The sequence below is a fragment of the Aricia agestis genome, chromosome Z (assembly GCF_905147365.1).
Source record: "Aricia agestis chromosome Z, ilAriAges1.1, whole genome shotgun sequence".
Lineage (NCBI taxonomy): Eukaryota > Metazoa > Arthropoda > Insecta > Lepidoptera > Lycaenidae > Aricia > Aricia agestis.
Genome location: NC_056428.1, coordinates 34,411,217 through 34,555,395, shown reverse-complemented (window position 1 = coordinate 34,555,395; position 144,179 = coordinate 34,411,217). Strand labels below are relative to the sequence as shown.

Sequence of the window (144,179 nt, the reverse complement as noted above, 5' to 3'; positions counted from 1 at the left end):
TGTTATTAAAACAGTATGTTCATCATCATTCGCAAAGTATTATTTCCCATTTTTAAATCTGTAATATCTTCGAAAATATTCATTTAAATCATATTATGCTGTAAAGGGCCATACTGCCGTCATAATAAAAAAGGCCGCTAAGTGATATTCGCGATTTTCAGGTTTTGAGACCAGTGAACTTAGTTCAGTGGACTTAAAACCTGAAAATCGCGAATATAACTTAGCGGCCTTTTTACTTATGACGGCAGCATATAGATCTATATGAAATTAATAATGTATATAGTATATTTAAAGTATTTAATTGAATAAGGATTATTGCCGTATTGTTTGCGGAAACAAATGTAATTATTTACGACATCACATTAGAAACCCCAATAATAACAGTGTTATACTTATAAACCTTCCTCTATAATCACTCTATTAAAGAAAACCGCATCAGAATCCGTTGCGTAGTTTTAAAGATTAAAGACATGAGGGAAAAAAGCGACTTTGTTTTATACTATATAGTGATTGCAATACCTAATCTGTTTTGTGACTGTCGTGTCTCACGTGAGCTCTCACTCTTGGTACACTCGATACCTCGATTCTGCTAAATACAGTTTCGAGGCAACCTTGGGTAGTAAAATTATATTGGGAAATACTCCAAAACTCAGTCATTTCATGTTTGACGTACTCAGTTTCGCGGACATCAATTTCATTGTTTGATATTTGATAACATCCATACTGGAGAAAGCAGTGTTAGTGTTTTAGTAAATTATTAAATACTTATCTATTGAGGTAATACTGTTTTGGTGAATCTATTATTGCACTACTGTTATCACTGACTTTTTGCATAGTTTTATACTACGAATAATAAAAACTAAGGAAACTTAACACCCATACTTGAACCGTTTTGAATTTGGTTCACACTAAAATATGGCAATAGCAACAAAACACTCGCACTCAAATTTACGAAATAAAGCTTTTGACATTAATTGTCACTTCTATATTTACACAAAATTGTGTACCGAATACATGCATAAAGTATGCATGTATTGGGGTCACATTTTGTAGACTCGTGGACAAATTTTTTGACACAATTACTCTTCCTTAGTTTTTATTATTCGTAGGTTTTATACGAGTAAGATTTGGTGTAAATCGATTGTTAATGTTTTCAATGTTATATCACGACTAAAGTGGTCTCTGTGAACAAAGCTTATATATTATAGTCTCCGTCCATATACAATTTGTAACTAATATGATGGTACAAATATTATACTTAAGTTATTTTTTTTATTATTATACTTACTTATATACAATGTGTTCCGACGCTTTTAATGTTACGATGTATGGCTATAAGTCATATTTTATCGACAAGTTGGTTGTCAATTTTTTTCTCCAACTTTTGTAATTTTTTTCTGGCTCTCATATTAATCTGACCAATATTTCATAAGCAAATCGTTATAACTTCTAATCTGACTGAGAGCATAGAAATTCAGAAATTTATTTTAGATTAAAACCTCCTATATCTTTTTAAAATAAACAATAACCAGCACTAGATTTTTCACAAAAAGTCCTCTATACATATAATAAAACTGTAGAAATGACAATTCTGTACATTAAAGATATCCAAAAAATAATAAGCGGGGGCTGTTACTACATCGCTATAGAAGCCAAAACTGTGGTTAGTTTTTTGTCTGTCTGTCTGTATGTTTGTTCCAGCATCACACGAAAACTACTGATCCGATTTGAATACGGTTTTCGCAAATATATTTGTCTTCTTCCAACTTAACATCTGGTGTACAAAAATAATAACGCCTACGAAGTCGCGGGAAACAGCTATCCATACTAATATTATAAATGCGAAAGTGTATTTTGTTTGTTTGTCCTTTCTTCGCAGCCTAACGAAGCAACCAATTGACTTAATTTTTGGCATCGACTTAGTTGAAAGGATGGAGAGTAACATAGGCTACTTTTGGTCTTGGAAAAACATCATGTTTCTAAAGGAGATTTGCAAGAATATTCGTATTGTACACGATTTTCGAATTCCACGCGAGCGAAGCCGCGGGCAAAAGCTAGTTATTAATATAATTAAGAAATAAGTACACAATTTCTTCTTTTAACTTTGGTTTTTCTATGTTTAGTTCCACGAAATTTATAACATGTTATCAAGTGAGAGTTTTTTTAATGTTCCCAGGATATTTTCAGATATTGTCAGATTAGTATGAGAGCTTGAAAAACTATAATAGCTCCTACTTTACAACCGTGAGAGAGAGAGAAAAAATTTGAGAGCCAATTTGTCGATAAAATATGCCATACATCATGACATTAAAGGATCGGACACCGGTGTCTTGACACAGTGTAATTTGTACTACATGATTTACATCTTCTGATATAAAATTTGTAAATAAAAATCGACGCATGTGGTTTTAGTCTTACAGAGTCCATATAATCTTAGTTGTTAAGTGATTCAAAAAGTATTATATAAGGTATTTTATTACTTAAATTATTGCAAAACCTTTTATTTAAATTGTGTGAATTTGTTAAAAGCGCCATCTTGATTGACTCCAGCTCAATAACCTCCTTCAATAGGCACTCACAATTTTAGCAACCCTTGGATAGACGTTCTGAAAAGGTTATGATACAGATGTCGCTTTTGAAAATATTTTTTATAGTTTCCGATTTGGTCTTTACTCTTTAGTAACTTGGAAAGTCTCGCGGCCACGATTCCTCAAGCGAGACTATGTATTACAATAATGAAGATAATGTTTAAAATCCTATGACACTGAAAATGCTCGCCGCTGCGCTGCCATTACGGTGTGAATCGGTCTTTAATCGGCGATGCAGGGGTAGTAACTAGGCTAAAGACCAAATCGAAAACTAAAAATAATATATTCGTGTCACATTGTTAGTCACCGTACTCCTCCGAAACACCTTTACTGATTTGTACCAAATTTTATATGCATATTCAGTGGGTCTGAGAATCGGCTACTGGGTACTTTTTATATTGATAAGTGCATTTGTTGAATAAATAATAGTAAATTATTACAGCTCGAAACTGACGGCGCCCATTGTTTGTGCGACGGGATAGCGATGGACGTTGCCATGGTGACATACTTATTTAGTCACTTCAATAAAATAATACAGCCGAAATACTTTATATGGCCATAAACGTTTGCCGGGACAGCTAGTATCCATACTAATATTATAAATGCGAAAGTGTGTCTGTCTGTCTGTCTGTTACCTCTTCACGCCTAAACGGCTGAACCGATTGGGCTGAAATTTGGTACAGAGATACTTTGAGTCCCGGGGAAGGGCATAGGATAATTTTTATCCCGAAAAAATGTACGGTTCCCACGCGCTAAACAAATTTTGGCGCAACGGAGTTGCGGGCGTCATCTAATTTATATTATAATATATAGGTACTCTGCGAGTGCATAATATCGCTTATATTTTTCCGTAGACCGTAGTAGCTAAGTTAAACTTACCTCTTGTCCCGTCGCATGCACGTTTTTTGGCGAATAATCTTCATTATAATTACAGCAATTTGCCATGTCGGTCGGTGCCACCGTATGTTAATGTTTATTACACGTAAAATAAGGGGTAGGGTTCACCGATGTGTGACGTTTGTGGCTAGGGGTGAGGCCATCTGCCGAACTTAAAATGCATCGGGTTATATTACCTCGGAGTTCTCTGAAAATTAACCTTATGCCGTTGTAATAAAGTTGTCTCAGGTTAAAAAGACTACGCTATTTTAAGTGTTTTTGGTCTGCGCACGCGACTTAGACTTCCGTGTTAAAATAGATCCGTTACCGCTCATGTACTGTGACAAAATATATAAGGATGTGCACATTCGACATAAAAACATTACTTATGTAATACTATAATATTAAGTACCTCTTTTCATTTTACGAGATGCATAAGTAGGCATTTGTTAACTATTATTTTAATGCTGTCAGTTTAGTGCTGCTTACAAAATTTTACAGTGAGATATGGGATCCTGAGATCGTACTAAGACAAAAGCAAGAGCCGGATTTAAAAATATATACACGTCCGGGAAGTATTATTAGCATAAAATTGTAGAAATCTTATTTGCAGCACCTTGACGGATCCCTATTAAGTCGCGTTCACCTGGCGTATAAATATTAGGCCTCCTTTATACTGCATGCGGGAAAACGCAGTGGCACGATGACATTGATCGCTATCTTAATAGTACAACTTTTATGCGACCCCTCCACGTTGGCCTATCATGGACCTATGCAAGCGATTACGAACGTGTAGACTGTAGAGGAACACAATCCTCTGTGACTGCCTATGTAAGCCCATGATCACCATGCATACAGCAGACAACTTAGTGATCATGGTGGCAATCTTTACTATTCATCATGGCTCAGCGTAAATATGTGAGTACCATAAAACTAGCGTCAAATTTTAGACTTAGGATTATTAAGGACAGAAATTACAAAATATAGGGTAAAGGAGTGTACCACTCTACTCTTTGAGAGTCTTTTCAGTTACGAGAACTAGCAAATATTGTAGTTTCTTATTTTCTGTTACGTGGCTACTCAAATGTGGTATAATATTCGGTGAAGCCTAAAAACAATCCTCTAACTGAGCTACGTCGTTGAGACAACCGCATTCGGTGTGAGAGTACATAAACCCTGGTTTTTTCTGATAACATATGCAGTGATACGGGACGTCTGGCGAAAAATCTTGTTTTTGAATATTAAAAATGCACCTGTTGGTAAAATGTGATTATTGCAATGTATTTAAATATACTTTCATTTTTTTATTAAGTACCTAGTATTGTTTTGTTAATCGCAAATATTACTACTACAAATATTTTTGTTTATTGATATTTCTTTCATTAATATATTATAAATTATAATAATATTTAATTATTATATTAATATAGCTACCGTTATGTAAATTATTATAATGCGATATTTACTTTAACATTTTGTTGATACAACTATTTTAAACTGACAAATTGCGTCCATATACCTAATACCTAAATGAATATAAATGGTAGAATTAATTCGTTCCATATTTAATACGTTTATAAAATTAATGTAATTAATTTCGTTAAACATATAAACGTCGTTCTAATAATAATAAATATGTATAAATGTCGAATTTGGGTCGTAAAGCTATAATTTATTAAGTAGAAATCACACTAAAAATGGTAATTACCACCGTTTGGAAATAATTAGTTATAAATTATAATTATTAGCTATAGATAATGTTGATGTAAAGTGACCTAAGTATTATATTTTTTCAATCATAAGTGCCTGAAAAATCCTTATATTGATCATCTTATTATTATCGGTATCTAACCAATCAGAAGCCTCTTTTGAGACTTTATATCTATATATATAAAACTCAAAGGTGACTGACTGACATGGTGATCTATCAACGCACCTCCCAAACCACTGGACGGATCGAGCTGAAATTTGGCATGCAGGTAGACATTATGATGTAGGCATCCGCTAAGAAAGGATTTTGATCAATTCCACCTCCAAGGGGTTAAAATAGAGAATGAACATTTGTATATAATAATACTTCTTAACGCGAGCGAAGCCGCGGGCAAAAGCTCGTAAAAATATACTTGTAAAGTATCTACGAGATTGTAGGTGCTTATATTGCTATGGTACTAATAAGTTAAAAAACTGGTACACCGCAAGTGCCTAATAAAATAGAATATTATACCTATTACTGCAAAATACCATAATTTTGGCACTTAAACAAATTACATACCACAGAAAATCCTATTATTATTTCTAGTAATTTGAAACAATAATCCAATAGGATTACTGCAAACGATTCGAATTTGGAACCTTATTTTAGGTAATATTTTCTAAGATTTTCTAAGCGTTAGAGCAGCTGTGTTCGCGGTCGAATAGGCGCACTGCGCACTGCGCACAGCTGTCGCGGAACATGTTGGACAATATAGAGTTTCAGGTATCGCTTTCACTGTGCTAAGTGCCTTTACTATTATCTTTAAATAATATATATAAAATTCTCGTGTCACAACTCACAATGTTAGTTACCGTACTCCTCCGAAACGGCTTTACTGATTTTTACCAAATTTTATATGCATACTCAGTAGGTCTGAGAATTGGTTACTGGGTACTTTTTACATTGATACTTGCATTTGTTAAATAAATAATAGTAAATTATTACAACTCGAGATTAACGGCGACCATTGTTTGTGCGACGGGATAGCGATGGTCCTTGGCATGGTGACATACTTATTTAGTCACTTCAATAAAAGAATACGGGCGAAATACTTTATAATATGGCAAAACAACGTTTGCGGGGACAGCTTGTAATATTATAATATTAGATGAGTTGCGCCAAAATTAGTTTATCACGCAAGAAAGTGTGGCGGTACCCACAATTCGCCTAACATTCCTGCATCGCACTATCGAAGTTTTCTAAGCGCGTCGGTATATATGTCGCAGGCGGATTGTATAATTAGCCGTATTACATTACGGCTAGCCGTATTACATTACGGCTAGCCGTTTTAAAAAACGGCGCCGTTTTGTAATGCGGCGTGTCGACGTTTAGCCGGATTGAATGCGGCTGAATAAAAAACCGCCGGAATGCATTCGACGCTATACGTTATTTTCAATACGGCTAGCCGTAATGTAATAAGGCTACAGACAATGACATAAGAAGTGTTTCTTATGTCATTGGATAGAGACTAGTCGCCTTTTCGACAGTTTTAGTTTCGTAATTCGTTTATTAACACTCGTGGCGCTGCCCGTGTCACAGATTAATATATGAGAAGTAATTAAATTTTGTGTATGCCATTTAAAAATTTGGTTTGCAAGAAATAACAGCTAATAAATCATTTTGTCAGCATACAAAGATTTTGTTAGCAATAATTAAAATCAGGCTGCAATTCGTGTTCTATAAATAATCACGACAATGGTCAGCAATTTTAAAACAAACACTATCCAGAAAGTCCAAAAGTAGGTTAGGTTAGAACTCAGACCACAACACAGAGGGAGCCGTGCGAGCGAAGTGAGCGTGCTGCGCCAGCAGCCGGCGACCGTCATAAAACAAAAGATAAATCCAGAATTTTTTGCTTATTCTCTGAGTGCTTACCAAAATTTAATGAAGGCTACTCATTGCAGCATTGTTTTATTTTGCAATCATGGTCACCCTATAACTTACATAGGATTACGATGCGGCTAAACGTGGGCCGCCTTATTGACGAACGTATCGCAATTACAATCCGGCTAAACGTCGACACGCCGCATTACAAAACGGCGCCGTTCTTTAAAAACGGCTAGCCGTAATGTAATACGGCTAAATATACAATGTGCCTGCGACATATATACGACAGCTGAAATGTATCACGTGGGCTCCGGCCTGACCGAGCATAACACCTCGCTCGGTCGGAAGATCTTCCTTGCCCACTTCAAAAGTAATATTTTCCGCGATAAAAAGAATTGTCTTGACCTTTCCCGGGACTCAAAACCATACGAAATTTCATAAAAATCGGTTCAGCGGTTTGGGCGTGAATAGGTAACAGACAGACAGACACACTTTCATTTTTATAACAGTAGTATGGACTCTATTGTATAATTAGAAGGATCAGAATTCAGAATATTATAAGCCCTATATTTTGTGATTCCTCGCGTTACTACGTCTTACTACTGAAGGAGTTAGCACACTGAGACGGGCCGTGCCGGGGCTCATCGCAAAAATCCGCCTCCATACAATTTGTATGGAAGCGGATGCGCGTATCGCACACTGTGTCGGGGCGCAGCGGATTTCCACTTCCATAAAAATTGTATGGAGGCGGATTTTTGCAATGAGCCCCGGCACGCTAAGCTCCGGCACGGCCCGTCTCAGTGTGCTCACTCCTTTACTGCGTGTACCTAAGTAGTAATTCATAGCTAGGAAATGATTGGAGATGGAAACAAAGTGCAAAAGACAACTTTAATATTATCATATTCTGTATTAACTTTCGAATAGTACAAACAATTTTATTTTAGAAAGCATGTTTTTAAAATGATAAAATAACATACCAGTATTTTGGCATGCCGCCCAATATTAAGCAGGATTTAACTGAGTAAACTATATTTTTAACTGTAATTGTGTAAATACGAAACAAAGTGGTTTAGTTATTTCTATAAATTTTATGTAAATAATATTTTTAAAGCTACCCATTTTAGTGTTTTTAATTAATGATGTAAGTCACAAGTTTAAAACTATGAACAACCAGTAACAGTGAACGTATGGGTTACGGGCTCAGCCACACACAACTCTAAGGCCCGTATAAATAGTACTCAAGATGCATCTCGGTCTCAACACTCGGTTCAGGCTCTGTGATTGGTTGCCTGTCAAAACTTGGACCAATCACAGAGCCGAACCGCGTCTTGAGACCGGGTCGCATCTTAAGTACTGACTATTTATACCGGCCTTAGAGAATATTAATTGCTTGAAGTGAAATTAAGATTTTAACAAAAGCCACATGCATTTTCTGTCATACTCTTCACAAAATTTAAGTTTAATCATCATTAAAATAATATGTCTCTGAGCGCGGCGGTAAGATCGCAAGTCAAAAATGGAAGGGGAAGCCACTATGTTCGATTTTAGGTGTGGGTCATTTTAGGTGGATCGCGACTACAACATTACATAATATTATTATATTGTATCATCTGTCATACATGTTGTCGCCCGTGCATAGGATCTGAGCCCTTAGGCCCCTAGCCGACACGTTTTCTTTATCGTCCCTATAGAATCGCCGATAAAAATGTATGGAATTGACACAAGCGTTCGTTAATTATGACATAGATGTTCGACTCTTCTTATGTTAATTACTTCTATAATCTGTGGTTAATTCCATACATTTTGATCGGCGATTCTATAAAGAAGCGATAAAGAAAACGTTTCGACTAAAGGGTCTGGCTCGCATGCCAGTTCCCCGTATCCTATCATTTCATACATGCTTTTTTCATGCGGGTAACACGCAGCCAGGACCATGTTGTCATCCGCATGCGGACTTGTACACATAACACACCTTTTACACCCCTCCAGTTTCGTCGGTGATCTTTAACTTGTACGCGGTGTGTAGTATGTGAAAAAAGTGAAGAAATTAAAAAGTGGCAACATCGTAGTGTCATCAAAGGGATGACACTACGATGTTGCCACTTTTTCGCTCCTGCTTTCACAGTTAATTAATTTCTTCACTTGACAGATTATATAAGTATGTCTGATAATTTTTAAGTTGTTGACCAAATAAATGTTAAATAACTAATGCTGCGTTTACTCAGTATGTGTATATTATTTATTCCAAGCATTAGCCTATCTGTATAAATGGCGTTATTCTTGCTGTTCTTGGCCTCTACGACTGTAAATGAAGGCTGAGGCTTAACTAAATGTAATTTTAAAACTCGTTTCTAATTTAGGGTTATAATATTATTATTATAAGAATTTGTAACATATTGTGATAGTCTCCACCGTCCATTTTATGAATAAACCTAGCATATAATAAAAGCGACTTTAATTTTTTATCCTCATCTTTTGTTTTAATATAAAGGTACTTACTCGATTACATTAATACTAAAATTATACCTAAAGGTGAGACAAAGACAAAAGTGTGTTTGTCTGTCTGTTACCATCTCAGCCTAAAACAACTAAATGTAATAACATTTAGGGACTGTTTCACAACTTCCTGATAAGTGACGAATAGGCATATCCACCAGTTGACTCGCAGCATCAGAAGAGCTGCAGGTGCGTTGCCGGCCTTTTAAGAGGGAATAGGGTAATAGGGGAGGGTAGGGATGGGAAGGGAAGGGAATAGGGGAGGGTAGGGAAGGGAATAGGTTAGGGGATTGGGCCTCCGGTAAACTCACTCACTCGGCGAAACACAGCGCAAGCGCTATTTCACGCCGGTTTTCTGTGAGAACGTGGTATTTCTCCGGTCGAGCCGGCCCATTCGTGCAGAAGCATGGCTCTCCCACGTGTAATATTATTATATTATTATTGTTTTTACCTTGGAAGTCGGTTTTAATTTTTTTGTTAAAAATAATAATCCGACTAAGCGTCTGATAGGGCACTTGCCGGAAACTCTAGGTGGCAGCATATGTCAAGTACATAATAACAGTACTATTTCAGTTTTGTGTCGCCAGTCGCCTCTCGCCAGTATGCAACACTTTCTTTGTGTAAGAATGTAAAGGAGCTGTTGGTGAAAACACGTGTCAATGAAATATGTAAAAGAAAAGTCGTTTCGAAATTAGAGACGTTAGTTCGCACTCGTTGCGCACGTTCCCTAGACCCTATATATTTATGGGGTACTTAAGCCCCAAGCCCCATAAGCTCATCGGTGAGCGAGACACAATAGAATAACAATAGATTTCCAAGAATCCACGATCTAAGGATTAATACGTGAGCGAAAAACTTTGGAACCCTTTTGACGAAAAATGTGGAAACTTAGGAGCATGAAATTTCGCACAGTTGTAGTTCATATAGAGAAGAAGTGCATCGAGCTAATGTTGTTTTAAAATTATGCTTTTAATAAATAAAACATTAGGTACACACACTACTACGCGCACACTACCATGTTTTGACTGACAAGCCTATACACACGAATTATACTCCTTTGTTTAAGTATGGTTGAAATCTGTTGTCAATTAAAAATGGTTTGTTTTTTTTTAATTAAATCTGAAATAGTCTGTACCTTAAACGGAGAGCCAAAGAAGAAAATAATTAAATTTAAGGTAGAATGTCGACCATTGGGCGATCTCTACTTTATAATAAATTGGCACTGCATAACATTATTTTAACTTTCTTTACTATGAAACTAAAATTTCAATAACGATTTTTTGTTATAAATTATCTTCTCACTTTAATATAAAGTGGGGAGCAAAGTTGAGAACTTTGTTAGTTAGAAAGTCCCGGGCTGGACTACTAGAATATTCTGAGATCTACGCCAGCATATATTGTGAAGATTAGCCAAGTAGTATTGGATTTTAACTTTTAGTATTATTATTAAACTACCATTAAATTAGTAGTAGAATTGCACAAACTAATTACGTGCCCAACAAATTATTTAGTAAATCGTTTTTTTCCGGATTACATATTTATTTTATCCCGAATCATTATGTATACAGTGTGTTAGTGTAAACACCGTTATCCTTGAAACCATCAAAGGGACCCGTCAAAATGAACTACTTTTTCTATGAGAAGAATGCTGGGAACTCAAAAAAAAGCCGTTTTCATACCCATACGGATGCCCGGATCGGCAATTTGTATGGGTATGAAGACAGATTTTTTTGAGTTCCCAGCACAATCTCATAGAAAAAGTTGTTCATTTTGAGGGGCTTATTTGATGGTACGGTCAAGGATACGGTGTTTACACTGACATCTTGTATAACTGCTGTCTAGGAGCACCTTAACAGCTAGGAACTTAGGGAGCATACCCATACTACGTGACCTATTTTTCAAGATTGTTGGAAATTAAGACTTCGCTGTCTGTCCGTCTGTTTGTCTCCAGGCTTCAAGAACGGTGATAGATAGAGACTTGAAATTTTCAGATATTAATATGTATGTATTATTAATGTAGTAAATTAAATTTACAACAAATTTGGTCCCTATCATTTTCGTAAAAAAATAAAATAAAGGAGATATAGCTAAAAAAAGATTGGACCTTCAAACCAATATGGCGGCTCGGTCGAGTTTTAGAATTTAAGCTATTTGTGACCTCCTCTAAACACTGGTATAAAAAAAATCTGACCATAATTAATTTCAGCTTCCCATACAAGGCTGAACTAACCCTACTGGGCTATTTGCATGAAGGCTGAAGCTCACAAACGCCGTGTTTACTTCGGATTGAGGATATCCTTCAGCTAAGCTGGAACACCCCAGGGTATACAGGACTGACCGAAGAGAATCGCCAACCGACCCAGTATAACCGTCTGCGTATTGCCATCAGCCGTTGCAAAAGAAGGATGTCCCAGATTTATCTAACACAGGACACCTACCACGACCGGCCATACGGTCTAAATAGCACAGGACGGATGTCATGTCGTGGTGGATACCACGAACCACGATAATAATAATTATAATGGTGCCAGCACCTACAGATTACTAAGTACTTAAATAGTTACTACGTAACTGCAGCAGCCCACGCGAATATTTCAGTAGATTTAGTAGATTTTTTCACGCGGGACGCTGAGATGACGGGTAAAGCTACCAACTATTAAAGTGTAGCCTTCACCGCTTCGTTCGAAACGTGTGGTTTGTGGAATAAGTCTTACCGTATGTAAGTTTTTGCAAGAAATAACAAATAAAATATACACAAAATATAGAAAGAGAAAAGTTGTATTTCTGAATTAACTTTAATAAGGTTTTCTCTCAATGCCAAAAGCGAGTACCTACGTCTGAAGTTTGAAAAGCTGTTACAAACTACTAACTAGCACAAGATTTGGTGACTCACTTGTATCTTGTGCGGAAATGTAATGGGTATGCAAATTTGGACAACATCTGTTCTACCGGTCCTTTTCACCCGATTATAAATTCGCGATTAAGTAAGTAAATAAATATTAAATAAGTATGTCCTCTGTATCTTTTTCGTTTTATTTATCAGTGAAGTGCATATTGCAATTCAATCATGGTATATATTAATAGATGTGAGTGCGGCAGGTGGTGTTGGTAGTTTTTGGCGAATCAGAGGCGGGCAGGTGCGCGTGCGCAGGTGTCGCCGCGATCTCGGCCGATATCGATATACAGGTTGTTGCTGATTGACGCCAGCGGATGAGGTAATAGTATTTCTCAATCGATACTTTGTCATGTCACATACTTTTTGGTACATTTTATCTTGATATTAACTTCCAATGTTTGAAAATCGGTAAGTAATAATAATTAAGTATTGTGTCTAATTTTTTACAAATTTAAAATTTCTATTAGGTAACAATAATAATTATTGAAATTTAAACAATTTATTTTTATTATTAGTTAAGGAAGAAGCAATGATATAATTAATCTTAAAGTAAAATAAAGTGTTGACAAAGAATTTGAATTTGAAGCCCAAGTGCATACGACGACATAATATTACTTATATTATGTAGTTTTAATATCCCACCGAAAACCTTTTATTTAAAATGTTTTCAAGACGGCCACATAAGCTTTGTCCTGTGAAAAAGATATCAGATCTCATGTAGAACCAAGCTTCTGAATCTACACGGCCTAATCTACCGACCCTAACTTCAACAAATTCTACATATTATCAGATGTATGGCTTTATAATTTGTTTTGTACAGTAAAGCATCATTATGATATTATCATTTAATATTCGAGCAGCATCACCCTGTACAAAGTATCTCGACTCGTGCGCTACTTTGTAACATGCGCGAGATGGGACAGATGCGCCGCGCCATATGCGCCATCTTCGATTCAACTCTATAATCTATGGTGTATATTCTATATTATATAAGTATACCTTACTCTCTATGGACCAGTCTTTCGAACGTGTTCCGTAATTAAACGAGTATTTGAAAAACGAGCTCTCAAGTAAACAAATAATTATCATGCTTCTTTATAGAGTCTTTTATCAATTATTATCATTGTTAGGAGCAAAGGATATTATGGTTTTAGTTGTTGCGTTAATTTGAACTCATTCAAAACAATTATCTGCTATTAATTGTAGTAGCCTAGCTCAGTAACTAAAAAAACATACTCATTAGCTTAATTTCGTAAAGAAAATACCAATTTAGCTTATTATGACAATATTATTATTTAATAGATACGGGTAATTTACATTTTACTCTCTAAATTTTTAAACCTCAACCCAATTCTGTTCTAATGTTAGCTGATGTCAATGGACAAGCTACATGATATTACATTTATTTATTTAAATCGGTATATTATGTTAGTCAATATATATAATATTAATATGTGATTATTATATTTTAAATATTAATAAGTAAGGTAAGTACTTGATTTTGATAATTAGTTAGTTATAAATGGGCGGGAGGATTATTTACTTCCGTTATAACTTCCTCTTCTCATATTATCTAAAATATGAAAAGTACATTAAATAATATTTAGAATTATGTACTTAACTTATTCTTAGCCATTCTTAATTTTAATGTAATTCTTTATGATTTTGCTATATTTGAACTGTCAACGGAAGTTCGTTTCTTTTGTGTAAAATGGTATAAAAGCCAGCCATATTGCATTGATTGATTCATTCTGTAATTAACTTTGAGACATGTAAGGTGCAACTCTGCTCGAATAAATATCGCTCAGTGTATAAGTCAAGACTTTTACTATTCTCTAACACTAAAAATATTTATTTCGTGAAATTCGCATAGGGAATTGCTAACGAAATAAAGACGCGTAAAAATCAAATAAATTGTTAATTTTGTTTTTTTTTTTTTATGAAATAAGGGGGCAAACGAGCAAACGGGTCACCTGATGGAAAGCAACTTCCGTCGCCCATGGACACTCGCAGCATCAGAAGAGCTGCAGGTGCGTTGCTGGCCTTTTAAGAGGGAATAGGTAAGGAGAGGGTAGGGATGGGAAGGGAAGGGAATAGGGGAGGTAGGGAAGGGAATAGGGTAGGGGATTGGGCCTCCGGTAAACTCACTCACTCGGCGAAACACAGCGCAAGCGCTGTTTCACGCCGGTTTTCTGTGAGGACGTGGTATTTCTCCGGTCGAGCCGGCCCATTCGTGTTGAAGCATGGCTCTCCCACGTCTAAATTTATAGGTTATATTATAAGTACCAATCTTGTAAGGTTTGTAACAGAATAGGATAACTACTGTTGGTTAATTATATTTATAAATACATAAATTTCTCGATACATATACATAATTCTCATCCATAATAAAAACCGTCTGAAACCTTATAATAAGGGTACACACACATTTAAGGTACTTCAAGTATGCAATGTACTTTTTTACTCATCAACTGGCGACTGACGCGGACCTCACCACTTGAAATTATTAAATAAGAATTTTCTAGAATAATACCTAATTAGTAATTATATTTGATAATTCTCTTAGGACATCTATCTAGGCTACCGTTCAGAGCCCATAGCGAACGTTTTCTTTATCGCTTCTTTATTGAATCGCCGATCAAAAATGTATGGAATAGAGTAAGCATTCGAAAGTATGAACTCGTCATTTGAATCATGTCATGTTAATTTCAATTTTCATACATAATCGGCGATTCTATCATTTATAAGCGATAAAGAAAACGCGTTGGCTAGGGGCCCTGCATACAGATGAGTGATGAACATGGTATTTGATTGTAACTAGATTTCCTGTAATTGACAGACCAATCTAATAGGGTTTAATCTTCTAATGTAATTTGATGCTGCCCAAAGACGCTGTGTGCATGCAGCTTGAAACACGCTTCATCCTTGCGGAACCTCACGCATGTTAGCTTATGTAGTTGAGTGACTGAATAGTGAATGCATGGCAACCAAGTAACAGAGAGATCAGCATTAGCATCTGGGTATTTAGTCTAATTGGTCCGATAGTTTCGACGGCGAGGTTGGATATTAATGTTTGAGATTTGACATTTAAAGATATGGCAAGTGCTGTGGTATTTCTAAAGTTTTTAGGTAGGTACTATACTGTAGGTACTCGGCGAAACAAAAACTTGTAATTTTCTATACAAAGACGCGATTGACAAGTACAGTATATAAGTAGATATATACGGATACCCATTACCCAGTATACTAGACAGTACTCATGACGTCATATAACATATTGTATACGACAAAGACAAGTCATAAGTACTAGTATATACTTAGATTATGTCAAATCCATTCTGTCTGAAAATATTTGTATCTTTCACTCTATTAAACCGTTTTTGTATTTTTGTCGAGTACACGTTGTCTAAGTAATTCTATCAACAGCTTCAAAGCTAATTGGTGGAGCTCAAGCTTACAGGCCATATGCTATTACTCTGAAATGGACTCGTATTATACGACTGGATATTGTCATTAAATGGGTAGGTTTGCTACCACTTATTTTGTACAATAGTGCTAAATCGACCATATACAGTATTCACGTAATGGCCAATAAACAATCGCAATAAAATGGTTTACGCTCATAATATTATGTACTAGATGACGCCCGCGACTAACTTGTAAAATTCGTTTATCGCTCGGGAACCGTACATTTTTCAGGGATGAAAGTCTCCTATGTCCTTTCCTGGGACTCAAAGTATTTCCATGCCAAATTTCGGAAAAATTGGTTCAGTGGTTTGGGCGTGAAGAGGTAACAGACAGACACATATTCATTTCGCATTTATATTTATTATTTATTAGTATTAAAGTTCTTGATTAGAAGAATGTGGTGCTTGAATTGTGAATGTGGTGTGGTGGAAACTCTGGTGCTTTAGACCCATCTGAAGCATAATAATCTAAATAAGTAGTTCGTCTGTTATAATATTATGTCTATCACTCTGTCGTTATAGTAGAGGAGGGGAGGGTGCTATTTTTGTAGTCACTAGAGCGTCATGGAGACCTAGTAGGTTTTGTACATTAAATAAAACTGATTAAAAAATTATAAGAGCGTTTTTTATTTTAGTGGTGGGCTCAGAAACTGCAGCCATTTTAAAGTTTTGAAAAAGAAAATATTATATTCAGAAAATTGCTTATGTTTATTTAAGTCAGTAATAAATATATTTTAGACAACAGGGACTAAATAATAATAATATTTTTAAAGTTTTGAAAAAAGAAAATATTATATTCAGAAAATTGCTTAAGTTTATTTAAGTCAGTAATAAATATATTTTAGACAACAGGGACTAAATAATAATAATAATAATAATAAAATACATCATCAGAGACGCTAATGTTGTAAGCGATCACTGTCGTCATTGCCACAAACAACCAGAAACCATACAACACATAACAGGCGCCTGCTCATCCATCACCCAAACAGACTACAAACACCGACACGATCAGGTCGCAGCAATCATACATCAGATACTCGCACACAAATACAACCTCATTACAGAAAAATTACCATACTACAAATACACACCACAAATAATACTAGAATCATCCGACTATAAACTTTACTGGGACAGGACCATACTGACCTGATATCACTCTCCATGACAAACAGAACAAAACCGTCTACTTCATGCATATACATATATATACATATGTAGCCATAAGCTAACTCCCACAACCTCACTAGTACACACACAACCAAACTCACAAAATACACAGACTTGACAATAGAACTAAAAGCGCAATGGAGAGTAAGCACAGTTTTTTTTTTTTTTTTTTTTTATTATAAAATTGTGGCCGTCTATGGACTGTTCGTCCATATCCTTTTTTTGTTATTTTATTATTTAGATTTTTCGCACCAAGGATAACTGAAATAATATTAAGTACAGTTAAAACCATACCAATCATCATCTCAACCACAGGCATCATACCTAAAACATTAATTTACAGACATCACTTTTTGAGTGATGTGTGACTTAATATACATCCACTTACATAAGTACATAACCTTACAGAAAGCAGTCATCTTAAATACATGCCGAATTGTCCGAAAATTCTTATCCATCACTTAATTTCATATTTACTTGTAGTTGTTTGGCCACAAGCTCGCAACTACAGTAGCTACCCCGCAAGGGAGAATAAGAAATTTAAAAAATACAAAAAATAATAATAATAATAAGCCCGCAGGGCAGCTTGTGGCGAGCTGTTGGGGAGTAGCGACCCCACGTACCCGAGTGCTCCCAGGGAAGCCCCTGTTCTCCATCTCCGGCTTGCCTTCACTGGCCGGCTGGAGTTAACACTGACGGAGAATCAGGCCCTACCTCTGCCTTGCCTTAACCGGCCGGTCAGAGTGGAGTCGCGAGAGCTTCGGCTCGGAGGGAGGATGTGAAGCGTAAGTGGCGAGTGGGCGACGTGATGGGACCCTCTGAGGGTGCAAATGATCGGCGTTTAAAGTCCAGCGACACCTCTCCTGCCTCAAGCCGCTCTGTCAATGTTGCCGCCTCGGTGCACCGTGCGTGCGACCATTTTGAGGGGCCCATTCAAAGAGTTGGCGAGTCACATTCTACCAACTTTATGATACATATTTCCACGTTGTATCGGCAGACGCCATAGTCCTTCCATACCTCCCGGTTACCCAGTCCACTAGCACCTCACCCCCACAGCCCGGTCTCATTTTAATTTTCCATTCCCTGCAATAGTCCTACACTGGCCGCTGGCTCTCCTTGGGCGTACTGTCATAGTGCGGACAGGGAGAGTCGCCGGCTAGTGTCACATTACATTTAGATTAAAACTGTGTTACGGGGCCTCTACGTGTTGGCTTCGGCCCCACGCATGCCTTCCAAAGGTCCGGGATTTAATTGCCCGTGAGCAAGGAGTGCTTAACACAAACATAATAATAATAATAATAAATATTTATGTTTCTCACCACATAATTACACCAATATTAAAGATTCTACATAAATCACAGGTTTTGTGGGAGACTTGTGCCTAAACTAGGCGTTGCCTGTATTTCAGGACACCAGGGACTCCGGACCATCTTGCAAATTACAATACAAAACGTCGCAGATATTTTATTTAGTGCAAAATAAAATATCTGCGACGCTTAGTTAGGAAAATATGAAGCTTTACTTTTTTATATTTTAAAATGCAATTTCCTACAGGCTTACCAAACCTTTGAGTCGTCAGTGCTTTATATGGAAGCTTCTTTAGGGTATACTAAACATCCAGTATCTTAATCTGACAGATCCGATGACATTTCAATGTAAATAAAAAATAACCCACCACATGAGAAATCTAATTTCTATATCATGATAACTAGACTGTCGGAAGCCTATACAAGCTTAATCTGAGACGCTGGAGCTACTCCCGAAATCCCCTCTTCCCCTCCCCAACTATTACCTCGGTAAGTTTACAACTCAGTTGTTTCATCAGCCTGATTTACGTCCGTGTTAGTTCTTTACGTATATAAATAATGTAGATAATTTTTAATCTGGTAAAGAAACTGATAGTTTAAATCACGTAAAAAAAAAACATATCCACTGCCGAACGTATAACCTCCTCGTTTTTGGAAGTCGGTTAAAAAGTAAGATTTCAGAGGGATCAACGATTTCTAAGCGAATGATATTACCTAACGTATAAAATAGGAATGTTCTCATAGTTTATTCCTAAAGTATTGGTAACCTGCATAAGATATGCGGTGTAAAATATCGGATCGTGCTCGGGAATAATTCAATAAAACTAACAAACTCGGTTAGGGCTCGCCAGGAATTGTATTAAAATATTGTCTTTGGAGTTGACTGTTGAGTCGACAGCTTCCGCCTTTATAAAAACTCTTTATATACAGTGTGTAACAAAAACTAGTGATAATACTTAAGGGTGTGTACATGTTCCTTGTAGAGAGTTCACTGTGAAAGTAGCAGCTCTAAAAGACGAACATTTTTTTTCACTTTTGTATGGGCAAGGGCCCGAGCGTCACGAGTTTCCCCATACAAAAGTGAAAGAAAATGTTCGTCTTTCAGAGCTGCTACTTTCACAGTGAACTCTCTACAAGGAACATGTACACACCCTAAAGTATTATCACTTGTTTTTGTTACACCCTGTATAGTAGATCAGTTTTTATGTGAGAAAAATTGTTTACCTCGCGGGATCGTACATTTTTCCGGGATAAAAATATAGCATGGCCTCTCCCAGGACTAAAAGTATCTTCATACCTAATTTCAGCAAAACAGGTCACTCGTTTGGAGGTAACAGACAGACAGACAGACACACATTATTATATTAGTATGGATGGACGAAACCACAGGGCGAAATTTTCAGATCATCCAGATTTGTATAAATTTTTTAGACATTCATGTTTTGGATTGTAACTTGTTAATTAAAATCTTATATTAATAAATTATTGAACTCATAATTATGTTGCTTGTAATAATGATTAGGTATTTATTAACTTAAAGCAATTAATTTAAAAGTTGGACGGCACCGATATAAAATGAATTTAAGTATAACATAGGATACCCCTATGTTACTTCGGAGTTCGGATACCTAGAGTATAATATTATGTACAAAGTTTCATGACAATTCGTCAAGTAGCGCGCAACAAACATCCACGCTTTCACATTTATAAATTATACTAGCTATTTGACCGAGCTTAGCTCGGTATTCGATAAAACACGAATAAAATGACATTATCTAAAAATGATTCCTAGCTAGATCGATTTATCGCCCCCGAAGCCCCCTCTATACTAAATTTCATGAAAATCGTTGGAGCCGATTCCGAGATTCCAATTATATAAGTATATATGTACTATATATATACAAGAATTGCTCGTTTAAATATATAAGATATATATATATTTAAACGAGCCCTCAAGCCCCATAAGAGCACCGGCGACCGTGATAACAATTGAATAACATTGTGTCTGGTTTTCCACGGTCGAGGTAATAATGTGTTTCACCACTTACTGATAAGTTCCGGATAGGCTATCCACCACTTAACTTGACAGATAGAGTATGGATAATATGTAAAATTGTATAAAAGTAAGATGGTAATAAATGTTAAAGTATATAAAATGCAACAAATTTAATGTAACACGTAAAAATCTGTAAGTTAAATAGAAGTAAAATTGCGATGTAAGTTAATGCAAACAGAAATAATGATGCAAATGTAAAGAAAATATTATAAAGTAAATAATGCCTAAAAAATTGAAATTGCAATAATGTTAATAAAGTAACTAATTGTCCCTTCAATCCTGAAGGGGGAACAAGAGGTCCCAGGTGAGGGGCCATAAAAAAAAGTATGGATAATATGTAAATAAAGTTGTGAATAGTCTATCCGGCACTTTATCAGGAGGTGGTGAAACAGACCCTTAATAGAATATAAAATTTACTTAATACCGTAACTAAACACTACAAGTAATTATACATATTCCTAAGTGTGTTTACTAAACACCATAATGATACTTACGTTCGAAATACAAGTTTTTTCGGTAGTGATAAAAATCTTGAACGTGGCTCGAGTCTAATCTCTGGCAGCTGGTTGCCCACGCAACCGCCAGGTGAACCGGATATAATTAGACAACCAGCAACAACCACCAACCAATAACAACCCGTCAGAATTAGAACGAATAAGTTATCCATACTTAATATTATAAATGCGAAAGTGTGTCTGACTGCCTGTTTGTATGTCTGCCTGTCTATCTGTCTATATGTCTGTTACATCTGCACACCTAAACCACTGAACCGATTTTGCTGAAATTTGGTATGGATATACTTTGAGTCTCGGGAAAGTTCACAGGATACTTTTCATCCCGAAAAAATGTACGGTACCCGCGCGATAAACGAGTTTGGCCCAACGGAGCTGCAGGCGTCAGTGTTCATATAGCAAGTATATAGATATAGATAAAAATCTCGATAGTTTCGACACTTCTGCAGCTGCTGTAGAAAATCTGTCGCAGATTAAAATATGTAATTTATCTCAAGGTAATATGGCGGGTTTTTTTTAGCAGTTTTTAATCAAGCCAATCAAGAAAGGGCACAAACTTGTCTATAGTTCACTAATTACAAAATACTTGCTGTTTGACCGAGCTTTGCTCGGTATCCGATGAAAATGACATTTTCTAGAAATGATTCCTAGCTAGATCGATTTATCGCCCCCGAAACCCCCTATATACTAAATTTCATGAAAATCGTTGGAGCCGATTCCGAGATTCTAATTATATATATACAAGAATTGCTCGTTTAAAGATTTATCGTTAAGAAACGTTTTTTATGTCAATTAATCTTGATGCATATAGTTTTGTAAACTTTAAGTTTGTAATTCCAAAATCTATCAAAATAGCCCAGTATTGCAATGCCGCCAATATAATTTTATTTATTTCTATTGGCCTTATATTATTCTTGGTCATATTTCGTAGCACCGCGTAGAGACACGTAGCGCGTAGCAGTATGCTGCATAGTTCATACAACATACTATTTGTAACGTGTACGTAACTTTGCGCAATAAATTATTATTAGTTGTACCTGGTCATTTAGACGAAACTTTGTCGTAACGCCTCGTTATAGAATCGCCGATCAAAATGTATGGAATTGACATAAGACGAGTCGAACGTCAACGTCATATTAACGAACGCTTATGTCAATTCCATACATTTTCATCGGCGATTCTATAACGAAGCGAAAACGAAAAGGTTTTTGCTCACCCCCCAGGCCCTTTAGACAAAGTACCTTTCGTTAAAAACGATGACGAAATTCGTTATCAGAATGTACGCCAATAGATTCTATATAAGGATCCGAGTAAGACTATAATTGCGTAGCCGGATTAATTTTTATATTAAAACGATAATATTGAGGTCGATCTAATCTAAACACAGTTGTAACTGTAAAACCTTGCTAAAGTAAATATCGTCTAAAGTACCTTTTTATTTCTTATTTTTTGTTTTCTTGGCAGCTTGCTGCCCGCATGCATTTTTGCATAACGCTCTTATAAATTGTTTAATGCTGTACCCACATTGATTCTGTTAATTAAAACACAGATGTTATGTACTTAAAGAGGTTTTGAAGGTTATAGTCCGGCACGAGGCACAAAAGTAGAGATACTTAGAGTCCCGCGAAAGAACATAGGATACTTTTTATACTTAATACTAAAAAATGCACGGTTCCGATAAACGAATTTTGGCGCAACGGTAAAGTATTAAATATACATACTTCCGTTGTCTCGTACCCGTAACACAAGTCCTTTAGGTACAGGGTCAGACTGACGTAGTGTAAAGCGTCCATAGATATTATAATGTCAAATTTTGGAATACAGAGAGAGGGCAGATGTTTGTGAGGCAAGATGCCGCGTGCGGAGGTTAAGGGCCACATTGTTATTAAGGGCAGCTGCTCATAGTAAAAAACGCCCAAACTACCTGAGATGGCGCACGCTGCTCACAATACAAATCAAACAGTAAGGTAAAGGTGTTCTTGAAATGAAACTCGTGCAACATCCATACTAATAATATTATGCGAAGTGTGTCTATAAACGAATTTTAGCGCAACGGAATTAGGGGCGTCGTCTAGTAGTAGCATATTTACGAACGCGATGTGGTACTACACACAAAGAACAAAGCTATAAAAATCAATTTTCTCAATACCTTCCTATTAATGACTTTGTTGGGGTGTTATTATATTGCACATTTGAAATCATGTTAATGTGAGCGGTCCTGATCCGAGCGTTTAGTATCAATATTGCCTACTGTATATGATTTATACTGTGCTGGTCAATTTTAAAGCTTTTGGCTCGTGGTGATTAAATGGTTATCTAATACGCCATATGTATAGAGGTGCGTGTGTTACGTAAAAAAAGTTAGTTTTTTTTGGTGAAATACAGCTTTTTGGAATGAGTATGGTGTGCAAAATATTTTACAAGTACTAGCTGTGCCCCGCGGTGCCCGCTGTTTATTAGGGAAAATAAATTGTGATAATATTTTCCCACAGTAAAAAGTAGCTTATGTGTTAATCCAGGGTATCAACTAAGTCTATACCAAATTTTATTAAACTCGCTTCAGCCTTTCAATACGTTAGAAAAGTAATAAAAGGACGTTGTCCTTGGATACGTTTGAAAAGTCGGATGACCCAAAAAGACAAAATCAAATCGGCTGGACCGATTTTGATATACTTACGAGTATTACTGTTTATTATATTATTACTCTTAAGGATAAAAAATATCTCTTAATATTTTTTTGCCCGTTAAATATATATACTTAACTTAAAGTTTTCAACCTTTAAATACGATATATTCTCACTATTTACTAAAGATGTATCAGACAAAACATTAGCGGCTCAGCTAGTAATAATATATTATATTTATTAACCCAAATATTCAGGCACTCTGATGTGAACGCACGGTTTGGCGCCTACAACTCGAGATCACAACCAGATATTATAATTTGTAAAGGTGACCGAATATATATATATAGGATGTAAAGGTGAGGAGGTGTAGGTCATAGGCTATAAGGTTTAATTTTCTACCTATACTGTATTTTGTAGTGGCGTAGAGCAAAATGAAAAGTATAGGCATAGTAAAAGGAGGGGAAGTAAGTTATCTTCATACAAAGGCACCACGCGCGGCTTGTATGTGTGCGCCATAGTATCAATGCGTCGCTACGTACGGCACACAACAAAATCTCGGCGAGTTTAGAGAGTTTAGATGCTCTAAAACTCACCTCTAAAAGTACCAGCCTCTAAAACTCGCCGAGATTTTGTTGTGTGCCGTACGTGGCGATGCATTGATACTATGGCGCACACATACAAGCCACGCGCGGTGCCTTTGTATGAAGATAACTTACTTCCCCTCCTTTTACTATGGTATAGGCCTATGATCTATGTCATTAAATGGAATTTTCTTTGAATTTTTGTTAGGCACGGTCGCTTGCCGCTTTCGATCGGTACGGTATCATAATAATTTTAAACAGCGGCGCGGTCGCACTGTCATAATATAAAAACAATTGCTTGTGATCTCGCGTGCAGCCGCCAAACCGCGCGTGTAAATCCAGCCTTACAGTGAACTTCATTCTAATCCTCAAATACAAATAGCACAGAAATTATATTGGACAATACTGTTCGAAACTTGAAATCCGTTTACTAAAATACGAGTATTGCTGACTTCGCAGAAACTGTAAACTAAATGCAATAGTTTGAGTTTGTCAAATAGTTCCTCTGTTAATTATACTTGGTACACTTGAGCGTAAACCGGGTAACTTGGTTAAAATACTATTTCCAAGTTTATTTCTCTTTCAATTTTACGTTTTTTTAATTTTATATTCACCAAAAGTCGTAAAACCAATTCCGCAACAAAAACTATCCTACGAGTATGTAAGGATTTCATCATTTTGATTCATAGGCAGTTTCCCTGGGAATGGTTCCGGGGCATAATGTGTATATACCTATACCACACTTGGTGCATCATGGACCGAAAAGCAGCAGCCACATAACACTAACAAACAACAAATAACACAATCACACCACAAAAAGTATTATACTTACTACAACTAAAAATGACCTTCGTGGTTTAAAACCCAATCTTGTCAATACAATGTATGTAATTGCTACAAATAAATGTATTTTCCCATACTAAATAAGTAATTAGCCCCGGCATATGTCAACCGACATCATACTCTTTTGTCTCACGTTTGCAATCTGGTGTGCGAAGCCGTTTTAGTGGGCCAGTGACGAATATATTACTCGTCTTTTTTACAAACACTTTCCAAAAAACATTTTCCACCATTCGCTTTCAAAAATCTGTCAAAAAATATTTGTGATGCTCTTGTGTATCATCGAAAAAGTCGATTTATAGGCAGACGGCGAGCCAACGTAATTTAGTCGCCTTATGTCGAACCCAGCCGACAGACCTTACATTGAGTTTACATAATCCGAAAATAACGTAGGTCCGTCAAACTGCATGTGAATAAATTTCTTTGATGGTACTTATCAGAGATAGTATATCTGGTCTCTGATGGTACATAGGAATTAAGAACATAGGACATGTCCACATCTCCACGTCACGACGTCGTCCACGTGGAACGGACGGTGCGCCGTGCGGTAACGTGGCACGGTACGTTGACGTGACGTGCAAATTTACGTCAACGTAACCTGAAATGCACGTCACGATATAGTAACATTGTCCGTCGCCATGCCTTGTAAAACTGCTACATTCTTCACTACATTATCTAGATGTGGACAGCACAATACGTATTCTGCTTAGGCTATTGTTAAAAACAGAGAAAGATAAGAAAAAAGACGTGTATTTTTACGTTACGTTGACGTAAATTTACACGTCACGTCAACGTACCGTGCCACGTTACCGGACCGTTCCATCGTGGAGATGTGGGGGCCGTAATCTGTCGGTGTGTTTGACTACGTACCTCTAAACTCTTAAAACGCATCGCAGCAGATTTTATATGAATAATATGAATACATATTTTAATTTAAACCTCTCGAGAAAGGACTTAGGCACAAGACATAATATTATCACAGCAAAGTTTTGACGCTACGAGGGCAGCACCAGCATAGACAGTATTTAAAAAGTTTTGGTCGACTTTGACATTTCTGTGAATGAATATTCACAGAATATTCATTCACATAGAAACGTCTGATATGACGTGTGCAACATGTCGGATTTTGTTCGGATTGTTTACTGTATGTCCTAGTAGCGCCCTCTGCTCCGACCGCAGCGTAAGGAGAATTGTAAAATCATCCTCAATAGTATATCGCGCAATAAACGATATAGCTTCTGTTCGAAATTCGAATGAAGTCATAGACCACAAATTCTAGTATTATCATAATAGTTAGCATACATTCTATACTCATAAAATATATACTTACTTATAATATTTTATTTTATTTTTAATAGTTTTAATTGAGCCAAGAGGATACTTTGTATCTTATCATAAACGACTACAATAATAGAAAAAACAAACGAATAATAATAAAACAACATTTTTTTCATCATAATATTTCATAATTTATTCATTCATCTTAAGAATACACCCGGCTTAAGTACATAATATATTTAACATTAAACTCAATTTCAAATATCTCAACGCTTTAGATATAATTATGTTATTTTCAGTTTTGAAGATTGAATCGTAAACTTTATGACCTTGTCTTATATTCTGCATGGAATTTAAAATATTTCATCTTACACAACTTCTATAAACATTTGATAAATATTATTTTGTATAAACACGATCTACATATTACGATAGATAATAAAATATAAAAAATATTGTCTTCTTTTATTGCTGAAGAAAGAGAAAACTATTGTGCCAATCATAGTACTTTCAGAAACGATTTTATTACAAATTGCTTTGATGTATCAACCAAGGACGAAGCATTTTTATATCATTACTGGTTTGATCGAATCGATGATGTTAATATCAGCTTAATCATTTTATGCTATTGATTTTTATGGAAATGCCTCAGGCAGGTATGAGTTCTATAAGATATTGATAACTTTATTGCAAAGTAACGACTTTTCTCGACTGTCAATCACTCTCCTCAGCACATCGCAAGAAAAGGGTGTCAATTGTGATCTTGACTGTCTAGCGCTTGAAAAAGCAGAAGTGTCCCTGTGGAGGTGGGCAAAAGAGGCCCAATAATTCCGAAAACGCTCGAGCTTTCTCGTTATCTTATAGATAAAACACTTATTAAATACAAGTGTTTTTAATTTTATTAAAGTATTTATTACAAACACTTAAAATTAAAGTACAATTTGATGTTTTAGTACTTAAACTAGGCCTAGCCTGTTTTTAAGTCTGTACTAGTAATTTCTTCCAGTGTAACAAAATAATATGGATAATATTATAATGAAATGCCCAATGTCACTGGGCTTTCTATTACTTCGTGGTTACTCGGGTTCGTCACGGCGTAGGATTACTACGCCGTGACGAACCCGTAATTAAGCAATTGCCTTGGGCATCACGTCTGAGGGGGCACCAGAAGAGTAAAGGTTCAAAGACCGATTCTAGTTGAGATACGGATAGGGGGGCCCACAGGCATGGATTGCTTAGGGCATCGAGTAGTCTTAATCCGTCACTGAGGATAGTGACGGGTCTGCGCAATGTTGACGACCGCCGGTAGAGTAGGTTCTATCGTACCAGCAACTCTGCATTAAGCGGGGAGTGGAGCACCATGCGGTCTTATGGTGCTCCGCGCCCCGTTGGTGGGTAGATCGGCCGACCGGTACGGCCGATGTCCCCAATCCGCTGCGTAAAGCTTTTCCCCATGTAAAAAAGGTACTATCAGAGAAGTTGATTCCTAGACAGATGGGGGACCTACGTAGTTCCTCGATGGCACATCACGGCTCGGAAATGTAACACACGGACTTCTATAGAATGTAAGGTCCATAAATATTGTACGTTAATGGTGAATCGCTACAGTTCAAGTAGAATTTGTAGTAACGATAATATCTTATTGGTTTACAGAAGTAGGCAGATACAGATACTAATAATTGTAGAGTCTTTGGCTTTGTGAATATCTTATTGCGAAAGCCAAGATCCGAGAATAATAAGGATAACTTACAGTTAATTATACTTTAAGACACAGTGTTTGATTGCAAACAAAGTTTAGATGTATTTATTGATGGACTAGGTAGCCCGTGATTCGTGAACCTCGTGTCACTTAACTACTGAATTTTCTTACCGTATAAACCTTCCAGGATTTCCATGAATATTTTAAGACTAAAATCAGTCACAATGGTTCAGCCGTTCTCGAGTTTAAGCTAGACTAACAAAATTAAAAAATCATTAAAATATAATATAGATATAATATTTTGACAAAAATCATCTTACTGGAAAAGAAATATCCACAGCCGAACATATAACCTCCTCGTTTTTTTGAAGTTGGTTAAAAAGCAAATAGAGGTTAGAGTAAAATTAGTCCAATTTTTTCAGATGCAAATATTCTTTACTTATTCATATTTACGGCCCGGATAAATCTTATATATAAAATTCTTGTGTCACAATGTTAGTTACCGTACTCCTCCGAAACGGCTTTACTGATTTTAACCAAATTTTATATGCATATTCAGTGGGTCTGAGAATCGGCTACTGGGTACTTTTTATATTGATAAGTGCATTTGTTGAATAAATAATAGTAAATTATTACAACTCGAGACTGACGGCGACCATTCTTTGTGCGACGGGATAGCGATCGACGTTGCCATGGTGACATACTTATTTAGTCACTTCAATAAAATAATACGGGTGAAATACCTTCTTTGTATGGCAAAGAAACGTTTGCCGGGACAGCTAGTATAATATAAAATACTCTATCTAAGCTCGTTGTATCTTACAAAATATTAACAATTATATAAAATAAAGATCCTTGTTACGTTAATATACCAATACTGTGGATACCAATTTAGAATACGATTTTTATGAAACCTCTCGTTCCAAAATCCGACAAGCTATTTATGCCTATGACCATCTAGATTTTTAGAGTGTGCCAATAAAAATATACAGTTTACATACAATTTATGTCAAACATATCGAAAAACATAATATCCATGTAATATCCCATCTTTTGTCACAATCGAGTCGAGTAAAAAATAAATAGTTTTTATGTTATCTAAGGAAATGAAGTTGAGGCAGCCATAAACATGAAAAGACTTTATAATTACACTGTCAATATGTTTAAAAAATTATATTGCTCATCGCTTGAAGAACCAGAATGAAGTTATAATTCCTGCCTGATAGAGTCTAAGCGAGCAATTTCATACTTGTTAAGGCTCTTAGTTTAGAATATAAGAACTTTTCTTGTACAAAATGCGACGATATTATGTTGATAGAGTTTTAAACTCATATCAAAGAATAATGTTTTAGAATTTGTAGATAGAACAGAAGAAAATAATGCATAGCGATTGTCACTGTGGTCGCAAAGTTAAGCTCTTAAAATTAGAATACTTATATCTAGTAAAAATACAAAGAAAAGGTCACAAAATGTCTACAAGCAATGGGAAAAAATATTTCTATTTAATACACAGGTTGTCATGAAAAGAAACCGTGACGTAGTAGATAGTACCTATGCCATGCTTTGTACTAGTATCGTACTTTACATTTGCAAATTGTAGAAACTATTTGATTTTACCTTTCGTTTACTTAATTTAAAATTCTTCACAGAGATGAGAGAAAGTTATATTTTTGGTTTGTTAAAATTTGGGGACTGAAATAGAGAATTTTGTAATTTGGATATTTTTCGCTAATCTTTTTTATTTAATTCTGTCTTCTTTGATAGATCGTAGAGTTGCCAAAGCGATTCTCGATAATATAGAAGACTATGAAAGGTTTAGGTTTCTTGTAGGCATTTACATAATGCCTAGTACCTACAATGAGCTTGTACATATTATAAACCCCCGTTGAAGCAATTAATTTTGTAATTACCTATTATAGCCACAGGCTCATTTCTACGAGTTCATAGTCTCGACAGAACCGTACATTTTTCTATGATAATAGGTGGCAAATGTTATTATCCCTTGTTTGTTCCATTTGAGAAAAAAGTACCGAATACTGAAAAATGCTTTTCGAAACTGACAACAATGTGACGTGATTAGTGATTTTCGCTCGTAATTAGTATGTAAGTACTTTGGAGGCTTCGGGGCTCGGGCAACTGTTAGCCGCATCTGCGTCGCACCCTCGACGTATACTTTACATCTCACACCACCTCTATCGGCTGCGATATAAGGACTATTCCCATAGAACATCGAAGGCAAAATAAGTGTGGACGCCCCGTACTTATACTACCGCGAGTGCTACCCGCAGCCATTCTCAGTTGGACCGTCGCGCGGGCAGCACATGCTTCCCGGAACTCAAAATGCGGTGCTTTATTTTTTGTGTTTTTCTAATGACTGTTGGGTGCGCTGAAATCAAAGTTAAGCAGGAGTTGCAGGCGTTGGCCGAACAGATTGAGATCCTGAAAACCCTCCACCTGAACGATGTCAACAACCTGAAAAGTGAAATCGAAGAGCTCAAGTAAGTTTAGCATAAGTTTACAGTTTTTGAAACTTTTTTGGTTGTTCTTTTTTCAATTTTGATAAATGACTAATGTTTTTTTTTTTCATTAAATTAATTATTGTAGTTGTATGTAAATAATTATTGTAACTGTATTATGCTACGCGACTGATATAATATTTATTATAAAGCGAATTATTATTTTCTAAATCTTTGTATTTGATATTAAATTAAAAATTATTTTAAATGTTATTTCATATAAGTAAGTAAGTAAACGAATTTCTCTTATCTTATTAATAATTGAAATATAAAAATTAAGATTAAGTATTTTTTAAATTATTGTCAAAAAGTTTTCCCTGCTTTGCGTTATTACTAAATTGTTTATACTTAATTGTATTTTTATTTCAATTTATTTACATTTTTTACTCCATTTTCTATTAAAAACTTTTTCAAAGTAGAGGTCCGGAATTAAATCGATGATTAAAAATCGTGCTGCATCATTGAATGCAGAATGAAAGAGGATTTTCGAAAACTGGCTCTACTGCCGCCATTTAATCATATAGCGGCGCGCTCTTTGTAGCCGCAATAAGACGAATAAGTTTTATTGCAATCGGATGAGCATTGCGTTAAATGCGAATGGAAAACAATTTTTACAGAGGCTCATAAAATAAATCCTGTTTCGAAACTTATTGACAGCTCAAAATGGCGGATTCTCTTGAGTGCATTTAAAAATGAATTCGCGTCTCTGGGGAAGATGTCTCGGAGTTGCCTGTTACTTTATGGTAAATAGGCAGGCACGCCAATAAAAGTTTTGAGTTTTGATATTTTAAAGCAGAATTTTACTTAAACCGTAATATTATACATTGCGTTTCATCGAGAGGAAAACTTTGGGGAAGGCCTTTGCCCAGCAGTGGGACAGTAGGAGGACAGAGTCTTAGAAAAACATATAATAAGTAACTACATATTATAATAAATGCAAAGATATGCATGTGGATGTTTAGTCAATGTTGCTCTTCCGTATTAAATTACTAAAATTTTAATTACATTAGATAAATTGCGATCAATTTCCTAAAGTCTTTCAGACCCAACCAAAAAGGTTATTTCACCAACGACTGTTAAAGTTAACGCTCGAATTAGTATCATGTCTTCTCTTTCATTCATAAGAAAATTATGAATGAAAGAGAAGACATGATATTTTAACAAGCTGTTAACATTGACTAACATACGTTGGTGAAATTGGGGCTTAGCTAAGTTTTAAATTTTTGTTAACCCTTGATCATATTGATTAGGTATGAGTAGGCCAAAAGAAGAGTTTCCATGGGATATGTACTGTATTTATTTCGCGGGCGTTATTTCTCAATAATGTAACTAGATATATCAAGAAGATACTCGCGTCCGCTAGTTTAGCATAAAGAAGTGGCAATCCGAGGATCCAAAGTGCTCTTGACATGAACCAGGCTGTCCTCATCAGGAATACATTATCTATTCCGCAATTATCTAAGCCACTTCAAGACGCAATAAAAAGACAAGAGGGTCGCGAAGTTATTTTAAGAAGTGAGGGTTTCAAGGATTTAAACTGAGGGTGAATAGATGTTAATTTTTTTCTTAAAAATGAATCAAGACAGGATTTTTTTTTTTTGGTAGCTTGTTTATTTTAAATTATTAATGCAGTTTACAACTTTACAAGAAAAAATATTGTAAAGCCATGTCCATATTCTTATTTTTTTGAAATTTTGTATGCTTTATACTTATCACAAATAAAAATAATATTGAATAAATTAAAAATTATTCTCCAATTTCCACTCTATGAAATGTTTATCGCATATAAAATAAATTTACCCAGAATTAAATAAAATTACTGCTCTACTTTGGTTAAATTGTAGCTAATTAACTCTTAACACTGCGACCGGGTAAAATTTCATTCCGCCGTTTTTCCTTGCATTCTATTTTTGTTATCTCCGCTTCTTTAGACCAATGTTCTTTAATTCCTACACAAAAAGCTGAAAGGAGTCTCTTAATGAGACAATGCGACCGTCTGTAATAAATATTTACTTCAGAAAATGTTGTACTCGAAAAAAGATGGAAGCACTCCCTTGACAATTGTAAATTTTCAGAGTTCTGAGACTGAAAAAAGAATAAAAAAGTTTTCTATAGTTCGCCGTGAAGTTAACCCGGAGGTTAATACATTTTTTTCAACAGCGTTAACAAGCAAAAAGTTGGCTGCATTATGAGTATAATGCGATAATTAAGTCGCTTTATTTTATAAATATATCGGATCATAAAAGTCTCGTACTCCACTTTGTAATTAATGTACGAATCAAGACCTTCCCTTTGGAATTCAAATTTTATGCCGCCGTAAAGTTTTATTCGACTAGCGGCGAATTAAAATATCGGAGAATCCATGAGGTGCAGGCATTCACAAAACACCTGCGACACTGGACGCGCCGACTCCAGAACAGGCTTTGGGCGCTATATGTTCGAACGTTCATATATAAAAAACCTCACCGAGATATAATTTGTAACCGACGAGGCAGAAATATTGCAATCGTAGCTCTTATTGCGAAGGGATAAGAGCGAAATGACAAATTAAACACCAGCCCGCGCGCAACATTATAGTCACCGCTATCGCAACAAAATAAGTGTGCATATTTGAATGCAATGTCGCCAGCTGTTTTCTGGTTTTGTTAATCAATTTTTGCGTATATCTGTAGAGCTTTTTAGTTTTGCATCACAATTCACAATTATTGTCGTGTATACTTTTTATGCGTGTCATTTTCATCAAGGTATACATCGCTAGTCGCTACCTGAAGGCTTTTGTTTAATTAAAATTAACTGAAACATTTTTATTCAATTAAATATATCAATTAAGTATATTAAACATAGTTATAGCTATTCATATTATTATGCCCAATTTAAATAGAAGTCTTTGATGCCCTATAGGTTAACATATTACATTAGAAAGATAAAAAAAGTCATAATTCATTTAAAAAACTGAAACAGGTTTATATGTAAATTTTTATCGAAAGAAAAAAAAAATTGTAAATTCAAACTTTTTATCGAAAGTAAAACAACATTTCGATTCGCCGCGAAACCACACTCGTTAATTACAATTAATTATGATATTCAAATCTACATTTACAATTTATTATTAAATTGAATGTTATCAACTCTTTGAGCAGAAATCCTTCGACAATAATGTAAATCATGAAAATTTGATGTTTTCAACAACACCTTGGAACTCGTGAAATGAATTCAATGCATATTAATTATCTGTTAAGCGTTTTGGCCGTTTTAATGCCTTTATTAAAGTTTTACTCGTGTCTTGATTGCTTCTCTAGTTAAAAACAGATGATATAGCAGATTAAAAATATATAAAATATGCAAGTACTTATATAATATAAGTAGGTAATTAAACAAAAAAATGTATAGTTTTGGTTTTATATCGAGTATCGGAGAGAGCCAATATAGCAGATAGCAACAGCTTAAGAGATTATGTGTTAAGAGGATTCCACACCGCCATTTTTTCCATACAAACGTTGTCCCCTGTTTCCTCCCTGGATGATGCTAGTAGAGTTATAATTTTTTTCCTGAATATCTACGGCCACTAATACAATGTCCCTATGTTTTCTTTTTTTTCATAATTTAATTATTAAATAAGATATGAACGTTCAAAAACCCAAAAAAATGGCCAGATTTTCCACTGTGTTCAAACGTCCAGAAAACAGATTTGGATAGATTATACAAAAAAAGCAAAACATAGGAACATAGCTCAAGCCTTTTTTTAATCTTTAATGAAAAAAGTACTTAAATCGGTTAAGTTTTGGAGAAGGAATCAGGGGACAACGAATCGTTGATTTTCTGGATTTTCTGCAGTTGTCTCTATCGCGTTCTGCGGTATAGGCTTGAGGTAAGGGAGACAGCTATAGATATTACACGTACTTTTTTTTCATTTCTGTAGCCGCTGTTGTATCCTCTTAAGTAACAAAGTTTACTAGCGCAGAATGCAGATACCACTAATGCCCAACTGTAAAGGTAGTTCATGAAATATTCACTTAAGCCACGCGCGCACTAGCAACTGAATTCTCTCTGTTAACTTTCGTCTGGAAGAAACCGAAAAAATTGCAACAAATTAATAACACTTTTCATTGAAATAAAAGAAGACCAAGGGTTACAAAGAAGAGCATCCTTATGTGAATTAGGTAGGTACCTGAGTGAAACGCAAGTAACGCCGCACGGCGCGCCGCGGGGTAAACGCGAAGAAATCAAGTCAACGGGTGTGTGGGGTGAAACATCTGGCTGTAATGGCATGTTTATTTATATCCCAATCGGAAGCGAGTGAGCCCACATCCGCCAATGGCACGTGTACCCAACGAAACCAAATAATATAATAAACGCGGCTTTTTTGTGTATATTCAAAGAAATATAGCGGACTGCGGAAGGCTTTATAATGCAAAGGTGTACTTATAAAACTTTTGACAACTAAAACCTTTGCCTCTTTGACTATAATACGGGGTGTCAAATTGCTAAAGAACTTTATTTTTCTGCAAAAAAAAAAAATAAGCGGAATATGTTATGTTTAATTAATTTTACAATATTAAATCCTTGCCCAAATAATAAATTTGTCCTTGTCTATTTCGTTTTGGAGCAAATAAAATCTGGAATTCTAGGAGTATTTTTGACGGTGTAAACTGTAATGACTTATTATTAAACATAAATCTAGTTATTAAAATCTTATTTTATATTTTTAGCAACTGCTATTATTGCACTTATCTTAAAACCTTATAAAACGTTCCGCGAAAGTGTAACTAATTTACCTATATAGGTACTTAAGGTAAATTGTGAATTATTTAAATCTAACACATGGCGTTAGAAATCGAGGAGCGCGTTAGGAGTTTTTCTAACATGTAATAGTAGCAGGTGGTACATTTTTATTCAACGGCATTTGGTCGATGTAAATTTTTTTTGAGACGCGACGTTTGAAATGTAACCTTATGCGCTGCCAATACAACCTATACAACTTTTTAATTTTGACCAAACGCTTTCGTACACCTGTATAATCAAATATGTTAATGCGGCGCAGGCGATTTCGGGCTTTATCTCGTGGACGCAGACGCTATTATCGGAGCGAGAATGTTCGTTTATAGACGCGAAGGGCTGTTTTTTTTTTAATAAGTTCGGTGAACAAATGTCGCTACCATATGCTCATAAACGAAAACAGAATGAATTATGATAAGGGATCTAATTAAATGATAATTTAATTCCTTGATAGTACGTGGCGGTGCCGCATTTTTTATTTTTATGTAAAGCAGTTTATGATACTTTTTGCGAAATGTAGCACGACTAATTGCTTTATAAACATTTAACGTACCATCAACCATGATAACGGCGACATAATTAAATATAACTGAGTAGATATTAAGAACTTTTAATTACAATAAAAAAATGCACGATAACTTTAAACAGTTTTATCAGAATTCATAACTTTAAAATGCATACCAGCTAGAATTCAATTTTATAAAGTTATTCCATCAAAATATCGTCTTCACTAGCCTTAAGTTTTCTTTTCATCTCGCTACTCGCTAGTCTATGTAGAGTTCGAGTATGAAGCGTGATATGATCCACTACAAGCATGTAGCTTACTCCTGCATAGTATAATATGAATATAATATGTATCATGTATATTATATTCGATTAGAGAAATTGATCCATCGGCAGATGGCGGACCTACGTTATTTGGTTGGGTAATGGGTTACGTCCCAACTCCCATCCGACCGATGTCTAACATTGACTTGACCAGGCCAAGTAACATAGGTCCGCCATCTGCCTATTACCAAATTTTTCTGACGGTAGAAAAAAAATGCTTTTAGAATTCTAATTTTAAAACTCGATAACGAAATGCGATAAATTATGTTTCTAATGATTTCTAACATGTCATACTTAAATATTTTTACATTTATTAAAACTTTTTGCATACTTATATGCTCTATCTGTCAAGAAGAAGTTTTGTAAGACAAATCTTGGTACTACCATGATGTACTACTAAAATACTTATTATATATTCTGTGATAAAGCGTAGATAAAGTATAATCTAACTTTTATTATAAAATGTATTACGATTTACGTCACATAGGTACCCATCAGTTTCAGAATTTCCTCAAAATCATCAATTATTAGATACATATATTTATTTAAAGTAGATATGTATTGGCTTAGTTCAAATACAACATTTCTAACGCAATGTTGCGAATAAAATGTGAAGTATGCTTAAGCAAGTTTTTTATTTTTTACTTGCTCTTAACTATTTAAAATATTTTTAAGTATAATAAAATATAAACTTAACGGTCTTAATGGAAGAAGCCTCTATAATATTCTGAGATATGAATTATAATCCAACGAGATCTATAAACTGAACCGAAAACTTTTAATTGGTTCGTTATAAGTGACGACATCGATACATTAACTCTCCAACTGTACCAATTATCAAAAGTAAATAACCAAGTTTCGGGTAAATATTTGAATAAACTTCTATTAGGAAACGATAAGAAACGGCACCTTGCTTATATTGATTTAAAAGAGGCACATCTATTTGCACATTGATAATGACACATAGGGTTGCCAGGCGTCTGGATAAACCAGGACACAGTCAGGCTTTTTGCTTGCGTGTCCGGCCAAAATAAAGGGAGTCCGGCTTTGAGAGCTTTGAGTAGATATTTTTATATGAAAATCCTACTAATTTTACACGGATCCATATATAAATTCTCGTGTCACGGGGTGCGTGGTTGAACTCTTCGAAAACGGCTCGACCGATTTTCGTGAATCTTAGCGAGCATATCGGCTAAGGTTAAGAATCGGACAACATGTACTTTTTATATTGATGAGTGTATTTGTTAAATAAATAATAGTAAATTATTACAACTCGAGACTGACGGCGACCATTGTTTGCGTGACGGGATAGCGATGGACTTTGCCATGGTGACATACTTATTTAGTCGCTTCAATAAAATAAAATGGGCGAAAATTTAAATACTTTATACGGCAAAACAACATTTGCCGGGACAGCTCGTCATGTATAATTTCATCTATTAGATGTTATTTTTTTTCGTAGATGTTAGTACGCAATAGGCTTCCGGCTTTTTGTAAAAGTGTCCGGCAAAGAATGCTACTTTGTCCGGCTTTTCGGTTGCGACCTGGCAACCCTAATGTCACATCTATTTGCTCAACGCGACCCAAATCATTGGCTATCGAAAGCTAACTGCTTCCGGGAATCGGCAGGTGGTAGATTCACGTTTCTAATTTATTTGATCAATTTGATAGTGCCAGGTGGACGTTTGATGGAAATTTTATCTCGCAGCTTTTGGTCACCAGCTCGAAGTCATTTGTACCTTTAATAGTATGCGTGTAGATTAATGGGGTGTTGCCTACAACTTCGAGCCGAAAATCTTTGTACGAGAACCCTCAATTTTCTTGGTATAAAAACTTCTCCATGCCCAGGGAGTCGGGACTCAAAGTATTTTCATCGCCATCAAAATCAGTTTCAGCGTAAAGAGTAACAGACATACACTATCACATATCAGCATGGATAATTACCAACAAGCAGCGGAAACACCATAATGAAGTGATTTAAACGTTGCCCTTTTAACTGCCTTTGAAACCTTTGGTTTTTATGGTTCATACGGAGCGTGCAGCGTGACGCGGGGGTATGTGGGGTGTGGTGGGTAAGGGGGGGAGTACAGTACAGTACAGAGGAGACACGGTCGGGGCCGCCCGGTCTTGCATAACATAACATCCTCTTCCGCTCACATGCGCCCGAATTACGGATACGGGCCTATAATAGTTTACCCGATCAGTCCTCTACTCGTCTTTCATGTTTGTTAGATTCTCTTGTTATCTCTCATACTTGTGCGTTACTATTTTAAAATCTCATACTTGGTTTTTTTTCTCACATGCGCTCTAATAACGGATTTATAAGGGGCTGTAGTTTACCCGATGACTCCTTTACTCAATTATCTCCCTTCAAGTTGTAATACTCTCTATATTATTTTTCACTCATTGTAACATTGCTATTTAAAATTCTTTATTAAGGTAGCTATCAACCTTTTGGGCATTCCTTAACACAGTTAATGAACGGATAAAATGTGGTTTCCCCTGTTTAACTAAAAAACCACAAGTCTAATTGACAAGAAGCCAAGAAAAAAGACAAGCTTTTTTATTAGCAATCTTATAATTGGTAAGGGTTATTAACTTTGAATAATTATATTTTTTACCTGATACGATACGGTGATCTGACTTTACTTGGAATCACCAACCCTAAAATTCCTAAGGACCCCATAATATGCATTAATTAATTACACATTCAACTTTTATTTATATATTTTTATCTTAAGTTCTGCTCGGTAGATCAACTTTTGGGGTCATTTAAACCCTTTTTATCTTTACTTACATCGGAATGTCGTTGAGATCAGTTAATACTTAATACTTATTTTTATGTATTAGGTACTCGCTGAGCCGCGTGGCTTTGCCTGCGTGAACGTAGCTCGAAAGTAATTACCAATTTCGAAACAAACCCCACAAACGGCGGCGTGCTCTAAACAAACTTTCATCCCCTATTTTACCCCCTTAAAAGCTTTTTATAACTACGTGTGTTGTTTTTTATTTATATGAAGCAATAATCGAAAAAGGTTTTAAGCTTCTATATATTTAAAAATGCATCTTAACAAATATACCTTCAAAAGCTTATAAGCTTTAGGCGTGCAGCGGTAGAAATTCCTGGTAACATAATTCACAAATTCCAGCCAGAGCCGGGGGTTAGACGCAGTGTTGATATAAAGTTATTTACGCCCAACTGTTATGCCAGCAGATTGTTGGGTTAATGTTACACTTTAGCGAGCTCAAACTTACTAAAAGTTAGCGACAAAAGTATTAAACTGTTGGGATGCTCTATTGCTATAAATCCTAGATTATGTTGATACGAATCATGATAACAATTTTAAGGGTCCCGTAGACACTTTACGGAAAAACTATCAAGCCTATTGATTAGTGTTTTAACATAAGTAGTAATTTTTATTTATATGTAGATGTGTTATCATCAGTCAGTCAAGGTGTGACGACGCGAGCCCTCACAAAGCTCGGCTTTTAGCTAGTTACTGAAATATCACTAGACTGTACTATAATACTAATCTTAGTTTATCTTCTAGGCAGCACTGTGCCCCGACCAACAACCACGAACGCAACGAGCAAGCTACCCTACAATGGGCGAAGACCTCCATGAAGGAACTACGAGTGGAGATGAAGGAGTTGAGCCGAAGTGTCAACAGCTCGCTTCTACTGCGCCAACTTCACACCATACGGAACGAAGTGAGTATTATCAAATTAGGTACAGCCTTTCTAGGATATTTTGGTAGATATTGTCATATCACGTGCCACTCAAAAGACGCCAGTTGCCATTCAAGCCAAGTGTTAGTTGCCATTTTCGTGCAAAATTCATCTAAATGGTATCACATTGACAGGAGATATAGCAGAACTGTCTTTCAAGTGACATTCAATATGGCGGCCGGATTTCAAATTCAGCTACACAAAAGCCTTGCACGGCCATTATCACTATGTAAAAGGCTATAAAATATAAATCATTTTTGTTATTGTCGGTTACTTTTACTGGATTGTACTTACATTTACAATAATTATTATATCAACTAGCGACCCGCCCCGGCTTCGCACGGGTATAAAATAAATTATGGCCTAAGTCACTGAAAAAATTATTAAAATCGATTCAGTAGTTTGGTTTTAATTAATTTATATTCATTACTACCCGTGGCCCGCATTGGTCGGTACTGCCGCAAAAGCTAAGTACGTCCCGCAATTTTTAAATCTGTAATATCTTCGAAAATATTAATTTAAAATTAAAATCGTAATATTATGCTGTAGAGGGCCATAATCAATAATATATTTAAAGTATTTAATTGAATAAGGATTATTGCCGTATTGGTTAAAATCGCTTCAAAAATTAGCCATGATTTGAAGTTAAAAGTAAATGACAAAAAAATATGTTATTGTGGGATATACTTATACGTGGGAGAGCCATGCTTCGGCACGAATGGGTCGGCTCGACCGGAGAAATACCACGTTCTCACAGAAAACCGGCGTGAAACAGCGCTTACGCTGTGTTTCGCCGAGTGAGTTTACCGGAGGCCCAATCCCCTACCCTATTCCCTTCCCTACCCTCCCCTATTCCCATCCCTGCCCTCCCCTATTACCCTATTCCCTCTTAAAAGGCCGGTAACGCACCTGCAGCTCTTCTGATGCTGCGAGTGTCCATGGGCGACGGAAGTTGCTTTCCATCAGGTGACCCGGTTGCTCGTTTGCCCCCTTATTTCATAAAAAAAAATATACCATCGCGGTGTTTTCTGTAGACCTTTTCAATGTGTACAATGCGCACCCCTGCATTGGTACTTGCACTATTATCTATTCTGTGGCATTGGTAGCGCCTACTTCGAAACGGGCGTAAATCGCAATATTTTGATTTCGCCATAACTTCTAAACCAAACATCCAATTTTAATAATTCAAAGAGCAAATATAATCTACATAAACTGTACTCAGTGATGAAATTATTTATTTTGATAAGGATTATTAGCATGAGTAAAATAAATGCGTTTAAATGTGGTCCAAAAAAAGTCAAGATTTTTAAATAAAAAAATGGTTGTTGTGTCTCACTTGACATAGATAGGTATAGTGTGTCGCGGACATTTTTGTAGATATTTATAAGATCTACATTTTCTTAGAACATTGTATAGTTCTATCTTTTATAGTTTAGGCAGCATACGCAAAATAAGTAAATTTTCTAGTTGTTTCCGAAAAACTGAAATATCTTACGGAACTCTATTTTCTCCAAAATAAATAGTAGTCTATGTTACTCGTAAATAATGTAGCTTTCGAATGGTAAAAGAATTTTTAAAATCGGTCCAGTAGTTTTTGAGCATATTCATTACAATTAAACAAACAAACAAAGTTTACCTCTTTATAATATTAGTATAGATAGTATAGATAACCTATAAAGGCATTTTAATTCATTAACACCCTGTAATATTACAAATGGAAGCATTTTCCACGAAGATTGAAGACTCCAATCGGCTTTGCAAGTGCGATGATGCACTCTCCATAATACCTCCCCATTAAAATTACTCACACCCGTACTTTAAGTGTGGGTACAATCACTACTGCGTTTAGAGGTCCCTCTACACGTTGAGTCATGACTCATGATAGATAACCATGATTATAAAGCTGTCAACATCGATTAAGAAAAATCATACTATATAGACGAATAATATGACTAACTTTCGTTATTATTGCTTATTAATCAATCATAATATTGTGCCAAAACAGAGAGGCCGTGTTACGTGACAAATGGTATATAAAATAGCAAAAATATCTAACTAATACTAAAATTAGCTTTAAAAAACAATTGAGTTCGAATTTCAAAAATAAAAATACCTCACAAAAGTAGTTGTTAGCCGAATAAGCAAGTATGGAATTTGGAGTGGACAGATGGCTGGAATAACAAATTTTATTGATGAAAAAATAAGCATAAGTGGCACGGGCGTTCAACTGCCGTAGGCCTCGTTTGCAAATACGATTTCTCATTTTCGACTTGCGATTAAGTTGATTGATTACAATATTCGATATTAATACTTATTTAGTCCACTTGAGTCAATATTCGATTTCGGCAAGTGCTTGTATTTTTTGTTTTTCCTTTAATATTACATATTAAGGGAATTATCAACTTATATACAAACTAGATGTTGCCCATAATTTCGTTTAACCGAAATTCCTTTTTCGTGTTGAACGACAAGGAGCTAAATATTTTTCTTTTTTCCAAATTTTCCTATACCCGTACCCAGATCACAAAATATTATTAGCTCTATTCCAATTATAAAATCGGTTTAGCTGTTGTGTGAAAAGATAATAGACAGTTACATAAACACACTTGCGTTTTTATATTTCAATAGCAATAAACATTTAAGTATAATTATGAGCTGCAAAACTCAAAACTGCCCTTTTTTATACGTTCGACTCACCTGTGGCAACTCGAACTCTTTCAGTAAATTTAGGCTTAAAACCATAATACGTGGAAATTAGATATTACGATATATTAATTATGCAATGATGAATTAATATTCAAGTATAATTTCACGTGTGATCAGCTAGCTATTAATTATATGATCTAAAGCTTTGCATTCACTAATTCCTAATGTGATTATCTAATCCATAATGATTAATCCTCCGCTAATATCGTTTATAATATAATCTAATTGCACATGCATCTGATTTACATAATTGTATACTAATATTCCTAATACATAGCCTGGAATATACGTTCTAATTATCAAAATCTTATGTGTATTTCTATATTATAATAATGCATTGATACAAGAAATACCTACATAGGTCACAATATTCTGTCATTTACGTTTAACCCATCAATTCCCAAGCCGGCTGCCGCATAGTAATTGAAAATCTATTGTGTCTGCGATACCCACGATGGAGGTGTTAATCCTACTTCCTACTTCCTACTAATATTATAAAGCGAAAGTTTGTTTGGATGTGTGGATGTGTGGATGTATGTTACTCTTTCACGCAAAAACTACTGAACGGATTTTAATTAAACTTTACAATAATATAGCTTATACATCAGAATGACATATAGGCTACAATTTTAACCAACTTTTAAAATGGGGGAGGTGTTATGTTCGTTTTCTTATATTCAACGATTACTCCGCCGTTTGTTAACCGATTTTCAAAATTTTTTTTTTGGTATATAGGGTATCATCCCAATTTGGTATTATATTCACAAAAGTGGTGATCTGATGAAGGATCCATACTTATGAATCGAGGGAACTCCTCAAAACTTATAGGGAAGAATGTGGTGACTTCGGTTTCATGAGAAGTAGGTATTCTAAGCATATGCTACCAACAAGTAAGATTTTGCACCGAGGTATACCTGGTATACCGTGGTTCAGAAGGTGCTGAGAGAACTCCTGATTCTTTATAGATACAAGTTTGGGAGTTTCGGCGTTGTTTTAAGAACGGAAAGCATATGCTACTATGCAAGTTACATTCATCATCATCATCATCACTACCATATTATACCATTTCATAGTCTTTTAGATCGAGACACGAGTTTGTCAAGCGATAATTAAAAAAAACTATATCTACCTAATATTATAAACCTGAAGAGTATGTTTGCTTGAACGCGTCAATCTCAGGAACTACAGGTCCGATTGAAAAACTTATCTCAGTGTTAGATAGATCATTTATCGAGTAAGACTATAGGCTATATTATATTATCACGCTATGACTAATACGACCGAAGAAACTCAGGAAAATGTGGGAAAAACGGGGGAAATATTTTTTATGGGAAAATGTACGGTTTCTGTAAAATTCCCAATTTACGCGGGCAAAGTCGCGCGGCACATCTAGTTATACCATAATAGATGTGCTTTAAACTGTCAGGTTAAAATATTTAAAACTACACATCATAATTTTTGGGAAATCCATGTTTTATTTCATGTCCGCTTTCTATTGACCGTAACTACTGATGATATTGTAACAACACCTCCCTTCACCAGCTCAAGCAGGCTCTTCTGGAGACTTCTGACCTGGCGCAACTCACCAGGACTCAAGAGGCCAGGGTGGACAAGCTGGACAGCGAAGTCGGCAGACTGAAGTACGAGGGACAGCAGATGAGGGCAATGTTGTCTCAGATGAGGAACCACGTGGGGAAACTGGCTAAGGAGGTAAGTTGATTTATACTCTGTGTATTAGATAATAAGCAATAGATTGGAATCAGCGAATGAGGTATGGCTGTTATTGTGGAAGCAATTTGAACTCTACGTAAATGTAATAAAGTCTACCTGAAAACTTTAAGCGCTGAATGTCTCTTTAAAAAAAGAAAGAAAATGTAAGCGAACTCTACATTTTGTACCATTATTTGACAATTAAAAAGTTAAGTCTTCCGAGTTCGGTACGAAGTCTGTGCGATCTAAGAATAAGCTTAGAGTTACCAGCGGTGAAGATAAAATTATCCCAAAGTTCCACCCAGTTTAAGGCTAAGTAGTTTATTCGTTTTACATTATACTCTCCGGTCTGACTTTTAATCAAATTTTACTGGCGCATTGTTAAATACACCTGGAGTTTCTGAGTTTAAAGTTAAACATAAGAAAAAACTAACGGTCTTACTACAAAAGATTTAAACACGTCCTGTTGAACAGTTGATTAGAAAAAAAATCAGTACATAATGGTCTCAAAGCAACAGTTCAATAGATGTTTAAATATTTTGTGTAAGACCGTAAAAGTCTATTTACACTACACTTACTCTAAAATCTAATTCGTGTTTTCCTTGTCAGTCATTTGGCTTTTCCAATCAATAAGACAGAGAAGACAAATATAACAACTAATAAGTATGATCAGCATGAGCAGAAAGAAAGTAGAAAGAAAATGCTACTGTAGTAAGCTTTTACTTCTTTAACTCGTTTTTTCTCAATAGAGTTATAATGAATGCACTATTAAAACTTTTATATTACATTCAACAGCGAGAAGTGAGCGACAAAAGTTTTATATAAAACTGCAATCGCTAACAATGTTACTGATGCGTCAGTTGTCAACTAATTGCAGTGTAAAAACTTTGTTCTAAAAGCGTGTTTAACAATACCCCGCTTTTATTTTAATACAACATGAAAATTTCATAAATCGATCTAGGAGGTTTTCTATCTATGTAATTACAAAATGGTATTTAAATAGAATTAGAAACGTTTGGTTGACGCAGGTTGACGCACATGAAAATTATATTTTGCAGTTTGACAGGAAAATAATGTTGCGATATAAATGAATCAGGGTAAAATATTCTGAGCTTCAAATATTTGAAAACAAAGGAGAAAATCTTTTCTAATTCAAAACGAATTCATTAACTTTACAGTTAAGCTGGCAATTGTTTTATATTTTCTCCTATTGGAAGGATAACATGTAGCTAAGATACCTTTGTGTTGAGTTGAGAGCTTTGAGGTTTTTATATTTCATTTTGTTATGCCCATTGTACACAGGGTAGAAACCGTAATTTTTTTTTTTAATATACTTCCCATTGTAAAGCAGTAAGTGAACTGTGTTCTAAACTCCTAACTTAAGAATTACAATCTCCACATAAAGATGAAGCCTCAAAAATTAAGATCTTAATTGCAGGCTCTTGAAAGTACGACTACTAATTAATTGCTAATGTTTTTAGAAAGATTTTCGCATGGTAAAAATTAACGGTTAGGCCCATAGAATCCTTTGTTAGCAAAAAGAACTTTCTTTTCTCATATGAGCATAATAAAGATTAGCTAGATATAAGCTGCTGCCTCAGAACAGGAAAATAAGGCTGCTGCTAATTCTATAAGGTGTTCTTATGTTATTACTAGCTTTTGCCCGCGGCTTCGCTCCCGTTAAGAAGTATTATTATTAATTAGGTATCAAAGTCTCTGCCCGATCAGTTTAAAATTGACATACTTACATAGTTTCATACAAAATTTCATCCCCTATTTTACCACCTTGGGGGTAGAATTGGTCACAATCCTTTCTTAGCGGATGCCTACGTCACAACATAACAAATTTCAGCCCGATCCGTCCAGTGGTTTGGGCGATACGTTGACACCATGTCAACCTTTGAGATTTATGTAATAAAAAAATATAGTCTGATTGTCTGTTTAAACCAAGCTTGAAATATTTTGGATTAGGTATTAACTCTAGCGTGCTTATTCGCTTGTTTTCGACAGCCAAGATAAATGTCAAATCCCATACATTTTTGATATCTAACTTCGCTATCTTAAACTAATGAATGAATTAATGATTATACTTTAACTTAACCCTTTTCCTTTCGTGGGGTAATTATATCCTTCTTTACTGATTTATTTCAAAATTATGGAAGGTTTGATACAATACAGGAGTAATAATACAGGTGTAGTTCACGCTCGATGCCTCTAACCGTCCGCAACCGCCGCGCTTGGGAGTTTTTACCGGTCGCGTGGGGTGCGCACTCTGCATAATGTAGGGTTAACTAGGAATCGTGGAAAAAATATATCTTTACGTTTGATAGGAAAGTAGTACTTTAGAAATCTTTATCTATTAATTGTAAGAAATCTGAATTCTTCTAAATCATCTATCCCCAACCCGCGACCCACAGGGACTTTATTTGTGGCCCGCGTGATTTTAAACTATTTTGAAATTCACGCCCACCGACAAAATGATGTAAATTGTAAAGTCATTGTGAAAGTCATGTTTGTTCTACTTTTAAATTTTGAAGAACGTTATTTTTTAACCCTAAAAAATTTTTGTTGCGGCCCGCGACACCAAGACTAAAACATGTTTGTGGCCCGTTTGAAAAAAAGGTTAGGGACCACTGTTCTAAATAGTGGTGTAGCGTAAATGCCCCATAACAATTTTTCGTAGCGCGCGACGTAGATACGCTGCCACTTATTTAGGATTTTTAATTGAAGCAGATACGGCATAAAATCAATTAGCGATAGCGTATGAAATTATTCGCTGATCATAAATTAAATAGGGGCACGTGCTTTTTATCAAGTCTATTCAAAAATATTCATTGAATGTAGTCTTCTGACCATAATACGAGTACATTTAATTGTATTAATTATTATGCTTATAGAAGGAAGTGGTTCTAGTCGTCTTGTAGCACAATAACCAAGAGGCTGTCAAAGTCGAGGGCCGATAAATATTTGGTCTAGCGACCCATGCCACCGCTGCTTGGTCGTGGCGTAGAGTAAAATGAAACCTTTAATAGCCTTGGTCATAAAGTGGCATTCTATTTGAATTTTTGTCGGTCGTGGTCGCTTGCCGCGTGGATCGGAACGGTAGCTTTAGAATGAATACCGCTTAAGGTGGCGACTAACCCAAAACTTTCGATTATATAATTCATTTTTATACTTGAAAATAAGCCCCGAATTGTTTCATTTTCTAAAAATAGATACTACTGTATATTTCTGAGAATTCGATCTGAGCACACGATATCTTAAAATTTTCTCGATAGAAAAAAATCATAAAGATGCATCTAATTTTCACGAATTTTTCATTTATTGCCATAACCGTGTATTGAACTAAGTTAATATTTTAATACATTATATAATAAAATTCTATTATTGAGGAACCGACCTAGCGGATTTTTAAAATATTGTATATTTATCGAGTTATTGAGAAAAAACTAATTTGGCGATGAATCCGCGTCGTCCTTTTTCACCTGGCATATGAAAGACGGGCGTGAGTGTGAAGAGAAGACGATGTTTGATTTTTTGGGTCAGTCGCCCTCTTAAATACCTTCTATAGAACATTTCACACAAGGCCCTCTACATTTTATTCAATTTGGCAGGTAAAGTTTGATAAAAAGTTACGCATCTTTTGAATACGATTTGATTGATTTTAAAGATACTTGATAAAATTATAACCATTTTATGCTAAAGTATATTCGTCTCGTCTCTCAATATTTTTTTGTTTATCTCTGTACCTGACAGCGTATTTTTTTGCGAAGCCAATAATAACATATTGCTCACCTGCGATTAGAACTATTTCTAGGTACCACATGCTTGTTAGCGTCGAATACACATTCATATAACGTGTGCCTCAATATACTGGTTATACAATTTATCAAAATTAATTGGAATTTGTATATTTTATGTAGGTATATTAGACGATTATTCAACTCTTCCAGTAGATTATGCTTCTTTTAAAAATTACTTAACTATTCTTCCAACTGAAATACTTACAAAATAAAAAACCTTTTCTATAAAAACAATATTGAAGTATTAGTAGGTATCTAATGTTACCTCCTTTTTAAGATTCACCAATCCAGTTTCAACGCGTGTTTATTACTAGACAAGTAGGCAATCCTCAATCCTCAAAGCCTCCAAAGATACAAAATATATTATGTTTGTTTACTCTGGGTAAAGAAACTTTTTATTTATAATATCAGTGTTGATCGTGCAAGATGTCATACAAATTCGTTGCAAAAAGTGGACCTCACACGATCACCAGATTTACACGAAAACTGATCACTGGCAGTAATTAATTCACACGGTGAGATTTTTTTGTGCGCCCGCGCATATATTTCACGGTACACAGAGCACGAACAATTTGCAGTATTCGCAGTTCACAGATTAAAATGTAACTAAATTACCGAAAACATTAACGTTATTGAAGACGTGAGTGGAAGAACCACATCACTAACATTTTATAACAGAAACATTTCATTTTTTCCCTTATAATTCGAACAAACCTTGTAACATAATATCTACTGTATCTACACAGAAAAACTATTTTTTATTTCACATTAGTTTTTCCGGCCCTAACCGGAATTAATAATTTATGAAATTTTTTTAACTGTTAAGTGCTTATCGGGTTCTTCCACTCACGTCTTAAATTATATCAGCTTATCAGCCTAAACTTAATTATGAGACGTGAAAAGGAAAACCAGTAGTCGGAACGATGATACCTACCTACTTTATAAACGTAAGTTACGTCTTATACGTACCCAAATTCAGCTATGTTAATCCAAAATTAATACAGCTTCGTTGCAATTTTGATCCAGTCAACAGTAAAATAGTATATTATTAAACGAATAGTTCTTGATATTTTTAATAATCACATGCGAATTTGATCCTGCCTAGCATACGCCAACGAGATATCTCACTCTAAATTTTCTCGGTGTTTGATAGTTTGTCTCTTCATCTCTATTGACCTAGCATGACAAACATTTTTCTCGCGTAGATCTATCATCGAAATAACACATTTTTATAGAGTTTTGTCGAGATAATGTTCATGTTTTGACATTATGAGACGAGAAGTTTTTAATTATCTCGAGAGTGAGATATCTCGTTAGCGTATGCTAGGCAGGCTGCTGGTATGTTGTTTTTAATCAATTTTATGTACTAAATTTACTGCAAATTTATTAATATAAAAAATCTTAACAGCCATGTTATGTGCATGTTGTGCAATGTTCATATTATCAATGTTCATAATATTATAATAATTAATGTTAACAAGTGACATAGTAACGGTATAAAGCACAACAGTATCAAATATCAGTACTTAAACTCTGTGAGAAGATCACCCTCTTAAACAATTTGGGTTTTGACTTTTGGCATTTAATCAACTAATTTTAGATATTTAACGGGTAGGTATAAAGTGATAATAGTGTTGAAAAAATTTACAGTCTTTGAAATCTTAGAACTTCATGATGTTAAAAATACGTAATGAACAGAATATAATGTACGAAACGTGCCTACTTTTGCATGATTATACAGATTTCTTGAGTTCTGGGAAAGGACATGATTTAATTTTTTTCAGCAAAAACTCAGGGTTCCGCGCGTTTCAAGATTTTCCAACGCGATGAAATTGGCGACAAAGTAACTTATCAATAAAATAAAAGGATAATTTTCACAAAATTTTACAATTTTAAGATCTCGTTTAAAAGTCGTTTAGTTAAACTTGTTAATTAATCATAGCACGTGGTCTCAGGCGTTGCATCTGCCAGTTTACTGCACCGAATGGGTCCGGTTTCCGTGGCATAAAACAAAATGACATACATACACCTCCACAATGACAACGGATACGGCCCCGACAACCTTCACAAACATCCAAAAACTTTAATTACGCGCCTGGGAAAACGCACTCATCATTTTTTGTCACTCAAAAGCTCAAAAAGGATTGCTTGAAAAGGATTTTTGAGGTGACCGTGGGAGACTCAATGATGGAGCCTCGGAGTCAATGGAGTTAATGGAACCTTAGCAAGGCCAGAAACCTGCTAATCTTTTTAGCAAGGCCAGAAGGTTTCTAGCCTTGCTAATAAGATCTGAGTCTCAAAAATTAACGTAACGAAAAGCTTATTTTCATTTCCGATTTCAGAATGATTTGCTGCGGTTATTTTGTGGTGGTTTGGTTATTTGATAAACAGTGGCGTAGTGATGTGGGGGAAGACTGCCCCAGGCGACTATTTCTAGGGGTGGCAAGATTGCCGCAATGTGAAAAAGAAAATATTTTTGACATAGATAAAAAAATTATAGACACCAAAATATACCACCGAAGATAATATTTAGATGGAAGTTACGTTACATTACTTAATCCTTTACTTAAATTAATGAATATTTAAACAATATACATTCAAACTGCTAATGTGTGTAAAAAGTGTGTAAAAAGATATAAAACATACATTTTTATGCTATAACGAATCAGTCTTTCAAAAATCATGTTTAACATTAAACATTTTAATTTCAATAGTCTGCAATAATATGCGCATATTTCTATGTTCAAAAGTAAATCGAGTAAATCTTCAATAATTGCTTCAAGAACATCGTATCATAGCTCAGTCCTCAGCCTCTGGGAATACTGAGTCCATTTCTATACTCAATTGAATAGCGTAGACGAATTTGCGAGACATTATTAGAGTCAAGGGTACTTAGACAAATCGCATTCATAATCGAAAATCAAATGGCGTATGGTATTATATTATGGCATGGCCGCGCCATGCCGACTAGGCTGTACGGGCCGCAGACTCGATCGCACAAAAGTCTGTCGTCTGCGATCTCCCTAAATGTTAATATCACACGGTAGAATAATCCAGCGGTGTTCTAAAAATGAGGCTTTATCCTACTGCAAGCAGAGACTAATAGTTAACTGGAATCACGCTAATGTGTGCGTAAAATTTGTTCGACATTACTCGGATGGTCTATTGCGACCAATTCTAAAATATAAATACTAAGGCCTATTAAAAAAAACGCCTCTAGCCTTTACAAAAGAAATTGAAAGATCAAATCCATTTCGCGAGTTATTTCGTTAAATTACCAATGTCATAAACATAATATGAGATTCAAGGATAAAATGAAGTAGCACGCGAAGGCAATTTTATATATTTTTATTGCCGAAACACGTTCCTACTGATGATTATTTTTATTGCCTCAAGTAAAGTCTGATTGCATATTAATTTCTTTACGCCTATAACCTTGTAGTCGGTCACACTCATTAAAAATATAAAATCCATCTAAAAATTATAGGCCATGTAGATTTAAAATTTGTTAACATAGTAAGTGTCTTTGCTAAGCTTTTATTTTTATCAAGAAAGGTTTTAACTCTAGAAAAGTAAGAGTAAACACCTTAGTTATAATACCTATAATATTTGAGAAAAATTGTATTATGTCAGACTTCATACATCTGATAATCGATTAGGTTACGATTACGAACTCTACATGAGTAATACTTATCCCTCTGTTCCCAAAAGCTTTAAAACAAATTATCAAAACTGCGTAGAAACTACATATCCAAATGTTTAGAGTTGAAGGTGATGATACGGGACCCTGGGCATCACCTGCTAATGTAAATGTGTGTAAAAATAGCAGGTTTCATCTCGCTGGCCCACCTGGTCGATGAGCGCAATAAAACACGACAATTTACTGTTACTTTTATACATTTTAATAATCCACCCATATAAGAGCGAAGCCACATTGCTGCGTTGCGTTGCGGTGCGACAACGGTAAGACGCTTCATATCTTTAAACGAGCAATTCTTGTGTATATATAAATATATAATTGGAATCTCGGAATCGGCTCCAACGATTTTCATGAAATTTAGTATATAGGGGGTTCGGGGGGCGATAAATCGATCTAGCTAGGAATCATTTTTAGAAAATGTCATTTTATTCGTATTTTATCGAATACCAAGCAAAGCTCGGTGAAATAGCTAGTTTACGTATTATTTGGTAATATACGTATTATATACGTATTATTTGGTGGTATATGAAATATCTCACAATTATGCGTGCGTTTTTGGGTTTTTGTAGCGGTATTTCGGATTGACGGACTGGAGATGAATTAACTGTTGCATATTTGATTTTAGTAATCCACCAATATAAGGACGTATACTTTGCTCAGTTGCGTTGCAGTGCGTCAACGATACGACGCGACGTTTTACGACGATATTATGCCACATTGATGCGTCACGTCGTCGGACGTGGTGCTTAAAAAGTTGGACAAAGGATGAAGTGGCAGGGTAAATGATTCATTAGGGTGTTGTGTTTTATTGTATGTGCGTCCCGTCGCCGCAATGCAGCTCGAGGCATACGATGCCTTATTCTAATAAAAACGCAACGAAAAGAAGCATATGGCCTCGCTCGTACGATGCGTTATTCCAACGAACAACGAGCAGGAGCATATGGCCTCGCTCGAAGATATTTCATAATTATACATTCTTGTGCAATTCACAAATGAAGGATGTCTTTGCTTAGAATTTAATTGGGTATGATAACGTTGAAGATATTCATCTTGCATTTTATTTATACGGCCAGGTGTTAGGAAAATTTCGCAACGTAAATAATTTTATCTTTCATAACTAAACTGGGTTTCTAGACAATTTACATTGAATAATTTCTACAGCGAAGTTAAAAGTAAAAAATACTTATATATTTTAAATTCCTAACTCCGGTATTGAAAGTATCAAATTAACTACTATTTTATTAAAGCACAACGCTTCGTTAAGACTTGAAAAACGCTTTACGAAAATAAAGCTATTACCCAGGCTAATAACTGCTAATTAAATGCTAATCAATATTTCTAATTCGAAACTAGTTTATTAAGTTAACCCAAAACACGAATATGATTATCTTACACCTGTTGTATCTTCGTTAAAGTTAATTAAAAATGTTTAAGACAGATAAATTACAATTGTAGGATGATCTCAAGTCACCCATCTGTAAACCAGTTTCCGCATGACTATAATTACTACGATTTATAGCAGATGGATTTTGCGTTCGGCTTGAAAACTTACTTGTGTGAAATGGACATGAATATTTTTTCTTTTAGATGGACGTCACAACTCATAGCACAATAATTTTTGTTCTTGAGCAAAACATTATGAGTAGGTACTTACTAACGTTCTTTACTTACACATTTATTTCATAGTACATTTTTCCTGGTGAAAAAATTACTCCTTTTTCTTTCCCGAGACTCATAAAATACCACATTCAAAATCTTTTTAATCGATTATTTGAGGTAGGCCGACAGACAGACAGACAAACAGATAGATAGCTTGATTTTAGTAGACATTCATTTTAAAATGAGTACACTAATTATTATCGTGAATGTGCGTATTTTACCCAAAGTATAGTTACAAATTTACAATACGTAACCAGTAACCACCAGATTACTAAATTGATATTACTTAGGCTTTCACGTTAATTACAAGCTAAATCTGTTATCACGATACGGATATACGTTTGTATTGTTTGCCTTGTATCCATGTGACATACTTGGTGAAAGAGGTCGCACTCATTCGTCATAGAGCCTCGATTTTTCTTTCAAACAGCCCTCCCTCTCGTGATAATGACATCAGACATGGGAGATTCGATTAACGAAATTAGCGATTTTAAGTTGATTAGTTTGTATGTAATTGTAATTTTTATCCAGCATTTACAATAAAATTTATCTAATAATATCACCGAGAAACAAAGGTTTATTTATTTGATATTACATTTTGAAATGTTACAGAACAGATATCAGTGTCCAGAAATTGAAATATAAAGAGCTTACATTTTGCACTTGAACATTTTCATAAAACTAGATAAACGTTTAAAATCTCATATTTGGCGAACGCAATCGCATGTTAATTCAGATGCAGTAAATTATTTCAGTAATATGCTAGAAAATGCAAAAAGATTTGCAAAGTAGGTTATCTAAAATTGGTCGCTCAAATAATAGCCTTGTTCCAGATGAAAGCGAAGCAGATAACCGAAATGAACAACGAGAGCTACAACGACGTTTTGGATCACGAGAGGTCTGGGGACATGGGGCACGCGCACAAGTACCGCCACAACAAGATGGTGCACGCCCAGATATCCCGCCTCGCTCGCAGCCAAGACCAACTCGATGAGTACCAGCAGAACCTGCAAACCCAGATCTTGGATGTGCAACGACGCCTGGACCGCTTCGAGGAACCCAACTGGAACTTGATGTCCGCCAAAATCGACTTCCTTGAGCTCGAGAACAAAGTTCTGCGCAGCGAACTCCAAAACATCTCGCAGAAGGTCGCCGATTTCGATAAGATTCATGCCTCCATGTTGGAGCTCCGCGAGGACGTCGAAAGCATAGAGAACAAAGCGGACAAAACCGTGCCAGAATTCAGAAAGGAAATATCCAAACTCGACGTGAACTTCGCACAGGTAAATTATTGTGTTACTTGAATACAATGGCGGCGAATTCCGATTACTCGCTTAATAAAAGTTTAAAAGCGCAATTTATCTGCCCCAAATACTCCAGTGTGGTACAATAATGGTTGCATTTGCCTTTATATCACAAATATTTCTAGTAGGTATAAAATTCCTCGGTTTATTTCGCCGACAGAAGTGTTCATTGACATTCACAGAATCCATTGAGGTTTTTTGCGTGAATCAGGTAACATTATAGAAAGCGCTCAGGTATAAACCGTACTCTTTTCATTACAATTAATCTTTGTCTAATAGGAATGCGCATATTTTTCGGGTAAAAATACTAAGCTACCGTAGTTGCTACTACACTAATTTTATAGAGTGCATTTGGTTTCGATCAGAGATGGCCAATACCGGCGAAATATATTATTTACTTACTAGCGGAATTCAGATGGCTTTTATGCTAATAGCTACTCTGGTTCAAAGAATATCCTTTAAGTTACCTCTCCTTGGCATTGAAGTAAACATTTTTGTTTTAGCTCAACGCTCAATCCTCTTACCTGAAGGAAGATCAGGAGAATCTCCGTCAGTCCGTGAAAGCAATAGCTGTTAGCGTCAGTAACGCTATAGACCGAGCGGAATTGGACCGGCTTCTGGTGAAGAAAATTAATGAATCCATCTCCGACCTGACCTCGGCGACCAAGCAGCACTTCTATCGCCTGAACGACCACATTCTTAAGGTAATTTATACTGAATAATTAAGACTGGAATCTTTAAATTTCTCTAATTAATCAAAATGTTTTGCAACGATTTAGTTTTTAGAGCTTAGAGTTTGGTACGGCTTTCTTTAGCGTCAAAAATAGCAAATGCATTTTGGCATGAATATATTATTTTCTTAAAAAATACAAATTCCTTGTTAAAGTTAATGTTTACATGACAAATCTATAGAACTTAGATACGTACCGATCGACCTCATACATTACTACAACTAAAGATACATTAGATATAGAACTGATAATACGGTTTTCGGTCACGTCTTCGCATAGAAACTTGTTCGTAGCTCCCCCTAATTTCAGATAACACGAATGTATTAAACTTTATATTTACACTTTAAAATATTCATGCAGCACAGCGCTCGCAATTATTTAATGCAATTTGCAAACATACAATATAATATATACAGTGTGAAACAAAAATAAGTGATAATACTTTAGGGTGTGTACGTGTTCCTTGTAGAGAGTTCATTGTGAAAGTAGCAGCTCTGAAAGATGAAAATTTTTTTCACTTTTGTATGGGCAAGGGCCCGAGCGTCACGAGTTTCCTCAAACAAAATCGAAAACCTATAGAATATATACTCAGTACCTGGATGACCGAGCTAAACCGACCGTAACCGACAGTAAATTATTAATATTTATTATCATAACGTTCTGAATATACCTACTTTTCTAACATTATTTAAATATGATTATAAATAAAATAATAAATAAAATAAAATATATTTTTATTCAAAATGGGTATCATGATACACTTTTTGAAAGTCGTAGAAAGAACGAAGAGACTACGATGCCTAGCACCGGTTCGGGAACTAACCCGGCGAGAAGAACGTTTTAAACAATATTATTTAAACATTGTATTTTATTTGATTATTTTTATATATTATTATTATATATTATGTGTTTTATTTAATTTTTTTTAAATATTATTATAATATTTTTATATACAGAATTATTTAAATAGCATTATTTAAACATTATGTGGCAAGTGGTTACATCCATAATAATAAATTATTACTTTTTTGCCGCTTCTTTTCATAGCAACTTTTTGCCGGTTTCAACGATTTTGCCGGTTGGTTCTGTTGAAAGGGCATCAAAATACAAACCGGTAAAGGCTTTGAAAGGTTTTCTAAATATATGTATATCTAAATGTTAGAGCTCACAATAGATCGCAGAAGGGAATGACGCGACAGAGGTCTCTATATTTAACGCACTTTGCTCTAATTTACTTGGATCGAATATAGCTGGAATAGGACAGATGAAGATGACTGTAATGAAAGGGTTATTTTAAACTTGTATTTTTTATTCGTAGCTTTAAACCCTAGCAAATTTTTTATAACAAAAACGTTTGTAACCCACGGTACTATTTTTAATCCCTCCCTCTCTTAGTAGTTTCTTTGCTACAAGATTCATATTGTTAGATTCATATACTGCCAAAAGCAGCACCCCCGTTTCACCGTAGTCGGGTAAAAACAATAAACGCAGATTACATCTCACAAGCATCTAGCTCGCACGTGACGTATCTATATGAGCTAAGTATTTATAAGTGGCGACAGGATATCATACAGGAGCAATATCGTTAGTAGATATTGTTCCGGCGTACAATATCCTTTAAGATAATTATTAGCTATTCAGTCTAGAAATAAACGCCTTTGATGTATTTTACTTCATAGCGATTTAGAGATCGTAAGGAATTTAAATATTTTAAGAATTTGTAGAAGATACTTAGAGTGGCAATCTTTTAATACCTGATTTAATACCTGAAAAATTATCGTTCCATTCACAGTTTATCGAGTCAGGAAAATTAATTTACGAATCTTGTTGCAGACGGAATCCAATCGCATGGAGACTAACGGAACCCTCGGCATACCGCTACCGGAGCTGATCGGGGAGGTGAAGGAGTTGCAGCCCGTGGAACACGAGTACGAGGACCTCGTCAGCCAACTGCCCAAGGACTGCTCGACCGTGACCGACCCTCCCAACACCTACCTCATCCGCCCGACCCACACCCCCGTCGAGACCTGGTGCAGCAACGGAACGACCCTCCTGCAAAGACGCTACAACGGCTCCATCGAATTCAACCGCAAGTTTGGCGAATACGTTTCCGGCTTCGGCGACGCCTCCTCCGAATACTGGCTCGGGCTCGAATCTATGCACCAGATCACCAAGGACAACTGCTCCGCCATGAGGATCGATATGACCGACATCTACGGCAGCAGCTGGTATGCCGAGTACGACCACTTCTCCGTCGGCAGCGCGGACTCCGGCTACGTATTGGACGTCAGCGGCTTCAAAGGTAACGCCAGCGATGCTTTCGAGTACCAGAACCATATGGAGTTTTCGGCTATTGATCGTGATCGTGACATCTCTAACACCCATTGCGCTGGCAACTACGAGGGTGGCTGGTGGTTCTCCCACTGCCAACACGTCAATATCAACGGCAAGTACACCCTCGGACTAACATGGTTCGACTCGGCGAGGAACGAATGGATCGCCGTCGCCACCAGCGAAATGAAAATGTACCGACGACCCGGCTGCGTCTAATTTATTAAATTTTAAACGTATTACTTATTATACCAAAGATAACAATGTAGTAGTGGTTCTTATTTGTTCGGTTACTTGGTAACAAATACGAAAACCTTTTTGTTTCGTCAAAAAGTCGACTATTTTGTATTATAGTTATGTTTAAGTATCGGTTGTAAGACTTTTCTCGACTTATTTGTACCTAATTAGTTTACCTTCGTATCGAATTCTCTATTGGACGCGCGACGTCAAAACATAAATGTTATTTCACTGACACATAATATTAGATGTGCTAATAATAAAATAAATAGAAACGTATAATCATAGGAGAGTAGAACTTATTTTCTGCGGATTTATGTGGATATGTTTTTTTCTGATCGTCATCTTATTTTATTTTTAGTCTAGATACATTTGAAATTTATTTAACTTATAGATTAACACTTATATCATTCCACCGGTCACTTTATGAGTGAAAACTATGTAAATATTATAATATATATTATTATTATTAGTTAGGTTTCTCACTTCTAAGCTTACTTACTATCGGATCTATTTCATTATTTATGTTATGCAAGTTCTGCTTGTAAAATTTACCATTGTGTAGGATAGTAGGTATATTGTGTCATAGTGTGTTAGAATTTATTCAAATAGTGATATAAAATCACATAACTTACAATAATACGAGTAGTTGTCTATATTACTCAAAACTGTAGAAAACAGACAGCAAAGTTTGAAAACTATTACCCAGATTTGATCATGTTTTTAAATGAATAACTACAGCATTGTTATTCGATCCGGTCCATGTTGTTGGTTCGACATTTTTGACACATTTGAAACGGACACGATAAATCGAACAAGGAATGAATTCAATTCATGCCAGTTTTAAATAATATAATAGGGAAATAGAAAATGCTTTGTTCTGTCTGTTAGTTATCGAAATAGCCATAATGTAATTGTAAAGTGAAAATGTGGTTTCAGTGTCACCAGATTTTATGATAAACTTGATATAGCCACATCTTTACTAGAGTATATTAATTAATAGTTACATAATATTAATCTTTGTCCGTATATTCAAAGTATTTGATATCTACAATAAGGTTTTAAGCGCGCTTTTTTACGCGCATTTTAGTACGAGTTAAAAAAGAAAAAGTATTAGTCGTGGTACGCACAAAAAAACTTCGAAAATACACGAAAAGAAAGCGAGCTTAAAAGCATTCAGTGTAACAACTATTAGGTTGAGACTGCACTATTGAATGGCATTTTCGATTCTATTCTAATATCAAAGGGTTCTATTACCGATGCTCTGGATATCCAGCAGCCCCTGGCCAAAACGTTTTCTTTATAGCTTCTTTACAGAATCACTGATCAAAATGTATGGAATTGACACAACGAGACGAACGTCGACTTAATATTATTATCTAACGCATAAGTCAATTCCATACATTTTTATCGACGATTCTATAAACAACGACAAAATAAATATTTTGGTTAAAGGGTGATTTTACATCGTATACTGTATAGTCTCAACTTAATAATTATTGTCGTAATAATATTAAGTCAAGTATTTCATCATGTTCTCGTTTAGTCAATATATAATCAATATTGTGCTTATTGTAGACAACATTGTATTTCACTGATATTTACCAATAAATAAAACCAAATAGATGGAAGATGTTTTAGACTTTTATTTATAATTTAACCTCTCATAAAAATTAAGAAATTCTAAAGTAATTAGCAAATTCTAGTAATTTTTTATCTATACATATAATAAAACATTAAACAAAGTTGCTTTTTTCCCTCATGTCCCTTTGTTCCCTTTAATCTTTAAAACTACGCAACGGATTTTGATGATCCTTACAGTGTTAGATAGCCCATTTATCGAGGAAGGTTATAGGCTATATTTTATCACGCTAAGACTAAAAGGAGCAAAGAAATAGAGGAACATGTGGAAAAAACGGAGAAAATTATTCGAAAGGGCTAACTTGAACGCGCTAATCTCAAGAACTACTAGTCCGATTTGAAAAATTCTTTCAGTGTTAGATAGTCCATTTATACAGGAAGGCTATATTTTATCACGCTAAGACTAATAGGAGAATGTGGAAAAAACGGGGAAAATTATTTGAAAGGGCTTATCTCGCGAAATACTGGAGCAATTTTTATCTTATTTGGCACAGATAAGAAGTAGACCACGTGAAGGATCATAGGCTATCGATTTCAATAATTTTTTCAGTGGCTATATATTATTTTATACCCGTGCGACGCCGGGACGGGTCGCTAATATTACCTAATATGAAACTAGGTAGGTATGTGTCACCTATTCATTAACCCCCGACGAAAAAAGAGAGGTATTATAATGTTTAAACTGTCTGTCTATATTCTGTGTGTATGTCTGTCCGTGGCATCGTTACAACCAAACGGGTGGACCGATATCGATTTAATTTTTTTTGCTTGAAAGCTGACATAATCTTGCATGTTCTCAGCAATAACCCTATCATTATCAACCCGCAGTGCTGAAATATTTATGATGTATGATAACACTGACAGACAGACTGCAGACAGCTGGGTAGGAAGGAAAATTCTCATGAAAATTTTCCTTCCTACCCAGCTGCACTTTATTTGAAAATTGGATTTTCACCAAACCATTAGCGAAAACATATCACAGATGTATCCTGTTCGTATTACTTTAATGACATTAATTAAATTATTACGTTTGAATTATGAATTTGACGCAAACCATTTAAAATTAATATTAATGTTATTTTCGACATAATCTATGATAATATTATTTAAAAGCTGAAGAGTTTGTTTGTTTGTTTGCTTGAACGCTCACAGGAACTACTGGTTCGATTTTAAAAATTATTTCCGTCTTTGATAGCCCACTTAATGAGCAAAATAAAGTTATATTATATGGAAGGTTAAGTAGACCTTCAGAACTGGATACATCCTAAAGTTACCGCGACCGTAGTTCTATAGTGAAGTTGCTGGTCGATTTACCTCTATTATATAATAGTGGTCATATACAAGCAAACTTTCAGCTTTTATAAAGTGACGAAAGTCTTACTGTCGCTGGTTAATTAATTAATTTTAAATAATAGTTGTTATTAGAATAATTATTGTTAATGACATTGATCGTTTATAATATACTCAGGGTTGAAACGGAAAATAGGCACCGGTCTCGGGCCTTCACTTTCTCGGATGTCATTGAGAATATTCTGCTTCGCTTTCTGATATGTTTTGTTACGAATGTAGTCGCGTATGTCATACACCTTTCCATCCAGTCGGGCAAGTAGATTGTCTATCCTAGCGGCTTCTAGCGGACCGTCCCGTATCGTATCGTTGTGTCCAAATGGTCTCGATCGCTTCAGCCAGGTAAGCAAAGTGTAGGCTCTGGTAGCTTTGAATAAGGCTCTCACACTTTTGTCATTATCAATTTTTTGCATTACTTCGATGTTGTTTATGATCCAACTGAAAATATAAAATTGAGCTGAAATAGCCTCTATAGGCAACACACGACTTTATAGTTGGGGAGGGGAAGAGGGGATTTCGGGACTAGCTCGAGCGTGTCAGATTAAGCTTGTATAGGCTTCCGACATGTGTCTAGTCATCATGGTATAGAAATCAGATTTCTCACGTGGTGGGTTAATGTTTTTTTTTTATTGAAATGTCATCGGATTTTGACAAATCTGTCCTTTATCTTAATCTAACGATTAAGATAGAGGATGTTAAGTATACCCCGAAGAAGCTTCCATATAAAGCACTGACGATTCAAATGTTAGGTAAGCCTGCATTTTAAAATATAAAATATAAAGCTTCATATTTTCCTAACTATAAACTTCGTAGATATTTTATTTTGAACTAAACTAAATGATTTAGTCCTGTTGTCTAAAATATAATAATAATTCTGACCGAAATAAGCAATTTTCTAAATATATTTTCTTTTTCAAAACTTTAAAATGACCGCAGTTTCTGAACCCACTGCTAAAATAAAAAACGCTCTTATTATTTTTTTATCAGTTTCACCTAATGTAAAAAACCTACTAGGTCTCCATGTCGCTCGTGTGACTACAAAATTAGCACCTTCCCCTCCCCTACTATTAAGATAGCTTGGCGTAAAGGAAGACGGCTATGTTTCATGGGTACAATTAACAATAAGGTCCAACAAAAAATAACGTAATCTACCTATTGGTATATCGTGATCAAACAGGATTAAGGACCCGTCTGGTCACTGATCAATCAATTATTGCATCTTTTGAGCCCACCCCTCCCCTTAATGTTGAAACAACGCCGAAATTCCCGAACATATTGTATCTACAAGGTGTAACAAAAATAAGTGATAATACTTTAGGGTGTGTATGTGTTCCTTATAGAGAGTTCACTGTGAAAGTAGCAGCGCTGAAAAACCCATTTTTTTTTTTTCACTTTTGTATGAGGAAACTCGTGACGTTCGGGCGCTTGCCCATACAAAAGTGAAAAAAATTTTTGGTCTTTCAGCGCTGCTACTTTCACAGTGAACTCTCTATAAGGAACACATACACACCCTAAAGTATTATCACTTGTTTTTGTTACAACCTGTATAAGGATTCAAGAGTTCTGTACAGGACCTTCGGAACCAGGGTATACTTTGACGCAAATTCTTATTTTTTGGTAGTTTAAGCTTGAAATCCTTCAGAAAAACGTAAAGTTACTATAATAATATGTTTCTATATGAATTTCAAGGAGTCCCATCGATCCATTTCATGGGTCGCATCATCAGATCACCACTTTTGTGATCATGTTACCGAAATCGGGCTACATCTCATACAACAACAAAAGAATTTTGAAAATCGGTCCACAAATGGCGTAGTTGTCCGAGAACAAATAAAAAAAAGTAAAATATATCATCCTCCTTTTCGGAAGTGGGTTAAAAAGTAGCCTAAGTTATTCCTTACTACATCAGCTATCTGCCAAAAAAAGGCCCGTCAAAATCGCTCCAGCCATTTCGGAGATTAGCCGGAACAAACAGACAGACAGACAGACAGACATACAGACAAAAATTATAAAAAATGTTGTTTTTTCGAAAAAACGGTTCTTTCAATATTACAAACAGACACTCCAATTTTATTTAAGTATATGCATAGATGTATAGATGACATATTTTAAGTAGGTATTATTTTGATGTTTAACTTTATGGCCAAACCAACTGAGGTAGACCCACAATAGGATGAATAAAGTAGGTAGAAAAAAAAAAGATCTCTATACCTTAGATTAAGGTATAGAGATCTTTTTTTTCGGCTTATGCATTCAATTTTAAATTGGCCATTAGTAAATGCTTTTCTGCATCCACTCACTCACCGCTTATTGGCTACCGGACCTCGTTTTGTCGGAACGGAATTTATTTTCACAAAACATAAATAATAATATTATTATTTACGTACCTACTTACAGTTAGTTATTCGACATAGTTTGTTCGTGTTTTCGAATGAAGATTATTGTTAAGGTAGGTAGTAAAATATACTTAAATAATGTTAATCCTACTCGTAAATCGTAATCGAAGAAATTAATTCATAGGTGGACCTACATCAATTGGTCAGGTTTAGTCAATTCAATTTTAGTCTTGACATGTTGGCTGGCTTTCATATAACGAGGCTAAGACCTCAGCCTCGAAATCAGCGGGCAGCAGGGCGGGAGCGATGGCTGCGCGCGGCGTCGCGTCGTGGCAAGCCGGGCCGTCTAGTATGCCACGCATCGCTCGTCGCGCCGCGCCGCGCCGCTGCGCTGCAACCTTCGATGCCAGTTCCATAAATCTATACATTAGAACGCGCCGCTCCCACGCCGCCGCCGCCACCGCCCCGCTGCCCGCTGATTTCGAGACAGAGGCCTTTAGACTCAATATTAAGCGTGATCAATCGGCTGAGTTTGACATAAAGCGACTAAATTACGCAGGTGGCAGACTTCTCAGATAGTACATCATCATCATCAATCGAAATTCCGTGAGACTAGCGCAAACGTTTGTTTTTTTTGACTTGAAACGTATATGCGGAATTCGTTCCCTACGGTGAAAAACTTCTACTGATTCCATGCATTCGTATTCGTATTCCATGAATACGGAAAACGTGTGTATGCGGCTGGCCTTAGTCTGATGATTTTGGGAGTTGAGGGGCCACCTACGTATTTTGGTGTGGTGGCTTTATGTCAAACTCAGCCTTTTGATCACGCTTAATATTGAGTTGATATAATTATGTAATTTGAATTTTGACCGAATGACGTAGTTCCCCCATCTGCCCCTGACTCTACTTCTCTGATTACATCGACTACCAAAATCATTACCCTGTTGGCGTAATCAGGTAAAAATGCGCTTTATACTTACCCCAAGTAATCGTAGATATGCGTGTATACTAGGGGTAGGCTGAGGGGGTAACCACACCCGTAACCCCAGGACTGGAGAGCAACCATGTTGCCCTCAACCACGAGAGGAGCTCCAGGCACCGCCAGACATGGTTCATGCTTCGTGCTGGCCAACCCCAAACAGATCATGCCTTTCTTGAGTGGAGCGCCGTTCTATAAGTTGCAGAAATAATGATATTCCTCTGTTGATGAGGATTGAGGGTGCTATGGTCGAAACTTTGAAGCGACTGACAACACAATTTTGCAGTAAACTGTAAAAGCTATCTTATTTCAGAACATCTATACATATACAGGGTGTAACAAAAATAAGTGATAATACTTTAGGGTGTTTACGAGTACGTGTTCCTTGTAGAGAGTTCACTGTGAAAGTAGCAGCGCTGAAAGACCAAATTTTTTTTTCACTTTTGTATGGGGAAACTCGTGACGCTCGGGCCCTTGCCCATACAAAAGTGAAAAAAAAATTCGTCTTTCAGAGCTGCTACTTTCACAGTGAACTCTCTACAAGAAACACGTACACACCCTAAAGTATTATCACTTATTTTTGTTACACACTGTATAAAAACTGTAGAAATTACAATTCTGTACAACAAAAAATAATAAGCGGGGGCTGTTACTATATCGCTATAGCAGCCAAAACTGTGGTTAGTTTTTTGTCTGTCTGTCTGTATGTTTGTTCCAGCATCACACGAAAACTATTGATCCGATTTAAATGCGGTTTTCGCAGATATATTTGTCTTCTTCCAGCTTAACATCTAGTGTATAAAAATTTTACCCCCCACCTCTCTAAGGGGTCAAAATAGGGGGTAAGATATAGTATCAAACTTTATGTTTAACATGAACACTACTGATCCGATTTGAATATGGTTTTCACAGATATATTTGTCTTCTTCCAACTTCACATCGGGTGTATAAAATTTTTCCCCCCACCCCTCAAAGAAGGGGCAGATTTTGTATCAAACTTTTTTCTGTAATTATGTATTTTCCAATTTAACATCCGGTGTTTACAATTTTCCCCTCGAACCTCTAAGCGGACAAAAGAGGGGGCAAGATTTTGTATCAAACTTTTTTCTTTTACGCGAAAACTACTGATCCGATTTGAATACGGTTTTTGCAGGTATATTTATCTTATTCAAACATAGCATCTGCGGCCTGTGCCCTCCGCGCAATGGGGTCGCGTCGTTAGTTTTGACTTATGATTCTCCTTTTTAGGAACAAACTAAATTATAAATTAAAAGTGAATTTATTCTCATCTAAACTAAACAAACAGTTTCGAGTATCATTAATATGCGGGGAACTTTGCCCCCGGCCCCTGCTTAGCGGGGGCTGCGCCTTTTTTTTTCTTCTAACCTCAACTAGGGGATGTGCCTCCAAAGTGTTAAGTTTTAATTCTTTTTCTTTAGGAACAAAATATTATGTTTTTAATTAAAAGTGAATTTATTCTAACCTAAACTAAACATACAGTTTCGAGTGTCTTTGGATTAATATGCGGGGGACTTTGCCTGACGACAAAGTCGCGGGCAACAGCTATCCATACTAATATTATAAATGCGAAAGTGTGTTTGTTTGTTTGTCCTTTCTTTGCAGCCTAACGAAGCAACCAATCGACTTGGCTTTTGGCATCGACTTAGTTGGATGGAGAGTAACATAGGCTACTTTTGGTCTTGGAAAAACATCATGTTTCCAAAGGAGATTTGCAAGAATATTCGTATTTTACGCTATTTTCGAATTCCACGCGAGCGAAGCCGCGGGCAAAAGCTAGTAAGAAATATATTCAATAAAATTCAGTTATTCATTTCAATTTCAGTTAGGATGGTACAATTCATTGAGCTGTATCAAAATATATTTTTTACTCTTCAATAATTCAGATAGAATATGTATAGACTATAGACTATATTCTTTGTGTAAATTTTATGTTTTGCTAATTTTAACAACTTTGAAACAGAATTTTTATAGATAAACGATTTGAATGTTCATCATCAGCTCTCATAATTATTGATTCGACGTCATAACTCAATTTACAACAATGGGTCAGTTCACATTGCAATGCAACGCGGCGATGAATTTTACCTGACACATTTAAAATTGACCTTAATTTACTACATAAAAAAATACACATAGATTGACAGACTTGCCGCCCGAGGGCTGCTTGTTTCAAAGAAATGCATTCGCAACGCCACACAAGTCGCGATGATGCAAAGTGAACTGCCCCAAAAAAAGTAAATCCTTATTAAAATCTTTAGGCTCCGTCCGCACTGAGACCGCGTTTTATCGCGCGATTTTAATTCTCGCGAATTTTTTTCATTTAATTTTTTCATCGGCAGTGCGGATACTGCACTGACCTCCATTATACAAGTATGCTGGACAGATGATACCCAGCTGTTTTTGTGCCTTTTTGAAGCGGAATCAGCGCCCCCAAAATCGGCGGAAGAGAACTAAATCTGACGTAACTTGCAAATGGCCGCTCAATCGCTGTTGGTTATAGAAACCAAAGAGAATATAATCAATAAGGTGGTAGAAACTAGTATTAGTTCCAAGTACTCCCACGACTGCTATCAGCGCCAATATGGCGTTTTTAAATGTCATGTTTACGTCAGATTTAGTTCTCTTCCCCCGATTTCGGGGGCGCTGATTCCGCTTCAAATAGGCACAAAAAACAGCTGTCATTTCAAAGGGTATCATAGGTCCAGCGTACTTGTATAATGGAGGTCAGTGGGATACTGTCATAAAAGTCAATGTGTTATCACTTTATCACTTACTAGCTGTCCCAGCAAACGTTGTTTTGCCAGTAATATTTTATTGAAGTGACTAATATATAAGTAGGTACGGCGCGATGGACGTCTGACCTGGCTCGATTAGGCATTCTAGCTCTGAAAAGAACTAATAGATCTAAACTCCCCTCTCGCACGCGCACCCCCGCCTTGATGACGTCCACTTCGCAACGGGCCGTGCAGTAGAAATTGTAATACATATTTTAATTTCGCCATAACTTCAAAATCAAACGTCCAATTTTAGTCATTCAAAGACCAAATAATATTATCTACATAAACTGTACTTAGTGATTAAATAATTTATTTTGATAAGGATTAATAGCATGAGTAAAATAATCGCGTTTAAATGTCAATAAAAATCAAGATTTTTTTAAATAAAAAAAAATGTTGTCCCTCACTCGATGTGTATAGGTATAGTATGTCGCAGACTTTTTTGTAGATTTTTATAAGATCTACAATTAATTAGAACATTTTATAGTTCTATCTCTTATATTTTAGGCAGCGTACGCAAAATAAGTAACTTTTCTGGTTGATGTTTTACATCTTGTCTAGTCTCCGAAAAACCCAAATATCTTACGGATACCTACTTTTTCCAAAATAAAATTTAGCCGCTGTTACTTGTGGATAATACATTATCCACTAGTAACAACGGCTTTCGAATGGTGAAAGAACTTTTAAAACCGGTCCAGTAGTTTTTGAGCCTATTCATTACAATTATACAAACAAAGTTATCCTCTTTATAATATTAGTGTAGACAGAATCGCGAGAAAAATATATCCGTGCGGTTAAAATTCGCAGTTACTTTAAAACAAGCCCTTACTTACCTGTTTGTATGACTTACAAAAGCAGTTATCACGGATGTATGGGAACGATACGCTTCTTAGCATTGGATCTAATATTTCTTCTGGGTAATACTCTGATGAGCGTGGCAAACAGAGTTCTTTCCCCTGAAAACGCCTCAAGAAATAAGGGTCGGATTATAGTGGAACGAGACGAGACGCAGCGACGTATAATAGCGATACAAAATTCGTCAATCGGCGCGGCGTCAACTCTATTTCACATTTTAGCCACTACCACAGAATTATATACTTATTATATAAGTCTGTGGTATCATATTAGTAGTACCATCCACTACCGCCTTGTTCTAATGACAATTAAGATGAGACACCACTAGACACTACAATTTAACGGAGAGACGCGAGTCACGGCCAAAATAATATGTTTTGTGTGAAATTGTATGAGGAAAGCCGCACTACGCGACAGCGGAGCTACCCGAGTCCCGGCACAAAACGTCAGTACTAAGCTACGGAACAACGTCGCGTCGCTCCGTTGCAGCGTAGTGCAGTTGCCTAGTGTAGTCTCACCTTTATACCAATATCAATAAAATATTTAGAGACTATTTTTATTTTATATTACATTTACGTTGAGTAGGCTCCGAAATACTGGATCAATTTAATAAGACAGGTTTCCTAGGCCACGGAAAGGGCTTTGCTACTATAAAGGTGCCGGTTGGCAGCGGGCGACATGAAGCAACCGCAGATGACGTGTCGTCGTGACACTACTGGTTTCTATGTTTTTCTATGAATAAGGGTCAATTTATACTAGCGCTGAGTCGAAGCGAAGCGAAGCGAATTCCCGAAAACTGAACACAGAGAATTCAACCTTAACTCTAGAGCATAACGCATACATTATTATTACTATACGACTAGCGACGACACGTTGTCTGCTGCAACTTCTTGTAGCCGGCTTCCAACTGGCAACTTGTTCCTTTAGAGTTTAGACTTAAGGCATTCTCATAAAAATAATCTTAAGCACATAATAACTTTATTTCTCGCTATAGTTGTTATCTATATTCCAAAGTTCTTATCTCATTCAGCTAAACTTGAGGAGTATGCATGAACTAAGTTTGGCTCGTTTAAACTCCAATCCCAATTCCCAACCTATTCTAAAACGTATTTAAAAACTCTGATCAAAGAACCTGTTGGAAGTTTTTTACGTTTAACACTTGTTTCTACCCAAAAACTTAAGAAGTTAAGATCAATCGAAGGAAGTTAAAATACGCCTATGAAATATAGAACAGTTTCACACTCGACTAAATTAAATTCTAATAATTCTATATTAATTATGTAATCTAAGCCGCTGAACATATTTTGATAAAAAGTGAGTCCCGAGAAAGGACACATAGTGTTTATCTCGGAAAAATGTACGGTTTCTGTGAAGCAACAACGACAACGGAAGGAGGCAACATCCACTATCCATACTAATATTATAAATGCGAAAGTGTGTCTATCTGTCTGTTACCTCTTCACGCCTAAATCGCTGAACCGATTTTTCTGAAATTTGGTATGGGGGATACTTTGAGTCCCAGGAAAGGACATAGGATACTTTTTATCCCGGAAAAACGTAAGGTTCCCGCACGATAAACGAATTTTGGCGCAGCGGAGTTGCGGGCGTCGTCTACTTTATTATAAACATTAATCCACTCAAGTTGACATACTTTTAAACTAAATACGTAATAATCGCGGCAATTTGATCATGGATGCAAATGTTCCTTTAATTAGATGCCGATTCAGTTTTGGGTTAATTGTATCCCGAGGCCACAAAATCAGTGGACAATTATGTCGGTATCATTGTACAACTTTTGTATATTGGGAACGGCCGTAAGTTACTCCTTATTATATCCGCTATCTGCCAAAAAAAGTCCCGTTAAAATTGCCCTAGCCGTTTCAGAGATTAACCGGAACAAACAGACAGACATACAGACAGACAAAAATTGTAAAAAGTGCTATTTTGGTATATGTACCGTATGTACATTAATATGCATGTAGTAAAAAACGGTTCTTTCAATATTACAAACAGACACTCCAATTTTATTTATATGTATAGAGCTATACATATAAATAAAATTGGATATGGATATATTTTTTATTTTCAAAATTGTGTACAGCTTGTCACGCTGTACACAATTTTGAAAATAAAAAATATTACAATAGATTAACAAGAATCCACGATCGAAGGATTAAATGGAGATAAAAATGTGCAAGGTGATATATTTAAAGTGTTTTAAGCGTTCTCTGTGGAAATACAATGAGAAAAAACCACCTTTTGAGCGTGATTACGTTTAAAAAAAATTGTATTTCGTCTACTCTTTCTTGACACTTGAGAGCACTATGTATACAGGGTGTAACAAAACTAAGTGATAATACTTTAGGGTGTGTGTGTATCTCAAAAACCGCTATAGCTTCTTACATTTTCACGGATTGTGTATTTCTGTTGCCGCTATAACAACAAATACTAAAAACAAAATAAAATTAACAATGAAGGTGGGCTTCCATACAAGAAACATGATTTTTTTGGCTTTTTTTTGCTCGATTTCAATAATTGTAGCAATTAGACACTTCATAATAAACTCCATTATTATAATATGTGTACTTTAATAATTAATAATGATATTAAAATAAAATATAAAAATGAGGGGGCTTCCAAACAAAAAACACAGTTTGTGGCTTACTTTTGCTCTATAACGGTTCGGAACCCATCGTGCGAAAGTCCGACTCGCACTTTGCCGATTTGCTCATATTTTGTTTGGATGTTTACTGTTTAATCAAATTATTTATGAAGTAGGTACTATGATATTATCCTTATGTATTAAAAAAAATCGGCCAAGTGCGAGTCGGACTCGCGCACGAAGGGTTCCGTACCGATACAGAGCAAAAATAGGCTAAAAATTGGTTTTTTGTATGGGAGCCCCCCTTAATTATTATTTTATTTTAATATTATGATTAAATATTAAAGTGCACATAAAACTAAAGAATATGTGACCAAATCTAGTGCCTACCGCTTGCCATTATTGATATAGAGCGAAAAAGACCGAAAAAATCACGTTTGTTGTATGGGAGCCCCCCTTAAATATTTATTTTATTTTGTTTTTAGTATTTGTTGTTATAGCGACAATCTGTGAAAATTTCAAAAGTCTAGCGATAGCGGTTCTTAAGATGCAGCCTGGAGACAGACAGACGGACAGACAGAAGTCTTAGTAATAGGGTTTCGTTTTTACACTTTGGGTACGGAACCCTAAAAAGTAAACACTAAATAGTCTACACTCTATATTATATAACATAGGCTGTATTAAAATATTATCATAATCATAATAGTTACCGTGAAATCACATCTTCCCCAACCTGTGACTATAGCAGTGCCCTCTTTGAAAAGCTTCGAAGATATGTGTATGTGCTTGATGTTTGATCTGCAAAACGACAAACTATTAAACTTTTAAAATTAAAACTATGTTGTGGTGGCTACATAGAATCTTACAAGTCGTACAGCTATTTGAACGTCTTGAAGACTCTCATAAAAATGAGTATAATAATAATAAATATACTTTATTGTGTAGGTACACATAAAATTTAAAAATCAAGAACGTTTATAGATAAAACAAGTATATCACAACGGCGGCCTTATTACTAATTAGTAATTTCTTCCAGGCAACCACGGGTAGAGGAAACATAATATATATACGACATCAGGTGAATGTGCCATATTATACATAAAAATATATACATATCAGACAAATATTATATAGAGTATGTCACACATAAAGGGGCAGAGGGGGTCAGCGAAGTGTGACATGATAATATTGTGACAAAGGCTGGATCCTATGTGACATCACTCTTAAAATTTCATAAATTCGTGAAATTTTAAATATCTAGACGGATTTAATTTTTAGATGTAAATTGCAAATTTCAAATTTGTGACGTCACAAAGGGGGGGGGGGGGGGGATTATGAAATTCGTATGACGTACTTTATGGATGGTCCCTAATAACAAGGAAATCATGGCGAAGATAAACACAGACAAAAGTCTTTTATCATCAAAAATTGCAAAATACACCATTCGCATTTTTCAGAGCTTCAAATGATGCTCTGATTGAATATTTCGTTAGTCTGTAATGAATTGTAAACTGCTGTTTTTTATTCAGCGGACCTTCCTGCTGCTGGACGGACGAAACTTACAAGATATCACTTTTCAGTTTAGCTCTTACAAAGCAAGAACACAGTATATTTAACACTTTCGGTGCGTTGGCAAAAACCCTGAATTTACTGCCAGTGTATTAAAACCAATGATATTCTATGTTTTTAGAAACTCATTGATTAAAACAAACAAATACTGTTCAGTACGTACTTTTCATGCTGTGCGTTACCGCCAGTATTTTGACGTTAATTTTTTGCAGATTATAGTTCTATTAAAAAAAACAATGTGAATACCATTATCTTGTTTCTATAGGTCTACCAGGTCTATACAGAGTGTAACAAAAATAAGTGATAATACTTTAGGGTGTGTACGTGTTCCTTGTAGAGAGTTCACAGTAAAAGTAGCAGCGCTGAAAGACCAAAACTTTTTTTCACTTTTGTATGGGGAAACTCGTGACGCTCGGGCCCTTGCCCATACAAACGTGAAAAAAAAATCGTCTTTCAGCGCTGCTACTTTCACAGTGAACAAGGAACACGTACACATCCTAAAGTATTATCACTTATTTTTGTTACACACTGTAGAAACAAGATAATGGTATTCCCATTGGAACTATAATCTGCAAAAAATTAACGTCAAAATACTGGCGTTAACGCACAGCATGAAAAGTACGTACTGAACAGTATTAGTTTGTTTTAAGAGGGCGACTAACCCCAAAAATCAAACATCGTCCTTCTCTCTTTACACTCACGCGCGTCTTTCATATGCCAGGTGAAAAAGAACGACGCGGATTCATCGCCAAATTAGTTTTTTCTCAATAACTCGATAAATATACAACATTTTAAAAATCCGCTAGGTCGGTCTCTCAATGATAGAGTTTTAAACAATGTGTTAAAATATTAACTTAGTTCAAGGCACGGTTATGGCAATAAATGAAAAATTCGTAAAATGAGAAAATTTTAAGATATCGTGTTTTTGCTCAGATCGAATTCTCGGAGATATAATGTAGTATCTAATTTTAGAAAATGAAACAATTCGGGGCTTATTTTCAAGTATAAAAATGAATTATAAAATCGACACTTTAGGGTTAGTCGCCACCTTAATACACTGGCAGTAAGTTCAGGGTTTTTGCCAACGCAACGAAAGTGTTAAATATACTGTGTTCTTGCTTGTTTTGTATAGCGTCACGTACGTCACTTGTCTTTTAGTTGCAAAGATTTTAATATCTACGGCTGACCTACATATTATAGTTTAGACTATTTTCAGGGCCACGTATTACAATGTAGAGAATCAGTAAATACCAGAAAATAACTCATTAGTCATTAGTCATTACCGACAGTGAAACAGTGTTAGGTTACCGCAATTACTATAGCTAGTGTCTTGTTAGACTAGGACGAGTCGGCGCATGAGTACCGAAAACTATTCCACCTCAATTTTTTTATGCGATCCTCTTCAAATTGCCCTCCTGATGATATAAATGCATGTTGCCAGGGCGCAACCCGGTGCCATATTGTTTAAACAAGATTGTTTAAACAATTGCAAGGAATTGTTATTTTTCAACCGAACAATTTTTTTTATATTCTTTATTGAAATACCAATAAAAAAGGTCCTATGACTTTTTACGATAAAGTTAATATTTTTAAAGATATGAATTTTTAAAGGTTCGAAAAACCTCAAATTTGAGTACTTTCGACCGATGAAAAATATATTTAAAAAAAAAATAATGTCAAAGTAATATATTTTTTAAATTCTATATACAATAGTTAATAATATTGTTAATAGAGATTTAAAAAAAATTCATTGTTTATATCATTTTTTTATCATAGCAAAAGTAGACAAAAAATTGTGTTTAAACAATTACTTTATTTTAATTTTATTATTAATTATTAAAGTACAAATATAATTAAGGATTTCGTGAAATTTTCAAGTGTCTCGCTGTTACTATTATTGATTACGAGCAAAAAAGGCCAAAAAAATCACGTTTCTTGTATGGGAGCCCCCCTTAAATATTAACTTTATTTTATTTTTAGTATTTGTTCTTATAGCGGCAACAGACATACACAATCTGTAAAATGTCAGAAGTCTATCTATAGCGGTTCTTGAGATACAGCCTGGAGACATATACCTAGACAAACAGGCAGACGGACAGACAACGAAGTCTTAGTAAACCCTATTATTAAGACTTCTGAAATTTTCACAGATTGTGTATATCTGTTGCCGCTATAACAACTCGTAGTCTATCTATAGTTACGGACATTTTCAGACGCAGCGATAATTAGGCTCAATTTACACCGCCGCGGAATGGAACTGAATGGAAGCGTCAATTTCGCCTCATGACGCGAAACTTTGCTTGAATGCTCGAGTATTCCCGCGAATTTTCGCATTCGCTAGTAAACCTTGAGGACATCCCATTGTTTGGTCTGTATATTTGACTTGACTAGACTTCACCCGTTCGCGCCACTTCCCGCGAATTCCACAGACGGCACCGAAGAATTCTCAAGAGTACCGCGGAAGGCGCAGGTCCAATTTTTTATACTTTTGATATTATAAAGTTCATTGTGCTACGTACAGTTTCGTAGCAAAAAGGCGGTGTAAATTGAGCCTTATGGTTCATCCGAAACTAGACACTCAACTGAAGGGTTCAATTTTGAACTACAGAAATAATAACGGGTTGCACTCCGGAAGTGCCAAAAGTAACAACGAAGTAGCCGGAATTTCTTTCCTACGCTGCATCCTGGACAATAAGGGTTTAAAAACAAAATAACCTTTAGCAGGTGCACAGTTTTTGTAGAAACTAGTAACAGAGGAGGATCTATCTTTCTCTCCTACGCCGCAACCTATTGTACCGTCTTACGAATTGAATCATATCACAAGTAAGTAAATGATTTGTTTTAAACGTGATAGCCTTAGCAGGTGCACATTTTTTAGTAGAAATAGCGGTCATAACTTCCTCTTCACAGCCTACTCTATTATAACTTCGTCTAACTAATTTTCGATCAGGTAAGTAGATTTTTCACCCATCAGAAAACAGCACACCGGCGCTAAATAAGTTCCACTTCAAAAATTTATGGTAAGTACTTCTGAATCTTTTACCTCGGTTCCACCTCCTCATAAAACCGCAGTATCGCGATGTCACCAGCCAGGGTATACGGATCGAACTCGTCATGGATGACCACTATGATGACGGTCAGCAACATGATGCCTCGATCACTGTAGTTCTCTCCCACGACCGCTCCCAACTCGTTTATTGGCACGCTGGACCGTGAAATTAATATAAATATACATTTACATGTCATTGTGTACCGCGATGTGTATATACAACATGACGAAGAATGGGAGGGCTAAAATATGTGAAAGATCTGAAGAGACGGCGGCGCGTTCTATCTCATTATTTATTTACCAAATAAAACACATACAATTATTGAACTTAATTTAAACAGCATTTAAAATCAATGAGGTTTGTGCGATTCGGCATACGGCATACCACACGCCTAGATTACCATTCCAACAATAATGAATGCTATATGGATCTCAGTTTTGCTAATCTCGGTTCGATTTTCAGGCTGCCACACTCGCTATGACATGATATCGTGCATCAACTTCCCCATCTGTGTATGAATCAATTTCTTTGATTGTAACAAAGTTTTACTGTCCTATGTAATCTTATTACATGGGACAGTAATGCTTTGTTAAAAGTGCGTCTCAATTCCCACCTCTTCGCCAATTTGTAAAATAATGCTTACTCGACGATAGGATGGGCCACGGTAAGCACCAGGTTTTTCGAAATAAGAGACCCAGTCAAGTAATGTGAGTATTTTCTTCGTATGCTCACAATGTAGGGGTGTTCCCTGATCGTCACTCGCCTCGCTTTTGATATCTGAAACAGTAGTATTTATTAGCTATATCAATTCTATATTAGTCGTAAAACCAGTCAGCTGGGTGTAAAAGCCGTTGCGTCAGCGTTGCGTCGACGCAGCGCTGCCGCTTGACGCATAGGCGGCCACACGGGCGCTGCCTCATCGCAGCGTTATTACGAAACAGTATTAAAGTCAACACCTCGTCCCGCTTCGTCTCGGGGGTTGCTGTCCGTCAGGTGTGCGTTTCGCGCTGCTATCTAACGCGACCAACTTAGGTCAGCCATCTGCCTATGAATCAACTTATCTATTAGTTTCTCCTACATAGAGAGAGATAGAGAGTGCTGCTTTATTTCGCGGAAAACCATCAGCGATGGTGTTCGTTTTGAGCGAAACAATTATGCGATATGTAATACGAGTTACAGCGAGGCCACACTCCTCCGCTGCGTTGCGTTGCGTAACCGCAGCGCAGCGGTGCGTTGTTTCACTTTAATATTTTAACCGACTTCCAAAAATAATGAGGTTATTATACTAGATACTGCCACTAACTTTGTTGCTTCAAAGTTCCTATATCTTTAAGGTATCGCATCGCCGAGACGAGTATTATATTTACCTGGGATGAAAACTGTCATATTCTGTCCTTTACCGGGACGCTAAGTAGCACCACATTAAACATCAAAATCAGCGCTGTGGTTTAAGCGTGAAGTGCTAAGTGCTAACAGACTCAAAGACAGATGGAGAAGGGGTGTTGATGATGTGATGCGTTGACTTTTCAGCGTCTTGCTTGCATTATATTGACACGTACGTCACAAAAACGCAGAATATGACGCATACAATGCGTTACTTCTTTCCGACAACGCAACACACGGGATCACTACAGCCTCCACTAGTCACTATAGGTAATGGAACTAAAATGAATTGATCTATTCATCGGGAATGTTCGATAGCGTCCTTCAATAGTAGTTTTAACTAGAGCCTCCAAATTAATTAATTTTAATGTAATAGGTGAGCAGACACGAACCAGTAGGTACGCGATGTACAAACCGAATTATCATTTAATGTACCACCAGGAAAATTGATTTATGAGCAGATGACGACAACTTGACAAAACCCGACAAAATTACATAGGCCCGCCAACTGCCTATGAATCAATTCGCCTGATAGAAAATTGCTCGTTTCGCAATGAAAATGGAAAAATTACACTTTAAATAACTTTAAAAAAATAAAATTCATCAATATGAATTTTATTTTTTTAAAGTTGTTTAAAGTGTAATTATTCAGCGTGCACAATTGCACGCTGAAAAATATGCTTTTGTTGGTACTAACTAAATTATCTTTGAACAACAGATTGACTCGTTCACAACGAAAGCTTTGTTGGCGTTTAAAAAAATTTTAATATACCTATGACCTAGTTTAAAATATTAAAAAAAAAACAATTTGATATCTTATAAATATAATTCTCGTGTTACAATGTTCGTTCCCGTACTCCTCCGAAACGCCTTGACCGATTGTCATGAAATTTTGTGAGCATATTGAGTAGGTCTGAGAATCGGCCAACATCTATTTTTCATACCAAAAATTATTTATATGGCAAAACAACGTATGCCGGGACAGCTAGTATACCTACTTATATAATCATCTTGTGTCTCGGTATTGCCAAACTCCTGCAAAACGAATGAACCGATTTTGATGTTTTGCACTCCCGGAATGTAATTGTTTTTTATTCAAAGTTGATAATATAATGCAATACTCTCATTCAACGTCAAGTCCTGGCCAATACAACCCAACAAGACTGTATTGAAGTCTAGGGATACTACTAGCACATGAAGTAAATAATCCGACATGTTATATCAGAATATTGACATTTATAAACGTTATCAAACGTCTAACAAAACTTTTTGTTTACTGCCTATGCTGGTGGTGCCGTCTAGCATAAAAACATTGCAGTTATAATATATCCTACTAGCTTTTAGCGCGTCTTCGCCCACATGGAATTATTCTGAGAACGACATAATTTCAGGAAAATAAAACATGACTTTTATATTATATGCTTTATACATAAATATAGCCTATGTCACTAAGGAACACCCAAGCTCTCTATCGGTGTTAATTTTTTTGAAATCGGACCAGTACTTTCAGAGATTACCTCCTACAGACAAAAGACAAACTTTAAGGGCCTATTTCACCACTTCCTGATAACTGACGAATAGGCTATCCACCAATTAACTTGACAGATCAAGTATGGAGAATCTGTCAAAAAAGTTGTGAATAGCCTATTCGACACTAGTGGTAAAACAGGCCCTAACTTTTTAATCATATATCTTTAAACGAGATTTTCATGAAATTTGGTATATAGGGGGTTTCGGGGGCGATAAATCGATCTAGCTAGGAATCATTTTCAGAAAATGTCTTTTTATTCGTGTTTTATCGATAATCGATAAACTGAAAAATATGACTCTTCCTGACATCTATTGTCGACTAATAATACTATTTTGTTAGCAACTAATTGTTTTAACGACCAGCAGATGGCGTTATTAAGTAACACGATTCATGAAGTTAATGAGTGTTTGCTATAGGTACCGAGCAAAGCTCGGTCATCCAGGTACTATAATATATTATATAATTAATATATATAATATAATTATATTATATAATTATATGTAGATATTAGTAATAGGTTCTACCAGAGATATAGATCATGATCTAGATATAGATCTATGTCTGTAGGTTCTACGGTATACGGTAGCTTCGTACCTTTCTGTTGAGCACCGGAATATCACCATACTCAATTTTAGCCTCTTCAGTGTCATCTTCCTCTGGACTAGGAGAAGTATCAAATGTACGATTGTCTATCGTTCTATATGAGTAGCATAGATCATCTTCTTGGTTAGCGCTTTGTTGAATAAAGCACACTAAAAAGTATTTTTATTCAAAAAGTAAACTAGCTAAAAGCCGAGTTCTGTGAGGGCTCGCGTCGTTTTTCTGCATGGTATTAATAATATTTAAGGCAGTTTCTTTTTACATTTTAATAGTAACCAAACCTTGACTGACTGATGATATCACATCTACTTGATAAAAACAGACTAATTAAATCTATTACAATTAAATAAAATTGGAGTTTCTGTTTGTAATATTGAAAGAACCGTTTTTTACTACATGGATATGAATATATATACGCTACATACACCAAAACAACATTTTTTACAATTTTTGTCTGTATGTCTGTCTGTCTGTCTCTCTGTTTGTTCCGGCTAATCTCTGAAACGGCTGGAGCTTTTTTGCAGGGACTTTTTTTGGTAGATAGCTGATATAGTAAGGTATAACTAAGGCTACTTTTTAACCGACTTCCAAAAAGGAGGAGGTTATATTTTCCTTTTTCATATCTGTTTGCGGACTATCCATCTTTGTTATTATACCTACTATGTTGACGCGGATGAAGTCGCGGGCAACAGCTAGTACTCAATAAAAATTACTATCAATAGGCGTGATCATGGGCGTAACCAGGTTCTGGGCCGGGGGGGGGGCAAATTACCCAGGTTCCGGTGCCAGGGGGGAGCAATTTTTTCATAAGCTAGGTGTTTATAAAGAATAAAAAAATAATATTTTTTAGTTAGTAAAAATATTGTATTGCAAACAAATGGCAAAAATTCGTTTTCTTAATTTTTAATTTTTATAGATAAAAGTACTAGATAATATACTTAGTAGGGACGTCAACATGATCCAGGACGGGGCAGCTGCCCCCAACTGCCCCCCTCGGTACGCAAATGGGCGTGATAGTTCCGTAAAGTGTACCACAAAAGTGCTCAGGTTGTGGGATAAGGTAGATATATAAATAGGTACAACTAGCTGTTGCCCGCGACTTCGTCCGCGTTAGTATTAGTTAGTAGATCACGTCCCAAATATTATTTATTGTACAAAAATATTCAATGTACAGCATTGACTTTCCTACGATTTTATTCTATATAAGTAGATAGATGTTCCGCGCGGCTTCGCTTGCGTAATTAAGGAATTTCACGCGACCGTACATTTTTCCGCAATAAAATAGCCCATGTTGCCATATGTTGCCCATTGTTTGCCAAATAACATAAAAATTGCTCCAGTAGTTCTTAAGAATCTTAAGATAATAAGCAATAATTTCCTCCGTTTTTTCCGCATTCTCCTCTATTTCTTCGCTCCTATTAGTCGTAGAATAATAAAATATAGCCTATGGCCTTTCTCGATAAATAGGCTATCTAACACTGAAAGAATTTTTCAAATCGGACCAGTAGTTCCTGAGATTAGCGCGTTCAAACAAACAAACAAACTAACAAACTCTGCAGAATTATAATATTAAGTATAGATAATAATACATACTAGAATTTTCAACCGGCCCCGCCCACGTAATACCAGTACCCCGCGGTAAACGTACATTTACCCGCCATAAAATTATTTTATGTCCCTACATGTGGCCTACTCTATGTCTATGCCAAATTTCATCAAAATGGACCCAGCATTCGAAGCCTATTCGTTTCCTCTAGAAACCGAATACCAGTAATTATACGATGACAATATTTTGACGGTCTACTTACATAAAATAATGATGAACATTTTCCTTATAACAATATTTTTGTTATGTGTATCTAATGGGTAAGTTTTAATCTAGTTGGTTTAGAGTTAAAGCACAGATTACTAGATAGTTTCTACTAAAGTTAAAACTGTAAAGGTATTACATTACTTAACGTTAAGGCGACGCCTTAATAATTTGGCTGTAGCGATATCGATTTTTCTCAACAATGACTAAAGCTAAGAAATTAAAGTTCATTGTCAGTATTCATCATATTGTCTTTGTCTTTGAATCACCCATAGCATAACACGATTGGTAAAATTTTATAACACAGAATAATCAATCCAAAAGACCTCTGTAAAAAAGGGATTGTAATTTTGCCAACAGAGGAGAGTGATTTAAGCTTCCTTTGTACTATCAGAGAAGTTGATTCCTATGCAAATCGGGGACCTAAGTAGTTTGGTTGCGTTACGTCAAACCCAGCTGACAGATCACAATTAACATTGAATTGACATATGCGACCAAATAACGTTGGTCTGTCAATTGCATAGGAATCAACTTCCTCGATGGTACATAGATTGGTTCAAGCATACACTTTAACACGTAATAATCACGGCAATTTGATCTGCGGAACGACCTCTGTGGCTCAGTGGTGAGCGCGTCGGTAGCTCAAGCCGGGGGTCGCGGGTTCGAATCCCGCCGACGGAACAAAAAAGTTTTCAATGTTCCCGGGTCTGGATGTGTATTAAATATGTGTATAATATAATAAAAATCTTAAATATATGTATGGTATAAATAAAAGTATTAAATATATTTCCGTTGTCTGGTACCTGTAACACAAGTCCTTTAGGTACTTAGCACGGGGCCAGACTGACGTGGTGTGAAGCGTCCATAGATATTAAAAATAAAAAAATAAAAAAAAATCATGGATGCAAATGTTCGTTTATTTTGTCCATAGCATATATGAAATATATTTATGGTTTTTAAATTACGCGACGAAAACCATTTTGTCGCTTACGCCCTTTCCATTTCTTGTCTTCTATGAGAGGTCGGGCCCGCCTCTCATAGAAAACAAGCAATCTAAAACATATCCAACACGGTTTTTTTACTTTAACGCGATGTCACCTTAATGAGATAGTTGAGTAATATAAATTATTGTAGATCTAATATTCTTATGTAATGACGCTACGTTTAACCAGCAGACTGCGGAATGTATTATACCTAATAAATTCAACTTTAATGATAAAAAAAAAACAAAATAATATGTAACAAATAGGTTTATTATAATAGTTACAACGCATTATATGCAAACATAATATAAACACTCATAATATTATGGGACTTATTCCTTTGCTAATGATGTGAAATGGGCCTCGCTAGTGCTAGGGGTCCCAATATGGACCAAGGCCTGGGTAGGCCAAGTTGTGGCCTCGTCCGTCAGGCCCAAACAAGACAAATTGTCAGTCCCAAAATACAATATACTCGAGGTCGAACGCAGCGAAGTGGCCTAAAAATAGAAAATACATTACTCAATTATTCTGAAAACTCAATTTTCCCATACAGTTTTAAAAGCTTTTACACATCTCGAACTATGTAATAAATCCGAGTGTCCACTTTTCATGCACTAACTAATTAATAAAGCCTCTTTTTTGAGTCGGCTATCCTAAAAATATGCTGAAAATTTTTCATGGTTAGGTTGGTACACATTATGAAGGGGCGGTTTCACCACTTATTGGTAAGTGCCGGATAGGCTATCCATAACTTATCTGACAGATAGAGTCTGAAATATCGTTGTGAATAGCTTATCCGTCACTTATCAGGACCTGGTAAAAGGCCGTAAGTTGGCTATTAAAATTTTTCTTTAGTTTGGGGATACGGTATCCAACAAGAAATATAATATTATTTCCTTACGCGACGATGCACGATCAGGCCAGTCTTTTATAATGATTTCAGCTATAATTTATACCACCGGTACCTCCTTAAAAATATCGATAACGCGATGCAGGATTGTGACCCTAGCACATTAAAAAAATCTCATAATTACAAATATTATCTCTAAATTTTCTATCGATACGGACATTATGAGATAATCCTGATGCATGCTCTTTGTCGAGTACCATCGATATCATAACATCAATTATTCAATTCAATATTGTACGCGGAACTACTTGAAAATGGAAAAAGCGTTTTTAAAAACGACAATATTATTAAATATATCGTATCCATCAATGGATTATGATTTATGATGTTGTATTATTTTATGTCAAAACGGACGGACGTATAGTTTGATTAAATTGGTTTGGTTCCCAAAGTTTAAAAGGTAGACAAAGAATTTTCGAAGCTGAGGACTGCTCAGGCCATTTAGCCGAAACTTTTTCATTTTCGCTTCGTTATAGAATCGCCGATCAAAATGTATGGAATTGACATAAGACGAGTCGAACGTCAGCGTCATATTAACGAAAGCTTATGTCAATTCCATACATTTTCATCGGCGATTCTATAACGAAGCGAAGATGAAATCAGCGGGCAGCGTACATAATAGAGAAACTGATAGAAGAAACTAAATCTATTTCAGTCCCTTTTGTGTCCTATCACAAAGGCACGTTTTTGCACCAAAATTGACAAAAAAACGGGATCACATCATGTTTTGATTAACGAAAATCCTATTAAGGTTTCATAAGCCGAACCTTGTGTTGACGACGGTGATGACACAACGGCAATTTTGCCTGGACCCGAATACTGAATACCAATTACAGATTACCATATGCGAATAACATGAGGTTTTTCGCCATTTTCGGTTAGCTAGACAAGCTACCCAAGCTAGGGAAACTAAAAATGACTGTTTGGGAACAAAAATTAGTGCGTTTTGTCAATTTTTTGTTTTATAATTAATTTTTATACTTGAAAATAAGCCCCGAATTGTTTCATTTTCTAAAATTAGATACTACATTATATTTTCAAGAATTCCATCCGAGCAGAAACACGATAAGTTAAAATTTTCTCGATAGAAACTTGGACTAAGTTAATATATATAAAATTCTCGTGTCACAATATTCGTTCCCGTACTCCTCCGAAACGGTTTGACCGATTCTCATGAAATTTTGTGAGCATATTGAGTAGGTCTGAGAATCATCTATTTTCATACCAAAAATTATTTATATGGCAAAACAACGTTTGCCGGGACAGCTAGTATTGTATAAAATTCTATCATTGAGAAACCGACCTAGCGGATTTTCTAAATATTGTATATTTATCGGGTTATTGAGAAAAAACAAATATTTGGCGATGAATCCGCATCGTCCTTTTTCACCTGGTATATATAAAAGACGGGCGTGAGTGTGAAGAGAGAAGGACGGTGTTTGATTTATTGGGTTAGTCGCCTTCTTAATTGCAAAATAATATGTTATTTTGATATGGCAAACATAATATTATAATTTTGTCATTATTTTAGTATGAAAACCTATTTTCATGTTTTCATTAAAACCGTTCCATCTGTTTCGACTTTCGAACGGGACACGAGAATTTTAATATACAAGATTAAAAAGTAAAAATCCTAAAAACCAATAAATAGAGATAGGTACTGATATTTTTTTTACGTCCGTGGTACTGATATAATTTTACAAAACCGCACAATACAAAAAAAATCCGTTTCAGCGCGCATGTAGAAAATATTGATAAAACATCAAAGTATAAAAGCAGGTGAGCATCAAAGAAAAAGTTAATTCCAACGTGTACACTGTTATACTCGTAACATAATATTTTCCACAGAAATTATTTATTGAATTTTTAAAAACATGTTTTCCATTCGCAAATGTCTCGAAGGCTATAAATATTTGTATCTCGCTCCTAAGGGAATACAGTTGAGTGAAATCGGCGTTTCTCATACATTTTATTGAAAATTGAAATACTATATGTTTACCGCGACTACTTAAGCGCACAATTAAACCACGCGGATACTTTTTCCCGCAATGAAAACTGTCCTGAATCCTATATCGGGATTCAGAGTAGGTATCTCTACACAAAATTTCGTTAAAATCGTTTCAGTGATTTAAGCGTGAGAGTCAAGACACTTTGGGATTTATATTAGTATGGATTTAAGTCGAAGGACATTTTCTTTAATACTGTCTAAAGTATTTTACCGTGGAGTGTCGGTTGAGGAGGGGATGCGACTCGGTGGAGGATCCATCGCCTTCCATTGTTCTTGAACAAAAGCCTTTTGTCATCTTTAAAAATACCAACATAGCGATTGTCAAGGTGGCAGCGTACACAAAGAATTCCGTCGCCTAAAATTGTATAATGAATTAATGACATTCCAAATGATCAAGTGCTCATTTTGATAAAAAAGTGGCCAACGGAAAAATGAGAAACAGAACTAAAGTTAAATCACGGAAATAAAGCAATTATAAGTCACAAAGTTGAGAATAAATTGCGACTATTGAGAAACTATACAGTAAAGATGAAGATAAATTTTTTCATTTATAACCGACTTCCAAAAAACGAGGAGGTTATATGTTCGGCTATGGATATTTTTATTTTTTTAGTTTGCGCATAGTAGGAAATCTGCATAAGCGTTTCACGTTTATGTCTTGAACCCTGATGGGAATTGATTTATATTACAAAATAGAAAATGTGTTCTATGTATCCTACCCACAGTAAGTTTTTATAACCTCTTGCTAATAAAAGGCACAAGATGTTATGGTTACACGATGATTTGTCGTACCTACTTTAATTATGTTAGAACTTAGAAAAATCGCTTTGATAACTAAAATGTTTATTATAGAAAAATTACATAATGTTTGCATAAATCTTTTTTTGTAATAGGGTGACCAAATTCAAGGAAATATTATGATTGTACGTGAAGATAGAGTCAATACAAAATATGGAGTATTGTTCTGCATAATATGCAATTTGATTCCAGTATTATTGAGATGCCAACAGAGCTGAGAGCACATACATAATACATCTTCAGAATACATCGATCTATTCGTCTCTGTTACACTAGACTGAGTTTTGAAGATGAGTGTGTCTAAATCACTTCTACTAGCCTAGCCTCACACATATGGGTATGTTTTAAATACTACTAAACTGTAATACCCTGTTCTGAGGTAATACAGTACCTCGATCGTGGGAATCGCAGACACAATAGATTTTCAATTGTTAAGCGGCACCCGGGTGCCGCTTGGGGATTGATGGGTTAAATTAATTATTGTTTTAAATATGTTACACTAACAAAGCTACACATTAATAAAAATTCCTGAAAAATCTATTTGACGACAAGAGCCGCGGTCAGTGTATGAATTTCTTTGTAGAGCATTAAGAGGAGTCCACACCGCCCTTTTTTCCATACAAACGTTGTCCCCTGTTTCCTCCCTGGATAATGCTAGTAGAGTTAAAATTTTTTACCTGAATATCTACGACCACTAATACGATGTCCATATGTTTTCTTTTTTTTCATAATTTAATTATTAAATAAGATATGAACGTTCAAAAACCCAAAAAATGGCCAGATTTTCCGCTGTGTTCAAACGTCCAGAAAACAGATTTGGCTAGATTATACAAAAAAAAAGCAAAACATAGGAACACAGCTCAAGCTTTTTTTTAATCTTTAATGAAAAAAGTACTTAAATCGGTTAAGTTTTGGAGAAGGAATCAGGGGACAACGAATCGTTGATTTTCTGGATTTTCTGCAGTTGTCTCTATCGCGTTCTGCGGTATAGGCTTGAGGTAAGGGAGACAGCTATAGATATTACACGTGCTTTTTTTTTCATTTCTCTAGCCCCTGGTGTATCCTCATAACTTCTAGGTGTTTAACAGGCATGAAGGCAGATTCAACGGAAATTCAGTTACATTCGGGGTATAGTGTGCATCGGAGAAACCTCCGATATAAATCATATTAGTCGGTTGACAACGTATACTCGGTCAACAGACAAATTGGCTTCGTACGTACTAGCTGAGATATAGATGGAAGGCAAATATTAAGTGGACTGAGCGCTACATATCCAATAGCCGTGTTACATATATATGTAACAAAAAGTATGTAATATATTATGTAACAATAACTATTTACTGTAATATAATAAGTACCTATGCTATTTTACAGTATACGCCAAACAGTTCACTATCGTTATTCAGAGCAGAGACCCCAGCCAAGACGTTTTTTTTACTTTATTGCATCTTTTAAATATAATCGCCGATCAAAATTATTATAGATGGACTTAAGGCTTCGATAAAATAAAGTCGACAGGCGACTCATGTTATGGCGAATCTTTAAAGAAGCGATAAAGAAAACGTCTTGGCTAAAGGGCCTGCGTCTCTTCTTTCTTTATAATTTACACAATGCAATAGCGAAAAAGACTTCGGATAAGCAATCCGGCACATGAAATTATTGTAGTTAGGTAACAATAAAGGTGAAGCCTTATTTTCCTGTTCTGAGGGTGAAGCCAAACGAGCGTAATTTGTGAGTTGTGAGTCGCAGAATTTCGGTCGCGTAAATATCTTTTCATACAAATCATGACTCACAAAATTACGCTCGTGTGAATCAAACAGGGCTTTTGTATGCAACTGAATGCAGCAGAATTTCTGCCAGCCGAAATTCTGCGACTCACAACTTATAAATTACGCTCGTTTGACTTCACCCTAAAAGTATTAAGATTAATGTAAGTCCTATTTTTTTACTTTATTAATAATAATAATTAGAACCTTACCCTATTTTGGAAAACCTTCGATTGTGTGACTAAGATGACGATCAAATTCCCAAACGCCACGGACACATACCACGCTGCTATTGTAATTGTCTTCATGCTTTTCGGTGCCTGTAAATTGTTTTTCAATATTACAAACAGCATTATCTGGTATTACCTTGCGCTTACCGATGTTGCCGTTTTCCGCCTCCGTCGATGAGAAAAATAGTATACGCACCATGGGCAGTAATATAAGAAAGCCTCAGATCACATGTTCGTTGACATCCGCTTCGCCTCGGCCAACTATTACATGTGATCTGAGACATTTCTTAACCTTTTTTGGCGCAAAGGAACCTAAATAAAAATATAAGAATGAGAAACCAGGCAACCATTAACTTTAAAAAAGATAATATTTGTTATTCCTGATTTGATAGGTGGGTATATTATATAATTTGGGGAATTGGCGTCATCTTCCTTTCAACCTATCTGAATCTACCAGTTGGTTGATTTCAGGAGATCGAAATCAAATAGATCAATCAAAATATACTTATTTTAAATATTATCTTACTCACAATTTTTCATTTACTAACAAACTAAAGTGACATGTTACCTGCATAAAAGAGAATTCCAGTCCTGATATAGCGAACATGATTTCGGCGATCGATATAAGGATATACTGCGGTATGATCCACACAAGATGGAGTTCATTCGGCGGGTTCGGGGCGTGGAGTACCGCTGCGTCCAAAACCCCTGACCTTTCCCGAAGACACAGGATATACACTCCCCCACAACGAAGATGACCTTCCCCAGCCCAGCTCCCAGTGGTACTTTCGGCTCGCCATTTGAACCTAAGTATATTCAGAAAAGTTGATTTATGCCATCATATTATAAATTATAATATGATATGATGGCATAGGCAGGGGCGCTGCTAGTGAAGGAGAACTGTCAATTATAGCGAAACAATCTTGAAACTCGGTCCACAAACGGCGAAGTGATCGTTGAACATACAAAAAAATATAAACAGACGAACATAAATAACCTCCTCCTTTTTGGAAGTCGGTTAAAAATGACGTTTTTTATTATGGCAGCGTTAGTTCCTTTTCCCCACGTTCATTAAAAGCCTTGTCGAGCTTTAGGTATTCATTTATTTAACTACTAAAAAGTAAAGCTTTAATATTAATTACATATAGTGCATAGTTATTTACATGATTTTACATGATGGAAATTAATATAGCCTTTGAAATAATAAATGTATTTTATTTCAACCAGCTAGAACTATGCTCGACAAAGTTGCACTATACTGTATTGCGCTATTTCATGTTATAAAGTTATATTTGAAACCTGTGAAACTATTTCATGACTCCATCACAGTCTGTATCACTCGAATGTAAAAACAGACAATGTACTAGCTTCATGGAAAAGGGGGCTAAACAGTGGGAAGGCTACAGGGACTGCACGTGCATGAACTAGGTGTGTAGGCAAATTTCCACTAAATTAGTAACGCATCGCTTTGACCGCCAGCGATAGACCAATCATTAATCAATGTATACTGTATGGTCCAGTCAACTTAGGCTGAAATTAGGTAAGAACCTCGGAATTCGAGATACCCAGCTGTAAGTCTGTAAATATTTGTATATTGGCACCCTAAATGTTGTCTCAAAACCTAAATATGGCAGGGTGTGCGCAACTATTAAATTTCAAGGTCAAAAGGTCACAGAAATCGTTTTTTTGCACTTTTTTGTAAGTATATATTGCATTTCCTACTTTTTTGGTTTTTTGCTATTTGTATTTATTACCATAATGTAGAATACAAAATTCTCTACAACTTTTGTTCAAAAAAATTTTTATACGGTGAACCATTTCCGATAAAGAGGGCGGAGAGCGCGCGGTCAAAGTATAACTTCAGGTTAACCGTGCCTCTGGTCGAAAACGCGCCATATTCAATGTGTCGCCACATCGCACAGAGGAGACGAAAAATCGGAAATTTTCTATTTTCTTCAATTTTGAATAGGCATTAGTATAATGAATGCGAGAGTAGAACACCCGCGTGACAATTCACAATAGTTTTGATGTTACGAGCTACCAAAGTTTAGCGATTTTTAGCGGCCCGGAAGCGAAAAGTCCATATTTCTCCAAAACATTTACGTAATTTATAAAATTTTGTATTCCACCTGAAAGCCTATTAAATAGCGTATATTTCAAGCCTTTTTCCTGATCCGGTGTATCGATATTTTACCTACAATAAAATAATTTTTAGGTTTTTTTTTTTTATCCAAAACCAAACAGAACGCGCAATCGAAAATATCGACAAATTAAAGGAATACAAGCATTCTATACACAAAAAAAATCACTCGTCAGATCCGTTTAGCATTGGAGATATTTGATCGTGAAATCCCTCGCTAGGGCTGCCACCATACGTCTTTCAATGGATGGCTGTCAATAATACAATAGAAACAGTTACATAATACATTCACATTTATAGTATGAAAGTTATATATGCTTTTAATGAGTATACTTTAAAATTATAAAAAGTCTTAAAAAAACACATAACCTCCTCTTTTTGGGTGATTTTTTTTTGTGTGTATAGAATGCTTGTATACCTTTAATTTGTCGATATTTTCGATTGCGCGTTTTATTTGGTTTTGGATAAAAAAAAATAAAAACCTAAAAATGAAAATTATTTTATTGTAGGTAAATTATCGACACAGCGGATCAGGAAAAAGGCTTGAAATATACCTTATTTAATAGGCTTTCAGGTGGAATTTTATTTATGGTGTAAAAGTTTTCGAGAAATATGGATTTTTCCCTTCCGGGCCGCAAAAAAACACTAAATTTTGGTAACTCGTAGCATCAAAACTATTGCGAATTGACACGCGGGTGTTCTACTCTCGCATTCATTATACTAATGCCTATTCAAAATTGAAGAAAATAGAAAATATCCGATTTTTCGCCTCCTCCGTACACTGTGCATCGGTGTCCAATCTTTTAATGTCGTGATGTACTTTTGATGTACATGTACTCTCTCTCACGGTTGTAAAATGGCATCCATTTTAGTTTTTCTCGGGCTTTCACACTAATCTGACCAAACTTCTCCTGTAAATATCCTATGAATATAAAAAAGGTCTTATTTAATAGCTAATCTTATGGACTACGTTTACACAGGCAATACGTTATGAATTTCGTGGAATTAAAAATAAAAAACCAAAATTTAAGACTGAACTTACTATATTAATTATTATTGGACTATTAACATTTTTAAGGTTCCTTACCCAAAGGGTCAAAACGGATTTTTTAATATAATGAAATTGTGCCTCTATTCGCCGTCTGGACTTTAAAAGTTTCGGATTGGCAACACCGGCAGTTTGCAGCACCTAAGCACCCTCAAGTACGTTTTCTATAGCAAAATAATCCCGAATTCATCGGAACTCTCACAAGTATTCATAAGTAAAGTAAAACCATTTGGCTATACTAACATTGTGCATTGTGCGAAATCTTGTTCTTTCTAAAATGATGACATATTACAACGTATGAAAAACGACGACGGAAAAACTCCAATGAATAATAATTAATAAATTTTAGACAGAAGCGGGCAAAAGATACATAATCTTGTTGTAGCCTGTAGACTACCTGTAAGTACACGGTACTCGTAGAAATTACACAATGCCCGTTCTAGTTTAGCAGCGATGTCTTAAAGTTTTGTGCCTTCTCTTTGATTAAAATACAGAACGATAATAAAATATGTCCTTATGAAAATAAAAGAAGGCAGGCGAAGTTGAGGTTTTTCCCTAAGGAAGACCTATGTCGAGACGAGCGTACATCCAATCTCTATGAAAATCATTATTTTAATGTACGAGGTTCCGCTGCAAGATTCCACTTCACCCTTGCTGCTATTATTGTGATATTACAGCTAGAAAACATCACATCTCAAGATTGTAATAATGATGGAGAATAATCATTGACCTTGCTTACGACAGCTCTTACCCTATTGCGCCAAAAGAAGGGTATTTTTGCGTATATTAAGTATGTTTAATATTTTAAATTTTTTATCACTTGTAGTAAACAGATTTTTGTCTGAAGTGGGAAAATGACGCAAAGGTTGGAGCAGAGGGCGCTACTAGCACATACGGTATAAATCTGACACGTTTTACACGTCATCGAAAAAAACATTCCGTTTGCTGTCTGTGCTGTCAAGTGTGAAAACATTTTAGTACTTATAGTTAATGATGAAAAACTCAAAGCAGATATGTTACTACCACGCGCGTTGTGAAGATTCAAATACGGCCCAATCGGGCCGTCTGTTGTTTAGTCTTATACGTGGGAGAGCCATGCTTCGGCACAAATGGGCCGGCTCGACCGGAGAAATACCACGTTCTCACAGAAAACCGGCGTGAAACAGCGCTTGCGCTGTGTTTCGCCGAGTGAGTGAGTTTACCGGAGTCCCAATTCCCTTCCCTATCCTCCCCTATTCCCTTCCGTTCCCATCCTTACCCTCCCCTATTACCCTATTCCCTCTTAAAAGGCCGGCAACTCACCTGCAGCTCTTCTGATGCTGCGAGTGTCCATGGGCGACGGAAGTTGCTTTCCATCAGGTGACCCGTTTGCTCGTTTGCCCCCTTCTTTCATTAAAAAAAAAGTCTGCATCGAGCGCAGTCACGAACGTGCCGCGTCTTGTCTTACCTAAATAAATTGAAAATGACGTGCGTGTTTAGAAAATGTACCAATTATGACTCGAAAGTAAACAAAACACATGGAATCTCTTACCACATGTCTTGATTGCAGTAAATACCTCTATTATTTACATTTTCAATTATTTTTTTGAATAATCTGGAAGAAATCGAATTTTCGTCATAGCTCAGGCGAAGAAAGAGACAGCGATACGATTCGACGTTTAAAAATAGAACTGTCTCTTTTATGTAAATGGTTTTTCGTATCTTTTCACTTATCTGTCAAATTTGTCAATTTTGCAATTTTGAATTTGAAAATTGTTCGGAAGAGATTTAAGCCGAAAAATAGTATGGACGTAACATATCTGTATATAAGTAGAATATCATTGAGTATAGTCCTACGTAGAGCCCTACTGAGTTAGAGGTAGGTACTTAGAGGTAGGTACCTACTAGGTAGGTACTTTGTTGCTGCTTGTGACTTGTTAGAGCAGGGATTCCCAAACTTATTTTGTCTACTGCCCACTTTGTAAGCAAATTATGTTTTAGCACCCCTCTTGTTTCAATTTTAAATGCATCCAGATGAAATAGATTACCCCCAAGCCTATTTACACGACGCCCCCATTTTTTTCTGGGTCCCACACCACTCCCCTCTAGACCTTCAGCGCCCACAAGGGGGTGTTATCGCCCCCTTTGGGAAAGACTGTGTTAGAGTAACACTGGTATAATTACATCATCATTAGTATAATTCTAGGATCTCAGTATAATAATCGATTATTATACTTTTTAGCAAAGGCACGGCCGTAGCATACTTTTCTCGAAGCGGTTCGCGGCTATTTCACACCCCCTTTATCTTCGATGTTAACAAAGCTAGGGATTTAGAATTTCGGTGACTAAGAGCAAGTATTAAAACTAGGGCATCGAAACCCGGTCCCAATTTTCAAAACCCAGGTTTTCGGGTTTTTTTAAACGAAAACCCGGGTACCCGGGTTTTCTGGGTTTTTTCGGGTTTTCTTAAAATTCAAGGATTAACGAAGCGAAAATACTTTAAATATGATTTTCAGCGATTGCCAACACCTTTCCAGTAAAATACTATTTATATACCATAATGTGCGGTCACATACTTTTAAAAAAGCGACTATTTACCTATCCTATTATATAAAATATTGGATCTTATCAAAGCTAGGGATTAAGACTTTCGGGCAAAGATTAAGTATTACAACAAGCTTCACCTCCAAATTACATAATTATATTATTAAATGTATTTGTATTTTATGAAATATATAAAAATCTACCAAGAATTTTTGAAGACAGTAAATAGAAGAATAACCTTAAAATATTATAAAACGTATGCCAACAAATCTTTATTTAATCTTTTACATTTTTATTGCTGATTGTCACGTTATTAATAATTATTTGGTCCTAATTGATGATATACCTGTAATTAAATTTTTGTGCCTAGTTTTTACTTGAAATTGCCTTTTGTCTGCCTTGCTACGGTATGAAGTCGAATATTCTTTGCAATTTAAGGTAACTTTTCTGCTATCCAACAAACTGGAAAATCTTACATTACTGAAAATCTTACATTTCACTACACCTCAAAGCTTTTTGTAGTCATTAGATATAGTCACAATAGACAAAATTCATGTCAGATTACCATATAATTGATCAGACCAGACCCTAATATTATGGCAAATGGGGAATGTTGCTTTTAATGAATTTGGAAGGATAACGGTGGTGGCATGCTGTTACACACAAGAAATTGTCTATGGGTCTGGTGCTGATAAAAACTCTGCTTGTTATATTTCATCTCGATTTACTAAAATCACGTGTTTTAATAATTCCGCAGTGAGTATGACATCCACGGCCGGCTAAAGAAAGCCACCATTCGTCCTATTATGTGTTACCAACATCAGTCTCTCAACCAATAAAAAGCAATCTGCCGCATTTGTCAAAATATACTTGATGGAAACTCCTCGGCATAGTTTTGTCAGTTTCTAGGGGCTGGTTGCTATCCTGGAACCTTTTTACTGATTGCATTGTCTTAATATTGTCGCTTTTTGTTATGTTGTGAATATAACAAATAATGACAAAAAGCATAACGACAAATAAAAACCTTTAAGTGTTTTTAGTAAGTTAGACGACTGAATATAATGACTTTAAATTGCAAAGAAGACTGGGTGTCATACCGCAGCAGGACACAATAATTATTTTTTTTTGTAAAAATACGGTATGCAGCCAAACATCGATCAGTAAATTATTACTATTAATTTGACAATCAGCAATAAAAATATCTCATTCGAATAAATTTTTCAGTTTATGAAACGAAATAAAGATTTCTTGACTTATTACGAGTATTGATTTTTTGTGACTGTAGATACCTGTGATTGCTTTATAAACGATAAAATTCGGAAAAGTGTTTTAATACACGTTTTAATACGTTTACGTTTTAATACGAGTTTTGGCGACCTCTGTGGCTCAGTGGTGAGCACGTTGGTAGCTCAAGTTCCCGGGTCTGGATTTGTATGATATAATAAAAATCTTAAATATATGTATAGTATAAAAGTATTAAATATATTTCCGTTGTCTGGTTCCTGTAACACAAGTCCTGTAGGTGCTTAGCACGGGGCCAGACTGACGTGGTGTGAAGCGTCCATAGATATTATTATATTATTTTTATTTAATAATATGTTTTAATAAATATTAAAAAATAAGCTATCATTGTTCCATACACTGTCTTCAAAAATTCCTGACAGGTTTTTAGATATTCCAAAAATACAAATATCCCGAAGACTTTGTTGATGGGTGTATTTTATCACCAACGGTCCATACAAGTTTCAACGTTTTGTCACCTAGTGGCTGACTTGCCCATCATCAAAAGTCTACGGTACTTTCAGCAGACTTAGAAGTTAGAACCCTTTGAAGCTGTCCACACTTTATTTTGTAAGCCTTTGATCACATAATAAACAAAACTGTAGTCAATCACTGAATGTTGATTGAAAACTATAAAGTAAGTTTAACAAGTCTTGGCTTCTATAAAATTTGAAAACTTTTTGCGAAGGATAGATTTTTTGAATAGATTTGACTTGAATAGTTTTGGTAGGTTTTTTAAAATATGTATTATTAATAAATATTTTTATGACAATTAGTTTTTAATGCTCCTAAAACGAAACTTTTCCTTAAAAATATTATATTTTGTTTAATTATGACCAAAATAAGTAATTAAACCTATACAATATGTTATAAAAATAAATAATTTGTATGTTAGTTTGTTACAAATACCATTAAATCAGGTCTGGTCTTTAATAACTATCAAAAAAACGAAAAACCCGAAAAGCTCGAAAAACCCGGGTTCCATTTGTGAAACCCGGGTTTTTTTCATGATCCCCAAAACCCGGGTTTTCCCGGGTTTTCGGATTTCGGGACAACCCGGTCTCGATACCCTAATTAAAACTAGCTTAACCCCCAAATTACGTGAAATTTCGATAAATAGTTACGGATGGTCAATCTTACTACATTTTGTCACTCACTGACTGACAGATCATCAAAATTCTAAGGTACTTCTAGCAGACTTAGAACCTTGAAATTTAGCAACAAGGTAGGATTGTTATCCACAATGAAAGGAAAAATTATAAAGTTGGCCAAGTGCGCGTTGGACTGGCGTACATAGGGTTCCGTACCGTAAATTTGTATGGGAGCCCCCCTTAAATTACAAGTTTATGTACTTTTTATTACTTATTATTAAAGTTGAAATAAAATTAATTATTTTCTGAAAATTTTACAACCTAGAATATAGACCTAGAGATAGAGAATGGGTGCTAAGCTTAGTACAGAAAAGTTTTAACGTGACCTGAAAAGAAAAGAAACCTTAAAAAAAGAAATGAAATCCCACCAAAACATTTAATTATAGTGACTTGGCAATAAGCACTAGAGAAATAATCGGCGACTGATTGGATTTATTGGGCACCTACCATCGTCCACATGCGTCGTTACATTAATACTAAATTGTATATACATGTACATACTAAATTGTATTTTGCTTGGCTCCTTACGTGAGTCTCCTTTTTAACCGACTTCCAAAAAACGAGGAGGTTATATATTCGGCTGTGGATATTTTATTTTTTTTGTATGTTCGACCACTACTCCGTCGTTTGTGAACCGATTTTCAAAATTTTTGTTTTTTTTTTATATTAGGTTTCACTCCAATTTGGTCCCATTTTCACAAAAATGGTGATTTGATGATGGGATCCATGAGTAATCGAGGGAACTCCTCAAAATTTGATTCTGATTTTGGCTTTATGAGAAACATCCTAAGCATATGCTACCAAACCGCAAGATTTTGCACCAAGGTATACTATGGTTCCGAAGATACTAAGAGAACTCTGGATTCCTTATAGATACAAGTTTGGGGATTTAGGCGTTGTTTTAAGAACTGAAAGCATATGCTACTATGCAAGTTACATTCATCATCATCATTACTACCATGTCAGGGTCACCAATGTCACAAGTTACAACTCACATGGTTGTATATGGATACAATATACACACAACAGTTATGTCCTTATTTATTTGGTACATTTCATAGCGATTTTAATAAAAAAAATTATACTTAATGTTGTTTCAAAATACATAATATTTCAAGTACCACAAAATTGCACATAAGTAACAAATTCAACCTTAACTCAAGAGCGTAAGGCACACATTTGACATTAAAAAATGTAAAATGATCTCGTCGAACATGATACAATAAGCTGACAGACTTTTCAGCTGAATAAAAAAAATTACAATGTTGGCGTTGTGTTCTTTGACGCATTCAATTATTGAATGCGCCAATACGAAAGTTGAACACAATCGCAATTAGTATAAAAAAAAATTTATACGGTTTATATTTACACGATTTTGATACATATACAGATCGAATTCCTATGCAAGTTTATAGGTAGGTACAATAATTGCCTAGCGGCTAGCACGTGTTTACTGTTTACTTCGATTTTTTTTAAATGTATTGTTTAAAATTATCTACCTGATATTTGTGAGCACGTCTGACTCTTAACAAATTGTAATAAGAATAAGATACGTAGAATATTAAATATACTTACGCGATGGTTTACGAGGTAACTAAAAAGAGTGAAATTATTATTTTTAACAAAAAATTAAAACCGAGTTCCAAAGTAAAAACAATAATAACATCCATATAATATGAACTTAAAAGTATTTAAATATAATTTTTAAGTTCCAAAAGTTTCAAATATTCTGTCAGAGAACTGAAGATTCAGCTATCTGGTACCGACTTCAAAATGATGAAGATTGAGTACAGAAATAGTTGAGGTTTAGCCGAATTCGGAAAAAGGCACTATTAGATAAGAAAAATTATTTAATACTTTTTAGTTCATATTATATGGATGTTATTATTGTTTTTACTTTGGAAGTCGGTTTTAATCTTTTGTTAAAAATAATAATTACATTTATTTATCATAAATGCGATTCGCTAAACACATATTGTTTTGCTACTTCTAGTACGATTGAAATTACGATAAAGTTTTACTCACTTTTGGGCTCACCTAGAAAACATTTAAATACTGTATAATATTATTAATTTACGATCGTATGAGTGGATAAAATAGAGAAGTGAATAAAATATCTAATGCTATTAAAAAGTCTTCGATCAAGAATTCAAGACAATTACTTTTTCACTTCGTTCCGAATAATATGGATCCGAACGACCGGCGAAGTATTGGTTTCTTAAAAATCGTTGCTTCATTGCAGTAGAAATTGCAATTTCCTTTGGATTACGAGATTAAGAGAAAAGAATGCGCAGATTAAATCGTACTGTGGAAAAGGAAATGCGACAGAGCAGTTGTTCCCGAAGTGTAATAGCGGCTCGACGGCGCGGCGGTCTATGTTGGGCGTGACCAAATCAGACCAAATAAAAAGTCTTTTAGCCCGGCCGCACATTGTCCGAAATTTCTGATACGAAACAGTTGAACGTCCGCGCTGTCTCTTACATTTTGTACTGAGCCGAGTGAGCTCGAACTCGCCGGAAGGATATTTCGGATAGTGTGCGGGGTGGCGGTCCGGCGAAATTCAACTGTTTCTGATCAGAATTCGGACAATGTGCGGCCGGGCTTAACCAGACTGAGGTGACAAATATCATTTGACAAGTTGTCAAAATATGTGTTTTGTATTGACGCTCCCGCTTCGCAGTCGCGTGGTCGCGTAGGTATGGCTAAGCCTTAGAGTCCAAAATCGTAACTAAAAAAATTAAATTAATTTGGTTCCTATTAAATAACTAAAATGTGACCTTGACTTCTACAGGCAGATATTATTTTAAGAAGCCTAGCGACTCAAGAAAAAACCTTTTCTCAGATCGATCTAAACCTAATTTTTCTCTCGAGATTTAGAATTGAATAGTAGTTATTCGTGCTTTCATAGTAAAAACAGCAGATGGTTTACCGAATCCAGTTTGAAAGAGAAACAAAGAGTTTGGGAACCTGTGCGATAGAGGCATATTATATTACCTAAACGTATCTCCCGTCATTGGATTCTCTCAGATAATCTCTACAGAATATTCAAGATACATTATTTATTCACTCATTAAAATGTTGCTGAATCACATTAAAATGAGCAAAAATGTATGCTGTATGTAGACATTTAAAATGAAATGCACGTAGGAATAATTATTACTTATATCTCAAAGGAAAATGAACCTTATGAAAAATTTAACTTTATTATTCGATTCAGAATAAACGGGACTGCGATTATTTCTGTACACTCAGTGAAAAGTGATACAAGATAAACACAGCACAGTTTTGAACGGTAACATAAATTGCTGGTCTTTTAATGTCTTTCTTTCTGTGAATATTTTATATTATTAATGAAAGTGAAAGAAAAATCCTTTGCGATTACAGATTTAGCGATATTTTTTATTAGTCAGGGGTTAAGGTAAAACTTTTCTACGAGTTGGTGCTTGATTTACATTGGTGCAGTGCTTTCCGTGCCGGAATCCTGTGATGCTGGCGCCGGATACTGTAAAGGTGAAACCGCACTAGGCGTAACTACACTGCAGTCTACAGCGTAGCAACGCAACACTTCACGTTATACATCATAATATTATAAATACTATTTCGTAACGCGTAGCTCCGTTGTCACGTAGTGTGGCTTTAGCTTATTCAAGAATATTTGGCCTTGGCCATGTCGCGTCGCACCACTGCAGTGTAGAAATTACAACCTTAAGTGCGGTCTTATTTTAAAGATGTCTACACACGAAAGCCAGGCCAAGCCAGCAGACCTATTTTCAAACAAGCTTGCCGGCGGGTTCGTGTCGCCGGGCTAGCGGCTTTGGCGTAGACAGCTACGTAGCCTTGAGTATGCCAGGGAGAGAACGCGTGACTATGTTTTTTTTTATTTACAAAACATATGGAATAGGAAGACGAAAAAGTGACAAAAGTAATAGAACTCATACAAAACAATTATTGTTTTGAACGATCGAGTGGGACCCAAAACACCGCGACTGTCATACCACCGACAAAGTTATCCGAATCGCAACATTCAGAAGCCACCGCAATGCCTGATTTAAATAAATAAATTATCCGTCGGCACTAACCTGCTGTGTCCGTGCTGTGCCGCGGCTTGGGTGTGTAGACAGCTTTAAAATAATGACCACTAAAACTCACTTTCCAGGCTGCATGCACATGAAGGCGGATTCGCTGACGTCATCCGGCGACGAATCAGACACGTAGTATACGTCACTTATCCTTTTGTCAGATTTCACTGAGATAGAGACGTTCCTGTTGGGTCCAGTTTTGCCAACGTACACCACCCTGTGCGAAGAAAAAAACCAGACCTTGCCAAGAAAAATATACTTATTATGAAAGAGTACAAGTGGTGGAAGTATTATTTTAACTAAAATCGTAGTAGGGCTTGAGTCGTTTTTAATACAGTCTAAAATATAATGGTATTAAAAAAACTTAATTTTTAATAACCGGATTAGTCGGATACGGAGCACTACAGAATCAAATAGTACTTAGTAGTTTATACGTAGGGGAAGCATTGCTTCGGCACGAATGATCCGGCTCGACCGCAGAAATACCACGTTCTCACAGAAAACCGGCGTGAAACAGCGCTTGCGCTGTGTTTTGCCGAGTGAGTGAGTTTACCGGAGGCCCAATCCTCTACCCTATTCCCTTTCCTACCCTCCCCTATTCCCTTCCCTTCGCTTCCCATCCCTACCTTTCCTATTCCCTCTTAAAAGGCCGGCAACGCACATGCAGCTCTTGATGCTGCGAGCGTCCATGGGCGATGGAAGTTGCTTTCCATCAGGTGACCCGTTTGCTCGTTTGCCCCCTTATATTAAAAAAAAAACTTTTTTATAGTGATATGTTACTCGATCCTATCTTGAATCGTCTCCTAACAATCGCATGCAAATTGCAAAGGCAAATCTCACAACTCACAAGAGCTTACAGTATTTTGTTAGTTGTGAAAATACTGAAACAAGCTGTTTTCAGCAAAATGCAAAATAAAATGCTTACTTCATTTTAGGCTTTCCTGTCAAAGACTTCGTCAGGGTACTAGGATCCATATAGTATAGAGACAGCTCATCATCAGAGTTTTGACCAACAATAATTGGCATAAACTGAAAATTTTACACGAGTTTGAAATACGAAAATAGATCTATAGAAAGTAAATATATTTCACGGACCAGCGCAGCTTTATCTTTAGGCTTTGATTACGTCCACTACAGATAGTGAAAAACCAACGAAATAAAAAATTGGCCCAGTGCGAGTCGGACTCGCGCGCGATGGGTTCCGTAGCGTTAAAAAGCAGAAAGAGGCAAAAAATTGTGTTTTTGTATGGGAGCCCTCCTTAAATCTTATCTATAGATATATTAATACGCAAGCGAAAAACTCTGTATTCCTTTTGACGAAAAATGCGGAAACGTAGGTGAATGAAATTTTGCACAGTTATAGTTTATATGGTGAAGGAGTGCATCGAGCTAATATTATTTTGAAATAATGCTTTTATCACACATTTTTTTTAACAAATAAAACATTACACACACTACAACACGTACACTCAAGAAGATTTTTATCACTTTTTTGCTCAAGTCCGAGAGCCATCCCGCCCCATGGACATGGTTACAATCTGTAACAATTTTTTTTGGTACAATTGCCAAATGACGAGACTAAAATGATGCCATGATGTAAAAAATTATTTTACGTATTTTATAGTCGTATTTTGTAAACGTGTCAAATAAATAAGTATTTCAAGTATGGCAGCACTTTTTCCCCCTACTAGAAGTATGGAAAAAATAATAACGGTCATATTTTGTCAAATACTATCCAAAAATTTAAATGCCATACTGGTACAAATCTTTTGGCGAAATAAAAATTACACCTTTGCAGTGGTATGGCGGCCATTGGGACCTTCGATGTCTGTCCGTCTTTCTGTCTGTCTGCAAGACTTTTGAAATTTTCACAGAGTGTCAGGGGTGGATCTTGAATTTGTGGGGCCCTGGGCTAATACTGCTACTAGATTGTGTATTTCTATTGCCGCAACAACAAAAAATACTTACTAAAAACAAAATAAAATTAATATTTAAAGGTATTACAAAAACACATTTTTTGGCCTATTTTTGTTCTATTACCTATAACGGTACGGAACCCTTCGTACACTATCGTCCGACTCGCACTTGGCCTATTTTTTTATTTTGTTTTTAGAATCTGTTAATAAAGCGGCAACAGTTATTATACACAATCGGCGAAAACAGAAATCTAGCTATATTAGTTCTTGAGACACAGTCTGGAGACAGACAGTCAGACAGACAGACGGATGGACATCGGTCATCGAAGTCTTAGTAATAGGGTCCCGTTTTTACCCTTTGGTTACGGAACTGTAAAAGCTATCAAACGAAAATTAGAAGTCCATTGATACCGAAACTATAAATGCTCTTACAGTGAATACCGACGTGAATGATAGACCTTTGAAATCTCTACAGCTCTTTCAAAACCAATAAAAGTAAATGTGAGAGAACTATGAACGAATGGGTCGGCTTGACCCGATTAAAACACCGGACTCACGGAAAATCGGCTTAAAATAACGCTTGCGTTTCGTTTCTTTGATAAGTTAAAGGTATATATGGTGAAGTGTTCTGGTACTAACAGGAATACAACTTGTGACCGTTACTAGTTGTATCGTTGATCGCGAAGTGACTGTCCATTTTTCTTAGGACTCAGCAGGCCCGGATCTAGGGGGGGGCGAGAGGATGTACGCCACCGGTGGCCCACCGCGCTACCCCGTCAAGTTGTTTCGCAGAATTATATCTGTTGTTAAAAGACTTGGAGGCGTCCCTTGTCACCAGGGACCTCGCCTGACTTCTCATCACCACCCCTTCAATTCAACAAAGTTCCGTAGAACTCGTTCTGCGGTTAAAACCTATGTGACCATGAAAATTACCTATTTTTGCTTGGAGGGCGGCAAATTGGGATTTTGCTCCCCCCTTTTTAAAACGTAGATCCGGGCCTGGGACTCAGATATGAGACAGACAGACAGCCATTTATAATATAATTACTGGACGATGAAAAATTTAAAACCGTTCGTTTTTCCGGGATAAAAACTAAGTAGCATTTGTCCTTCCCCGGGACTCCAAGGATCTTCATACCATACAAACTTCTCTTCTCTATTCCATAACAAACTTCAACAAAATCGGTTCAGCGGCTTGAGCGTGAAGAGGTAACAGGCAGACAGACACACTTTCACATTTATAATATTAGTACTTATGGATTAATAGTAAAAATTAATTCTCTATTAAAAAATCTAACTTTAAAAGAATTAACGACCGATTTTGGTAACTACTGTACTGTAAAATTCTTACCATTCCCGGCGCAGTTTTCAGATGTGTGGTGATCACACGTCTCATCATCACACGTCCGTCACAGTCGGAGGAACAGCTCACTGCCATTGCATACTCTCTATGAGGTAGCGACGTCATGAGGAAGGTGGAGGAGGGCTTGATGGAGGCTATCCCTCCACCGCACACGGCCAGCTCAACAGCACAAGGTAAAGTGTTTAATATCACCAAGCCAGTCTCCTCACTCCTTGGTGTTTGTAACGTGGAACGCTGAAAAATAACTGACTCGGTTATTACCACTTTTTCACAACTTTTTACGCGTGATAATTAAGAGCGTTTTCAAAAAAATCCAATCCGATATCGGTGTCGGACGCCGATCCGATATCGGGGTAAGTAAAAAAATAATATACTATAGAGTATAGACTTAGAGAATAGACTGTGTCTAGAAGAATTTTCAAGTCTATACCTTGATGATTGATGCTTATAAGATGTTTATAAGTAGGTATGTACATAGAGTTTAACCATAAAGTTAATATACCTAGCGGAATAGAGAAACAAAGGCCTGAGCAAGAGAGATGTCACTATCAGTAACACTGCATGGTAAAAAGAGACGTGTGATACATGACAGCAGCACTCTTTTTTTGGCACGTGCCGCACGTTGACAATTTAATCTCATAGAATTCATGTTCAATCATGCTTGTGTAAGTGTATACGTACACATATTTTTCACACAGATGAAAACCAATTTTAGTTTCGTTTGACAACTCGAGATTGTTGCTGTATTCCGCTAGGTATATTAACTTTATAAGTTTAAAATAGTATTTTTTCCTTTCTTAAGTACGCGGACCTATGTTCGGTCCCCAATGTTAAATCTAGGTGGGATAGTCCCTATTCCATAAAAACAACCGAAATATCAAGTTCTCAATATAAATTAACTCAATTAAATTAACTCAATAAAAACCTATTCTCTTACAAAAGATAATAATTGCGTCCGAACTACAATGAAAGTGTTTTTGCTGCCTTTATCGCTTACGGTAAGCAATAAAGGCAGCAAATACACACGGTCAGCGAACATTTTAACATATGCACATAAAGGTGTTGACGTCACGGGGGTCATGAATATGGCACAAATAAATAGCCGCCCAAAATTGCCGCGTGATATACATAATTGGTCGGATCACCTGCAGAGGACGCAAAATATTATATTTTCCTTGTTATTTTTCGGTAGTTTCTTGCTTGGAAAAATAATAGCCAAGTCTGGCAGGCATTAGAGGCTTTTTGGCAACCTCTAAATTGGTTGCTTGGGGTTAGTTGCAAGACTTGCAACTCGAGGAGAACGCGGTGCATTTTAAGTCAGCCTTTCAAATTTAACACAAAAAGATGATAGTCTTGTCGTTCGCGGAGTTGCAGTATTAATATTCCAAATATAACTCCGTCCGTTCGCGACCGTACCTAAATAATGCCTTGAACCTTGACCAAAATGGAAATTGCTTTTAAATCTCCCACGTTTAAAATTATCACTACATTATAGAAGTGCACCTCAATAGCAATTTGCAGGATACCAGCGCTCACAAAAGCCAGACTCGTCAGTATGCCACCAACAAACATCTTCTTGAGGGGATCCATCTCCGGCAGGATAGACCAGGCCCCGCCGGGGCATACCGGCATCATCAGGAGGACCAGAGCTGGGTTTAGAACTTGGAGCTGGTCTGGCATCAGCGTGATACCGAACACTTCACTCGTCAGCCGTGACGCTTGGAACGTCCAGCGTGAACCCTGGAAAATAACGGGCCGGACTCAGCTTGTCCTAAAAAGCGAGAAGCAGTATACCTAGACACGTATAGGCCATGGCCTATACATGCCTGTACTCCAAGTTTTTACGTCAACGATCATCAGCTATTCATAATTCATTCTTAATTACCAGTTAAATTAATTTAGTTGTTCATTTTATAAGCATTTTATAAGATGGGTTAGTAAAGAAGAAATTGGAGTTATAGTTACCGTTAAGTCAAGTTTGAAAAATATACCGTACATAATGACATTATAGGCTGATAATAATATTATTATTAAGTGTTATGGACGCTACAGTAAGTACATTTTCTCTCTAAACGTAAATTTTTTGGTGAAATCAAAAATCTATGCTTCCAGTTCGAAAGTTTTTTAATGTATTCCGTAAGGGAAGCAGCAAAATTTATCGTAGATGATGGAGTATATTAATTAACTAAACAAACAGAGATTATTTGACGTAGCATTTTCAATTACCTCCAGATTCGAGAAAATGTGGAAAATGCTCAAATGTTATATTAGAAAGTAGAAAACTTTATGTGCAGTTTGAAATAAAATAAATTGCTGGTTAAGTTAAATGAAAGAGCTATTTTATATTTTTGTTTTAACGAAATTGCAAAAAAATATTTTTACCGTAGGTACATTTCCATGAATAAACCGGAGTACGCGTAATGTTTTAATTTTCTTCGAATATGAATCGTGTAAATGCCGTACACACAATGGACAGTGTTTTGTACGTACATAATTTTATTTCAAAAGTAATATGCTAACTTGCAGTAAAAAATATTTTCAATAAAAAAAAGCATCTTGAAAAAATGTGACTCATCAGTCACATTTTTTCAAGATGCTTTTTATGAAATGACCGATTCAATTACGAGTATTGTATCTGAGTAGCATAATTATTGTTCTATCCATTATACCACAATTTCGCGTTATACAGGGTGTAACAAAAATAAGTGATAATACTTTAGGGTGTGTACGTGTTCCTTGTAGAGAGTTAACTGTGAAAGTAGCAGCGCTGAAAGACGAAATTTTTGTATGGGCAAGGGCCCGAGCTTCACGAGTTTCCCCATACAAAAGTGAAAAAAAAATTTCGTCTTTCAGCGCTGCTACTTTCATAGTGAACTCTCTACAAGGAACATGTACACACCCTAAATTATTATCACTTATTTTTGTTACACACTGTATATGTGAAAAATGATACCTGCTGGTCAAACAGAGACCAAAATATCGGCACGGGCAGGAACAGGTACAGAATGGAGAATACCACTTTCATGTCAGCCACCAGTTTCTCCCCATACTTGTCTCTGGAGTAATCCAACCAATGGGCACGTGGTATGCCGTCTAGACCTCTGTCGCAACGAAACCGACCCTTCAGAGAGTACTAAAAATACAATTTATAAAAAGTCACCAATTATTGTTACTTTGACGCTATAATTATAGCTTATAATAAGCTAGAGCTAAGAAGGATCATATTATATTAAAACCCTCTTGAGGCTCTTACTGACATTTTTAGGGTCGTTATCGTCACAAATTAAAGGAAATCACCTCATCGTCTTACGATGTGTCGGATTGGAATACAAAAACCTGTACTGCGAATGATCTTCGTAAGTGCGAATGTGTGGCTATCTGTCCGTCTGTTACCTCTTCATGCTTAAACCAATTTTTATGAAATTTGGTATGAAGATAATTTGAGTCTTTAGTAGAAACAAAGGACACATATTTTTATCCCGAAAAATGTGTGGTTATAAATATAAACGAATTTCAACGGGCGTCTCTAGCTTAAAAATACTCGCACAGTTCTCTTTATCATCCAGAGTGGGGAAAGAATATGGATGTAAATACGTGGAAAGTCAATCAAGTTTATCAAAGGTAAAGCTACGGCTCAGAAATGTCGAAATATTCGTAACCAATATTACCAGAGTGCACAAAACGAATTTCATAGTAACATTGTCTCGAGGTTTCTTTATTCTGTACCACGGTTTTCCGGCAACGAATATACCTGCAATCAAAAGTACTTCAATAAGTATATTAAATTAATTAGTTCCGACACATAACTGCAAATTCGTGCGAATTCGCATCGCAACGTAATGTTTATTATCAGTTTTGTCGCAAATATTTACGATGCGATGCGAATTCGCAGTGGGAGCCCATAATCCATTTAAATTACACAATACAAATACACTTACAAATCGAAATAAATACTAGTAGAGCGGGGAGTCCAAAGCCGAGCGCGTAGCAGGTGTCGTCGCCGAAGCACATGAAACTCCTCCGGACCGCCGGTGTCACCACCATACCTACGAAGCCTCCCAGGTTCACCGTACAGTAGAAGATGGTGAAGAAACGCTGGAGGCTTTGGTTCTCGCGGGGTAGATGGAACTGAAGACAACATTGATATTTCAAATTTCAAATCATTTATTTCGGGCATCAGTGGCCCATATAATAAATACCTTAAATCTAACATACATATCAATTATATAATAAATACCTTAAAACATACATATTTTATACATAAGTATTCTTAAAAACTTTTTTTTATATGAACAGTCGGATCCCGTAACGGTACGGTACGATATAGTGGTATAACAGTCAGCTCTGGATTTATGTATAATATAGATCATGTCAAGGGCCAAGGCCTATGGACAGCAGCGTCCTCTATTACGTCCTAGGGGGTAGGGGGGTGGGGGGAGGGGGCGGCAGCGTCCAAGGATGGCGGTAGAGTACGTATATAGAGACGGCAAATTGAAAGTGGCCTATACTCAAAAAAAATATAAATCCGGCGCTGGTAGTGGTATCCATTGCATATAAATACTATTAAAAGAGTTTTTAGACTAATTGTAGAGGCTTCTGGAAACTGCCAGTATGTAGTGTATGTGTCACCTCCCCCCTTTATAAGTTAGACTAAGTAGCTAGTAAGTGCATTCAATAAAGGTTAACCGTGAAGATAACATCTTTTAATAGTCTCCCCGAAGCCTTCACATCGCATGGCGACCCTGCCAGTGCTGCCTTGCGGCAGCGCTGTGCAGCAGGTACAGGGGCTATTGAAGTTAATTTAAATAAATAAATGGACTAAAATTATATTTTACGAAGATAAGACTGTTATTAAGTGAAAAGTGGAATTTAACATTGACTCAAAAATGTGTGTGAAAATATGAACTAATAAAAATTAACGGCCGTTGTTAGTTAAATAAGAAATAATGTAGGATTAAAAAAATATATGGCTTAATAGTGTAGAGACTAAAATAGATACAAATCTGGTATTTATTTTAGTCAATGCAAGTACTCTCAGGCTGTTTGCACATTGACGGCATAAAGCTTATGATCTATCAGTCACTGGCAGCAGTAAGTTGCTGGGGTGCAAGCAACCTCACCTGTAAGATGAGAGTATAATTTTTTCAAACCGCTTTTTTAAAGTCTGTGGAGTCTAAGCTAGCCAATTCATGCTGAAGCGTCATTACATATGAATTGGTTTCAACCATGTAGTTTTCAATACATTTCCAGTCACGAACCATGTAATTTTCAATACATTTTCACTCATGAACCATGTAGGTAATTTTCAGTATCCTGAATCAATATCCTGTACGTTGTAACTAGAAACCATTGTCTTACTAGATAACTTGAACAGACTCAATGGATAGCTTAGTCCGATATACAGAATCTAACAAAACTAAGGGGTAATGCTTTAGGGCAGGGTATCCCAAACTGTGCCACGCGGCGCCCTGGTGCGCCGTGGAAAGGCAAGAGGGGCGCCGTGAGTCGATCCTCTATCATTAATCATTATTTATAACCACAATTCATAAATATTACAATATAAATTTATAATATTATGAATTATACAAAGCAGGCAGATGATTAAATATTCGTTTATTATTATAATTTACTTGCTTAACCTAACTATAATCATTAAAGGTGTTTATTTAAATGTATATTTTTGTAATAGCTAGGTAGAGAAGGGTGCCGTGACAAAATATTGACTTGTAAGTGCGCCGCAGGCTGAAAAAGATTGGGAACCCCTGTTTTAGGGTGAGTTTGTGTCCCTTGTATAGAGTTCGCTGTGAAAATAGTAGCGCTGGCAAAAAAAAATGTGATATGTATGGACTATGGGCAAGCGGGGCGCTGGGTCATGAAATTTTCCATACAAAGATGAAAAAAGTTACGCTTTCAGCGCTGCTACTTTCACGGTGAACTCAATACAGGGGCTTATACACACCCTAAGGTATAATCTCTTAGTTTTGTGACACCCTGTATAGTTTAGTACAACTATGACGTCATAACTCATCACCTGGTCACCTCCAAAGGCAGCGACACAGGGCTTAATGGCCCCAGTGCCGGCAGCGATCAATGCTAGACCGACCAATGAGGTAGCCCTGAAATTATTATATTAGGGTACTTTCAATGAATTAGTCCCGATTCCCTAGAACATTTTTTTCATTTCATTACTATCAAGCTAATTTTCCGTGAGTAGCCAAGTTTTTAAATAAATTAAAAACTATTTAATGTAACCTAAGTGTTGAAAAAAAAATAACAGTCTAACTTTTTTTCATTTGATTACTACCAAACTAATTTTCCGTGAGTAGCTTCATTTTGATAAGACCCCCAACAATTTCCTCTGCGGAAAGTCTTGAATATTCATATCATTTAACAGTAATATTATCCTACAAATAGAACAATCCATATTATAGGATTATAAAATCAAAATTTTAAAACCTTTCTAAATTCTATCTCTGTTGGCTACCACTTTCGAGAATTTTCGCAAAGGAAATTGTTGGGCGTCTTATAAAAATGAAGCTACTTACGGAAAATTAGCTTGATAGTAATCAAATGACAAGAAAAAGTTCTACTGGACCTCATAACCGACTGTTAATTTTTTAGGGTTCCGTACCCAAAGGGTTAAAACGGGACTTCGTTGTCTGCCCGTCTGTCCGTCTGTCTGTCTGTCTGTCTGTCTGTCTGTCTGTCTGTCTGTCTGTCTGTCTGTCACCAGGCTGTATATCATAGTCTTTCTATAAAATTGGACTGTATTTAAATTTTAAATCCTTGTTCTTAGTAAAATGTTATATAAACGCGAAAACGAGGCAGTCTGTCCGTTGCGGCTGCCTAATTTAGATAAAATTAGTTTTGGAGATAATTTTGGCGCAAATCGCAATAGACTTACGGGCGTCATCTTAAGCGAAATAAAGAAATATTTATTATAATGTAAGTATAGAATATAGATATTATAGAAATTCTGTTGCATGTAGGTTATGGTTATTCCGTGCTTGGTTGCGCGCAACCTTTGAGGTTCTGAATCGTTAGCTTCCGTTTTACATTAACGTGTCTCTGCTCGCTCGTGATTAATCTTTGATAACCTTGTCATAGAAACCATCTGCGGTGAAAACAATTAAGAAATTGAGTAAATACTTTGTGGATGAATCCTTACTAATATTATAAATGTGAAAGTGTGTCTGTTTGTCAGCTTCTTCACACTATGGTTAAACCGGTTTAGACGAAAGGATAGTTGTTGCTGTGAAAATTTTAGGGTTCCTGCGCGATAAACGAAATTCTGCGAAACGGAGTTGCAGACGTCATCTAGTCTTATAATAATAACTAGCTATTTGACCGAGCTTTGCTCGGTATTCGATAAAACACGAATAAAATTACATTTTCTATAAATGATTCCTAGCTAGATCGATTTATCGCCCCCGAAACCCCCTATATGCTAAATTTCATGAAAATCGTTGGAGCCGATTCCGAGATTCCAATTATATATATATACAAGAATTGCTCGTATAATTATATAAGATTTATTCCAGGGAAAGTCCTGGTCTTTTAGTCAAGACTTTTTCGTTATCGCTTCGTTATAGATTCGCCGATAAAAAAGTATGGAATTTTCATAAGCGTTCGTTAATATGACGTTGACGTTCGTTCGACTCGCCCTATGTCAATTCCATACATTTTGATCGGCGATTCTATAAAGAAGCGATAAAGAAAATATTCACCCTCCAGATCATTTTCTCGTAACAAGGAAACGAAATTATCTGGTTACGGGTGCGGGGTGACCTGCCGGGCTGTGTCCTGCTCGGTCAACATTGTTTTACTTTGATTAGTGGAAATGGAACAACTCTCTTTACAGATGAGATTTAAAATTAGTTCGTTGTGGACTGTGTGGACCGTGGACTGGTATTAAGTGATGCTAAAGCTGATCCACCTAAATAATAAGTAAGACTGAATAGTGAATTTCCGCCGAACGCGCGATTTGGCGGCTATTCCGCGAGATTACAAGCAAATTACTACAGTAAGGTTCGATTTTTTTAAATCTTATATCTTTAAACGAGCAATTCCTGTGTATATATATAATTGGGAATCTCGGAATCAGCTCCAACGATTTTCATGAAATTTAGTATATAGGGGGTTTCGGGGGCGATAAATCGATCTAGCTAGGAATCATTTTCAGAAAATGTCTTTTATTCGTGTTTTATCGATAATCGATTAACTGAAAAATATGACTCTTCCTGACATCTATTGGCGAATAATAATACTATTTTGTTAGCAAGTAATTATTTTAACGACCAGCAGATGGCGTTTTTAAGTAACACAAAGTCAATGAGTGTTTGCTATACCGAGCAAAGCTCGGTCTCCAGGTACTTAAGTAATTATACAGTGTGTTAGTCAATGATATTGTACTTATACAGATATGTTACGTCCATACTATTTTCCGGCTTAAATCTCTTCCGAACAATTTTCAAATTCAAAATTGCAGACATTGACAAATTTGACAGATGAGTGAAACAAAAGATACGAAAAACCATTTACGTAAAAGAGACAGTTTTATTTTTAAAAGTCGAATCGTATCGCTGTCTCTTTCTTCGCCTGAGCTATGACGAAAATTCGATTTTTTCCAGATTGTTCGAAAAAATAATTGAAAATGTAAATAATCGAGGTATTTATTGCAATCAAGACATGTGGTAAGAGATTCCATGTGTTTTGTTTACTTTCGAGTCATAATTGGTACATTTTCGATACACGCACGACGTCATTTTCAATTTATTTAGGTAAGACAAGACGCGGCACATTCGTGACTGCGCTCGATGCAGACTAAACAACAGACGGCCCAATTGGGCCGTATTTGAAGCTTCACAACGCGCGCGGTAGTAACATATCTGGTTTGAGTATTTCATCATTGGTGTTAGTGAAAACACCGTTATCCTTGAAACCATCAAATGAGCCCGTCAAACAACTTTTTCTATGAGAACAATGCTGGGAACTTAAGATAGATAGAATCCGCTATAGCGGTTCTTGAGTTACACCTGAAGACACACAGACAGAGAGACGGACAGACATTGAAGTCTTAGTAATAGGGTCCCCTTTTTACCCTTTAGGTACGGAACGCTAAAAAGATTTGACTTTCAAACCAATATGGCGGCTAACGCACCAGTCGGATTTGGTCGAGATTTTGAATTTAAGCTACTACTGGGCACAGTTCGGCCGCGCCGCTATTTAAATATAATTCGTTATATTATAATACATTATTGTTGTAATCTCGCGGTGTAGATGCCATATAAATCCTGCCAGCCGCATATAAAACCAGCCTAACAAGTACGAAAAGTAGGTACTTATACTTACCATAATATTATAAATTATAATATTATATCACCTATAAAAATACACCAAATCGAGAAACTCACATGGGTGGTAATGTCAACGGAGGTATGGTGGCGAAACACGTCAGTATAGCCCCAATCAAATATATCACTGAGAAGTATACAATCACCCTGAAACATACAAAATATAGATATTATATATTAGCCAAAAAAATCCATAGCCAAACATATCATCACCTCCTCGTTTTTGGAAGTCGGTTAAGAATAAGCCTGTGACAAAGTCGCGTTGATTTAAATATATAATTGAATGAATATAAGTTTGATGGATAAAAGCAGGGAAATTTTTGCTCAGCGTTTGTGTGTCAATTTGCTAAGTCTGTAAATAAAGTGCTAGGAAAAATATAGATAAATTAATATTGAGTGAACTATTTATGGTACAGTTTTTAGTCAGGCAAAATACTTTAAAATAGTCCAACTCCATCTAGCTTAAGATTTATATAAATACTAGCGACCCGCCCCGGCGTCGCACGGGTATAAAATATATAGCCACTGAAAAAATCGATAGCCTATGATCCTTCACGTGGTCTACTTCTTATCTGTGCCAAATAACATAAAAATTGCTCCAGTAGTTCGCGAGATAAGCCCTTTTAAATAATTTCCCCCGTTTTTTCCCACATTCTCCTATTAGTCAGCGTGATAAAATATAGCCTATAGCCTTCCTCAGTAAATGGGCTATCTAACACTGAAAGATTTTTTTCAAATAGTTCGTGAGGTTAGAGCTTTCAAGTTAGCCCTTTTAAATAATTTTCCCCGTTTTTTCCACATTTTCCCCTATTTCTTCGCTCCTATTAGTCTTGCTCTAGATCTAGCTCTAGCGTGATAAAATATAGCCTATAACCTTCCTCGATAAATGGGCTATCTAACACTGAAAGAATCATCAAAATCCGTTGCGTAGTTTTAAAGATTAAGGGGGCGACTAACCCTTAAGTGTCGATTTTATAATTCATTTTTATACTTGAAAATAATCCCAGAATTGTTTGGTTTTCTAAAATTAGATAAGTACTACATTATATTTTCGAGAATTCAATCTGAGCAAAAACACGATTCGACATGAATTTTTCATTTATTGCCATAACCGTGCATTCTAAGTTAATATTTTAACACATTGTATAAAATTCTATTATTGATGATCGACCTAGCGGCTTTTCAAAATGTTTTCTATTTATCGAGTTATTGAGAAAAAACTAATTTGGCGATGAATCCGCGTCGTCCTTTTTCACCTGGCATATGAAAGACGGGTGTGAGTGTGAAGAGAGAAGGACGATGTTTGATTTTTTGGGTTAGTCGCCCTCTTAAAGGGAACAAAGGGACATGAGGGAAAAAAGCGACTTTGTTTTATAATATGTATAGATATAGATAAAACTTGACGTTATTAAAACTGCTAAGGAGTTAAATGCCCGAATAATACTGGTCACTCTCGCAAAACACAATTCAAGTTCCTGAAAACAGTAACTCGTATAGAGAAACTATTCAATATAAATAACATACTAGCTATTCGGTTTAAAAACACGAATAAAATGACATTTTCTGAAAATGATTCCTAGCTAAATCGATTTATCGCCCCCGAAACCCCCTATATATACTAAATTTCATGAAAATCGTTGGAGCCGATTCCGAGATTCCAATTATAAATAATTAAATATACAAGAATTGCTCGTTTAAAGATATGAGATTAAACCAATGTTTATATATTTGGGTAAATCTCTAATATATCAAATTCTCGTGTCACAATTTTAGATAGCGTACTCCTCCGAAACAGCTTTACTGATTTTAACCAAATTTTATATGCATATTCAGTGGGTCTGAGAGTCGGCTACTGGGTACTTTTTATATTGATAAGTGCCTTTGTTGAATAAATAATAGTAAATTATTACAACTCGAGACTGACGCGGACGGCGACCATTGTTTGTGCGACGGGATAGCGATGGACGTTGCCAAGGTGACATACTTATTGAGTCACTTCAATAAAATAATACGGGCGAAATACTTTATATGGCAAAGAAACGTTTGCCGGGACAGCTAGTATGTAAGTATAATATATATATTTTAAACAATATTGAAATAAACATTGATATTTAAATTTTAAACTAAGTAAGTATATAATATCACACGTGCCGATCATAATACTATAATGGTGTATGCGAATAGATCGTGCAATATAATCCTTTTCACATTATGTACGTTTTTCGTGAGCTCCAACAGCCGAATTTGAGTATTTCCGAATATTGGCGAAAATGGATTTACAAAACTAGGGCATCTATTAGTATATAATATTATAATGGAGTTTTCAGATAAAACTGATCGGTACGATACGGATCATAAAAGAGCCGAGCTAGCGCGAGTCGGATTGGAGCTCGAACGGTTCTGTACAAAACGGAAAAAACGGACCAAGTGCGAGTTGGACTCGCCCATGAAGGATTCCGCAGCAGCAATAAGGTTTATTTTTATGAAATTAAGAGGTTTTTGATTTATTTTCATATTTCAGTTGATTTAATGAAAGTTAAATTAAGGTTTACCATTTATGACCAACTTTCGTTGGTAGTTTTTGTAGTAATGTACATCATATATTTTTTTTAGACTTATCATGCCTCTACTTTAGAAGTTAGAGGGGGGGGGGGCACATTTTACCAATTTGGAACAGTGTCTCTCGGAAACTATTCAGATTAGAAAAAAATGATTTTAGAAACCTCAATATGATTTTTGAAGACCTATCCATAAATACCCCACACGCATAGGTTAGATAAAAAAAAATATATTTCAGTTGTGTCTATGGGGAATTGGGGACCCCTAAATTTTTTTTATAATTTTCCATTTTTGTCTCAAAATGTTAAAACGGTTCACAGACTACATCTACTTATATCAAGTTTCAATAGTATAGCTCTTATAGTTTCGGAGAAAAGTAGCTGTGACATACGGACGGACAGACAGACAGACAGACAGGAAGACTGAGCTTCGCCTGAAGTTCGAAGAATCATTATTAGAGAAAAAATACTTGGTTTCCGATAAATAAAAGAGATCTAGATCGTTTTTGCCCCAAACAGACGGACAGGCAAACAACTATCTCTCAGTACCTATATGGCTTACGAATCTGATACCCCTAAACACTACCCTAAAACATTTTTAATTTTATTTATTTAACTGATTTATTATTAACTTAATACTTTAAAGGTGCTCCCTCACCGCGGGCATTCACGTGTAATGTAATATTTTAGATTCGACTTTGAGCATTACAATAGGGTGCTCCCTCACCGCGAGCATTCACTTGTAATGTAACATTATAGATTCGTTTTTGAGCATTACATTACAAAAATACCTCCCTGACCGATGAGCATTCACGTGTAAAGTAACATCACAGACATTTACAGGTAACATTAAAGATTCGACTTTGATCATTACATTACAATACTACCTCCCTGACTGACGAGCATTCGCGTGTAATGCAACTTTGAGCATTCCATAGCTAGTTGATGTTACAAGTTGTATCAAGATATTACACACTGTATCATTACAAGGTTCGCATTGTAATGCTCGGCTCTCCTCCCTTTACATTACATTACACGCGAATGCTTTTGCCACTAACACTTGAACTATTATTATAATAGATTTATCTATACTAGAGATCGCCCAATGGTCGAAATTCGATCTTAGGTTCAACGACATTAGGGCTACTACCTACATATATTTGGAAAAAATATTGACTATCAAAATTTTTTTCAACTCTTGTCTCTGGGTCTCAGCAGATCTCAGACTGGCCGTGTAAGGCTGCGTTTCCACTGAAGCGGAGCGGAGCTTAGCGGTGCCCGAATTGACCAATCGTGGTATTCCAGCGGAATGACAGCGAAAATTTCGAGCATTGTGATTGGTCAATTCGGCACCGCTAAGCTCCGCTCCGTTTCAGTGGAAACGGAGCGGATCTAAGATTCAATAAAAAAACTATAAAGCCCGTCACAGACTTAGCTATAATATATATTAATATATTTATAGCTCGGCATATTAATATATATTTCCTATACTAATTTCGCGTGACCACACACTCAGCTTTAATATATATTTCTGTGGCATGTGGATTTAGTATAGAAAATATGTCTAGCTATAAATATATTAATATAGTATATTATAGCTTAAGTCTGTGACGGGCTTATTCCTGTTTAATTTGTCAACTTGTTGTCAACACGTGGCTTCAACCATAAATAAAAGAGTATAGGTAATTCGTATGTATAGGCTTGATCTGTCATCTTTCCGGTGTGTGTGTGTTGTAGTGTGTGTAATGTTTTATTAGTTTTTTTTAATGAAATAAGGGGGCAAACGAGCAAACGGGTCACCTGATTGAAAGCAACATCCGTCGCCCATGGACACTCGCAGCATCAGAAGAGCTGCAGGTGTGTTGCCGGCCTTATAAGAGCGAATAGGGTAATAGGGGAGGGTAGGGATGGGAAGGGAAGGGAATTGGGGATGATAGGGAAGGGAATTGGGCCTCCGGTAAACTCACTCACTCGGCGAAACACAGCGCAAGCGCTGTTTAACGCCGGTTTTCTGTGAGAACGTGGTATTTCTCCGGTCGAGCCGGCAAATTCGTGCCGAAGCATGGCTCTCCCACGTATAATATAAATATTAGTTAAAAAATGTATGATAAAAGCTACGAATAATAAAAACTTTATTATTCGTAGGATAAAAGCATAATTTCAAAATAATATTAGCTCGATGCACTCCCCATATAAACTATAAGTGTGCAAAATTTCATGCACCTACGTTTCCCCATTTTTCGTAAACAAAGGGTTACAAAGTTTTTCGTTCGCGTATTAATATTATGATTTTTCTGCACCACACAGCCTAGCTGCATGAAGCGACATTGATTACGACCGTCGAACAAAATGGACACTGAATTTTAGATAAAATCTATCTCCATAAACAGGACGAATTTCGACTGAACATCGAAGTGCACATCGTATGTTCTTCAGTCACATTATGCTATCTTGTTGTAAGACTTTTGTTAGGACAAGACTTTGTAACTAGCTAAAGCATGGTTATGAATCAGTCCACGTATAATTATGCAAAACTTGCACATTTGAGTTATAGTAGCTATAGTTAGTTTAGTTAGTAGCTATAGTAAAATATCATTTATTCATACTAAGGTTTGGGTCTGGGGTTTTCTAGAGTCACAGAGTCCCAAGACTTTTTCAGCCGTCTCGGGTCTCGGGAATTTCGAGTCGAGACTCGATAGTTATATTTGACAAAACCTTAAACAATCAATAACGATATTTAAAACCCTTCGAAACCGGGCTTTAACCGGTTATCTTTCGTGAGTTGCGAAATTTAAATCAGCACTCAGGTCAGCGCTCATGACGTCTTAAATCCGACGCCGCGCAGTATTGCACTGGTGTGCCATTACAGCTGGTAAGACAAGCGTGATAAAAGTCAACAAATTCATGTTAATGCACTGACGTATATTTCGGAACAAATCAACAGTATGGCCTCAATTAAACATGAACACTGGCCAACACTGGGTTGTATTTGAACCAACCCCTTATTTACCTGTATCTTCCTAAGAAATTGTCAGCGAGTATGGCGCCGACCAGCGGTAGTGTGTAGCACATCATGATGAATATGTGGTAGACCACTGTAGCAGAGTTCTCGTGGAGGCACAGCACATTCCGCAGATATAGGGAGAGTATAGCTGTTGATGCCAATATAATTATTAATAAAAGGAATTACATAAATTAGTGATAACTGATATTTTAGGATTGCTAGGTACTAGGTATGTATGTATCGCCGAAGGCAAATAAGGGGCAAGGGGCCCGCAGGCGTGAGAACGAGACCACGACAAAGGGCGTCGAAGAAATCTCGCCCAGGGCGCTGGTAGTACTGAAACTGACACTGCTTCTATATTTCCATCATTATCATGAATTTATCCATACAAAAATAAACAAGTAACGCCTTTATTGCTTATCTACCTCATACTTTCACAGTGAACTCTGCGCAAGGAGTACTAACACACCCCAAAGTCATCACTTTGTTTAGTTACTCTGTATACTTTCATAGTAAAAAGTCCGATATCTAAAGTTATAGTTGCGTAAACCACTTTACGAGTTTTAACTCGAGCGGAAAGAAGGTATTTCCCATCAAATTGGTGTTTTTTCCACTCGCCGAAACACAGAGGAAACGCATTAAAAGTTCAAAAGGTAACATACCGGTGAGAAAATTTCAGATGAAAGATATAAATAAAAGGCGATAGACTGACGAAGGTTTTATGTAAAAGGGAGGACATTGACCGATATAGGGTTTTAAACTTACATGGTGACAATGGATGGACCGTACTAAATGTCTGTCAGTTACTTCTTAACGCTTAAACGCTGAATCGATTTCGAAAAGAAAGGACATATAAGGATATTTTTTGTTACGGTAAAATGGTAAAATGTACGGTACCCGCGCGAAAAACGAATTACTGCGCAACGGATATGGGGGCGTCATCTAGTGTACTATATTTTAGTAGTCTTAAGGTCTATATTTTATAGAAGTCTCACGTATATCGTAGGTGAGAGCCAACAACTATGGACAAAGGGTTTCCGATTGCACTGAATGGTTTAATTAAAACCGTACCTGCGTCCGTCAAAGATTCCATTCGGATTTTGATGACAAAGTTAACGCCCCAAAGCTACGCGTCAAAGGATATTTGACACAGGATCAAGGGATGTCGTATTTCTCTGCTCGCCTCATTATTTCGTATTTGTTTAGTTTACTGAATGCTACTGACTAGCTAGACTCATAAGTCAGTAGTATCGGTTAAAATGTTAGCCAGTTTAAGGGGCTGTTTCATTACTAATTGCTGATAAGTACCGGATAGGCTGTCCACAACTTTATATCTGACAGACAGAGTACAGAGTATCTGTCAGATAAGATGTGGATTTGATAGCCTATCCAGCACTTATCAGGAAGTGTTAAAACAAGCCCTAAGGGGTTTTAAGTTAAAAATAAGTACCTAAGTATTATAGGTCTTCTTTAAAATCACTCGACAAAAGTTTAATTTTTATTAGATACGAGCTTTTACCCGCGGCTTCGCTCGCGTTAAGAAGTATTATTATATACAAACTTTCATCCCCTATTTGAACCCCTTGGGGTTGGAATTTATCAAAATCCTTTCTTAGCGGATACGTACGTCATAACATCTACCTGCTTGCCAAATTTCAGCCCGATCCGTCCAGTGGTTTGGGCTGTGCGTTGATAGATCACTATGTCAATCAGTCAGTCACCTTTGAGTTTTATATATACAGAATAATCGGACAGAGTAACAACTGAAGTTAGCTAAAATTGTGTTTATTTATGTACTATGTATTTTGAGACTATGCAATTTTGTCGCGTTCGCGATTCACTTTCACTTTTGTTGAGTTTCAGAACGCGATATTAGGTCCTCCAACGCGCACGCGAATTTGAACTTTATGCAGCGGTAATAAATTACAAATTGACTCTCCATTTTATTTAGAAAACGTTTGTATGGGAAATAGAAAAATGCTGTTTTGAGGATTTTCCCGGCAATTATTCGAATTTTTCTCACCTTTTAAACCTTCCCTAGACCTCCACGAATAATTCAAGACCAAGATAAGATAAATCCGTTCAGCCGTTCTCGAGTTTTAGCGAGACTAACGAACAGCAATTGATTTTTATATATATAGATTATATTATCTAGTATGAGTGAGCAGGGCGTTTATTGACAATATAAAATTGCTCGTCTTGTTAGAGTTGTGTGCTACTTATAGGCCATATCAGCCTTTCCCAAAGTAGGCGATAACGCCCCCTTGTGGGCGCTGAAGGCCTTAATGGGAGCGGTGTGGGACACAGAAAAAAACGATGGCGTTGTGTAGAGGCTTTAATTTAAAAGTAGGTGAAATCATCTACACTACTATTATAAAGAGGAAAGATTTGATTGTTTGTTTGTCTTGAATAGGCTCCGAAACTACTGGACCGATTTAAAAGATTCTTTTACCATTGGAATCCTACATTAATTCTGCTGAACATAGGCTAAATTTTATTTTGGAAAAAAATAGAATACTGTAAGATATTTGGGATTTTCGGACGCAAGGTGTAAAAAATCAACCAGAAAAGTTACTTTTTTCGCGTACGCTGCCTAAACTATAAAAGATAAAACCATAAAGTGTTCCAAGTAATTGTAGATCTTTTAAATATCTACAAAAAAGTCCGCGACACACTATACCTATCTATGTTGAGTGAGGCACAATAACCATTTTTTATTAAAAAATCTTGAAATGTTTTTGGACTACATTTAAATGCCTTTATTTTACTCATGGCATTAATTCTTATCAAAATAAATTATTTCATTACTAAGTACAGTTAATGTAGATAATATTTGGTCTTTGAATGATTAAAATTGGACGTTTGGTTTTAATGTTATGGCGAAAATAAAATATTACGATTTCTGCTGCACGTTGCGAATTGGGCGTCGTCAAGGCGCGCCGCGCGGGTGTGCTCTCCCGGAGAGTCCACGTAAATATTAATTATTATTACCTCGATCATGGGAATCGCAGACACAATAGATATAATAGTTATGCGACAGCCGGGTGCCGCTTCATTGATGGAATAATATTATAGTGCTTCATTAATTCATTTCGTTTAGTGTAAACCATTTTTATGTTATGTTTAACATAAAGATTGAGTAAGAAATACAGATTGAAAAAAAATATTTAAAAATCAATGTCCACCCGTGCGAAGCCGGGGCGGGCCGCTAGTGTGAAATAAAGGGGGCGCCAAAAATGATTTTTTCTCAAAGTGGGCGGTAGACAATATAAGTTTGGGAACCCCTAGGCTATATAATAACCTAGCAAACATAGTTGAAAAGTTGTATAAACCTAAGATAACTACACTGCACAGTGAGATACAATGTCTGGGTTCACCTCAAAATTGGATAAAATCTGCACTTCCCTGGGCGCATCTCTAGCACTACACAATTAGCTTACAAACTCGTTTCCAAAAGTTTGTTGCAGCAGCAATTTCAAAATTGTTACATAGACCTATGTTGCTAGTTATTTAGCAATTTGGCTTATGTATTTAACTGTACACTGTACAGTGTACCTAGGCCAAATAGACTGTGTTTTTTCCTAGATAGACTATAATATCTGGCGCGCAAATCTGTTGGGCCGAAATTTATTGATCGTGCGGAAATCGTACATTTTCCGCAACAAAAACTATCCTTTGTCCATTCCCGTCTCTCAAATGTACCAAAACTCTTTTTGTAGTATTTCATTAAGAATTCAGCCGTTTAAGCGTGAAGTAACAGACAGTCAGACTTTCGCATCTATAATATAAGTAAGGTAAAGATGAGTCCAGGCCCGGATCTAGGGGGGGGCGAGAGGGTGCACTTGCCGCGGGCGGCAAAAATTGGGGGGCGGCCGGAGGCCACCTGCCAAACTTTTGCCGCTTTTTTCACCGCCGCGTGCGCCACCGGTGGCCCACCGCGCTACCCCGTCAACGTTGTTTCGCAGAATTCTATCTGTTGTTAAAAGACTTGGAGGCGCCCCTTGTCGCGGGGCAATCATAGCATTTTATTTAAGTACCAATTAAAAACGCACATTTTTGCTTGGAGGGCGCCAAATTGGGATTCTGCTCCCCCTTTTTAAAACGTAGATCCGGGCCTGAGGATGACATACATACTTCTAAGTCCACAAAATGAAAATCTTTCACAGAATTCCGCTGCAATAATACAAAACACTGCCGTTCGACTGTAGGACGTCTGGTACATTTTTAGTTTAACTCTTTCACAGGTAAAATAGGAAAGTAATATTTTATCATACTGTTGAATGACAGTTGACGTTAATAATTGACTTTCAGACATGCTATTTTCTGCCATGTTTTTCTTTTTCAGATTTTTTTACAGTTTATTTTTATTATTCGTAGAGTTTAGTCCATAGACATAATATTATATACTGCTGGTTTACGGCCGTTCCCAATGTTTGCTCTACTAGAGATAGGAATAGCTCACATTAGACATTAGAGACATATATTTTATGTCAAAACTCAAATGTTAGCTGCATGTTAGCGTAAACTTCTTGATGTTAGCTGCGATCGGTTGTATGTCAAACCAGAGATAGATTGAATATTGGGAACGGCCGTCGATAAAATCGTTGGTAAATAAATTAATAATAGACAGAAAAATATTATTATAGTAATATATTTCTACTCTATTCTTATTTCCAAACCTAGGTAATCGCAGACGTGTAGAACTATAACATTTGAACTACAAAAGCTTGAAACGTTTAGTAGCCAGTCAGACACACGTCGTAGCATCGCTACGCCGGAGCTACGGCGCGGCGTAGACTTTCCTAATAAGGGCAAGCCAAACGAGCGTAATTTGTGAGTTGTGAGTCGCAGAATTTCGGTTCGGTAGAATTCTGCTGCATTTAGTTTCATACAAAAGTCCTGTTTGATTCACACGAGCGTAATTTTGTGAGTCAAGATTTGTATGAAAGGATATTTACGCGGCAGAAATTCTGCGACTCACAACTCACAAATTATGCTCGTTTGGCTTCACTTTTAGGGTCAGCGCAGACCGAAAGAAGCGCAGCGGAGAGGATTTTATTAACGTACTTGAAAATAAACTTTAAAATGATTACACTAAAGTGCATAAATGCTTGAATACCTTTTTTTTAATAAAAATAGGTTTTCTTTCGCATCGTCGTCATTATTCCAAACAACTAGCTTATTCAAAAGTTTCAGAAGAGATGATGAAAGAGATGGTTAAAACTAACCCTTATGCTTGATCGCTTGCAGTCTGCAGATCTATGTTATTCTTTTAATATTTTATTATTTGTATGAAAGGCATGCAGGGCACTCGAGATCGACATTCAATAGCTGGCTCTATGTACAGTCTATGTGAGTGCAACGCTCTCAAAGGGAAAAAATCCTCTTAATAAACATTACATTGTTAGCGATATTGGAGTTATTTGGTTTTAAATATTAATGTTTTAGAGTTTGATTTAATAGATAGATCATAGATCTACCTAATAGATAGATCCACCGCCCACGGGTTCGAGGTCTAAGGGCGGCCCACACCAACCACGATATTTTTTTTAGGATTTACTAGTTTTGATTTTTATAAAAAAAAGAGTACTTATCAAAAAAAAATTTCTCTCAACAAAATCCGTCCTTGCGTCATCCATCAGGGGGCCTCGCAAAATATATCTTGCCCACAATATCAAAAGCTCTTGCTCCACCACTGTGCTCGATTGTGCGAAGCACTGCTTTAGTTGAAACATTTATCGTTGAGCACTAAGCCGCACGATGCGCTTTAGTGCTGAAATTGGAGCACATGCTGAACCCTCTAGTTTCGGCGAGCCACCTTTAATGTGCGGCCTATATCATTCCCTTAAAAGTAGTTTTTGGTAACCCTTTTTCCCTACAGTTACCAATAATGAATTCATTTTACACTTACCTACCTATAAAGTCAACCAACATCTTCAAGCGACGACTCGAACATTTTCAGAAGCAACTTTCCTTGGCTTACTTTATCAACTATTCCAGCTACATAATAATCGGCATACTGCGTGTTTCTACTACACCAAGTGTTTCTAATTCCGCGTTCTAACTTATCTTCAAGATGTAACCGAGGTTGGTTAAAACTAGGTTAAATCACAAATTCTTCGATAGAGTATATGGATACTGCATGCGAGACGCAAAGTCTTTATAAAGAATGCTTTAGTTTAGACGCAACGCTAAGAGTTTATAATACATAGTTTGAGTTAGGTGAACTTAGCTAATAACAAATAGCTGGGGAGAGGAAAAGGGGATTTCGGGAGTAGCTCCAGCGTGTCAGATTAAGCATTTTCCATATAAAACTACGATTGACAATATCTGACACTTCATTGTCAATCGCGGTTTATATGGAAAAAGACAAGTTTTTGACAGGGAGTCAACGACCGCTAGCGACAAGTTAGCCCGAGTGGAGTATAGTATACCCCGAAGGAGCTTCCATGTAAAGCACTGACGATTCAAAGGTTTGGTAAGCCTGTAGGTAGGTACATTTTAAAATATAAAAAAGTAAAGCTTCATATTTTCCTAACTAAGCTTCGCAGATATTTTATTTTGCACTAAACTAAATGATTTAGTCCTTGCTGTCTAAAATATATTTATAACTGACTTAAATAAGAAATTTTCTGAATAAGTTACATATTTTCTTTTTCAAAACTTTAAAATGGCTGCAGTTTCTGAACCCAACACTAAAATAAAAAACGCTCTTATTATTTTTTAATCAGTTTTATCTAATGTACTAAGTCTCCATGACGCTCGAGAGACTATAGAAATAGCACCCTCCCCTCCTCTACTAAAATGCTTTCGATGTATTTAGAATATTTCATATGGCTATGCGTCAAACGGCAGCACTGCGTCGACGTAACGGTGGCCAAAACAAATTTTATATGGGGCCCTGCTAAAAAGCACGCTACCACAGAATAGCAATATGACATATCCCTAAATATTGCTATACTGTGACGCTACGCTTCTGGTCAAACGCCTGTTGCATTGCTGTCGCAAAAACACAAAATCGCCCTACGGGTATCCATAAAGTGATAGTAAGTATATATTGTCTCAATTTTAGGGGTATGATAGGTCATTGCCCCTAAGAATAATAATTCTGTCTGTCTGTCTGCCTGAACTGAACTGAACTGTGAAAATTATTTGTTGACTAATAATTTAAGGCGCTGTGGTTGTTGCAACTACGTAAAATGGTTTTTTTAAATAACGTTTTTAGTATAGGAAATGTCATTATTTAAGTATAAAATAAGTACCGTTTTAAAATTGAGAAAAATTCCTATACGCAAAGGTATATCAGTACACAATTTGAAAAATTCTGCTCGATAGAAAAAAAATCTCAAAGATGACTGTTATAACGCTGTTTTTCATAATTAAATCATTTTATGGTTAAGTTACACACTTTCTAGAAAAAACAAAAAATGTAATATATGTGCCGTAACCTAACGTAAACGATTTGATATATTTGATTTGTGTAATACTAAAAACAAAAGGTTTTTAGTTTTTACTCCTATTTTCTATTATCAAGGCACGCGGCGAGCGCGTATCCGCCACTGTACAAGGCGCGCTGATATAAATGTTATTTTAATATTCTTAACGTCGATATTCGTACTGACAGACAGCGACCTGCTAATTTCAGGGACTACTGGGCCCTAAATAAAATGCTATAATTGGTCTGTCTACTTTATTGAACAACGAACAGGAATAAAACATGATGTAAGTACAATAATATGTAAACTGAATAAGCATTCCAATATTTACATGACGATGAGATTGACTATTCTAACAAAACACCATCTGTCGTTTACAATTAATATTAATTTCAATTTTTTAGACTACATCACAAAATTTTGTTATAAAACAAAATACTCATTGTTAAAAACAAATTTGATAATGGAGAATGTTACTAGGTATGCCAAATTGCTTGAAATTTTGTCACAGTAAAGCCTGTATGTATACAAATACACTAGTTTTTGTTGTAGTCAAAAATAACTAGTAGTTTTGATTTTATAGGCATTCAAAGTTTCGAAAAATATAGAGTCCCGCTAACAGTCCCGTGACCGCTTGTGACGTCATATCATAATTGCGCCGCGCGGGCCCCAGACATTAAATGTGATTTTTTGGCTTTTTTTGCTCTTTATCAATAACGGCAACAGGTAGGCACTTGAAATTTTCACCAAGGCCTTAAATATATTTGTGCTTTAATAATTAATAATAATATTAAAATAAAATAAAAAAATAAGGGGGGCTCCCATACAAAAATCACAATTGTTGGCCTATTTTTGCTATGTATTGGTACGGAACTGTTCGTGCGCGAGTCCGACTCGCACTTGGCCGATTATTTATTTGTATTTTTTATGAGCATGGTACCAAATTCGGATTGAACCTGATACAATAGCGAAAAAATCATGAAAATCGGTCCACAATCGGCGAAGTGATCGTTGAACATACAAAAAAAAATATAAACAGACGAACATAATATAACCTCCTCCTTTACGGAAGTCGGTTAAAAAAATACAAATAAATAATCGGCCAAGTGCGAGTCGGATTCGCGCACGAAGAGTTCCGTACCGCTACATAGCAAAAATAGGCCAACAATTGTGATTTTTGTATGGGAGCCCCCTTATTTTTTTATTTTATTTTAATATTATCATTAATTTTTAAATTACACATATAATAAAGGCCTTGGTGAAAATTTCAAGTGCCTACCTGTTGCCGTTATTGATAGAGCAAAAAAAGCCAAAAAATCACGTTTATTGTATTGGGCCCGCGCGGTGCAATTGTGCTATGGCGTCACACCGTAACCGGGAGCCCGCGTCGTACAGTTCAACTTGTTTTGCTTATAAATCGTAAACTAATTAACGTATCCAAGTAATTCTTTCACTAGTATTTATTATTTTTGACAGAATATGGACTGCTAATAATCAAAATTAGGTAACATTCTCCGGCCGCTGTAAGGCATTTGTGTATCAACCCACAAAAAATATATGCATTGAATACAGTCTAATTCTTTATATGACTTAGATTTTAGAACATGACTGCGTACGAAAATGAAAAAAAAAATTATAAAATTATGTGAATATTTCCATAAGCCACTGAGTGGCTTATGGAAATATTCAGTAACTGCTGCACTCAGAGACATTAAGGGCGTTCGCTGCGTTAAGCGTGCGCCCGGCGCGGCCACCCGCGAAGCGTGCTTGTTTCATGTCATCCCATAGAGCAGCGCTGCGCTGAGGCGGGTCAGCCGTCGCAAGATTACTATAATGGCGGGGCGTCCGCGACGGGCAGCCGGGCACACGCTCAACGCAGCGAACACCCTTACAATGTTGTACATACAATTTCATGAAGTTTGACTGGTAATGTATGGGACTTATGGGAAAATCTTCGTTTACTTACAGTTAAGTTTTTTTTTTTTATTCGTCTCTGAGTGCAGTTGTTAGAGGCCTAGTCGGCAGCTAGTTAGCACGTCCCTAAAATAATTAAAAAATATTATGAATACGTTCATACAAAGGTAGTAAAAGTTTATAGTTTAGGATAAAAGGATGACAACAATGATTACTTAGGTACTATTTAATGCTAGACCAAATGGTAAATTATTATGTAAATACATTATGCATTTTGCAACTAAGATGGGATTTGTGTAAACTACTAAAAACTATGACATTGAAACATTTATTTAAATGCACTATAATATTTCTTAAGAAAAATTTATAAAGAATCATGTTATAATGTTTTTTTAAATAAAAATATAAATAATATTATGAAACTACATAAAGTGCAATTTCTTGCCTCAAATCCAACCCCATTTAAAGTCTTTGATTTGAAAGAGAAATCAGACGAGTAACAGATTCGTAACATTGGTTAAAACAAAAGGAATAAATAATGTTAAAAGACAATGGCGTCGTCTTTAAAAAAACTCAAATAATAAAACACATATAAAAAATTAAAATATTACATAAATATTTTCATGATTAGCTACACATATATATTAACATGTGGGTAGATTTTTAATTTAATTTTAAATGCTTAAGAATTACTGCAAATCGTGACGTCTCATCGACTGTCTGTTAAGTTCCTCTAACACTTCCGGTTCCTCGATGACGTTGAAGACGTGCTGTGTGTTATCCTCATTCGTGGCCCTGTCCTCGAGCGTGTTGGCGTCCTCATCTGACGACATGTCATCCATGAGTGTGGGTGGTGGTTCCTGGTATTCCTGGGTTTCCTGGGCGGGAGGAGCCGCGTTCTCGTCGTAGAATGTCTCGTGTAGTCTTTGCATGTCATATCTGAAAGATAGAGGTGTAAGGAGCGCTCTAGACGGTAATTCAGCATGACATGCGTTACGCACGCATAATCGTTTATTGTATTGATTGACATGCAAACTACGTGCTGTACATTGATTGACAAATTGTTTAATTTTTCTTCATCCAATATGTGCATGACATGCACGCATGATCGTTTCGCGATCGGAATGTCATGCAACAATTAATATTGTCACGTAAATGTATGTTATGCTGAATTGCCGTCTAGGGAGCGCTTTAGACTAGGGTTACACGGTCATCATTTTAGTCAGGAACGACAAGAGAATGATCGTCTACCCGGTAGATGAACGGACTGATCATATTTTGCTGCCGCCAGATTTACCATAACTCTGGAGTCAGCCTCAAAACTAATGTCAGATTGTTGTTGTGTTGTTGCAACTTTTTTTTTCATAGGGGAAATGCACTTACGCGTCAACGCTATTCCTGCTTCTCCGCTTTTCGCAGAGCAACGGGAAACGCAGGATACTCAACAAGGATAATCAACAACGGTTGATTGATTGAAGGGTTGAATATGGTATTATTACCATATTCAACCCTTCCCACGCGACCACCTTATGGTGGTCGCGTGGGAACGGAATAACGCATGCCCTATTGCAGGCATGGCGAACCAATGGCATACGTGCCAGAAGTGCCCTATAGAATGGTTGCAGGGATCATGCTCGAACTGAGAGAACATGAATCTACTTCAAATCCAATGTTAATTTAACTACATTTTGATACTCTTTTAATTCGCCTATAAGTAATCTAACCTCCAAATCCTTAACCCCCAAAATTGTTGGCCACGCCTGGTCGACATGGAGTTTAGACAATACAAGACGGTGAGCGCATAGCGCACTGTGCATCATTCAACCTCCTGACTGCTGTCTGTCTTTCTGACCAAACAACGTCCGACGACGCAACGCATCAATGTCGCATATTATTTTGTGTGTGTAACTGCCGCGATGCAAACTATCGCAACAGACAGTAATCTGCAGTAATAATCTAATAACTATTATATGGCCACGTATAGTCTGTCAAGAAAGTCGTCATGATTTTCTTGACAGAAGAAGAAGGCGGGAAAATTTTTAAATGAAATAAAAAATATGAAAACTTTATTAATACGATAAAAATGTGCAAGGTGACAATATTTAAAATGTAATAAGCGTTCTCTGTGAAAATACAAAGAAAAAAATACACCTTATAAGCGTGATTACGTTTAGAAAATTTTCCCGCCTGTCATGACTTTCTTGACGGACTATAGTTGTGTTTTTCAGTTTGTGCGATCAAAATTATTATTCTCTGATATGTTAGTCGAAGTAAACCACTGCACCAAGTAAAAAATATTTTTGTACAGAATAAGACTTATAAAAGCGCAAAGAACTTACTTATAAAACTTACAAGCAAATTAGTTAAATATTACATAGCCAAAAATGTGATATTAGATGCTCAAAAAGCAGTCCCAAAACAAACCTCCTTACTAATAAAATATATTTACACAACTTATACAAGGTTTGCTTGTCTTTGTCTGGCACATTGAAAAAGTCACATCATAAATACAGACAGCAAACCTTTAATCTTTGTTTGTAAGCCGGTAACTAACCTTTCACAACATAAGAACAATTACTCATTTTTCCCTTAGGGTCTATACAGACGGACCGCATTTCAACTGCAATCCAACCGCAAATTGCAGTTCAAGTGCAGTTTGAATACAGTAATTGATAATGGTTTGCAGTTCTATTGCAGTCGTGTCAACTGCATTCAAACTGCACTTGAACTGCAATTTGCGGTTGGATTGCAGTTCGTCTGCATAGACCCTTATAATTTGAACAAACCTTGTAACTTACCCAATTCATCATCTAGAATCTAGATATACCTAGAATCCACATTATTTTTATTTCAAAGCGTATTCCCGGTCCCAAAACATCCATATAGATGTGGGAGAGCCATTCTTCGGCACGAATGGGCCGGCTCGACCGGAGAAATAGCACGTTCTCACAGAAAACCGGCGTGAAACAGCGCTTGCGCTGTGTTTTGCCGAGTGAGTGAGTTTACCGAAGCGACCATTTATGTGAAAAACGATCGTTTATGATATTCCATTTGCCACCAGCACCCGTAGCATGGTTGCAGTAGAAATACGAAAGTATAGACAAACAGCGGAGATAAATTACTGAAGGTGCCGTTCCGATCTTTACCGCGGCTAGCCGCGATCGTCAAAGATTCAATTAAAATGCCACTTACTTTAATGTCATAAAGTGGCATTATATATGATGGAATATCATAAACGATCGTTTTTCACATAAATGGTCGCTGATAAGCATTTGTTTGTTCACCTACAAAAAATTAGGTAATATTATAACTCAATACCTAATTTTTTGTGGATTAACACACAAACGCTTAACTGCTACCAATATGAGAAATATGATGCTGACCACTACGGTTTAAATTTAAAGCGTAAAGTTGTTAGCGACTAACTAGCGATGCGAATCGAGCTATCTTGCTACAGTCACTCGAGTAACTTTTCAAACTCGGAATCGATAAAAAATCTTATTCGTTCCTTTTTAATAACGTTACTACATCCATGACAAGGTAATTTCAAGGCGTTAATATGAACTGAAATATCGTTTTCACTCGAATGACTTGAAAGCTCGAGAATAATTCGAATGCCTCGATTACCTCATACTCGATTTCTTTTCGATACGTAAAATTTCCTTAAAGCCCACCATATAAGTGATCGATCGTTCCAGTCGGACTGATCGCAAGTCTACCTGACCAGGCACACGTGCTAAGAATGCACAAAACGAGTCCAGGCGGCTTGCTATCAGTCCGACCTCGATCGGCCATCTCGTAAATTCTTAAGAGTTGAATGATTCGAGTCAAGTTTCGAGGTCGCATCACTACTACCGATTTCTGAGTTTTTTTACTGAAGTATATCTGTTCAACTACGTTTGGCTAATGGTTACTATATAACCAATCAAAAGCGCTATTCAAATAGATAAAAGTCGGTCAGAAAATCCCAGAAACCGGGCATAGCAACGGTATTAATAGCACATACCCATTATTAGGTCGGAACAAGTTATACCCGGGGAATATTGTGGAGAAGAATCGCACTATGAACGGGCTGTTGGAGTCGACGGCGTGGTGGCTGAACTTGGTGTAGCCGTACCGGTCTACTGTGTTCTTAGGTGGCGCCGGGTTGAAGCTAAACGTTTGGGGTATCTTCGGCACCGCCTGAGAAAAAAGTTGAAAGCGTGACATATCGTCGCTTAGATCAGTGTTCCGCAAACTTTTTGTGTTCAAGGTACTATCAGAGAAGTTGATTCCTACCTAAATAATAATATGGTCGCGTCAAGTCAAATCCATCCGTGAGCCGACCGATCACAAATAACACTGAATTTACATAAGCCGACCACATGACGTAGGGCCGTCAACCTGCCTAGGAATAATTTTTCTCGATGGTACATTTAGAAAAATGAAAACTTTTGGAGGTACACCACTCACTACTGGCCACGGTACACCAGTGTGCCGCGGCACACATTTTGCGGAACACTGGCTTAGGTAACAATACCGCGTGAGTCAAATTTAAAAAGTTTTCAGGAGACAAAACACAAATACCCCTGGATAATCAAGTTCCCGTTAACAATTTCTTCAGCGCAGGATTTGAACTTAACGTTTGGGGGCGAAAAGGTTGAAAAGGGCAATTGTAGGTATTACAAGTTGAATATTTATTGGATGTTTTCTCTTCATCTGTATTTATGAAAGGGATGTCGACATTTGGACGCTGTTAAGCATTCGTGTACTAACCCACATAAAAATTACGTATTGAGTTATGAATGCAGTTATGTTCTGTAGATGATTTAGAACAAGACTGCATTCAAAATTTATCAACAAAAAAATTGTGGGTTAGGACACTAAGGCTTAACAGCGACCATTTATAAAATGTACAGATGGCTTTAAACTGAACTTTTAGAAAAAAGTACAAAAAACCGTCAATGTTGTCATGACAAAAAAATTTCATCGGTCACATCAAACATGACATAATATATTATAATTCCGAATCTGTTGAGTTCTAATTTCATTTAGTCGCCAAAACAAAGATCGCGCCTTGCGATCGCACACATCGTAATAGGAAAAATGTCTATACTCACCCCATCAACAACAAAGTTTGACATTGGCTGCACTACGGAGAAATGTCTGATTATTTCCTCCGGCCATCCCATGAATAGAGTATTCCTGACGTTAGCAAATATCGTTGCTCTAGCCTGAAAATATAAACTTTACTCTAGAGAAATACATTAGGTCAGCCATTATAGCAGAGCCTGGGACCCCGCAAAGCCTTTGTAGGGGATCTGTAAGATTATAATCATAATCATCATTTATTAGCAAAGAATATTGTTTACAAAGATCTTAGTTATGTTATACAGTATCAAACATTCTGCTTTAGAAGCATGCAAAATTTAATACAATAATATAAATATTTACCTACTTATTTACAGTGATTATAAATTTTCTATATTATTTGCCTGAAAGAAGATAAGCCGCACAATAATTATTAGTAATAATTGATCCAGAGAAAAAAACTACTTATACTTATATTAATATCAGTGTCAACCAAAATAGTGTCAAATAATTCAATTTGTTCGCCATGACTTGAGGTTTTCATCAAATCTGCAATATCATCTACCAGCCACGTGGCGTTTAACAACATGGAATTACACTTTACAGACAGCAGTCTATAATTATAATATTATGCTGTGTTACAAGTTGTGATGTCTTATCCAGCAATATTTCGCTACCCTGACTCCTCAGGTGCACACACATACGGTTAGTACATAATATTATAGAAACCTTCTTTCTAATTAAGGGTCTTACTAGTCTTATTCTAATTTTTATTCACTACAATATAATATCACACATCTCTTTTTACCACGCAGTGTTACTGATAGTGACATCTCTCTTGCTCAGGCCTTTGTTTCTCTATTTCGCTAGGTATATTAACTTTATGGTTATATCTGTCAAACTCATTATTAAATTGAAGCTTAATCGTCATTAAATGTGTCTGATTGCGGCAGTTAGATATTTATAAAATTAGTAAGGATTTACGAACTTTAGTTTTGGAGTCTTCGTCGAACTTGATGCTGATCTCCTCGGCGTTTCTGAGGAACCACTGCATGACGGGCTGCTCGCGCCACTTCGTGCACGTGAAGTGGGCGTACAGGTTTATTGTTTCCTTCAGCGATTTTGAGGTCCTGTTTAAAAGTGAGTGTGACAAAGTGCGCCTTAGGGAGATCGCAGACGACAGACTTTTTGTGCGATCGAGTGTGCGGCGCCCATACAGTCTGCATGGCCGCGCCATGCAGATCCCATGGTGCGGCCATGCAGACTGTATGCTGACCCTTAGGCGCAGCGCAGACGACAGACTATCCGTGACGCACTTTTTAGTCCGTGGAAATAGAACCTATGCAATTATATGCAGTAACGCACACGACGCGCAGCGCAGACGTGTGCGTTACTGCATATAATTGCATAGATTTGTCTTGCAATTGTTTAGGATAGTCTGTCGTATGCGCTGCGCCTTAAGGTGGCTTTTGGATATTTGCCGCGAGCGACCGCGACCGATAAAAATTCGAATAAAATGTTTCTTTATGTCATACAGTTTAGGTATAATTTTCTACTGATATTTGCGTGGCGACCCATGCTGCCACCGGCGGCGGCGTAAAAGCTAGTGGCGTAGAGTAAAATAAAGTGACATTTTGTTTGAATTTTTGTCAGTCGCGACTCGCGGTGGCTCGCGGCAAACATCCGAAAGCCACCTTACCCGGCAAGTGCGCCATATATTTTTCCACACTGCTGGAGCTTGGAGATTTCCAATCAGCAGTATAGAAAAATAGCTATATGGCGCACTTGTCGGGCAGCCGCACTTTGCACCAGTCGCTATACTTTGTTTTATAGGAGCTTTTGCTTCGTCCTCGTAAGGTCGTGGCATAATCGAAAAGACAGTATAGAAAACTATAACTCTCATACATTGGACTGTTTCTTTATGGTTTTACCTACTAGAGCTAGGACAACGAAAATTATATAACCGATCCAAGTATGACAACTAACGTACGTGTGCATTCGAGTACTTAGTGTGTATTTAGATGACATTTCGAGAAAATATTTTTTGACCCAGTTACTCTTCCGTAGTATTTATTATTCTAAAAACTTTACCCTCTTTTGAACCTCTCCAGTGGAATAATAATAATCGGCCAAGTCCGAGTTGGACTCGCGCACGAAGGGTTTCGTACCATTATAGAGCCAAAGTAGGAAAAAGTTTTGTATGGGTACCCCCCTTAATTATATATTACTTATATTAAAATTTTATTATTAAAGTTTAAATACAGTTGAGTATTTTGTGTACATTTCAAGTGCCTACCTGTTGTCATCATTGATACCGAGCAAAAAATGTTGGAAAAATCACGTTTGTTGTATGGGAGCCCCCTTAAATATTTAATTTATTTTGTTTTTAGTATTTGTTGTTATAGCGGCAACAGAAATACATAATCTGTAAAAATTTCAACTCTCTAGCTATTACCGTTCTTGAGTTACAGCCTGGAGACAGACAGACGGACAGACATCGAAGTCTCAGTAATAGGGTCCCGTTTTTACCCTTTGGGACTTGGGTACGGAATCCTAAAAATGAAATTTGAATAAGTATATTCAGTATTAAGATATAATATCAAAACCCGCTTCAATAGTCTCGCAATTCTACGCTAAGGAAGTTGCAGGCAACATCTACATATATGATATTAATCAAAAAATATTTAGTTCTTGCACATTAAACTAGACAGTACAACAAAACAAAGTGATAACACTTTAAGGTGTATTATGAGTACCCCTGTACAGAGTTGACTGTCAAAGTATTGTTAGCGCGCGAGTTAAATGCAGTTTGGGCCTGAGACGAAGGGCGGGAGCAATCCCCCCGCCGACCGCACCCCGCGTCTCGCACGCCTGCAGTGTAATGCCACAATAGACTTATCTACAGTAGTTCCACTGCAAAGAAACGGACAGGTTTCAATATCTGTCAAATTCGTCGGGTTTCACTAGGATTATGAACGGAATGTGCCTCGCACCGGCTGATATAATTTATTTTTAAATATTTAAAATAAAGATTTCAAAATTGGATTCTGACAATATTTATCAACCCTAGCGACGATTTTCGTCATAATACGTCAAATTTAAAAATTTTAACATCAGTTCTAAGTCGGCATACTCTATAATTCTGTCTACTCTGGTAGTGCTGTGCGGAACTTGACAGCTATCATTCGTGTAGTGTGTTATCGCGTTACTATTTGTTGAAACTAAAAATATTTTAAATTAAAAAAAGTTGATAAATTTTATAATAAAGAATAAATTGTATAAAAGAGTTTCAACAATATTCAAGTTACAGCTGCGTGTAATTGTTGTTTATAATAATGACTGAAACGAGCCTATCAAGTTCCGTAAAAAAAGCAATTTTTTATTTGATGTTGAATTAATAAAAAGTGAGTTAATTATTTTTTTGTTCTTTTTTTCGAAAATTATAATGTTAAACTAAAAGCGTATTTGAAATCAAAATCATAATATGATTCATTTTTCTAAAATCGCAAAATGCAACTTTTATTGCAATTCGTTTCTGTATTTTTGTATTGATTTGACATTTGTCAGTTTGACAGTTTCGACAATTCATTTGCTGAATTGATTGAGAGGAATTGCTAAATGTGACCATTTTAGCCCCGCCGAGATCTGCGTTCAACTCGCGCGCTATCAGTAGCAGCTCTGAAAGAATAACTTTTTTATTCTACTTCAGCATGACCAAAATTATGTCGCTAGGGTTTGTTTTGATACGCCCTGTATACATACGTGGCCGTGGCGTATGCGGTATACAGCAGGCTGTTTTGGAGTATTGGACTTGGTTTCTGTTTAGCAGCGTCTAGCAGATTCTTGACGAACGACGGGAACCTCAATATTGCACTTTTCAGAATATTGTCCGCTACTTTCAGATCCTCTGCAATGAAAAACAATATTAATAAAACTCGGTACAGTTTTAATTCATCAGTTTCTAACTAAGAGCAAAGGTGGGCTTTACACCTTGCCTATTTGGAATTAAAATTTAAAAGTGCATCATTATTCAAATGTTAATTAATAATAATAAAATAAATTATTCAAAAGTTCAGTTCAACAGTCAAAATTTAGATATACGGAGATGTTGAAGTTCAACATTATCAGTAGGGATTTTTTTAATAACTATAAAGGCACCGGATAACATCTAAATAGATATAACTATCTAAATAAAAAATTTGAACATGAAACTTACAAGTTTAATGCATATTAAGATTAAACAGTTTTGATGTAAAAAAGGTGACATGTTTTTATAATATTTGTAAAGCATTACCTTTCTTCTTAGTCAGCACATGGAAGTATGCGAGGGCATAAGAATATCTCATGTTGAACATGTACGCTGCATTCTTCTTTATGGTCAGATGATTGATTGTGTCAATCAGCCACTGATGTTCCCTGGCCCTAAGGGCTAATGTGTCTATGATCAGTTGTACCCCCAGGGGGTCAGATGGGTCCAAATTCATGAGTAGCTTTGCCACCTCCAACGCTGTCCTGTGACAGGCCTTGTTCGTCAGCAAGTAGATGTACTTCAGTAGCAGAATATGAAATGGTCGGTTCTCAACAAACTTGTATTCCAAACGCGTTTTCCTCTGTAACAAAATGTTTGTAAAATGTATTTTAAGGCCACAGTTTTATATCAAACAAAAACTTAAAATCATTGTTTGATTGGCGGCCGCGCGTATGGGCGCTTTTCCTGTTATGCGTGTAGTAGCCCGCGCGCGGATTGATCCGCATGCAAGTTGACACGCGCTAGGCCAGGAGCATGTTGGACGCATGCGGACCAGATCCACGCCTGGGCGATAATCCGCATGAAAAGCGCCTTCACACAATATCGTTCTGCGTTCATTAATCACGAGACACTTTTTAAATAAAAAACCACGAGAGGTCCAAAGTGTGTCTGTAAGGGTAAGGGTTCTGTACTGTTATAAAGCAAAAACAGGCCAAGAATTGTATTTTTGTATTGAAGCCCCCTTTTTGTAAGACGTATAGTTTCCAAGATATCCCGAAAATAGTGTTGTCACCACTTTTTCAAGATGGTGTTGAGATTAAACTTCTATTGAAACACGTCCCAAAAATAAAATTGTGTCCTCTAATAAATAAAATATTATTCAGTCCTTAAATTGTAACATTTCAATGGACTAAAACTGTACTGCACTGGTCAATATCTTGTGACTTATCTTTAGCTTTGGCTATCGATTACTCTTTTTTTCCATAACTTTCATTTTATCGAATTAACATAAAATTTTTACAAAAAGCAAAACAGCATGATCCACGTATAGGTGTCCCGTCACGTAGTTATCCCTTATCTTCTAACTATCAAGATGGCAGAAATCCCTTTTTAGGGTTCCGTACCCAAAGGGTAAAAACGGGACCCTATTACTAAGACTTCGATGTATGTTTGTCGGTACGTCTGTCTGTCTGTCTGTCCGTCTGTCTATTTCCAGGCTGTGTCTCAAGAACCGCTATTGCTAGACTTCTGATATTTTCACAGATTGTGTATATCTGTTGCTGCTACAATAACAAATACTAGAAATAAAACAAATTAAGTATTTAAGGGGAGCTCCCGTATAACAAACCAAATTTTTTTGCTATTTTTTGCTCGATATCAATAATGGCAATAGGTAGGCAAATGTTCACAAAATACTCAGTTTTATTTATATTTTAATAATTAGTAATAAAATCTAAATAAAATAAATAATTAAGGTGGGCTCCCATACAAAAAACACATTTTTAGGGTTCCATACCCAAAGGGTAAAAACGCGACCCTATTACTAAGACTTCGATGTCTGTCTGTCCGTCTGTCTGTCTCCAGGCTGTATCTCAAGAACCGCTGTAGCTAGAATAGTTGCAGTAATTTATCGTATTATTTTCTTAGCTGGGAAAAATATATAACTTACGTTTGTGATATTAAAGAATGGTGATGTAGAGTGTAACATGTAAGCTATAGAGGTCTCTATCAACTCCGTAGCCTGGGAGTACTCCTCTACACGAAACAGTACATCTGCTATCTGTAAAATAAAATAGAAAACATTATATCTGTCTCTCTCACACATCGCTGTGTATGTTAAATAATGTTAATATTCTGAGAGACAAACTGCAAAGTGCAAACATATTGTTCTTCTTTTTTGATTTGCTGTATTCGAGCAAAAGTGAACATATAGCAGTATAAAATAATAATAAAAATAAACAAGCCTTTTAATTCCACAATCCACACCCTTTTACATTTCGAATGTTTTAATGTTAATACCTTTATAGTTGCTGTCTGCTGTTAAAATGTAACATACCTCTATTAATTCTTCTACATGCATATTTCTCAATGCTTCTCCTGTAGGCTGCATCAAATCGCTCAATCTGAAATAATATTAAAATAAAATATAGTGAATCTGTAGTTTAGTAATCAGAAGTTTAATGTTATGAAAATCTATTCACTTCGCTTCGCATAAAAGAGTTAATATGAGCAAAAATATCTTCATTACTTTAATATTTCGTAAGTATCTCTTTAGAACAGTTAGTATCGGGAAGAACAAAGCAATAAGTATACTTTCTATTGCGAACACCTAATTGCATAAAAAATAATAAATACAAACCCCTGCACCATCATAGAGAGAAATGTCTTATGCATGTTCTGATAATCTCGGCTGTGGTCGAAAGTGAAATATGTGTAATCCTTATCCTTCCGATTCATTGACATGGACAGACCTGTAGAATAGAGATTTTTATTTCAATTGTTATAAAAAAAGGTAACTTGAATAGTTACCTTTTTTTATAAAAAAGCCCAACATGAGAAATGCCAAAGTCCACAACATGAGAAATGCTTTTGTGACTTTGGACTAAATGATTCTTGAGACAAGTTTTTTAATTATTATAATACAGGTTCCCGAGAACAATTTTTTTTTGATTACTACCAAGCAAATTTTTCGTGAGTAAATTCATTTTAATGACGAAAAACAATTTTCTCTGCGAAAATTCTCGAAAGTGGTAGCTAACAGAGATAGAAAGGATTTAATATTTTGATTAAATGATCCTAAAATATGGATTGTTCTATTTGTAGTACAATGTTCCTCTTAAATTATTTAACTATTAACATATCAATATACAAAAAATTGGCCAAGTGCGAGTCGGACTCTCACACGAAGGGGTACACATATAACAAAATAATGTGTGAAAAATTCAAGTGCCCACCTCTTGCCATTATTGATATCTAATAGAGCAAAAAAGGCCGAAAAAATCACGTTTATTGTATGGGAGCCCCCCTTAACTATCAATTTTATTTTGTTTTCAATATTTGTTGTTGTAGCGGCAACAGAAATACACAATATTTGAAAATTTCAGAAGTCTAGCAATAGCGGTTCTTGAGATACAGCCTGGAGACAGACGGACAGACAACGAAGGCTTAGTAATAGGGTCCCGTTTTTACCCTTTGGGTACGGAACCCTAAAAATCAGCTGGTTATTGTTCCGTTTTAGGATCCCGTAGTCAACCAAGTTTTGTTGATTGATCAAAATGAAGCTACTCACGAAAAATTAGCTTGATTGTAATAAAAAAAATTGTTCTAGGGAACCCGAACTAATACTGCTGTCAGTCAAAAACAGAATTACTTAGTATCAGACAAAAACTGCAAATTTCCTAATCTACCCAGCTTACCTTTTGCATGAAAGCTGTATTCTTTGGGTATAAAAGATCCCCTCTGCACTCGTCTCAAATTCTGTTGACGACCTCTCCTGTAAAATATATTTAGTATGATTATTGATTATACATATATATATGAAGTTCGTTAAATTTTACAAAATAAGGGTGAAGTCACAATGGTCTGTTGTCTGTTTTACATATTTTATTGGCGTCGTCGGATTTGGACGAAACGACGGACGGGAGATGAAATGGGAGAGTAGAGTGAATGACAGAAGAGGCATACAATGCGTTATTCCGAGGATAACGGTAACTATACGGATAACGGTCCTAGGAGATAACGGTAACACCTACGAATAATAAAAACTAAGGAATCGTAACTCCAATAATATTACCGTTTTGGTTCCTTTTGATCTGTCATGTAACGTCAGCCTAGTACCACTCAAGGTCACCTAAATATTGCAAATGTATTGAAAGGTGTACCTAAAGGTACACTTTTTTGACAAGTACTGTGGAGCATGTTTTTTGATGGAGTTACTTTTCCTTAGTTTTTATTATTCATAGAGTGACATACGTGATAGTCAAGGTGACACACAACAATGGTATAGTGGTAAGGCAACGTGGCATTACTCTAATGTGTTTGGTAACACTTTATTATCATAATATAATATTATATTCAACTAATTTGACTAATAAATTCAACTTATTTTATAGAATTCATCAAAGTGAATAGTTTACCTTCTATTAGCTTCATCCTCTTCATCAGGACCGAATAATCTGGTGAGCTCGTTGGAAGCATTCAAATGTTTGAACTGGACACCAAACAGTTTGTTCGCTACATCCTCTGCTTTGTCGATTTGTGGGGAAGATGGTGGTTTGTAAGTTGGTTCCCCCAGTAGCGCATTCACCTCTAATAAAGACTTGTCGATTTCGTCCATCTATATTAAGTTATTTGTAAGAGACTGTTGCTAATATATAATATTTGTTACAAAACTTAAACCATGTAATCAACAAAGTTCAATTTTATTGCATTGAAATAGCTAAATGTACTTTTATAAGACTACTTATAAGACTACTTAACAGACTTAGTAACAAAAACCTGTTAAAGATTTGGTAAAACAAGAAGATTGCTATTATGTACTAACATCAAATGTATCCTTGTTGTTAATAGACAATTTTCTTGATTTTTTGCGTTTTCTGTTATTTTTCTTTTTGGTAGGCTGCAGTTTTGGCTGCAGCTCCTCTTCACTCTCATCTTTGTCGTCATTTGATTTCTCTTGACACTCTGACTCGGAACTTGAACTTAATAACAACTGAAACAGATTTGTTTGAATGGAAAACCTTGGTAAAATGGTAAAGACCCTTGAAACATAATGTTATTAGATCATCAAAATAATTTCAACCTCTTAGAGACAGATAAGAATTATAATTTAATAAAAACAATCATAATGGCATGTGTTGTTATAATAATTAAATTTATAACATGCACATCATGTTATAAATTTGATTAAAACTACTACAAAAAGCAAACACACTTTGTATTCCAGCAGACTAATTTGATACAAAGATCCACTCATTTCCAAACTTATAATCAAAATGTTAAATGCTATAAGAAATGTTTTTAATTTATTGTAACATTGCATTTATTGTATTTGCCAAATACATAATAAAACATTTTGTTTTGCACTGCTTTTGCTCGAAAATTGTTATTAACCTCTTAGCCAGGATAAAATTAGTAGTGTTTAGACAGGAATACATTTTATTACTCATAATTTTATAGTATAGCACAAATTTAAATAGGACATTATTTGGTACATTTTTGGAATGTGTTTGAAACATAATAACAGAAATCGCATAGCTTGTATTTGCATAGTAAGACAAAACTATAGTTGTGAAATGTATTTCTAGTAATAAACTAGCTAGTAAGTATAAATTTTTTTTTTCGTGAAAAATATTTTTTTTAATAAAAAGTATCATATATTACTTCTGATACCTCCAAGAATATGTGGTCCTAAGTGTACAAAGTTTCATAATGGTTTGTCAAGTTTTTGAGTGAAAGTGTAACAAACATCCACACTTTCACATTAATTATACTTAATGTAAGGATGAGTTACGTAATTATTTACTTATATTAATCAGTTAATACTCTATAAAGGTGTCCTTACACATCTGTAAAATTACTAAAAAATTAAAATAACAGCATTTAATAAGTAGATGTCTTTAAGTTCTAAATTTAATTAAACATAGGCAGCCCAGCACATAATCATCATATTTTAGTAGGTTCTTATTAATTAGAATTGGCTAGCAACATAATATTTTTATGGTTTCTCCTGAATTATCTACTCTTTTTATTTCTGTATATTAAAAAAATGTAATGAAATATATTATGATACATAAATTTTTATCAAGTAATAAATGAAATAATTCCTATTACATACCCCATCATAGTTACTTTTGAATGAGTTTTTCACATATGTCGGTTCATATTCATCATCGGAACCACTTTCAGGTGGTGGCAAAGCTGGCCCACCAACCATTTTACGCAGATTTCGGGTTGACATTTTTTCTGAGAACAAAAACAAAATGAAAAGCAGTATTTATCATTTATCGTGTAGTTGAAGCACTGCATATCATAATATATACTTATTGCAGGTACGGTAGTATGTAACTGATGTTAAAGATTAAAATTTAAAAATATAAAGGGTAATTTTCCAAGTGTGTTGAATATGCACTGAAGGTTTTAGAACATATTTTTTATGAAAATAAAATTATTGTTCATCTAATCATTGTAAAAACAAACCTTAGTTATGCCTAATAAAGAAATTATCAAATAGTTTACACCAAATCCAATCAATTGCACAATTAATAAATAGTAGATTTTTTATTATCAAAAGGAAAATAAAAATTGCACAGATTACTAAAAATTGGATCGAATGCACAGTGAACAGTCCAGTGGGTGTTGCCAGATGGTTTCGACCTTTAATCTGTAGTGGGAACTGCTAAAATCTGTATGTCATATTGTCTCAATTTTCTGTATAAAATCTGTATTAAAGTCAACAAAAAAATACAATTTAATCATTATCCACGCTTTTTTATGAAAAAAAAAAAGGGATATGTATTGACGTGGGTGATAATCGTATAATAAATAAAAATATACTCGTACATAAATTGGTAACTTTTTAAAATTTAAAATCTAATAGAAAAAAAATTAAACACACTAAGGGCCTGTTTCACCACTTCCTGATTAACGTACCGGCGGATAAGCTATCCACAACTTTTTTGACAGATTCTCCATACTTACATGTCGAGAAAGTTAAGTATCCGGCACTTATCAGGAAGTGGTGAAATAGGCCCTTAACATTTCGCACCAATCAGTTACTTTGTATAAAAAAGACCTTCAATGGGGCCCGATTTAGCCTGTTTCGTTGTTGAATTTTTACAAAATTAATCATATTTACAAAATTCTGTAATTCTGTATAAATATCTGTATCCAGTACTTATCTGTATTACTCACCAAAAATCTGTATAAATACGGAGAAATCTGTATAAATGGCAACACTGGAACAGTCCACAGAGGCACAGAGTACAGACCATAGATGTACAGTAACAGACTTACAAGTCACAGCTGACAAGTGACAGTTTCTTTTTTAATATATTATAATATTATAATGCCGCGACCGCACATGCGTCTATGGGGCATGTTACACGTATCAATACATAGACTTATAATATTAGACTATATACTTAATATATACTGTCGTAGGTGTATGCTTAGAACCGACAGTATATAAATAAGCCTATGCTTCTAAGAACAAACCTACGCGTCAGTGACGGAGCGTCAAGTTGCTTCAAGTTGTCAAAATATGTGTTTTTTACATAGACATAAATGGTTTTTTGATGGTTTTTTGTATACAAAACCATAAAGTTAATATACCTAGCGGAATAGAGCAACAATCTCGAGCTGTCAAACGAAACCGAAATTGGTTTCATCTGTGTGTAAAATTATGTGTACGTATACACTTACACAAGCATGATTGAACATGATTTCTATGAGTTAAATTGTCAACGTGCGGCACGTGCCGACTGGACGTCAAAAAAAAATGCTGCTGTCATGTATCACGCGTTTCTTTTACTACGCAGTGTTACTGATAGTGACATCACGCTTCCTCTGGCCTTTGTTTCTCTATTCCGCTAGGCATATTAACTTTATGTACAAAACACACATTGGCAACTTGACGCTCCAGTTTAACGCTCCGACACTGACGCGTAGGTTAAGCCTCAGCGTAAATATCCCGGCAAATGTTGTTTTGCCATATACATATTTTTTTTGTATGAAAAATAGATGTTGGCCGATTCTCAGACCTACTCAACATGCTCACAAAATTTCATGAGAATCGGTCAAGCCGTTTCGGAGGAGTATGGCAACGAAAACTGTGACACGAGAATTTTATATATTAAGATTATAAATGCGAAAGTATCTCTGTCTGTCTG

The 144,179-nt window shown here is 36.0% G+C and overlaps 3 protein-coding genes across 3 annotated transcripts; 1 reads left to right on the top strand and 2 right to left on the bottom strand.

Moving 5' to 3' along the window:
* The first annotated feature begins 30,286 nt into the window (after positions 1-30,286).
* On the top strand, positions 30,287-58,334 carry LOC121739275 (protein scabrous-like). Its single transcript, XM_042131639.1, has 6 exons — positions 30,287-30,474; positions 39,648-39,807; positions 44,074-44,241; positions 54,237-54,686; positions 55,211-55,411; positions 57,272-58,334. The coding sequence occupies exons 1-6, from the start codon at positions 30,317-30,319 to the stop codon at positions 57,986-57,988; spliced, it is 1,854 nt and encodes a 617-aa protein (XP_041987573.1). The 5' UTR covers positions 30,287-30,316; the 3' UTR covers positions 57,989-58,334.
* Positions 58,335-60,863: 2,529 nt separating this feature from the next.
* Positions 60,864-79,342, bottom strand: LOC121738753 (trypsin theta-like). Its single transcript, XM_042130987.1, has 8 exons — positions 79,282-79,342; positions 78,695-78,852; positions 75,830-75,963; positions 75,180-75,341; positions 71,278-71,365; positions 67,944-68,066; positions 64,314-64,504; positions 60,864-61,432 (listed from the first exon to the last, which is right to left on the bottom strand). Exons 1-8 carry the CDS (start codon positions 79,340-79,342, stop codon positions 61,084-61,086), a joined length of 1,266 nt encoding a protein of 421 aa, XP_041986921.1. The 3' UTR covers positions 60,864-61,083.
* A 2,472-nt stretch (positions 79,343-81,814) lies between these two features.
* Positions 81,815-142,574, bottom strand: LOC121738752. The gene is made up of 29 exons (XM_042130986.1): positions 142,489-142,574; positions 142,127-142,254; positions 140,834-141,001; positions 140,427-140,626; positions 139,707-139,783; positions 138,650-138,761; positions 138,347-138,413; positions 137,960-138,070; positions 136,336-136,651; positions 135,804-135,948; positions 133,030-133,171; positions 132,071-132,184; positions 130,978-131,153; positions 127,665-127,910; positions 121,756-121,856; positions 117,628-117,769; positions 112,120-112,206; positions 108,738-108,822; positions 106,645-106,834; positions 106,375-106,457; positions 105,660-105,839; positions 104,210-104,446; positions 102,695-102,940; positions 100,353-100,456; positions 99,498-99,644; positions 87,774-88,011; positions 87,188-87,295; positions 84,623-84,766; positions 81,815-81,990 (listed from the first exon to the last, which is right to left on the bottom strand). The coding sequence occupies exons 2-29, from the start codon at positions 142,247-142,249 to the stop codon at positions 81,826-81,828; spliced, it is 4,254 nt and encodes a 1,417-aa protein (XP_041986920.1). The 5' UTR covers positions 142,250-142,254; positions 142,489-142,574; the 3' UTR covers positions 81,815-81,825.
* Positions 142,575-144,179: the final 1,605 nt, after the last annotated feature.

Bases quoted from the DNA above. Each gene is read 5' to 3' on its own strand.
- LOC121739275 (XM_042131639.1), top strand. From the start codon at position 30,317: ATGCGGTGCTTTATTTTTTGTGTTTTTCTAATGACTGTTGGGTGCGCT. The intron at 44,242-54,236 runs GTAAGTTGATTT...GCCTTGTTCCAG, and splicing joins TGGGGAAACTGGCTAAGGAG to ATGAAAGCGAAGCAGATAAC. The intron at 55,412-57,271 runs GTAATTTATACT...ATCTTGTTGCAG, and splicing joins TGAACGACCACATTCTTAAG to ACGGAATCCAATCGCATGGA.
- LOC121738753 (XM_042130987.1), bottom strand. From the start codon at position 79,342: ATGGATAGTCCGCAAACAGATATGAAAAAGGAAAATATAACCTCCTCC. The intron at 78,853-79,281 runs GTTAAAAAGTAG...AATACTTTTTAG, and splicing joins CTCCTCCTTTTTGGAAGTCG to TGTGCTTTATTCAACAAAGC. The intron at 64,505-67,943 runs GTAAGTAAGGGC...TGCAACTTATAG, and splicing joins TTTGTAAGTCATACAAACAG to AACGGCGCTCCACTCAAGAA.
- LOC121738752 (XM_042130986.1), bottom strand. From the start codon at position 142,249: ATGTCAACCCGAAATCTGCGTAAAATGGTTGGTGGGCCAGCTTTGCCA. The intron at 139,784-140,426 runs GTAAACTATTCA...TATATTTTACAG, and splicing joins GAGGATGAAGCTAATAGAAG to GAGAGGTCGTCAACAGAATT. The intron at 100,457-102,694 runs GTAAGAATTTTA...TAAAATTTTCAG, and splicing joins TGAAAACTGCGCCGGGAATG to TTTATGCCAATTATTGTTGG.